The 120160-nt window shown below is 43.3% G+C and overlaps 1 protein-coding gene across 8 annotated transcripts; it reads left to right on the top strand.

Annotated features, from left to right (window-relative positions):
- The first annotated feature begins 41205 nt into the window (after positions 1–41205).
- On the top strand, positions 41206–104781 carry Tsc22d3 (TSC22 domain family member 3). 8 transcript variants are annotated; one of them, XM_051142364.1, is made up of 4 exons: positions 41206–41354; positions 42975–43406; positions 102722–102773; positions 103840–104781. In XM_051142364.1, the coding sequence occupies exons 2-4, from the start codon at positions 43090–43092 to the stop codon at positions 104077–104079; spliced, it is 609 nt and encodes a 202-aa protein (XP_050998321.1). In that variant the 5' UTR covers positions 41206–41354; positions 42975–43089; the 3' UTR covers positions 104080–104781. The 8 variants fall into 8 exon arrangements, with proteins under 8 accessions (XP_050998321.1, XP_050998318.1, XP_050998320.1 ...); XM_051142361.1 differs by having other exon boundaries at positions 41218–41358; XM_051142363.1 differs by lacking the exon at positions 41206–41354 and adding an exon at positions 42099–42113.
- The last annotated feature ends 15379 nt before the right edge of the window (positions 104782–120160 follow it).

Below are 120160 nucleotides of genomic sequence, written 5' to 3'. Positions count from 1 at the left end.
GAAAGGGGATTTAAATGGGGAGGTGGGAAGGATAGCAATACAGAAGGAGCCGGGTGGTGGTGGCGCATGCCTTTAATCCCAGCACTCAGGAAGCAGAGGCAGGTGGATCACTGTGAGTTCGAGGCCAGCCTGGTCTACAGAACGAGTCCAGGACAGCCAAGGCTACACAGAGAAACCCTGTCTTGAAAACAAACAAACAAACAAACAAACAAAAACAAAAACAAACAACAACAACAAAAACAAGCCAGTCATGGTGGCGCATGCCTTTAATCCCAGCACTCGGAGAGACAGAGATAGGTGGATCACTGTGAGTTTGAGGCCAGATGGGTCTACAAAGCAAGTTCAGGACAGCCAGGGTTACACAGAGAAACCCTGCCTCAGAAAAAAGAAAGAAAGAAAGAAAGAAAGAAAGAAAGAAAGAAAGAAAGAGTTTTTAAAGAGACTATTACCAGGATAAGGGAGTGATGGGAAAATGGGGAGGCTCTAGTAAGGGAGGGGGTAGTGGAGTAAGCACAGAATAAGTAGGGATGGTGGTAAAATAGCAGGAAGAATGTCCAAAAACACCATAAGGAACCATACTATTAACTACCTACCAGCCCAAAATAAATAAATAAATAAATAAATAAATAAATAAACAGCCGTCATAGTGTAACTGTATAAATATGCATACAGAGTTTAAATAAATTTTTCTTATCTGAAAAAAAAGTAAGAAAGAAAGAAAGAAAGAAAGAAAGAAAGAAAGAAAGAAAGAAAAAGAAAGAAAGGACATTCTTCAACTTGTTGAGCTACCTGCCCGCTGTGCAGTGTGCTCCAAGTCCTCAGCTTTGGTGAGCTGTCACCTGTGCTGGTATGGCCTTTGGTGGTGCAGTTGTCTTTGAGTCCTTTCTGCCCCTGTAAGTAACCCCTCACCCATTCCTGTAAGAAACCCCAAGAAAACTCATTGGTTCAAGTTGAACTTTGGTGATATCTGTCCTTTGATCTGCCACGGACCCTCTGAGTAGACATATGTGTGACATCTCCCCAGGAAAATTCTTGTTTCATAACTGCACCCCACCTAGGTAGGACTGTTAAGTTGCTTTCTTCTTTTTAGCAGCTTCCATATCACCTTCTGGTACCAGGAATCTAGTACTCAGGGAGAGGGTTCTTTTTTGTTTCTTGTTTTTCTTTGTTTTTGTTGTTGTTGTTTATCAAACCCCCGAAGTTCTATGTCCAAAGTGTATAGTGTCTTCAGCAATAGAGACTTACCTTCTCAGAGATAACCAAAGGCAATAGCAATAGTTTGCACTTGGGAGCCTTCTGGTCTTTGAGTGACAACACATAAAGATGTTTCTCATGCCTGGCACTGGGGTTTTGGTTACATAGTTTATGGCTCCTATGGAAATATATATTACCCCAAGTGATATAACTTCATTCATGTGTGTGTGTGTGTGTGTGAGTGTGTGTGTCTGTGTGTGAGTGTGTGTATGTGTGAGAGAGAGTGTGTGTGTGTAATATATACCTAAATACTTAAATGCAATTTTAGGTAAATATAAAATAATGATTCCCTATGTCTTTTTCAGGTATCATTTGTGTTATTTATCTTATTCCTTTTCCTCTCCTGTGTTTTTTTAAAAAAATATATTTTATTAATTTATTCATATTACATCTCAGTTGTTATCCCATCCCTTGTGATCTCCCATTCCTCCCTCCCTCCTATTTTCCCCTTACTCCCCACCCCTATGACTGTGACTGAAGGGGACCTTTTCCCCTGTATATGCTCATACGGTATCAAGTCTCTTCTTGGTAGCTGTATTGGGTTTTTTATTTATTTATTTATTTATTTTGGTTAGTTGGTTTTGTTTTTTTGAGATAGGGTTTCTCTATGTTATCTTGGCCGTCCTGGACTCGCTTTGTAGACCAGGCTAGCCTCAAACTCACAGCGATCCACCTGCCTCTGCCTCCCAAGTGTTGGGATTAAAGGCCTGTGCCACCACCGCCCAGCACATTCAATTTTTTTTTAAAGAAAGCAACTCTGTTCACAATAGCATCATGGTTAGCCAAAACCAAATCATTACCTTAAAAAACGTTTACATGCAAGCTGCATTGCACACACTCATAAGGCTGTATTTAGATGTTTATTCCTTTTTTATTATTATTAATTTATTCTTGTTACATCTCGGTAGTTATCCCATCCCTTGTATCCTCCAATTCTTCCCTCCCTCCCATTTTTCCCCTTATTCCCCTCCCCTATGACTGTTCCTGAGGGGGATTACCTCCCCCTGTATATGCTCATAGGGTATCAAATGTCTTCTTGGTAACCTGCTGTCCTTCCTCTCAGTGCCTTCAGGTCTCCCCCTCCAGGGGACATGGTCAAATGTGAGGCACCAGAGTACGTAAGAAAGTCATATCCCACTCTCCACTCAAGTGTAGAGAATGTTCTGACCATTGGCTAGATCTGGGTAGGGGTTTAAAGTTTACCGCCTGTATTGTCCTTGGCTGGTGCCTTAGTTTGAGCAGGACCCCTGGGCCCAAATCTGCCTATCATAATGTTCTACTTGTAGGTTTCTAGGACCCTCTGGATCCTTCTACTTTGCTATTCTCCCATGCTTCTCTCATCTAGAGTCCCAATAGGATGTCCTCCCCTCTGTCCCAGTTTCCTGGTAAGTGAAGGCTTTCGTGGGACACGCCCCTTGGGCTAATATGCAGATATAAGTGAGTATATACCATTTGAGTCTTTCTGCTTCTGGGTTAACTCACTCATTATGATCATTTCTAATTCAATCTATTTATCCACAAATTTCGGAAATTCCTTGTTTTTAATAGCTGAATAGTATTCCATAGTGTGTATGTGCCACAGTTTCTTTATCCATTCTGTGGGAAGCTGAAGCTCCTGGCAACCTGCCAGGCAAGATGACTTGCAATTCTGCTCCTGGCTGGTAAACAAGTCCTTATTTGGGTTGTGGGCCATGCTTTGCTCTGATGTATGCACCCCGCCTTGTTGGGAACCAATTGGAGCTACCGACGTAAGCGTTGCTGATTGGGTGAGGCAGAGGATATAAGAGGGGCGCTGGGGTGCAAGAAGAAGAAGCTTGCTAAAAAGGTTCCTGAATAAACTGCCTGGAGAAGAACGTTCGGGTCGTGTCCTTATTTTCCGCTGGTCGGAAGGGTTGCGACACATTCTTCTACTGAGGGACACTTAGGCTGTTTCCATGTTCTGGCTATTATGAATAAGGCTGCTATGAACATGGTTGAGCAAATTTTCTTGTTGTGTGCTGAAGCATCTTCTGGGTATATTCCAAGGAGTGGAATAGCTGGGTCTTGAGGAAGCCCTATTCCCATTTTTCTGAGATAGCACCAGATAGATTTCCAAAGTGGCTGTACTAGTTTGCATTCCCACCAGCAATGAAGGAGTGTTCCTCTCTCCCCACATCCTCACCAGCATGTGGTGTCGCTTGAATTTTTTATCCTAGCCATTCTGATGGGTGTAAGATGGAACCTCTGAGTTGTTTTGATTTGCATTTCCCTGATGACTAAGGAGGTTGAGCATTTCTTTAAGTGTTTCTCAGCCATTTGATATTCCTCTGTTGAGAATTCTCTGTTTAGTTCCAAGCCCGATTTCTCAATTGGGTTATTTGGTTTGGTGGTGTTTAATTTCTTGAGTTCTTTATATATTTTGGATATTAGACCTTTGTCAGATGTAGGGTTGGTGAAGATCTTTTCCCAGTCTGTAGGCTGTCACTTTGTTCTCTTGACAGTGTCTCCTGCCTTACAGAAGCTTCTCAGCCTCATGAGGTCCCATTTACTAATTGTTGACATTAAGGCCTAGGCCGTTGGTGTTCTGTTCAGGAAGTTGTCTCCTGTGCCAATATGTTCCAGGCTCTTTCCCACTTTTTCCTCTAAGTGGCTTAGTGTCTCTGGTTTTATGTTGAGGTCTTTAATCCACTTGGATTTGAGTTTTGTGCAAGGTGACAAATATGGGTCCAGTTGCATTTTTTTACACATAGATCTGCAGTTAGACCAGCACCATTTGTTGAAGATGCTATCCTTTTTTCCATTGAATGGATTTGGCTTCTTTGTCAAAAATCAAGTGACCATATGTGTGTGGATTCATATCTGGTGTATTCTTTCTTGTTTGGGTGAAAGGTTCTATAGATATCTGTTAGATCCATTTGACCGATGGCATTGGTTAATGATGTTATTTCTCGGCTTAGTTTCTGTTTCAATGACTTATCCTTCAGTAAGAGTGGGGTGTTGAAGTCTCCCACTATTATTGTGTGGGGATCGATGTGTGGTTTAAGCCTTTTTAGCAGATCTTTTACAAATGTGGGTGCCCTTGTATTGGGAGCATAGATGTTCAGAATTGTGATGTCATCTTGGTTGACTTTACCTTTGATGAGTATGAAGTGTCCTTCCTCATCCCTTTTGATTAATTTTGGTTGAAAGTCTGTTTTGTTCGATATTAAAATGGCTATGCCTGCTTGCTTCTTGTGACCATTTGCTTGGAATATTTTTTCCAACCTTTTACCCTGAGGTAATGCCTATCGTTATGGGTGAGATGTGTTTCTTGAATGCAGAAGAATGTTGGATCTTGTTTATGCACTCATTCAGTTAGTCTGTGTCTTTTTATTGGAGAATTGAGACCATTGATGTTGAGCGATATTAATGACCAGTGACTGTTCAGAGTCTTAATTTTGATGTTGGTTCCAGTCGAGCGTTTGTGTAGTTATGTTTTTGCCATGGGATAGTTATCTATTTCCTGAGTAGTGTTGGTTGTAGCTTGAGCCTTTGGGATGGAGTTTTCTTTCTAGAACCTTCTGTAAAACTGGATTTGTGGATAGGTACTGTTTGAATTTGTTTTTGTCATGGAATATTTTGCTTTCTCCATCAATGGTTATTGATAATTTTGCTGGGTAAAGTAGTCTGGCTTGGCATCTGTGGTCTCTTAGGGTTTGCAGGATCTCTGTCCAGGCCCTTCTGGCTTTTATGGTCTCTACTGAGAAGTCGGGTGTAATTCTGATAGGTTTACCATTAAATGTTATTTGGCCCTTTTCCCTTGCAGATTTTAATATTTTTTCTTTGTTCTGCATGTTTTGTGTTTTGATTATTATGTGGCGGGCAGTTTTTCTTTTCTGGTCAATTCTATTTGGTGTTCTGTAGGCCTCTTGTATGTTTATAGGCATCTCTTTCTTTAGATTGGGGAAATTTTCTTCTATGATTTTGTTGAGAATAGTTTCTGGGCCCTGGAGTCTGATGTCTTCTCTTTCTTCAATGCCTATTATCCGCAGATTTCTTCTTTTCATGGTGTCCTTAATTTCTTGGATGTTTTGTGTCAGGATTTTTCCAGATTTGGCATTTTCTTTAATGGTTGCTTCAAGATCTGTGATTGTATCTTCTAAACCTGAGATTCATTCTTCCATCTCTTGGATTCTGTTAGAAAAGCTCACCTCTGTGTTGCTCGCCTTCTTCTCTGAGATCTCACGTTCTCGTTTTTCTTCTGTCTGTGTGTTTATCATTGAATCCATTTTCATCTTCAGATCTTGAACTGATTTTTTGATTTCTTTCATCTGATATTTTGTATATTCCTGAGTTTCTTCCATTGCCACTTTATAGGTCTTCAGAGCTTGAACCGTTTTATTTATTTCTTTCATCTGGTTGTTTGCATTTTCCTGAAAATTTTCCAGTTCCACTCTATGTGCTTCTTTTATGTCTCTCACCTGTTTGGCTGCATCTTCCTGCATTTGATTACGAATTTTATTTGTTTCCTCCATTATCATCCTCATTACCAAGGATTTGAGGTCATTTTCTTGTGTTTCTGCTGTATTTGAGTTCTCTGGGTTGTTTTCTTTGGGATAGCTGGAAACTGGAGACGCCATGTTATTTTGGTTTTTTTTTTTTTTTTTTTTTTTTTTTTTTTTTTTTTTTTTGCGTATGCTTTTTCCCTCTCCTTTAGACATCTTGCCATCTCTGTTTTTGTTGGGTAGCTTCCAGATTTGGGTGGAGGGTGTCTGATGATAGATTCACTTGTTTTCTCACGATTTCCATAGGCTGGAAGCTCTGATGCTTCACTGGTGTGGATGGCAGGAGGTTAGCCCTGTCGTTTTGGGCTCTCACAGCCAGTGATCCTCAGCTCCCCTGTGCTGTGCTGTGGGTCTTGCAATCGTTCTGGGTCTCTGAATGAGCGCTAGGTCAGGCCAAGGTATCCATAGCCTCCTGTGTCCCCTTCCAAGTCCAGCCAGGGATACTGGGCCTGAACCACACGTCGAGCTCAGCTAGATTTTGAACTGGGACTGTGAACCAAGCTCAGCTAGGGGCTTTTGGCACCAAGTGCATGTTGTGGTCAGTTATTGACTCAGGACCCAAACCGTCCACCAAGCTCAGCCAGGAATTCTGGATTCAAACTGCACACTGTTTCCAACTAGAGTCTTAGAGCCGGGACTGTGCCAAAAGCTCATCTAGAGTCTCTGGGCCCAATCTGTCTGCCAAACACAGTTAGGGACTCTGGCCCCAAACTGCACGCCGAGCTCCACCCGAGTCTCTGGGGAGGATTTGTGCACCAAGCTCAGCCAGGGACTCTGGACTCACACTGCGCGCTGAGATCAGCCCGGGACTCCAGGCCTAAACTGCGTGGATAGTCCAGCCAGCGTCTTAGGGCTGCCGAGCCTGTGCGCACAGCTCAGCTAGAGTCTCTGGGCCCATCTGTCCGGCAAGTCCAGCTAGGGCCTCTGGGTTGAATCTGCATGCTGACCTCAGCCTGCATCAGCACCCCAGAACTGCCCGCTGAGCTGAGCTTGTGTCTAGGGCAGAACTGCTCGCTGAGCTGAACTAGTGCCTCCGGTGGAACTGACTGCGCCACCCCGCCTGTGTCACAGCAGGGGAGCTGTGGCTGCGCTGAGCTAGTGCCTCAGGCAGAATTGCTTGCTGAGCTGAGCCAGCGTCTCCACAGCACTGCACACTGAGCTGAACCCAGGACTCTGGGGCCGAACTGTCCACCGAGTCCAATCTGGGTCCCAAGGCACTACGCGACCCAAATCCTGCCCAGAGTCCCCTCTCCTGCAGCAACTCCCATGGGCCACCACACCAATCGCCTCCACCGGAAGGCTCTGAGCTGCAAACCTCAGCCACCGCCGCTGGTGCCGTTGGTGCTGCCACTGCTGCTGCTGCTGCTCTGATCCGAGAAAATCCACGCTCCTCCCATGTGCAGGGGCACGCAGGTCCTCCGCACCCTGGTCCCTCCGAACCGTGGAACACTCCTGCTGCCGTGGTGTGGGGACCATGGTGTTCCTGTCTCAGAAATCTGTGCAATTCCCTGAATTGTTCACTGGAGCTTCCAAACACGGTCCACACTGCTCGCCGCCATCTTGGATCTTTCCCGGTTTTAGGAGTCTTAACAGAGATATCCTCTGGCTTCAGGTATCCGTTCCACAGGACGGGTCCTAGGTGTCTCTGGCCTGTGTGTTGGTCCGGCCTGTTTGCTGATCCTCTTTTTTCCAATCCATGTGTGCTCAAGCCGGGTCTGAACCTGCTGCTCCTTTCCTGTTTATTCCTATATATGTAACAATAATAGTTAAAGAAGAAGCCATAGATTTGAGAAAAAGCAGGGGTGGGGAAGCATTGAAAGGGTTAGCAGGAGAGGGGAAATGGTATATTTATACTTTAATTAAACAAAAAATTCCCACAATACTTAAAGTAATTTAAAATGTTAGGCGGACACTATCATTCACCTTAAACTGTAGATTTGAAGAAATTCCTATAAAAATTCAAGTTTGCTTTTTATAGAAGAAATTGACAAAATGATCTTAAAATTCATGCGGAAATGCAGTGGAATGGCTAAAAAAATTCTTGAAAAAAAAAGCAAAGTTGGGGGATTCACACCCCTGCTTTACAAACTTGCTATGAGATATAATTAACAATCCAGAAGTAGGTTTCACATTTGTAGACAACTGACCTTTTTATTGGTTTATAAAAAAAGTTTTTCAAGATAGGGTTTCTCTGTGTAGCCTTGGCTGTCCTGGAACTCACTCTGTAGACCAGGCTGGCCTCAAACTCAGAGATCCATCTGCTTCTACCTCCCTAGTAATGGGATTAAAGGTGTGTGCCACCACCGCCTGGCCACTGGTGTTCGGAAGCTTGTGATAGAGACTCTGAAACAACAGAAAACGAAGTGTTGTCAACTCTATTGGGAGAATGAAGAGTGCAGACGTGCAATCCAGGACATTATATAAGCAAATTCTTCCTTTATGGAGGAAAAAAATCAATAGATAATATTTCAAATTAAAATTAACAGATGTTATTTAGAGATAAGAAATATACTCCCTCTAAGTAATAACGATCTAAAGATTAAATTAATGAGGGGGGGGGAGGCATAGACTAGGAAGGAGTGCAGTGGAATGAGTTCCTCCTCCTCAAAATCTCTTCTGGCTATTTTATGGTCCAAATTAATGTTTTCATGTTCCTGAAAATGTCCATTTATTCAGCTTTGTTTTACACAAACTCTTGAAAAGGGATCATGATTTCAGGTCCCAAGAACATAGTCACAGAGTTCAAGTCATGACAGGAAGCTGTGCTTTGGAGGACACATCTTCCATGTCCAGTCCATTCCTGAAGAACACTGAACTTCTGACCACCTGCCGGTCTAACTGCTGGTGGGGCAACCAGCTTCAAAATGAAGATGACAGCAAAAGCAGTTTATGCGTGTTCATCATTTAATGGCTGTTCAGAAAGAAAAGGACACCAGAAAGATTTCTGCTCGGTAAGGAATGCAGTTTAAAGTTGTTGAAGGACAGACAGTGTGCAGACTTGGTGGTGTTCTGTGATAGAAGAGTGTGATGTGAGAAGCGTTCTCTAGTGGATTCTTTTCCACCTGTTAATCCAAACTTGACCCTAAAGTATCCCCTACCAGTGCCAAAATCTCTGAAGCTCCTTTATCTCTCCTGCAGATTGGCGCTAGACAAACTATCTTCTTTCTCTAACATTTAAATTATTTTTTTATTTAATACTTTATATATTTTTATTTTATATGCATTGGTGTTTTGCCTGCATGTATGTCTGTGGGAGTCAATCTTGTAGTTACAGACAGTTGGGAGCTGCCATGCAGGTGCCGGAAATTGAACTCAGGACCTCTGGAAGAGCAGGCCGTGCTCTTAGCCACTGAGCCATCTCTCCAGCCCCCAACATTTAAATTCTTATCTGTGCTGCAGTTGAGTGGAGAGTGAGGACTGACTTTCACATGAATTCTGGTGCCTCATATTTGGCCACATCCCCTGGATGGGGAGGCCTGGTGGCACTCAGAGGAAGGATAGCAGGCTACCAAGAAGAGACTTGATACCCTATGAGCATATACAGGGGGAGGAGGTCCCCCTCAGTCACAGTCTTAGGGGAGGGGAGTAGGGGGAAAGTGGGAGGGAGGGAGGAATGGGAGGATACAAGGGATGGGATAACAATTGAGATGTAATCTGAATATTATCAATTAAAAAAAAAGAAAAAAATTCGTGGCTGTCTAGACAGGTCTATGAGGCATTTTCAATGCTTTATGCATGGTATGCTCTGAATCAGAACAGACCTGCTGGTTTTTTTTTTTTTTTCTCATTACTATTCTCTCAATCCCATAAACAAATTTTTTTTGTTAGTATTACTATTTTATTTTTCTTCTCGAGACAGGGCCTCACTATGTAGCCCAAGTTGACTTGGGACACACTAAGTCCTCCAATTTACAGTTCTTCTGTCTCGGCTTTCTGAGTACTGGGATTGCAAACTGGGGACACGGTGGCCAGCTGCTCAGAACTACACTCATGCTATCTTCAAGTCCATCAAAGAGATCATATGTCTGTTCTGTGATCATATAAAGCGTAAGTCTGCCCACACACAGTGTAAAGATTCTTGTCAGCCTGTTTTCATGTCCAACTCTCTGAACGTGATGTGAGGTAAGTGGCCAACAGATGTCTTCTCTCAGTCTGGTTTGGAAACAGTGACATGATCACTGAAACTCTAAATTAAACTTAAAATACAAAACAGAGCTAGAAGGAAGGAGAAAGTGCCCACTTCTGTCCAGCTGCTAGGACAACCTCAGTTCTTCTAGGCAAAAAGCATGATGATAAAATCTGACTTGTAAAGTCTTTCTGGGGGGGGAAAACGCCTCACTGTTTGATTTTGGCTGACTCCAATTTTACTGTTTCACAGAGGCCATTTCTTTCCTCTGTGGTTGGGATAGAACCCAAGGCCTTGCACATGCTTGGCAACTACTTTACCACTGATCCCCAGCCCCAGCCCGAAGAACACTTTCATAACAGTGTGCTCTTGGGAACTATGTCATAAAACAATTAGATGTATCAAATGTTCTTGGATGCTGAGCTTTACCATCCCTGATCAAGAGAAGGTGTAAGGGCCTTCAGGATGGCTCAGTGGGTAAAGGTGTCTACCTTGACACCAAATGACATTATAAAGAATGGACCTAAAAGTAGTCCTGTGACTTTCACACACTCAGCTTGCTACACATGAGCCCCATACACATGTGCGTGGGCGCGCGCATGCACGCACACACACACACACAAATCAATAAAAACAAATTTAAAGAATAGGTATCAGCAAGTACAAATGCTTCCAGGGCATTTCTTTTGTTTGTTTGTTTGTTTGTTTGTTTGTTTGTTTGTTTTCCGAGACAGGAGTTCTCTATGTAGCCTTGGCTGCCCTGGACTTGGTTTGTAGACCAGGTTGGCCTCAAACTCACAGTGATCTGCCTGCCTCTGCCTTCCGAGTGCTGGGATTAAAGGCATACACCACCATGCCTGGCCCAGGACATGTCTTAAGATCAATATATTGTGTTGTTAGGTTACACCAAGAATCCCTATATATGCTATCTCTTTCCTTTTTATTATTTTGTAGTGGTTCCCAAATACTTGTATAAAAATAATGCCTGCTGAACTCCATTAAAATGCAGATTTGTGAAACCCACTCTTAAGATAGTCTCATCCAGTAGATTTACAGTGCAAAGTCTACAATGTGGGGATCAATACATTGTATTGTTAAGTCAAACAAAGGATTCCTATATACTAGCTATCAAATATTCAAGTAGCTCTAGAAAAAGGAGAACTCTCTGGTATGATAAATTTGACCTGAATAAAGATTGCATTTTATTAGCAATAATTTTACTTGTCATCTTAGACTTTAAAGACACTTTCATCTAATTACTTTAATATTCAAAGTCTATTTTAGAAAACGCCATGGATAATTTTAAATAATTCTTCTTTTCTAAATTTTCTAACAGGAGTAAGAGTCACTAAAATGATTTCATTGGAGCTGGTGGCACATGCCTGTAATCCCAGCACACAGGAAGCAGGGGCAGTAGGATTGGAAATTCAAAGTGAGCCTGAGTTACATAGTCAAACTGTATCTCAAGCAAACAAAGATTCAGTTGTTGTTAGCCACACTCGTCAGATAAAGGCATTAGCTCTATTCCCTCTCTTATATTCAGTGACTCCAATAAATGTGAAGACCTATGCCAAGGGCTAAAAAATTAAGTAAAAATTGCAATTGCAGGGCTTGGCGAGACGGCTCAGAGGTTAAGAGCACTGGCTGTTCTTCTCAAGGTCCTGAGTTCACTTCCCATCAACCACATGGTGGCTCACAACCACCTCTAATGTGATCTGACGCCCTCTTCTGGCAGGCAGGCAGAAATGCAGGCAAACATTGCGTACCTAATAAAATAAATAAATCTTTTTTTAAAAAATTGCAATTGCAGGGGATTAGCTAAGCCTTCCTAAAAATAATACCCCATGAGAGAGTCTTGGGATCCTGAGTTAATGTTACACTCAAGCTGGAGAATATACTGATAATATGGAGAGGGTTCATAATTTTCTTTTTTTTTTTTTCTTTTTTCTTTCTTTCTTTCTTTCTTTCTTTTTTTTTTTTTTATTTTTAGACAGCGAGACAGCGTTTCTCTGTGTAACAACTCTGGCTATCCTGGAACTCAATCTGTAGTCCAGGCTGGCCTCAAATTTGTGGAGATCCCCCTGCCTCTGCCTCCCAAGTGCTGGGATTAAAGGCGTGTTCTACCACTGCCCGGAATAATTTTAGTTTCTAAAAGTGGGTGTCATGGTTTTGTGTATGACATGATAATGTTTCCTTGAGTGGTCTTTAAGGGAGCTGAAGATTCATATTCTTGAGCTGTGCCTGAAGATTGGTTTGTTATGGCTTTTTTTAATATTTTGTGTAGGTTTTAATAAAATATAGGACCTTAAAGAGGGAAAGCAAATTCTACAATAAAAGAAACACAGAGAGAAGTAAATGTAAGATTGTTGCAGCACACGTTTAAGAAATTTTGACTCACTGTGCATGGTGGCACACCAGCCAGGCATGGTGCTGGAGCAACAGCTGAGAAAACAGCCATAGGCAAATGTGGGAGTTGAGGGGGGAAGATGTGTTAACTGTGAGTGATGTGGGCCTTGAACCTTCAAAGCCCACACCCTCAGTGGCACACTTCCTTCAACAAGGCCATACCTGTTAATCCCTCCCAAACAGTTCTACCAACAAGTGTGTGCATGTGCACACACATGTATATATACATATATATGTAACTAATTGTATAACAGGAGTCAAAGAAGGGAAAGAATGGTTTGGCTAGACTGGAAAGGAAGTTCAAATAGAAGATCAAAAGCCTCCTCTCTAGACATGTATTCTTTAGCTTACTGATAAATTTTTGACTCATTATAATAAGAGCCTTAAAGGTGCTTAGAGAAGTCCAAAGACGGAATAGCATTAGACACCAAGGGATTCAATCAAACCTTAGAGAGCTTATTGCTTGCCAGCCAAAGAGTAGAAAGTCTCTTTTAACTAATGTTGTATTTTGAATCAAGCATGAACTTGCAGGAAAAATAATCACGCCTCAAGGATGGACATGATGTAGCATGCCTGAAATCCTAGCCCTAAGAAGGCTGAGGAAGGAGAATTGCTAGGACTCTGAGATTGTACGGAGCTCCATCCAGTGTTGTACTGCACCATCCTAAGCTACAGAGAAAAACCCTGTCACAAACAAGCAAACAAAGGAGACCTTAATTCACATTTCAGCTTCACTACTTACTAAGAATAGGGCCATGAGCAGGGCATGTAACTAAATTAGTGTTAGTTACCTCAGCTGTAAGCAATGGATCCAACCATTTAGCCTGCAGCAAATGCTTTAACAACATATATGTAAAAATACAAAACACAGGACTTGGAACACTATTGGTATTTAGTAAACAGGACATCTTGTACCAATTATTTTTGTTCAGTGACTCGGATGACATGCAAATCCATCTCAAGTCTACCTACGGCATAAAGATGGAGGAGAGTTTGAATTGAACTGAGTAATCTTATATTACCTCTCCCCCAGTTTTAAAGGCAGATGAGATGGACCATCAGGTAAAGGTACTTAGCGCAAAATGTATTGACCTGAGTTCGAATGTCAGGCCCCAAATGGTAGAAAGAGAGAAGCCTTTCCTAAATGTTGTTTTCTGCCTCTTACATGCACACTGTGGTATTTACTGTCACTGTTCAAAATAAATAAATAACATGTATTAGATTTGTCAGGCTCAAACTGACAAAGTGATGGATAATACTTAACAAGAATAAATACAAAGTACTATTTCTATGCTCAACATATGGTTAAAGGATAGAATAGAGGTGACCTGACGTGATCACAGGCTTAGAAGCTCTGTTTTAAAAATATAACACTCAATAACATTCACCTTCACTCATTTCTTCATTCACACAATAAATATTTGTTGAGCAGACTACTGGATCCTGAGGAAGCCACAAGAAGTAATATGCTTGGGATAGAGAAATGGATGAGGAGTTAAGAGTTAACCTCCCGCTGGGCGTGGTTGCGCATGCCTTTAATCCCAGCACTTGAGAGGCAGAGGCTGGTGGGTCACTGTGAGTTCAAGGCCAGCCTGCTCTACAAATTGAGTCTAGGACAGCCAAGGCTACACAGAGAGACCCTGTCTCAAAAAAAAAAGTTAACCTCCCAAGAAGCCCTGATTTGATTCCTTGTACCCAGGTGACAGCCCACTACTTTCTCGCTAACTCTAGTCTCAGAAGATCTGATGCCCTCTTCTGGCCTCCTCTGGCACTGCATGAATGTGATGTACAGACATTCGTGCAGGCAAAACATGCATATACATAAAAACAGTTTTTTTTTTTAAAAATAAAAGCAATAATGCTTTCTCTTTCTTCAAGGAGTTAGCAGTCTGAAACAATAATGGTACCCTGTGGTTATTTTAATTACAATGTTTATGGGGGCCCAGAGAAAGTGCACCAAAGGGTATACAAAAGTACAGAGGTGGAGGTTAACGGGGGTGAAGGGATGGGGGGTGGGGGGATGGGGGGAAGATAAATTTTACAGGACATGACTCCTGAGGCTTTTAAATTCTTTTCTTTTTTCTTTATTCTTTGAGAAAATCATACAGTATGTTTCATCATATTTCTCATCCCCTGACTTCTCCCAGATTCCTACACACATCTCCATACCCACCCAACTTTGTGTTCTTTCTCTTTACATCAAATCCAGAAACACGGGGCTGGAGAGGTGGCTCAGAGGTTAAGAGCACTGGCTGCACTTTGAGAGGTCCTGAGTTCAATTCCCAGCAACTGCATGGTGGCTCACAACCATCTATAATGTGATGTGATGCCCTCTACTGGCCTGTCAGTGTATATGCAGGCAGAGCATTTTGTACATAATAATAAATAAATAAATTTTAAAAAACAAACAAACAAATCCAGAAACAGTGCAGTTTGTATTGGCTACCACCTCCTGAGCACTGGGCCTACACTAGAGTGTAGTTAATATGCATTGTCACTCCACTGGAGGAAACTTCTTTTGCCTTCTACCAGCAATTATCAATGGCAAATAGTTTCTGAATTAGGAATGGGAGTCTGTGTTTCCTTCCCCTCCTCCATGCTCAGAACTTTGTCTAGCTTGAGTTTTTGCAGGTCTCACATGTGCTGCCTTAGTCTCCGTGTGATCATATATGCATCTTCCCTGTCATGTCTGGAACCTCTGACTCTTAGACTAATCTTTCTGCTCCCTCGTCCACACAGATCCCTGAACCCTGGTGGGAGTGATGTGATCAAGACATCCCAGTCACAGCAGAGTGCTCCAAAGTCTCAGTTGTGAGTCTTTGTTGTAATTACCATTGGCAGGAAGACAAAGCTCCTCTAATGGGGGTTGACTGAGGCCCTGATCTGTAGGTATGCAGGTATAGTAACACGGAGTTAGGAGCCATTTTGTTGCAGTGTTCATTTAGCATTGGGTTTTAGTAGTAGATTTAGTGGTAGTTTCTCCCCTACTGGCAGTCAGTAGTGGCGAAGCTTCTAGCTGGGCACCAGCTCAATTGTTGTCATGTTCGATGACATAAGTAAGTGGTGTCTTCAGCGACAGAGCTTCACCATCAGGTTGTAGACGGTAACCAACAGCCTCAGCGACTGTCTGGGATGTTGGGGTGGGTCTGTGGAGACCTTTGAACGGGGTTTCAAAATGATGTAACCCCTTCACAGTTCCTGGGGCTTTATTTGGTAGAATATGGAAGTTATCTCGTTAGATTATTGTCTTTCCTATTGTAACTCCATTTAAGTTACTTCTTCATATGTGAATATTTTCAGAAGCTTCTCCAGTACTAGGTTCCCATCTGATTTCTTAAAAGGCTTTTAGTGTTTGTTAGTTGTCCCTCCCCAGATCCCCACCTCTACCGTGGCCCACCCCACACCCTCTATAATCCTCCTGCTCTAGTTTCCCCATTTTATCCCCTTATAACGCCACATTCTACATCTCATTCCTTGGAATATCTCCTGCTCCCTTGCCGGTTACCTAACCTCTGTGGATAGTCTAAACAAAACACACGTATTTGAAGCTTAAAAGCAACATCTACATAAAGGAAAAAGCATGCAATGTTTGTCTTTCTGGGACTGGCCTACCCAGGATACATGTTTCTAGCTCCAACCATTTACCTGCAAATTTCCTAATTTTCCATTTCTTTTTTTCTTATTTATTTATTTAAATATATTTTTATTAATGTATTCATATTACATCTCAATTGCTATCCCAGCCCTTGTATCCTCCCATTCCTCCCTCCCACCCATTTTCCCCTTACTCCCCTCCCCTATGACTGTGACTGAGGGAGACCTCCTCCCCCTGTATATGCTCATAGGGTATCAAGTCTCTTCTTGGTAGCCTGCTATCCTTCCTCTGAGTGCCACCAGGCCTCCCCATCCAGGGGACGTGGTCAAATATGGGACACCAGAGTTCGTGTGAAAGTCAGTCCCCAGTCTCCACTCAACTGTGGAGAATGTCCTGTCCATTGGCTAGATCTGAGTAGGGGTTTGAAGTTTACTGCATGTATTGTCCTCGGCTGGTGCCATAGTTTGAGCAGGACCCCCAGGCCCAGATCTGCCTATCATAATGTTCTTCTTGTAGGTTTCTAGGACCCTCTGGATTCTTCTACTTTGCCATTCTCCCATGCTTCTCTCATCTAGAGTCCCAATAGGATGTCCTCCCCTCTGTCCCAGTTTCCTGGTAAGAGAAGACTTTCATGGGACATGCCCCTTGGGCTAGTGTCCAGATATAAGTGAGTATATACCATTTGAGTCTTTCTGCTTCTGGGTTAACTCACTCATTATGATCATTTCTAATTCAATCCATTTGTCCACAAATTTCAGGAATTCCTTGTTTTTAATAGCTGAGTAGTATTCCATAGTGTAAATGTACCACAGTTTCTTTATTGCCATTTCTTAATAGTTGAATACATTCTATTGTGTGGACGGCTCACATTTTCATTATCTATTCATCAGTTGATGGACATGTTGGCTGTTTACAATTTCTGGCTATTATGAGTAGAGCAGCAATGAACATGGATGAGCAAGTGCTTCTGTAGTAGGGTGTAGAGTCTTCTGGTAGATTGATTTTCAGCTTTTTGAGGAACCTCCATATTGACTTAAGTGATGGCTGTATAAGTTTGCACTCTCGCCATCAGTGGAGGAGTTCACCCCTTTCCCCACAGCTTCGCCAGCTTGTTTTATTGTTCCTGACCATCCTGACTGAGATAAGCGGGAATACCAAAGTTGTTTTAATTTGCATTTCCCTGATGGATAAGGGTATTGAATATATTTCTTTAATGTTTCTCAGCCATTTGTGTTTCATCTTTTGAGAACCCTCTGTAAGTTAAGTTCTGTGCCTGGTTTAGTTGTATTCTCTCTCTCTCTCTCTCTCTCTCTCTCTCTCTCTCTCTCTCTCTCTCTCTCTCATCTCTCTCATCTCTCTCGCTCTCTCTCTCTCTCTCTCTCTCTCTCTCTCTCTCTCTCTGTCTCTCGCTCTGTCTCTCTCTCTCTCTCTCTCTCTCTCTCTGTGTGTGTGTGTGTGTGTGTGTGTGTGTGTGTGTGTGTGTGTGTGTGTGGTGTCTTAGAGTTAGAATTTTTATTGCTGTGAAGAGACACCACGACCTCAGCAACTCTTATAAAGGAAAACATTTAACTGGGGCTGCCTTACAGTTTCAGAGCTTTAGTCTATTGTCATCATGGTGGGAAGCATGGCAGCATGCAGGCAGACATGGTGCTGGAGAAGGAGCTGAGAGTGCTACATCTTGATCCACAGGCAGCGGGGAGTGAACTGACTTACTTCCTCCAACAAGACCACATCTACGCCAACAAATCCACACCTCCTAATAGTGCCACTTCCTATGGCCCTATGGGGTTCACTGTGTGTGTGTTGAAGTTCTTTGTATATTCTAGATACTGACCCTCTATCATATGTAGAATTGATAATGATTTTTTCCCATTCTCTAGGCAGGCTCTTTGCTCAAAAAAAAATGGTGTTCTTTGCTATACAGAGAATTTTGCTGTTGTTCCCACTTGTTAATTGTTGGACTTAATTGCCTGTACAGTTCAGAAAGTCCTTTCTTCTGTCAAAGAGTACAAGCATATTCCTCGCTTTCTCTTCCATTAGATTTAGTGTTTCAGTTGTTTTTGTTTGTTTTTGAGGTCCTTGATCCACTTGGAGTTGAGTTTTGTGTAGGATAATAAATATGGGTCTAGGCCAGGCGGTGGTGGCATATGCCTTTAGTCCCAGGACTTGGGAGGCAGAGGCAGGTGGATCTCTGTGAGTTCGAGACCAGCCAGGACTACAGGGGGAGTTCCAGGACAGCCAGAGCTGTTATACAGAGAAACCTTGTCTCAAAAAAACCAAAATAAATAAATATAAATAAATGAATAAATAAATATGGGTTTATTTTTACTCTTTTACATCCAGTTTGACCAGAACCATTATTTGAAGATGCTGCTTTTTCTCCAGTGTGAATTTGTGGTTTCACCAGGTGTCTATGATGTGTAGACTTATGTCTAGGTCTTCAGTTTGATTCCATTGATCAACATGTCTGCTTTTATGCCAACACCATTTTGTTTTAATTATGATAGCTCCATAATACAAATTTAATTCTAGGATCCCAAAACTTCCAGCTATTTGTTTCACAACCTTGGATTTTTTTGTTTTTATTTTTGGTTGTGTGTGTGTATGTGTGTGTGCACATGCACACATGCGTGTGCGCCCATGTGCATGTGTTTTCATATAGCATTTAAGATTGTTTTCGATTTCTGTGAAGAATTGTGTTGAAATTTTGATAGGGATTGCATTGAGTCTGTAGATTGCTTTTGGTAGGGTAGCTATTTACACACTATTAATTCTACCAAGTTTTGTACATGGGAAGTCTTGCCAACTTCTAATATCTTCTTCAATGTCTTAAAGTTTTTATTATCTAAGTCTCTCACTTAGGTGAGAGTTATTCTAGGACATTTTTGAGGCTGTTGTAGAAGGCACTAGTTACCTGATTCCCTGCTCAGTCCATCTGTCATGTGTATATAAAAAGGCTACTAATTTCTATTTGTTAATTTTATATCCTACTACTTTAATGGAAATATTAATCATCAGTAGGAGTTTCCTGATAGATTCTTTAGGGGAATACAGAGAGAGAGAGAGAGAGGGAATATATATATATATATATATATATATATATATATATATTCATATAATCCGAAATAAGGATACTTTGACTTCCTCCTTCCTATTTGTATCCCCTTGGTCTCCTTTGATTGTATTACTGCTCTTACTAAGACTTCAAGTACTATAGTGAATAAATATGGAGAAAATAGATATCCTTTTCTTGTTCCTGGTTATAGTGGAAATGCTTTGAGTTTCTCTCCATTTGTTAAGATGTTGCCCTTTGGGCTTGCTGTAAATTGCTTTATTCTGTTGATATATGCCCCTCATATCCCTACTCTCTCTAAGACTTTTATCATGAAGGAATACTGAATTCTGTCAAAGGCCTTTTCTGTACGTAATAATATGGTCACATGGCTTCTGTTCTTTAGACTGTTCATGTGATGATTTACATGTTATGCCGCTCCTAGATCTCTGAGATGAACCCAACTTGATCATGGTGGACAATCTTTTTGATGTGTTTTCGAATTTGTTTTGAAAATTGTTTCTTGAAAATGCTTATGTCTATGTTCATAAGGGATATTGATCTATAATGTTCTTTTTAAGTCTTTGTGTGCTTTTGGTTTCAGAGTAATAGTGGCTTCATAAATAGAATTTAGATTTTTTTCGGTTTCTATCTTACAGAATAATTTGAAGAGTATTGGCACTAGTTCTTTGGAGGTCTGGTAGAATTCTGCACTGAAAACACCTGCTTAGGGGCTTTTTAGTTGGGAGAGTTTTCATCACTTTTTCTATTTCACAAGTGGTTATGGGCCTGCTTAAATTTTTATCTGTTTATTTCATCTATATTTAACATTGGTAGATCATTTGTATCAGAAATGTATTCATCATTTTAGATTTTCAGTTTGATAGAATATAAATTTCTGAAGCATGTCCTTATGATTCTTTGAGTTTTCTCAATGTCTGTTTTAATGTCTCTCCTTTCATCTCTAATTGTATTTACTTAGACACTTTTTCTTCTATAATTTTGTTTAAAATATTTTCTGTGCCCTTAACCTAGGTCTATTCTCTTTTCTCTATACCTACTCGTATGTTTGGTCCTTTCATAGTGTCCAAGTTTTCCTGGGTGTTTTGTTCCTGGAAGATCTAGGTGTGCCATAGAGAGACTGAGAGGAGGGGCTGGGGTAGAGGCAGCATATATATGGGTACCATATGAAGACTAGAGTGGATTAGGGTAAAGAGGGCACAAGTGGCCTGCCTGGGTCCCCACAAAGTGTGACCTGATTCTTTTTAAAGGCCATGCTTATTTTTAAACAGTTAAGTTAAATGTCTAGTACAAAATGCACAAAAAGTGCCAGTGTGGTGGCACATACACCTGTAATCCCAGCACTCCGGAGGCAGAGGCAGAGGCAAAGGCAGGCAAATCACTGTGCATTTGAGTCCAGCCTGTTCTACAAACTGAGGCCAGGACAGCCAGGACTATCACAAAGAGTAACCCTGTCTCAAAAAACAAAAAACAAAAAAAGCACAAAAAGGACTAGGAAAGAAACTCTTCCACTCATTGCTGCCATTCAGTTCTCTGCAGATTCTTGTGACATACTCAGTATCCAATTTTGAAAGTAGAATAAGAATTTGACTGGAAGGCAAGAATGATCTTCAACAGAAAACTCTGTGCAGAGGTGACATGATGGTGTCTTCAGGGTGATATTACTTTGACAAACAAGATTTTTAAAACGGTGGTGAGAGACAAAGATTGGAAAGCAAGGACAGGATGTAGAAAATCTTTTGAGGCACGTGGATCAGCTTGGGCTCTACTGGGGGGGAGCTGTGCTAAGAGACCCCCTGTTCAGATGTAACCAATGGACAGCTGATTCTCCACATTGGGAGTGGGGAGGGGAGACGTCTGCTGAACCTCTGACATGAACTCTGGTGCCCATGATTTGGTCACTGCCCACTGCAAGACAGCCCTGGAGCACATAGAGGAAGGGGATACAGGCTATCCTGATGAGACCTAATAGGCTGTGGTCAGACAGTAGTGTACGAGAGCCCCTTGTCAGAGGTCTAGCAGAGGGCAATAGGCCAGAAGAGGGATAGAGGGTGGGAACAGGAAGATAAGATCGAGGGGATAACAATCAGAATGTAATGTGAATACGTTATAATAAATAAAATATACATAAAAAAGAAGTGGCAGGATTTCATTTACATTAGAGATGGCCCATTCATGGAACCAGTGTGGTTAAAAGACAGTAGGTGAAAAGAAAGGAAAACAGTTCTTTAAATAATTCAGAAAAAGACATGATGGGAAGCCAGGGCAGTTAGTGATATAGCACAACAAAGGAGAAGAGAATCAGATACTTAGAGGATAGACTGAATAGGTCGTGGAGACTGACTGAAGAAATTATTATGACTCTCAAGTTTTAGGATTGGACAACTGTGTAGATAGATAGCTGTGAGTCACCAAATTGGTGGCAGTGAAATGGATAAGAAGGATGAGTAGGAAAGCAGGAAGCATGGGTTCGTGTAAGGAGAACGAAGTGAAGACATACTCTTTTGTCTGTAGGTTTCTGTGGCATATACTGGGATCTACATGGTTGGTATAGTATCAATGGAGTATATATGGTTTGAAGCTCAAAGAGAGAGAGGCCTGGTAATACAAATAGAAATTTAAGACTCAGTAGAGCAAGTGGAGTAAATGGGGTGAGTGATCAAGAAGAAAGATATAGACTGAGAAAAATTCTGAGAAAGACTGGCATTTATACCCCCTATTCAGATCTATCCAATGGACAGCACATTCTCCATTGTTGTGTGGAGAGTAGGGACTGACTCTGACATGAACTCTGGTGCCCCCTATTTGACCACTTCCCATTGGTGGGGAGGCCTGGTGGCACACAGAGGAAGGATAGGCAGGCTACCAGGATGAGACCTAATAGGCTGTGACCATGTGGTGGGGGAGGAGGTCCCCTTCTGTCACAAGCCTAGGGGAGGGGAATAGGGTGAAAGAGGGAGGGAGAGGAGAATGGGAAGATACAAGTGAGGGGATAACAATTAAGATGTAATCTGAATAAATTACTTAAATAAAATAAAATAAAATGAGGAAAAAGGAAAAAGAAAGATTGACACTTATGGGATGCAGAGGATGAGTCCACAAAGCAACATGAGAGGAATGAGAAGAAACAAGAAAGGCGTGTCATCATAAAACTCAAAGAGCAGGCATGAAAACTAGAAGTAAGGCCAGACTGATCAATTACAGTCCATGCAGCAAAGACTTTAATTTGTTCATTGGATTTGCCAAGTAGTAAATAAATAATTAAATAAACAAATAAGTGCATATATGTTATAAAGATTTTCATTAGACCAGATGTGGTGGATCACAAGAAGAAGAAGAAGAAGAAAAAGAAGAAGAAGAAGAAGAAGAAGAAGAAGAAGAAGAAGAAGAAGAAGAAGAAGAAGAGAAGAAGAAGAAGAAAGAAAGAGAAGAAAGAAGAAGAAGAAGAAGAAGAAGAAGAAGAAGAAGAAGAAGAAGAAGAAAAAGAAGAAGAAGAAGAAAAAGAAGAAGAAGAAAGTTGAGCATAACTGAATGCTATTGGAAAGACTCCAGTAAAAGGAGTAGTTCAAGATACAGTTAACAAAAAGAATAGCATGGTGGTTCCTAGCTCTAACTCCAGTTCCAGGGGACCAGATGCCCTCTTTTGACCTACTTGGGTACTGCATGTCCATAGTGCACAGTCGCACAAGCAGGCAAAATACCAATGCCCACAAAACAAAAATAAATCAATCCTTTATTTAAAAAAAAAAATCCCTGGATGTATTCTTTAAAAAAAAAAAAAGAAATAAAATACTTTTTCAAGGAAGCAAGAGGCCGTAGGCTCCAAAGCATTAGGTAGGTGCATTACATTTGAACTAGAGAATTAAGATTTGTTTTCAAGATAAAAGATATTTCAAGAGAATAGGACATAAAATTGTGTGACAGTGTGAAGAGATAAGAGGAAAATCAACATTTTCATCTAATTACTTAGATGTTTATAATATAATAAGAGGTGATGTTTTCTGTTTAGAATAAAATAAATCATGAAAATGGGCTAGAGAATTGAAGTAGGGACAAATAATTGAAACAAACAAACAAATCAAAAAACGCTGAGATTTCATCTTACACCTGTCAGAATGGCTAAAATTAAAACTCAAGTGACAACACATGCTGTCAAGGATGTGGAGAAAGAGGAACACTCTTCCATTGCTGGTGGGAGTGCAAACTTGTACAACCATTTTGGAAATCAATCTGGGGCTTTCTCAGAAAACTGAGAGTAGTTCTACCTCAAGAACCAGCGATACCACTCCTAGGCATATACCCAAAAGATGCTCCACCATACTACAAGGACACTTGCTCAACTATTTTTGTAGCAGCTTTATTCATAATAGCCAGAAACTGGAAACAACCTGGATATCCCTCAACCAAAGAATGGATAAAGAAATATTTACATAGTGGAATACTACTCAGCTATTAAAAACAAAGAAATCATGAAATTTGCAAGCAAATGGATAGAATCAGAAAAGATCATCATGAGCGAAGTAACACAATCCCAGAAAAATACACAGTGCATGTATTCACTTATAAGTGGACTTTAGCCATATAATACTGGATAAGCATACTATAATGCACAGACCTAAAGAAGATAAATAACAAGGAGGATCCAAGAAGGAAGCTTAAATCTCACTTAGAAGGTGAAATAGATTAGACAGAGGTAGTGCTTGAAAAGAGGGAATAAGTTAGGAGAGGGAACACAGAGAGATATGGGTAGAGATCAGATCTTGGGAGGGGAGGCAGGAGGACAGAAGGCCTGTAGAGAAGAGAGATGCTGTTGGTGGGTGAGGGGATCTTTGTGACACGCTGGAGACCTAAGTCAGGGTAGGCTCCTGGGAGGCTATGAGCAGGACTTTAGCAGAGACTCCTACTAGAAGGGGCCATAGAGACTGAAGAGACTCGCCATGTCTAGACAAGACTCCTAGTAGAGGGAGGCAGACACCAACTCACCCACAAAAACTTTGATTCAAAGTTTGCCCTGCCCGCAAGATGTTCAGAGATAAAGATAGAACAGAGATCAGGGGAATGTCCAACCAATGTTCGACCCAACCCAAGACCCTCCCCATAGGAGGGAGCCAACCCCTGACACTATTAACCATACTGTGCTATACTTGCAGACAAGAGCCTAGCTAAGGTGTCCTCTGAGAAGCTCCACTCAGCAGCACTTTGAAAAAGATGCTGAGACTCACACTTCAAACAGCGGGGGAAGCAAAGGGAGTCTAGTGGAGAAGTGAGGGAGGATAGAAGGACCTGGAGGGGACAGGAGCTCCACAAAAAGAACAGCAGAGCCAACTAATCAGGGCCCAGAGGGGCTTGTGGAGACTGAAACACCAACCAAGGACCATGCATGGACTGCATCTAGGCTCCCTAGATAGATGTAGCAGATGGGCAGCTCCATGTAGGTCCTCTAGTAAGGGGAACAGAGCCTGTCCCTGACATGGACTCTGTTACCTGCTTTGACCACTTCCTCCTGGGGAGACTGCCTCACCAGGCCACAGGGGAAGATGGTATGCTCAGTCCTGATGCAACCTGATGAGCTGGTATAGAAAGGGAAGGGAGGCTTCCTTTTTTTTGAGGAACAGGGGAGGGGTAATGGGGAGAAGGAGGGGGTGGGGCTGGGAGGGGAGGAGGGATGGGCCTATAGCCAGGATATAAAGTGAATAAGCAAATAGAAAAGGGGAAAAAAGAAAATAATTGAAAGGATGAAGGTTAACTCTGTATAGGAACCCTAACTGGAGTATAAAGGAGAGTTGTAAAGTGAGAAGTAGAGAGTAGATAATAGTAAAAAGGGTCAGAAAATAGAGGCCATACTGTCTCCTGGCCTCGTGAGACAAGAAAAAAACCTCTGAACACTGATCATTTGGAGAGGTTGATTTCTTGATAGATGTTAGATATTTGACCAAAGTTGATGTCCAGTGAACATGAAGTGATGCACTCTTATTTAAGCATGTGTGATCATAAGCCTATGTCTAAAGAGTACAGGAAGTAACAGTTCCAATGTTTCCGGCATTGGAGGAAACACAGAGAGAGCACTTTATGCATTTCTGGAGGCATTATTCTCCAGCGGGTATTTACAGCACATGGAGTGTACAGAGAACATCCAAAGAATCCTCAAGGATGTAAGGATGTGGCTTTGTGATAAAGCACTGGCTTAGCATGTGTAAGGCTCTGGGTTTGATCAGAAGCACAGCAGAAATATAGAGATGAGGAGGGGGTGGGGGGTGGCAGGGGGAGGAAGGGGGAGTCAAGAACTGACATAGGAACTGAGTATGCCTAGTCTATGAAAAGATGGTTACAACCGGGTGTGGTGGCGCATGCCTGTAATCTCAGCACTCTGGGAAACAGAGGCAGGCGGATCTCTGTGAGTTCAAGGCCAGCCTGGTCTACAAAGCAAGTCTAGGACAGCCAAGGCTACACAGAGAAACCTTGTCTCAAAAAACAGAACAAAAAACAAAAAACAAAAAAAAAAAAGAAAGAAAAAAGGAAAGATAGTTACAAGGGGATAGGAGTGTTATTGTAAACACACTCTAAGGGCTATCCCTGCTCTGTGTGGTAGAAGTAAGATTGATACATAAAATTTAGAAGGTTGCAATTGTTTTTCTAGCAGTAACGGAATGCAAACTTGACTCATTTTAATGTTTTTTTCTTTTAGAAAACACAAACAGTTACCTTCTAAGGACCTTAGAAAGGCTACCCACCAAGACTAAGCTCCCGAAATTGTTAAAGAGAAGATAGGAAAGTTGTTAAGAACCACAGACTTTCAAGTGCATTTGTAGACACTTATGAAAGGCTCCTTCCTCCCCAATTAGCATAGCGTGACTAGAGTAGAAGGCCCTCTCCCTGACCCATGCTATTGGAGAAGAGTTAGCGGGACACTCTAAAAATAGAAGGAAGCTTGAAGAATACTTCAAAATGATCACATTTAAAATCCTGAAGAGTAGCCGGGTGTGGTGGTGCACGCCTTTAATCCCAGCACTCGGGAGTCAGAGGCAGGTAGATCACTGTGAGTTCGAGGCCAGTCTGGCCTACAAAGTGAGTCCAGGACAGTCCAAGCTACACAGAGAAACACTGCATCAAAAAACCAACCCCCCAAAAAAAATCCTAAAGGGGAAAAAAGAACCAAATAATCTTCCAGGAAACAAAATTTTACTGGGCTTCTGGAACTGCCAAGAGGGCTCTGCAAAGAATCTTTCCAGTGACTGCCTTAAACTGATGCTTGGTATTGTTTCAACAATGTGAAAAGAGTACAGATTTGGACTCTTTAAAAGGCTATACACACTGTTTCCTGACGCAGTTGAAGGCAGTGGCTCCGAGAAAGGCAATTTGAAAGAGCATTTTTTACCTTTATAAGACTGCTCAGGGGCGGGTAAAGGATGCTAGGAGCAGCTGTTGAGGCCTGAAACCTTATGGCCGGAGATCTAGTTAGTGCTAAGGAAAAAAACAAAACAAAACAATGCCCAACTGAGATAACTTGGAGCTCACAATCAGAAAATATGCTCATACATATTTAGCAGCTGTATTTAAATGAGCAGTTAAACATAAGCTGAAACAGACTGGCACATTCAAAGCAGAGACAGTGGCCTTGAGCAGCTTGCAGGAGAAAAGAGAATAAGTGACTGTAGTATAGAAGGCTATTTCAAGAAAGTTACTAGGAGCTGGGTGTGGTGGCACAGGACTTTAATCCCAGCACTTGGGAGGCAGAGGCAGATGGATCACTGGGAGTTTGAGGCCAGCCTGGTCTACAAAACAAGTTTTAGAACAGCCAAGGCTACACAGAGAAACCTTGTCTAAAAACAAAAAAGAAAAAAAAAGAAAGAAAGAAAAGAAAAGAAAAAGAAATTTACTAGGAACCAGATTAATGGGTGTTTGTCGTTTCTACTATAAGGCCTTGCTATTCAAACTGTTGTCCTTCAACTCAGAGGCACAGCATCAGCTGAAAGTTTGTTAGAAAGGCAGGATCTCAGGCTCCGTCCCAGACCTGCTGAACAGTCATCTGCCTTTTAATAAACACTGGCTGATTTGCATGCACAGTGCCACTGAAGAAGAAAAACATAGAGGAAATGGGGGGGATTATATAAACTGCCTACTATCACAATTGGCACGCAGTAGGTGCTCACTGTATGGTAATCATTATTATTTAAAAAGCACCAGTTTTGAAGCAAAATTAGAAACAGTCAAGAGCTAGGTTATGGCCTTCGTCAGCCTGTCGGACCCCTTGTCTTTCTGGAGCGCTTTGGGAACTATACCTCGACCACTAAAATATTTAAATCAAGCTAAAATATTTCTTGTTCCATTTGGTTGCCTTCTGATTCCTGTGGAATTACCAAGATTTCTTTTTTTTTCTTTTTTTTTTTAATTACAAATGGCCAATGCTTCTAGTATATTGAAGCTTTTAAAAAAATCTTCTGTGGGCTGACCTGGAAATGTAATTCCTCTTATCATAGTTTTTCTTCTATAGAAAAATTCGTGTCACCTACCAAACAATTGACTTCAAAATGAACTTGGAGAACGTAGCCAGCTTATAGGGTAGACTAGGCTGCCTGTACAAAAATGGATAAAGCAGCCACAAAGGTTTAGATAAACCAAACCTAGAATTGCAGAGATGTAAATCAGAAATAGTACAAAAAGGGCTAAAGAGACCTCTCAACTGTTAAAGGGCTTGCTAGGCAAGCATGAGCGCCTGTAGTTGATATCCAGCAGCCACCGAAATAGCCAGGTGCAGTGACGGGAGCTTGTAATCACAACACTGGGAAGACAGAGATAGCCTGACCCATGAGCCTAGGGTCCCAGTGAGTGATCACATCTCAGAAAAACAAGGTGAGTTCTTCCTGTACTCTTTCCCTTCACCCCTCCTGATCCCTCCTGTCCCCATCCTCACTCACCCCCAGTCCATCCACAAAATCAATTCTATTTCCCCTTTCTGGGGAGATCCATGCATCCCTACCTCGAGTCCTCCTTGTTACTTAGCTTATCTGGGTCTGTGGATTGTAGTATGATTATCCTTTATTTTCCAGCTGATATCTTTTTTTAAAGATTTATTTATTATTTATATAGTATTCTGCCCACAAGTGTGCCTGCCCACCACAAGAAGACACCAGATCTCATTACAGGTGGTTGTAAGCCACCATGTGGTTGCTGGGAATTGAACTCGGGACCTTCAGAAGAGCAGACGGTGCTCTTAACCTCCAGCTAATATCTACTTATAAGTGAGTACAGGCAATGGGGAAATAGAAGGATCCAGAGGGTCCTGGAAATCTACAAAAATAACATTATGATGGGCAGATCTGGGCCCAGGGGTCCTGCTCTAACTATGGCACCAGCCAAGGACAATACATGCAGTAAACTCCGAACTCCTATCCAGATCTAGCCAATGGACAGGACATTCTCCACAGTTGAGTGGAGAGTGGGGACTGACTTTCACACGAACTCTGGTGCCCCATATTTGACCACGTCCCCTGGATGGGGAGGCCTGGTGGCACTCAGAGGAAGGATAGCAGGCTACCAAGAAGAGACTTGATACCCTATGAGCATATACAGGGAGAGGAGGTCCTCCTCAGTCACAGTCATAGGAGAGGAGAGTAAGGGAAAAGTGGGAGGGAGGGAAGAATGGGAGGATACAAGGGATGGGGTAACAATTGAGATGTAATATGAATGAATTAATAAAATATATTAAAAATAAATTTTAAAAAATAAGTGAGTACAGGCATGTTTGCCTTTCTGGGTCTGGGTTACCTCACTCAGATGATCTTTTCCAGTTCCATGATTTGCCTGTTAGCATCATGATGCCGTTGTTTTTAAGAGCTGAGTTAATTGTGTAACTGTACCACATTGTCTTTATCCATTCATCAGTTGACAGGCATCTAGGTTGTCTCCAGTTTCTAACTATTATGAATAAAGCTGCTATGACCATAGTTGAGCAAGTGGCAGGATGGAACATCTTTTGGGTGTATGCCCAAGAGTGGTATATAAGGATCCTGCAGTAGATCAATTCCCAAATTTAAGTGACAACCACAGAGCCTAGATGGGTCTGCACTAGGTCCTCTGCATATATGCTATGGTTATGTAGCTTGGTGTTTTTGTGGGACTCCCAATGGTGTGTGTTGGGTGAAGGCAGGGGGAACCTCTGATTTTTTGGACCTTTTCCCTCCTACTGGCTTACCTCACCCAGCGTTGATATGAGTGTTTGTGCCTAGTTTTATTGTAACTTGTTATAGATTTTCAGTTGATATCGCTGAAAGGCCTGCTATTTTCTCAAGGGAAACAGAGGAGGTATAATCTGGGGCAGAAAGGCCTGGGAAGAGTGGATGAGGGGGAACTGTGGTCAGGATGCAGTGTATGAGAAGAATCATTTAAACAACAAAAACAAGGTTGAAGCTGGGTGCAGTGATGCACGCCTGTAATCCCAGCACTCCTGGAGGCAGAGGCAGGCAGATCTCTGGAAGTTCATGGTTAGCCTGGTCTACAAAGCAAGTCCAAAAGAGTCAAGGATACACAGAGAAACCTTGTCTCGAAGAAACCAAAAACCAAAAACAAACAAACAAACAAGCAAACAAAAAACCAACACTCGGGAGGCAGAGGCAGATGGGTTCATATGAGTTTGAGGCCAGCCTGGTATACAAAGCAAGTCCAGGACAGCCAAGGCTACACAGAGAAACCCTGTCTCGAGAAAACAAAAAACAAACAAACAAACCCAAAACCCATAGTTGGTGGCTCCTGAGGAACACCACCTGATGTTGGCGTTTGACCTCCACATGAATGCTCACACACAGATGTACCCAGACACACTCGAATAGGCACACTTGCACACACACACACATACACACACACACACATTACTATAAGAAATGGAAAATAGGGCACACAGATCAATCTGAGTTCACATTATCAAGATTCAGAGAGCTAATATGAAAGGAGCTGCATCTCAGGATGGATTTTTGTTGTTGTTTTTTTTTTTTTTTTTCTTTTCGGGATAGGGTTTCTCTGTGTAGGCTTGGCTGTCCTGGACTCGCTTCATAGACCAGGCTGGCCTCGAAGTGACAAAGATATTGCCTCCCCAGGATGGATATTTTTAAAAATAGCAACAATGACAAACAAAACACTGTCTACTGAATTGGCTAAGAGGCCCCTAATCAGTAGTTTAGGATTTATAACCAGTATCAGAGGCTTTGCAAGCTAAATCTTCAAAGTAGTCGCCCTCTTCCTACCACACAAGCAACAGCATGTGTGGGCAGCTGCCCCACACCTATTTACCCCCACACTCTGGCGTCCAGCCTTCAGGTTTATCCAACTTCCTTCTGCCTTTAGCCTGTCTCATCATGGCACCACGAAAAACCACTGTATCTTTTCCATACAAAAAAGAAGAAGACTCCTATATTGGGTAAAATAAGCTGGCCAGTTTTTTAAAAAAGTGCTCCCAGGATGAAGAGAAATTGAAAGCTAGTAATGAAAGGCCATGAAAAAGCAAAGGAGAGACGGCCGGGAGTGGTGGCGCACGCCTTTAATCCCAGCACTCGGGAGGCAGAGGCAGGTGGATCGCTGTGAGTTCGAGGCCATCCTGGTCTACAAAGTGAGTCCAGGACAGCCAAGGCTACATAGAGAAACCCTGTCTCGAAAACCAAAAAAAAAAAAAAAAAAAGAAAGAAAGAAAAAAGAAAAGAAAAAGAAAAGGAGTTAATATCTTCTTCCTGAACTTGGTAGCAGTAAAATGAATTGTATCCAGAGGAGCTCTGGGTTAATGTGGCAGCAAGCCAGCAGTGTCTGATGACCACTATTTATGAATACCCATTAAAATAGCCATGAGGTTCTAGAAAGACACTAAAATTTGTACTAGCTCAGCGAAGACGAGTAAAGTAAGCAGCAGTTGCTAGTGAACTCCAGCTGCTAGAGGAAGATGGGGTTGGATTGAGAAGCATAGTTCTGACCTATTTAAACCCCACTGTCTGATCAGAAAGACCATCAGAAGTACTTCAGGAAAAGGAAGAGTGCTTTTGATTCACTTCTCTCAATCGGCTTTTTTTCGGCTTTGCAATACAGAAATTGTGCTGATGAGAAAACAGGAGTCATGTCTTTACTATACAAAAAAAATATATATATATTGTTGAAGGCAGCCAGAGTTCTGATCCACTTCTTTAGCCATCAACCTCTCTATTCTATAGATGCACTTTTAGAAACTACTATTGGAGCATTCCATACAGCTGATGTCAGTGCTAGGGGCCTGAAGTTGTTACCAGGAAAAGCTCTAAGCACACTTGAAGGCATCATATCTGAAATGACGTAACATGACAAACTGCAGGGTCAAACAACCCAGAAGATCAGAGAGAAAATTCTATCTCAATCTGGGAGAAGCTAAAAATAACCATACTACTAACCGTCACCATTGGGTGTGTAATTGTCATACTTTAGGTACTGACTTTACACATTATACATAGTCTCATTAATTTCTCGTATCAAACAGACATCATAAAATTTGCTTTTAATGCTCAGGTAGTTAGAATGGCATCTATTGTTTATTGGACACTTACTATGCTTAGGTCACTAATTTTATAAACCTACTAGCTCATGACATGAACATTTAAAAGGAATTAGAAAATGGGCTGGAAATCCAAAATTAGTGATAAACACTTGCAATCCCAGTTATTTGTGAAGTAGGAAAAGGAGAGCCTCAAGTTCAAAGCCAGTTTGGACAACTCAGTGAGGCTCCATCTCAAAAACAGAGGGTTGTCAGTAATTAACAAACAGATCTACAAGGGATTTAAAAGTTTCCTACAGCAAAGGAAACTATATGCAGAGTAAGCAGACAGCTTACAAAAGAAGAGAAAATCTTTGTAAGTGATACCGCAGGCTAATATCTATAATATATGAAAAATGCAAAAATAATTACTCACAAAAAGCCTGCCAATGGACAATTGGGCTAATCATGTGAACAGTTTTTTTTTTCAAAAGAAGAAACACACACAAATGGGCAATAAGTATTTTTTAAAGTGTTCAATATCAGTAGACATCAGGGAAATGCAAATTAAAACTGTTTTCAAGTTCCATTCCACCCAGTCAGAATGGTTATCATCAAGAAAATAAATAAAAATGTGCGCTAGTGTGGATTGGATAAAAAGAAACCTCTATGCACAGGTTGTGGTAGGATAACCTAGTACAGCCACTATCGAAATCAGTATGGAGGTTTCCTGAAAACGTAAAACTACAGATCTATCATATGACCCAGCTATACTGCTCCTGAGCATGTACTGAAAGGACTCTACCTACCACCGAGATACTTGCACATCCATGTTGATTGCTGCATTATTTTCGATAGGAAGAGAATAGAACCAGCATGGAGATCCATCAATAGAAGAATGATGAAAATGTGATATATATATATATATATATATATAATCACATTTTTATTCTGTTGTAAAAAATGAAATTATCAAATTTTCAGGGAAATGGATGGAACTGGAAATTATTTTAAGCAGGGTGACCTAAAAACACACAGAAATCACATATTCTGTCTCATATCTGCATCCTACTTTGTGTTTATACGAATGTAAATAAGGGTGGAAATGATTGTGAGTATATACTATGGAAGTAGAAAGGAGACTAGGAGAGAGGAAAAAGAGATGTTGAAGAAGCAGGGATGGTGAGGACAATAGGATACAAGTGACTTGAAGGCACACGCGCGCGAGCACGCGTGCACACACACACACACACACACACACACACACAATATATATATTTCAGGATGCATAACAGATTATTTCTGCAAAACAATTCTATACACAGCATGATAGATATGTTAATTTGCTTCATTTAAGAGAATCATTTCACATTTTGTACATATAACAAACATTACTTTGTATCCTACACATATGTTTTTGTCAATTATACCAAAAAAAAAAACCATATGAAAATAAATAAAAAGACACACACAGGAAAAAGGTGAACTGATTCCTGTCTTCTAGATTAAGAATTATGAGCCCTGAATCCATAGGTGACATAGATGTCCTAAGTGTCCAAAGATGTAGGCTGCTTTCTTCAAGCAGCTTACTCTGATGCTCTGCACTTATATCTCTGAAGTCTTTATTGTGAAAAGGTTGTGCACACCCCCGGGTACCCATCCTGTGCTAAATAAAAGGCAAAGCCGTGGGTATTAGAGTTAAGGATCAGGGGTGACCTGAATATAATAACATACTTGTGGAGCCTCAGCAAGGGGGCTTTGTCATCAAAGGATTTGCTTCTTCACAACGTCTAGAGAAAGGAAAAGGGCTGAAAGCAGAGTCACCACCGAGATGTCAGCAGCAGCTGCCTGGGGCGGGAGTCAGTGTTCTCCTGAGCTATTAAGTTTGTGTCATGAAAATGCACCGATAGAAGGGAAAAGCTGAAAACTTGCTCTTGGATGGCAAAGTTGTGGGCGAGCTCTGAGAATCCATCATACCACCCTACACCATCAATTTTCCAAAATCGTCTTTGTATTACCTTTTCAATAAAACATTTATGTTCATATGGGCAAGCCGTGATAACTCTGGCAAACGGGAAAACTAGAAAATTCTCCGCCTTTCATTCCTTTCCCCTGACACCCAATTTCCCCTCTAGAGGTAAGTGCTGTCAACGTTTTAGTTGGAAGCCTTCCACAGATGAGCTGTGTCAACTTAAGCAACAGAAAAAAAAACAAAAAAACAAAAAAACGTGTGAATTCTGTGGGGAGTAAACCTTACTTGTGATAGAAGGCTGAAAAAACACCAACGTTAGAGTAAAATAAAGGGGTATTTAAGGAAGCTCCAACTTGTTGACTATAGGAGGGGGCTGATTTCTCTGTTATCTGCTGTCCTGAGAAGAGAAAAAGGAGGGGGAGGCATGAAAAAGTACATATTCTTTTTTTCCTTTTTCTTTTCTTTTCTTTCTTTCTTTCTTTCTTTCTTTCTTTCTTTCTTTCTTTCTTTCTTTTTTCGTGAGACAGAGTTTCTCTGTGTAGCCCTGACTGTCCTGGACTCACTTTGTAGACCAGGCTGGCCTCGAACTCACAGAGATCTGCCTGCCGAGTGCTGGGATTAAAGGCGCGCGCCACCACCGCCCAGCAAAAGTAGAAATTCTGACTCCTATTACTACTACTCCTTTTCTGATTCTTCTTTCTGAGACAGGGTTTCCTGTCTGGCCGTCCTACAACTCTCTGTGTAGACCAGACTTACCTTGAACTCATACAAAGATCCTCCTGCCTCTGCCTCCTGAGTGCTGGAATTAAAAGATAATGGCGACTATTTGCTCCACTCAATGAGGAGGGAAAGTAGTCCTCAACAGAAAGCAAGAAATCTGATGCATATGCACATTTATACACTTTTTTGTTTGTTTTTCGAGACAGAGTTTCTCTGTGTAGCCTTGGCTGTCCTGGACTCAATTTATAGACCAAGCTGGCCTTGAACTCACAGGGACCCACCTGCCTCTGTCTCCCAGAGGACTGAGGTTACAGACATGCGCCACCATGCCCAGCTCATTTATATACTTTTTTAAATACAGTGCCCTCTCACTTATACACACACAATATCAACAAATGCATATCAAAAACAGGTGACACATTTCCCAGAAATATATCCACAGTCACAAGGAGGCAAATACTCTGTATATATTTAATTTTACTACTCTTATGCATTTTAAAAAATATTTTATTTATTATTTATACATATTATGTCTGCATGTACACCTTCCGGCCAGAAGAGGGCACTAGATCTCATTGTAGATGGTTGTGAGCCACCCTGTATTTGCTGGGAATTGAACTCAGGACCTTTGGAAGAACAGACAGTACTTTTAACCTCTGAGCTATCTCTCCCAGCCCCTCTTATGCACTTTTTTTAAAGTTTGTTGTGTGTTTTGCTACGAGAGAGGGAGAGATATGTGAGAGTCACAACATTGTTGTGTGTAGGGCAACTTCAAGTATCACTCGTCAGACCCACATTGTGTGAGGCAGGGCCTTGTGGTTCAGCACTGCATGTGCCAGGCTAGCTGGCCTGTGAGGTCCTGAGGCTTCTCTGGTACCTAGCTGTCTTAGTTAGGTTCCTTGATGATGTAATTGGTTTGTTATTTTTTAAATCAACTTGAGGAGGAAAGGGTTCATTTTACCTAACTCTTCCAGGTAACACTCCATCATAAAGGGAAGTCAGGGCAGGGACTCTGTGCAAGAACCTAGAGTCACGAACCAAAGCAGAAGCCATGAAAGAGTGCTGCTTACTGACTTGTTCCCTCTCTTTTTCATGCACCTGTGATGGTTTGAATGCATATGGCCTCCACAGGCCCCTTTATTTGAATGCTTGATCCCCAGATGGTGAAACTATTTGGGAAGGATGAGGAGGTGTGGCCTCATTGGAGGAGGTGTGTCACTGGGCATGGGCTTCAAGGTTTCCAAAGTCCACACCACGCCTTTCCTAGTTGGCTCTCCCTCAGCTTCATGCTTGTGGATCAGATGTAAGCTTTCGGCTTTTTTTTTTTTTTGGTTTTTCGAGACAGAGTTTCTCTGTGTAGCCTTAGCTGTCCTGGACTCGCTTTGTAGACCAGGCTAGCCTCGAACTCACAGAGATCTGCCTGCCTCTGCCTCCCGAGTGCTGGGATTAATTAGGCATGTGCCACCACGCCCGACTCGGCTACTCTTTCCAGTGCCATGCCTACCTGCCTGATGCCACACTCCCTGCGATGACGATCATGGATCCTAACCCTCTGAACCTGACAGCAAGCTTCAAGTTAAAATCTTTCATGAGTTGTCTTGGTCATAGTCTCTTCACAGTAATAGAAAAGTAGCTAAGACAATATCCTAGGGGCACCTACTCAGGCATGGCACCATCTACACTGAACTGCTTCCCCCACACCAATCATTAATCAACAAATGCCCCCATAAGCTTGCCTTACAGAGGCATTTTATCAATTGAATTCCCTCATGTCAGGTGACTCTAGCTTGTGTGTCAACTGAAAAAGAAAAGCACGGACTCCCATCTTCCTGTAGGGGACAGGAATGGCGGAGGCATGCCAGTACTGTGTTAGGCTTTATGTGGGTTCTGGGGATCTGAACTTTTGTAGTCAGGCTTGTGTGAGCAGCGTTTCCCCAACTCCCCAACCCCTCTATCCCTTTAAAAACAGCTCCTTATGTTCACTCTTTTTTTTTTAATCTTGGCAATTTCATACATGTATGCAATGTATTGTTTTGCCTGCATTTACGTCTGTGGCCCACATGTGTGCACGTGTGTCCTCGAAGGCTAAAAAAGGCCATAGGATCCCGTAGGACTGGAATTACAAATGTTTGTTCACAGCCTTGTGAGTGTTGGGAAGCAAAGCCCTCCTGGAAGTACATCCAATGCTATTAACCACTGCGCTATCTCTCTAGCACCCTCTTACTTTCGGTGCAGGTCCTTTCCTTCTAACACATGCATGTATGTTGTAGCTTTTAAATTCTTTGCATAGAAAAAGTAAAATTCTGAGAGTAAGAATGGATGGACACTAAGATCATCTGGCTTAGCCTTCTATCTGCAAACAGATACACATCGTGTTTGAGATCTTTGTCTATTTGATGGTCCTTAAGCGACAACCTTAAAACTTTGCCCAGTTCCCATCGCCATGTTTCCTTTCTTGTCAGTCCATCAATCAACAAATTTCTCCCTGAGCATTTCCCAGGCCAAAGCACCGTGCTAAAAATACTTGTGGAACCAAAGTAAACGTCCAATAACCGATGAATGGATAACAGAACTGTGGGACTAGAGCTATAGCTCAGTTGGTACAGTGCTTGTCTAGCATGCATTAAACTCCAGGTTTTAACTCAACATCCCATAAAACAGATATGGTGGCATGTTCTTGTCATACCAGGAGTCAAGAGGTGGAGGCAAGAGGATCACAAATTCCAGAGGCAGCTTCACAGTGAGTTCAAAGAGTTCCAGTCTCAAACACTAAAGTCTCTGTCCCAAAAAAAAGTGTGTGTGTGTGTGTGTGTGTGTGTGTGTGTGTGTGCATCCATGTACGTGTAGTGTATATGTATATGATTATCCATGTGTGTGTATGTGTAGAGGCCACATGTTGTTTAGATTACTTACTACCCTATCTCTGGAAACAGAGTTCCTTCCCTGAACCCTTGGCTAGAATGGCTGACCAGAAAGCTCTGGGGATCTACCCTTGGTGCTCCCCTCCACTTGGCTGCTTGTCTCCAGACTCCACCCACCTTCTGCCTGGGATTACAGTCTTGTGCCAGCATGCCAGGTTGTTTGGTTTAAGTGGGTGCTGCCATGCTTGTCTTTTTATGGGAGTGTTGGAGATTGGAACAAGGTCATCATAGAACAGGCACATTGCCGACTGCCTGCATCTGCCCGGCTCCAGAAATAATTAACGGTTTTATGCCACATTACGCTTATTTTGAGTATCTTTCAATAAACTCACATCCATTATTCTGAAGTTATCACAGTTATCAAAACTGCATCTAGAATCTTGTTTTTACTATATTACCAGGCAGGCATACACTTTTCTATTTTGTATATTTTAAAATCTGCACTTCTGTATGATTGATTTCCTTTGTAATCCTATGTGTTCATAAGCTTCCCTATACTGTCATAATGATGTGTGGCACAAAATAGAAAAGAGAGGTTATGACCACCCCGGTCTAGATTTTGTACCATTACCAGCTTTACAAGTCTGTCATACAAAGGTGTGGGAGTTTTAATGAATCTGATTCCCTCTGTGAGGAGAAGCTAACAAAATTGAGTATTGATGATATGAAATGAACTTGTCTACAACTCCCTCGGGTATATTGATTTGAACCTAACTACAGTATATGTGCTTAAAGGGCAGCTACTTATAATCCAGATATGCTGTATCTTCTTTTTGCAGCTCAGTGTCCTGATCTAGTAAATGAGAATGACGGTAGCATCTAATGCCGAGGGTTATTGGGATAATTAATTTGTATGACGCCTAACATAATGCCTGGCTCATGATGGCCCTTCAAAAATGCACTTTTCTGCTTGCTGCCCTATCGTATAAATAAAAGTCTTTTGATATATTACTCAGTAAAGTGTTTGATGCATATTTGCCTCTGTGAATGTTCAATCTTCTTAAAACAGATGTTTCACTTTGTAAATATTTGATGAGCCTTCATTTTAAAAGTCACCTAATGGATAAGAACACAAGCTCTGGGGTTGGGGAAAATGTACGTTCAAATCCTGACTCCAACATGTATTCCTTGTAGAACCTGAGAGCATCTGTAAAATCTGCAAGGACTTGTCACCACTGAAATCACACCTACATCATAGTATTTTTATGAGAAGTAAATAAGGATATACACACACATACATATATATAATATGTGCATCTGTGGCACATAGTTAGGACCCAATAAATGGTATTTGTCCCTTCTCTTTCTTTTTTATTTCTTTTCTTTTTTTGTTTTTGTTTGTTTGTTTTTGTTTTTCAAGACAGAGTTTCTCTGTGTGTAGCCTTGGCTGTCTTGTACTCACCTTGTAGACCAGGTTGACCTCGAACTCACAGCAATTCGCCTGCCTCTGCCTCCCAAGTGCTGGCATTAAAAGTGTGCACCACCATGCCCAGCTCTATCTCTTTTCTTAATAAATATCTAAAGCAAGTCAAATTTATGGTCTTTTATGTAGCCAAAAAGTCAGTTTGAATGTTGGGATTACAGGTGTAAGCCACCACACTAGGCTCAGGACAAATTTTTTCCTTAATACTTTATATTGTGTCCCCCAAGATGTGGGCTCTGAATCCCTTGCCAGCTCTCAAAGTCCATCCCTCCCATTTTATTCTGTAGTAACAAAAACCTCTTTTGGAATTCACAAAGGATCCTAACATCCCCACTATTCTCACCCACAGACCTCACTCCACTAGTGCTTGATTTTCAAGAATTCTACTTACAAATTGTGTGTTTTACGATGGTGCAAAAGCCAATATGTATTCAAATTTAGGATTTGGATGATAGGAAGCTCCCAGTAAACGGGAAGACTAGGAGGGTCATATGGGCTCCAGTGTTGCTAAGCTACAGTGCTCAGTGAACTAAGTGTAGCCATTCCATTTTTAAATTTTATAATATTTGCATTTATAATTTTATTTTATAATATGTTCAGTTCATGGTGAATTTGTTATAATGAATCCTTACTGTAATTCAACCACGGAACGTGTATAGATTGCCTTTTCATCCCAAAGTCAGCGCCCCTCCACCTACTCTAGCACACACTGCTACGTGCCCACCAATCACTACGTGTCTATTGTGTGCCACTTGTAGTAGTAGGCTTGGGTTTTGTTTGTTTGCTGTTTTTTAAAGATGCTGGTGATTGGACCTATTCATGTTATACAAGTACTCCACCACTGAGCCATATCCTCAACCCTTAACACACTTGCTTGTGAGCACATATGAAAAAGAGAGCTTGATTCACTCAGTTGTTCAGGTTGGCCTCGAACCCATGACCCTCCTGCCTTAGCCTCCCCCAAAGCTGGGGTTTCAGGCCAGTACCACCAGACTTTGGAGTGTATCTTATTTACCTCTGAATTTTTATTACTGCTGTACCTGGCACACGACAGGTGCACAGTAAATGGCTGCTGAGTTACGCCAATAAGGAGATGGTTTTCTTCTACACCACTTTTGCCTCACCCCAAAAGCCACTATCTTTGTCTGATAGCACCCCAGACTCCTACTTTCTAAGTTTATACAAGAACATTTGCTTGGACTCTCTCCAGCCAATCCAGTACATGTCAGTAAAGCAAAGCTTCACAGAGGAGAGCCAAGGGGGCCTTCCCTCACAGAGGTATGCAGTCTGTCAACACAAGCTGGACTTGTGTGCACACAAATGCCAGCTCTCTGAACTCTATCTCTATACTATCTAGATTTCTCTGTATCTCAACTATATTTGCTCTTGATCAGCCTTGATATGATGTGTAAATCTGTACTGAATTATTAACAATACTGCTTTAGAGCAAGGACTACAATGGGGAAATGTCAAGGGGACCAAAATCTTAAATTTAACAGTGTGCCAAATGCCAAGAAGGAAATACTTCCACCACGGCCTCATCCCAAGGTTACAGAAAGATAAGAGGGTTCAGGCAAGCATAGAAGCAAAAGGCCTAATTGTTCCCAAAACATAAACATTTGTGGAAGTAATATATTTCATTATAACATTTAACATAAAATAATTGTAAACAAGGAGGAATAATAAACATTGTAATTAAAAAACAATTCAGTAGGCTATAAGTCCACACAATGCAGATGAAATTTTGTATTCTACTACCTCCTCTGGCTTTTATCCAAGAACATTAAAAAAAAAAAAAGAGAGAGAGAGAGAGATGAAAGAAGAAAAAAAAAATACAAGAAAGCGTCGTGATGGGCTTTTAAGAGGGGGGGGAAAAAAAAGAATTTTCATAGTCTGTGAGGGTTAATATATACCCTCAGTTATCCTGGCCTTTGGGATCGTCTCAGGAACCAGAGATACAGCAAAGTCTGGGATTTCTAGCCACTACAACACAAGAGTACTTCCCCAATTACCCGCATTTTGGGCCCCCATGTCACAGTCACAGGGACTGGGGAACAGGGGTGAGTTGGCTGGCTGCTCTTTGCTCCTAATTAATTACAGGGCCGGCTTGAAGGTTCTTTTTTTTTTTTTTTTTTTTTTTTTTTCCTATGGGGTGGGCTTTTTGAGACAACCTCATTATTTAGTTCAATCTGACCTGAAACTCACAAGCATCCTGATTATGCTTTTCGAGGAGGAGCTGGGGTCTTGGGGTGAGCTGCAGCAGGCAGGTTAGGAGATTTCAAATGGATTCACGTTAACTCTACCAGGGAACTTTATTGACATAGCGGGACTCCTGTCCAGACTTTAGTATCCCAATGGATCCTTCCACTAGAAGGCACCTGTAGTTCAGATTTTGAGCAGAAGATGGCGGTTGTATACTGCTCTATTTCAAATGCCTTGGGTTCTCAGATGAAGCGAACGAAGGGGGCGGGGCGGGGGGGGCGTTGTTAAGGAGTAGGACCGAAAAGAACTTTATCTTAGTTTAACACAAAACCTGAATATTGTGTTTGTGTTTTAATTTTTCCAAGGATCAAAAATGGCTCAATCTTCCACTTTGGACATATTCTAAGTGCCGAGACACCCTAAAAGCCGCCCTATTTGATCACCTTGCGCGTCCAGGAAGCTCAGAGAGGAGGGGTATTAACCCGCGGCACTACGCTGACCCCTATATCTGCCCTTTCGCTATACCTCCGCTTGACGTCTATGCTCCCAGATCCCTCCGCCGCCAGGAGGGACTCGTCACTCCTCTCCTGACTGGGCGTGCGGACAGTCGCGAGGCAAGTGTCTCCGAAGAGCGGAGGGCACCAGATCACCTGAAGAGGCAGGTAAGGGGTCTTTGAAACGCGGGGGAAGGAGTTTTGAGAAACAAGAAAACAGGGGAAACGAGGGAGGAGAAAGAGGTGGTGCCGACGTGATAGGGGCTAGAAATAAAACGAGGGAAATAAGCGGGGAAGGGGGTCGAGGCCGGAACAGAGAAAAGGGAGCAAGGGGCGGCCAGAGAGAAAGGGTGAGGACACGAGAAAGGGACTAGAGGAAAGTCAAGAGAAAAATCGAAGAAACGAGTTAAGAAAGTTAGAAGAGCCGCCAAAGGACCGAAATAGCGGAAAGAGCGGGAGAAGAGCGGCGGGGAGACGGGGAGTGGGGGGGGGGGCAGGCCTGAGGGACGCCCCGCAGCGGAGTCAACGGAACCTGAGGGAGATGGCGTCGAGTAGGGCGCGGGGTTCAGAGCCGGTCGCGAACCAGAGCGCGAGAGAGGGTGACAAGTGAGGAGGGAGAAGCGGGCACGGAGAGTCTGGGCGTGTTTGTGGGACATTGGAGTTGGGGCTTTTTCTGAGGTACTCTTGGCGTTTTCTAGCATTTTCTGAAGTCGCTGCCGCCGACTTCCCAAAAAGTCGGGCTGAGCGGCGCGGCGCGGCACGGCGGTTTAAAGGCCAGGGCACGTCAGGCCCAGGGCTGGCCCTTCTGTCAGAGGAAGCCTCAGCGGGCGGGCGGGCGGGCCTGGCAAGGCAAATTTTTTTGCCATTGCCCTGAGCCCGAGACCCTTGTAAAGGGGGCGTCGGTGGGGCGGCTGTGGCGCGGGGTGGGGGGGGGGGATGAGGGGTTGAAGGGAGCGGCGGGGGGGGGTGCTCCTTGGAGGGAGGGTAGGACATTTAACGCGGTGAGTGCCCGTGTAGGGCAAGGCAGGCAGTGCCAGAGGCGCGCTCAGCTAGGAAACGCTGAGGCGGGCTCCTGAGGAGCGCGGGTGATGGTGCGAGCGGCCGCGTGGGCGCTGAGAGGGGGGTGCTGGAGTCAAGCGCGCCAGGGGGCCCCCTAGCATAGTTAAGGAAGCTGCGGGCGGCAGCGGCGGCGGCGGCGGCGGCGGCGGCGGCGGCAGCAGTAGTAGTGGCGGCAGCGGCCACAGCGGCGCGTCCTCCGCCTGCCCCTCTGGGCTAATTTAAAAGCTGTCAAGGCCCTGCAGGGACTCCTTGGGCTCGCACATTCCCTCTGGGCTCCTGCCACCGCTGGGTCAGCGGAGCCCGCGGGCCACGGAAGAAGAGGCTGGGAGGGCGCGCCACAGGCGATCCCTTTCTGTCCGCCCTTCCTGCCCTTTGCAGGTCCGCCCGGGAGCCTTGGTCGCACTTGGGAAACTTAGGACTGCCCCCGGGGGTGGGTGGGGTGGGGTGGGGGGTGTTTCGTGGTGGTGCGTTCACGAGTCTAGGGGGAGCTGCAGAGGGGACGGCGTGTTGGGAGCGTAGGTGGGGGTTGTAGCGGGCGAGCGGCCCGGGCTTCCAGACCAGGGGGAGGAGAAGGAAGTGAGCCCAAAGGATCCGCTGGGAGCTGTTTGTCCAGCTGTTTCTCTTCGCACCCTGAGCGGTACAACCAGAAGGGGGCCCCGAACTGAAGGTGACCGGCATATTTTTTATTTATTTATTTACGCGCTAATTTCCAACTCTTCTCACAGCTTGACTTTTCCAGGCACCCTGGAGTCCCAAAAGGCCAGCACTAGCTCCTCGGAGGGTGCGCACCTGCCAGCCGCCCCTGACCTCCCTGAGCAGGCAGCCGCCAAGCCTGAGAAGATGGCCCAGTCCAAGCTCGACTGCCGCTCACCTGTCGGGCTTGACTGCTGCAACTGCTGCCTGGATCTGGCCAACAAAAGCGATCTCCAGAAAAGTGGCAGCGGGGAGAACAAGCCGGGCAGCCCCACCGTGAGCAACTTTCGGCAGCTGCAGGAGAAGCTGATCTATGAGAACCTCAATGCCGACAAGCTCAACAACATAATGCGGCAGGATTCGCTGGAACCCGTGCTGCGGGACCCCTGCTACCTGATCAACGAGGGCATCTGCAACCGCAACATCGACCAGACCATGCTCTCCATTCTGCTCTTCTTCCACAGGTGAGGAGCTGGCCATAGGGCCACTTGGGAACATGTCCCTGCTGGCACCAGCCTCTGCTGGATCTTCTCACCTCTGACAAGGGGGTGGGGGCAAATCAGGAAGGTCCCCCGGGATGTCGGGTGGGGCTGGGAGGTGGGGTCAGGCTCCTAGGCTGTCCTGCCTGGATCTTTTGGCTAGTTCGAGCCCCACTTCCCGCAGAGCTCAGAGAATTCTAGCAGGTGTAAGTGTATCCTGAGTGGTGCCTGGAAAGGCACACTAGGGCCCAACCGTGGGGTGGCTCCATATGAGTTGGAAGTAATTGTGAGTGCACGGTGTTGAAATGTCTATACAGCTTAGAACGTTTCTGTCCTGGGGCTCTCTTAGGAATTTGAGTTCCACCCTACTCAGTGGAACAGAAACAGTCGGGCCAGACTGTTAAACTACCGACCATCATTGACAGTAAGGACAAGTAAAATGTCATTAACAAATTGGGCTTCTGACAGGGAAAGGTCAGGGATGAGGCACAGGAAAAATCAGAAACCTGTGAGAATTTTTGAGATGGAGAGGACCCAGCCACCTCTGTAGATTATGGCCTTCCATTCTGAATACAAATGAAAAGCAACCCCGGAAGAAATTGGGGTGGTTTTTTTGTTTGTTTTTTGTTTTGGGGTTTTTTTTTGGAGGGGAGAGCTCTGTTAGAGAGTGGCAAAGGTGAGAGAGAAAGGGGAGAAACCTGGAGAGAGCACTTGCGTTTGCTTCAACTGGGAAACCAGGGGCTCTATAGGGCTTTGGTGAAGTGAGAGGGTGGGAAAAAATAGGATCATTACTTTGAGCACTTTAAGGCCTCTATAAGGCAGGAGAGTGGCTGAATCTGCCTCCTTGTGTGCATGAGATTTTCTAGAAAGTCCGAAGGCAAGAATGGGAAAAGGGAGGAGATCAACAGTGGGAGTGCTCCGGGCAGCTGCTATCCACAACAATTAGATACTCTGTTATTAATGACTTAAAACTCAGATAATTTAGAGGCAGGAACTTCAAGAAACCCTTCTGTGGTTTTGTGTTCTTAAAGGAGAGAGAGAGAGAGTGAGAGAGAGTGTATACATGCACAGGAGCATGTGCCTGCATGTGCATGTGTGCAGACTGGGGTGGATTTTATTCTTGCTTAATGACACAGGTTATGTAAGAGCGACATCTCTGCTATGGGAGATCTGGGTGGTAGTACAAGTTATGCTTCGATTTGTATGAGCCTGAGCAAGAGATCCAACCTCAGTGCTCTCTCTGCAGCACTTTCTATTTCTCAGATCCTGGGTTGTGGGCTGGTTGTGTGCCCAAAGTGATGAGAAATGCTGAGCACCCATGCATTATTTGCATGGCAGTGAAATCCAAATAGGACCTCTTAGCAGCTATGAAATGGAGGCACTCTTATTAGCCACCAAGAATGTGTTTACCTCCTTGGTCCAAAGACAAATCCACTGTCTCCTCAGCCCCAGTGATTCCTGGTGGGGACAAGCAAGGCTGCTGACTTAATGTTGTCCTACAAAGTTGCATTTCTGAGGCATTCGTAATGCCATTGAAACATTTCCTCACTTATTTCACATTAGGCTTCAAATTATTTCATAGTCTAAAATAAGCCAAACTATAGACAGAACAGGTTTCAAGAGAATCTTCATTTCTGGTAAAAAAAAAAAAAAAAAATAGTCCTAGAAACGTATTCAGCTCACAGCCTGAAATCCTGTAGAGCATGATCCTTAACTGGCTTGTAATGAGCTGCTCACCGGCATAGCTCAGATGGAGAGTGGCAAAGGTGAGAGAGAGGGAGAAACCTGGGGAGAGCACTTGCTAGCTCACTTTTGCTTCAACTGGGAAAATGGGCTCCGCTGGGGCTTTGGTGAAGTGAGAGGGTAATTTCTGTCTCTGTGCCTTAGGAGGGTCTGACCTGGGTGAGTGAAGTGGGAAGCTGAGTTTGCAAAAAGATTTCACATTGTGTCACACCCCTGGAATATTCTGGTTGTTTGAATTTCTTGAAAGACTTCCTTTGCCATCTACTTCAGTTTTTGGGCATCTGGTTTTTGGCAAAGCTTGGAAATGCTACTGAATAGGAATGTTAAAGGCACACTGTATGAGGGAAAAGAACAAACTAGGGGGATATGCACCTGGCAGTGCCTCCTGGGACCCAGGCAACTCAGTGTTCTCTACTGCTATCTCAGAACAAGCTAGAAGGCTACTAGGCTTCTTTGAAGCTCAGTAGTGATAGAATCCTTTGGTAACAACCTAATAATTTTAGTAGGATAAATCACTCTCTTTCCTTAATGACTGGTATTGGAGATCCCAAACTCAGTCTAGCCTTTGCACAGAATGACATGTTCTTTGCAAACGAGAAGACTGTTGTTGCTGGCTATGAGGTCTCTCCAGTGTCTAGGCTGGACAGCCTGCTATATGAACATTTCCTTTCTCACTTCATTTGATTCCCTGGGTTTCTACATGTATAATCCAACCATAAATTTCACTTCTGTTCCAATTCACAATAAGATGTTTCAGGTCCCTCTTTGAGTGTGTTTTCCATTATAATTTTTCAAGGCCCTATCTACCAGAGAAGCCAGTCTTCCAGCCCCTTATCTTGTAGCCCATTCTGCTATGTCAAGGCCTCCAACATTCTTGGAAGAAGACATGGCACATTCATGATTTATATCTGATTCATCTATTTTGATCTGTCCCTATCAGCCAGCTTAGGCCTTGATTTTCTTAGAACAAAGAGTGCAAGCAATCTGAGGGTAGGGCTGTGTTTTTTGTTTGTTTGGTTTTGATTTTTGCTTTTTACTTGGTTTCTTCTTGGCAGAAGAAACTTATGCAGCCAATACTCAGTAAAGGGGTTTGGTTTGGTCCTGGTGATTATGGCTAACTACTTAATTGTTGATGTACTCTGAGGTAAAGATTTCACAACTTGAACTTGTGAGGGGATTGAGACCCGGTTTCTCTGTGTAGCCTTGGCTGTCCTGGACTTTCTTTGTAGACCAGGCTGGCCTTAAACTCACAGAGATCCGCCTGCTTCTGCCTCCCTGAGTGCTGAGAATTATAGATGTGTGCTACTGAACCTGGCTCAATTTGAACATTTTTTTCCAAGACAGGGTTTCTCTGTGTAGCCTTGGTTGTCCTGGCCTCGCTTTGTAGACCTGGCTGGTCTTGAACTCACAGCGATCCACCTCCCAAGTGCTGGGATTAAAAGCGTGCGCCACTATACCCGGCTCTACATTTTTAAAAAGTTTGTTTTTAATGGTTTTGAGGGGTGTGAAAGAGCATGTGTGCACACACAGAGAAATTACATACCTGGTATGGGTGCTAGGAACCAAACACTCTTAACCACTGAACCATCTCCCCAACCCCACAACTTTAATCATGTGCTAGAAAATCCTTACTAGTGTTTTTTTTTGGGGGGGGGTTTGGTTTTTTGAGACAGGGTTTCTCTGTGTAGCCTTGGCTGTCCTGGACTCCCTTTGTAGACCAGGCTGGCCTCGAACTCATAGCGATCCGCCTGCCTCTGCCTCCCGAGTGCTGGGATTAAAGGGGTGTGCCACCACACCCAGCCTCTTACTAGTGTTTAAATGTGGATTTTTTCTCTCTTTCAGTTTTAATTACATGTGGTAAATAATAGTATGGTAGAAGTTCTGGTGGAGTGTTTGTACATATAGGAATCAATGAGAATAAGTGCAGTTTTTGATATGTAAATGGTACTATTTGGGAGAAGAAATATATTTTAAACACCATCCCTTCAATCTTGTGTGATATAACTAATAACCAGATAGGATTAATAGCTAACAATTATTGTTTATTTATAATATATACCAAGAATAGCATATGTATAATCTCATTTAATATTTATACCAACCCAATTTTTAGCACTGGTTTTCTCTACTTTTTTCTTTCTTTTTTGTTTTTGTTTTTGTTTTTGTTTGTTTTTTTTTCAAGACAGGGTTTCTCTGTATAGCCTTGGCTGTCTAGGACTCACTTTGTAGACTAGGCTGGCCTCAAACTCACAAAGATTCACTTGCCTCTGCCTCCGGAGTGCTGGGATTAAAGGTGTGCACCACCACGTCTGGCCTGATTTTTTTTTTTTTATTTATTGTTTTTTTGTTTTTTGAGACAGGGTTTCTCTGTGTAGCCTTGGCTGTCCTGAACTTACTTTGTAGACCAGGCTGGTCTCAAACTCACAGAGGTCTCTGCTTTCCCGAGTATTGGGATCACAGGCCTGTACCACTGCACCTGGCTTAAAAAAACAAAACAAAACAAAACCCAAAAAACAACAACAAAAAACCTTCTTAAATCAAAATTGTGAATGAGTTTAATTGCTTTAAACTTCTAAGGCGTAGCAAACTGACATGGTAACTAGTAATATTCTGTTTTATCATTGATGTTTTTATAACCTCAAATTTATTTATAATATATATATATTTTTTTGAGATATAGAGTCTTTCACTACAGACCAAGGTGGTTTGGAACTTAGACTGATCTTGGCAGGCCTGGAACTCAGCATGGCCTAGGTTTGTCTTGAACTCAAGACAATCCTTCTGCCTCTGCCTCTCAAATGCTGGGATTACAAGTATGAGCTACTACCTGGCTAAATCAACCATATACTACTGCCTTTGGTCCCAGAGCATACCTGCTCAGTGTCATCCCAAATACTCTGAATCTTAATTCCCTTTAGCTCCAAAATTTCTAGGATTCTACCTGTAAGCTGACCTGCCACCAATGAGCTCTCATACACAAATTTCAGAAATAATAAATATTTCTGATAACTTGATATGTGATAATTCATTTAATAGTCTTTTGAGCTGTTAAACACTAGCTGGAGAAAGAGTTAGATTTGGAGATCAAGTTTTGTTCATAAAAATTTCCGTACTATTTAAGATTCAACTCTCTGTCCTTGTACCATCAGAAACTCCTCTCCCATAGCATCAGTGGTATGTAGACCACACCGTGAGAAACCCTGAACTAGCGATTGTAACCCTTTGTCAATTAATTTACCATTTGATTTCGAGGATGGAATTCTTTGTCATAGAGAGGTTTTGAGTTTCTATGTGATTAAGCCTGTTATTCTTTGCCTTTGTGATTTTTGCTTTTGGTATCGTGCTTCGAAAGTCCTTCCTTAGCCCAAAGTAATTTAAAATAACTATTTCCTGAGTGTCTAGTAGTCTGACAAACAATAGGCACTCTTGGATTAAGGGACAGCCTCCATTAAAAATACAAATGCATTTGCAAACTTAACATTCAGGGTTTGGATGCCTCATGAGAGCCCTACCATACAAAAAATTGTCATTTTGCCAAGGCACAGATGTGAATTGCATGTGCTGGCAGTCTAGTATACAGAGTCCACTCCATATGCCTATGAGTAAGCTCAGTGCCCTACTACCACTCACTATTACATGAATATCTCTATGTTATATATACTGTGTACATACACATTATGTATTTTATGTGTATAGTGGTCCAATATTGGCAGTGTAAAATTTACCGTTTTAACCATTGCACTCACTAAGTGGCAATATCCCCATTCTCTCCTCTCCCCAGTTCCTGGTAACCTGGTACTTTCTGTCTCTGGATTTGCCTATTCTTGCTATTTTATATAAGTGGAATTGCACAATATATGATCCTTTGTGTTTGGCTTCTTTCACTCTCATGATGTTTTCAAGATTTGTCCATGTTGTAATATGAAACTGTACTTTTATGACTGAATAATATTCCATTTTATTGCTATACCAAATTTTGTTTATGCATTCATCCAGCTGCAGACACTTGGATCATTTCAAGTTTGTGTGGCCATTATGAGGAATGCTGATGTTAACACTATACAAGCATCTGCTCCAGTAGCTGTTTACATTTATTTGGGGGTCTATACCTGGGAATGTCATTTTTGACCTATTTTTCATCAAAAAAATTTGACCGCTTGTTCATTGGCCTTACTTGTCATTTACTTCCTTGTGTGGAATTGTTTCTCATCTCTGGGGACAGGGTGACAGCTCATAGGAGGTAAAATTCAATGTGAATGGGACATGAGAAAGGCAAGTTTACAGAATAGAAGTGAAGAGACAGTGCTGGATTCATGAAAGGCCAGATTGGGTGGGCTGTTACAACATGAGACACTGAGCAACAAGAGAGCATAAGAGGTGTGCCTGGAAGGCTCAGCTCTTAAAGAGGGTCAGAATGGGGCATTAATTTCATCATCTTGTCAGTTTAACCCAGAGAGGACCTACATGAGCCCATAACTTAGAAAATAACTTTTTCCAGGGTGATCTTATTTTCCCTCCCTGTCTGAAGAGGTAGTTAACACCTTTGCTTATATTTTTACTTGCAGATAAGCTGGCAAGCTCTCAATTTCAGGTAGTGTTGGCCTCTTTCCAGACTCACTCCTGAAGGCCAAGACATCTAGATAAATGGAGATGAATGTGTCTGGCCAAGGTTTCTAGGGTCTCTGGGCCCTGTGAATGATGGAAAATAACAAAATACTAGCCCCCAGCCGTGAATTGCTTGAGAAGGATGCGGTTGTCTGTGTCTGTATGTGGTGGTAGTCATTGTGCTGTGTTTGCATTATGATTCTGCTCCTACCTGAACTTTCTCCTCTTATGTAAGGCATCCCTCAAGATAACTGCAAAGCTGTAATCTGCCATGGCTGGCTGCGTTTACATAACAAATTGGTTGGTGTCATGCAATAGTCTTTTGAGCCCTTGAGAAACCAGTGTGCTGAAAGAGGCCAAAGCTTGGGCTCATTTGGAGGGGCACTTTGTGTGCTCAGTGTACTCAAGGAAGAGCATTCCATGACCACATGAGTCAGAAAGATGAAAATTCCTTTTTAGATGAAGAGAGTAATGATGACTCTGGACATACTGTACAGTCCAATGCCTGCAATAATGGGGCAAGGGTAAGGGCTTCATTTTCTGCCAGCGCTTTGGAATTCCTCTATGGAATCGGATAGGTTAGTGAGAGCTCCATGAAAGACTGAAGGCTAGATCCCAGCTTTAGCAACCAGTGAGAGGTCAGCCTGGGGAAAATGGCTTCTGCAAGTTAGTGCCTTCCCTGCTGAAATCCAGCATAATTAAGGACTTGGAATAAGGATAAACTAGGGACAGAAAGCAAGCTTTTCCAAATGCTGTGCTAGGAAGGAGATAATTTTATGAGCAGGCAAGGTGAGTTCACTTGTACCTTCTGCCTAGGAATCTTTCCTAGAGGAGCTCTTGAACTTTTGGAAATGTTATAAGAGGTGTAAGGTCCCAACCAATACAAGAAACTAAATGAGAAGCTTCCTAGAGTACAAACACTAGTCCAAGAGAAAACAAGGGCTGGAAGCAGGTTTAGTCAGTGGTGACCAAAGCTTGTTATTGCCTTCCTTTCCTGGGAGGAACATTTCTTAGATAGATCATGCCTGAAATCAGTCCCCTGCCTATGAAAGCATCATAGTGACCTCCCTCAAAGGAAGAATTTACACAAAATATAGCCTTGGGTATCTAATACTTTCTTTTCTCTTCCCTTCAGAGGAGATGAAGAGCAGCTGCTTACAACGTAGGGGTCTGGTGAGGATTCCCACTTTTCTGAACTGTGTAGGCCAGAAATTGGCTCCGATTATCCCTGAGGAAAAGGGAGTGAGAAGTGAGAGGAGGGAATGTAGATCCAGTGGCTGTGTTCTGGCTTAGCCCCTTAGCACCTCTCCTACACTGCTGTTTAGCCTCACTTTCCAAACTTGGCTGGGCCTATGCCAGCCTCAGGGCCCTGACTCATATCTCATGCAGTGCCTTATGTAATAGTGCCAGGTTACTGAGACATCAAGCTTCTGCTTGCTCAGTGGTGGGCTTTCCCCAGAGCCGGGCACTCAGAAGCCTGCTTCAGGTTTAAATGGAGCTCATACTTTCCAAGGAAAAGCTTGCTATTCCCTATGTGAAGCAAACATTTTGGCTCAGAGGTAAATGCCAGACTTCAAGGTGTGAGTCGCGTTATTCCCACACCTAGAAGCAAATATAAACAGACAAGCAAGTTGGAATGGATTTAGTTTGACTGAAGTCATTTTGGAGGGGTACTGCTATGTTTTCCTAATAGTGTACTACTAAAGGGATGGTGTGACGGGTGTCAGAACAGGTCTCAGAAAGATCCCCTTCCCTTTTTCTTTATCTGATTGTCAGATCAGAAACTTTTCTGGGTACCCTAGTCTGATAGACATTAGGCAGAAAGGTGTACCTGAAGCTAGAGGAACCATTTAAAGAAAAGCCCCTTACATGCCAATTCCCTGTCCATTTCTCATAAAGCCTCATAGTTCCCAGGCTTCCCTGAATTCACAATGGTTTTTAGGCTTATTGTTTTGTTTGGGGTTTTCTTTTTGCATATTCAGAAAATGACATTACCAGCTTGGCACAACTGAGCCCTTAGTAAAGTTGCGCTTGCTAGATTTTCACATTCTTCTCTACTAAACAAGTCTATATACAACACACATATCCCCATCAATGTAATATTCTGTTGGCTCAGTGTTTGTGACTAAGTCAGAGACTCCTCCCTGGTGTTTGCCCCAGCCTGCTCCACTATGTTGCCACCAGGTAAGTGGCTCCCAGTCTGAGGTTAGCTGAGGAGACTGCTCTGTAGTCCAAGAAAAAGAGAGAGAAAGAAGCAGGGAAACGAGTTTTTTTTTTTTTTTTTTTAAGTGGCTTGGAAGCTACTAGCAGGCATAGTCTATGTCCAGAGATTGTCCTTATGAGCTCTTGGACAAGCCCAAGAACATTATCTCAGGACTCCAGAGAGCTGGGCACTCCAAGTTCTGAAGAAATATCACAGCTAGAATCAAGGAAAACCGTAAACCCTTACCATGATTTTAAACTTGACTTGTCATTCCTCCCTCTACCCTCAGCCTTTTAGGTTCTTAGTCGTAGTGGGGAAAGGAAATGAATGAAAAAGAAGGGGGGAAGCATAAGAACTTCTCAGTTTTAAGACCACTTAATCTGCCTGCTCAGGTGCACAGAGAAATGAATAATGACAGCATCTCATTCAGCCTTATACTGAGCAACCACTTCAATTAATCAATCCATCATTTATTGACCAGAGGCCTGCTACTTATTGAGCATGGTAAAGGACACAGGGATGTCAGAGGTCAAGGCTAGGATCTTAGGAGTTGAAGGTATGGTCATGGGGAGTAGAGCAGCTGCCACCAAGGACTCAGGCAAGGAAGTATTGCAGGCTGCAGGCCTCTAAAAGCTGAATTGAGGCTATGCTCCTTGAGAGAAAGGTCTTAAGCTTAATAAAGCTTGGATTGTGCCAAAGCAAACTAGGAAGGGAGAGTCTCTTTATGGCGGCAGCTTCCAGCAGAGCCTTAACGAATGGGTTGGCTTTGGCAGGTGTTTAGTGGCTGGCTGACTGGCTGTAAGACATTCTGGTTGGGAGAGGAGAGGAGCCGCTTGCCAGCCCTGCAGGGATCCTGTAGGAAGGGGCTGGCCTGGGGTGGGAACACTTTTTATTCTTCCTGGGCTGGAACCCAGAGTTACTAAGCTTCAGGAGCAAGAGAGAAGGCTTATTTTGGCACTCTCCCTCACTGTCCTTTTATGACTCAGAACAAGCTAGACCCCAATACCCTCTACTCAGGAACTTGGGCTATTCCTGCATAGATGGAGGCATCTAGAGAATGGGAGCATGAAGATACCTCTGTCTTTTGATCACTGGAACCAAGAAGGTTGAGTTTAGGCATATAGTAGAGGGTAAGCCCCAGAAAGAGAGCTGGGGTGTGGCTTCATACCTGCATCTCAGCTTCCATCTCAACAAGGACCCTTTGGAAGTAAATAATAGAAGCAGAAGCAGAGGAGTATCAGGGTGCTACTGTGTTTGCGTGTGCATGTGTGAGTGCGTGCATGTCTAAAATTGGCCCAAGTATTTCTGGGAAAAAGAGGTTGGTGGCTCTTTAGAGTGTTATTTTGGGCTTGTTTACACCTCAGCAAACTTTTTCAGATGGTCTCTAAATGAAGGCATTTGGATAGGGTTAAGGAAGGTGGCATGAAGGGACAGGGAGCTAGAGTAGCAACAGAACCAGCTTCAGGTCAGCTGAGCAAGGAAGGTGTTGTTTAAGGTCAGTATTCCATCGTTAGTTTCTAGTGCTCTCTACCCCAATCAGTGTCCTGCACACCTGTGCCCACAAACCTTTCTTACAAGTGTTCTGAAGAATCCACATTTAAGTTCATGAAATGATTCTGTCAACAAGAAATAAATGCTCATTGTACATCTTTCATGTTCTAGGTTCAGTGTTAGACACTGAGGATACAATGGGAAACACACAAAAGGTATACATGAGCTTATCTGAGAAAGTTAGGCAGAAACCAGACGGCGATGGTTGTTGTTGTTGCTTTGTTTGTTTGTTTGTTTTGTTTTTTCAAGACAGGGTTTCTCTGCGTAGCCTTGGCTGTCCTGGACTCGCTTTGTAGACCAGGCTGGCCTTGAACTCACAGGGGCCCACCTGCATCTGCCTTCTGAGTGCTGGAATTAAAGGCCTGCCCCACCACCGCTCGGTCCAGATGGTGATGGTAATGAATATATAAATTTCAAAATACCAAGAGGGAAGAGTATAACAGAGACTCCCTAAGGAAATGGTAACTGTGCAAAAGAAAGGAATATCTAATATTGAAGTTCTAATTATCAGACACAGGCCAAAGGAAGACACATGCAGACAAAAGGCTTTGTAGGAACCCTTCAAGTCATACCATGCAGATAGTCTTCACACCCCTAGAAATATGTCTAGGCTGTGAGTGGCCAGCAGGTCCAAAGCAGGAGGAATAACAGCAGTCTGAACAAGTAGAAGAGATAAGTTTGAAGCCCATGAGGCAACTAGCATTTCATGCCATCCTTTGCTAAAAATAGGCCATGACAATTTGGAAGTGTGTAAAAGCTAGCCCTGGGGACCAGTGATAAAGTGGGTATAGCCTGTGGGGAGGAAAATTAGCTTTTGTAAATTATTTACTGAACAGTAACAACAACAAACAACTGAGGGATTTTCTCTTGTTTTTTCCTCCTTTGAAAGCCTTCTTCTAAACTATGAATAATTCTAATTGTGCAGAGGCAACTGGGTACAGCACTTCAGATTTCACTCCTTTCTAGGGCCCAAGGTAATGTGAGATATTTGCATAGGCTGAAACAACCTGGAAGTAGAAGAGAAGGGGGACTACAGTACTGAGGAGAGCACAGAAATTGATCAAAGGACCCCAAGTACTTTTCTTTCCTTTTTTGGGGGGGGGGCGTTATTTTGGTTTTTGTTGTTGTTGTTGTTTGGTTTTTGGTTTTTGTTATTTTTTTTTTTTTTTTTTTTGAGACAGAGTTCATCTGTGTAGCCATGGCTGTCCTGGACTCACTTTGTAGACCAGGCTGGCCTCAAACTCACAGTGATCCATCTGCCTCCGCCTCCTGAGTGCTGGGATTAAAGGCATGCGCCCTCACACCCGGCCCCCAAGTAGCTTTTTTTGGAGAGAAGTGACCTAATCAAAATGGAAAGGCAGGTGACAGCAAAAGGTAAACGTGATCCAAGAGAAATCTGATTGTGAAGGGTCAGGATTGGGATATAGGATTTGTACAGCCAGCAAGAGGTAAACCTGGAACTGGAGATACCTGTTTGGCAAAGCTAAGAAACTAAGATCATTGATATAAGAGGAGCTTAAATACAGAAAAGTGAATGGTAACTAAGATAGAAACTGGTATTCAAATATAAGAAAAGACACAGCTCAGATATGTTGACTAGCTGTTTCCCAGCCACACTAGGGACAGAATAAGAGGAGATTAGATAGAAGAGAGAACTTCCTGACTATAAGCACCCAGAGAAGCTAGGAAAATGACCAAAGAGTATCTATCATGTATGATTTTAAAGTATGGACAGATGTAATTAGATCCGTGGATAGTTGGATAAAAGAGTGAGAGGGCTGCTTTAATAAAGGCCTTGGCATAAGGGGACAGAAAGTTGGGGAAAGCAGAGATGTTAAGAACAAGAGCTTAAACCAGGCATGGTAGCACCCGCCTTTAATCCCAGCACTCAGGAGGCAGAGGCAGGTGGATTGCTGTGAGTTCGAGGCCAGCCTGGTCTACAAAGTGACTCCAGGACAGCCAAGGCTACGTAGAGAGACCCTGTCTCAACCCCCCTCCCAAAAGAACAAGAGCTTATACAGAAAAGGAAAGCACATGATACAAAATGAAAATGTATGGCAGTTTTATCATAAAAAAAGACAATGTACAGCTGGAGTGATGATTTGGCCATTAAAAACTTTTACTGCTCTTGCAGAGGACCCAATTCTGTTCTCAGCACCCATATTGGGCAGCTTACAGTAGCCTGTATCTACAGTTTCAGGGGGATCTGACACTTCTGGGGTTCACAGGCCCCTGTACTCACACATACGTACATAATTAAAAATAGTACAAATAAATCTTTGAAAAATTTATCAATTATATTTCCACTAGAGGCAAGTCATTACAGCTAGCATATATTGTGTGTGACGGAGTAGTGTATGAGAAAGAACTAAGGAACTCTTGGGACCTCTTTGAGCATCCTCCAGCCTTCTTGTTTCCTAGCTAAATTGGTATCAGTGGGGCACTCCCATCCCCTACACTTAACAGTTTGGGAGTTTGTTTTATTCTGGAGAAAGTGGAATGAGATTGCTATCCTGGGTGCTTGTGGGAAGGACTTCTTCCTCATGCACATGACAAAGATTAGATGCAGGAGATGGAACAAACTATGCCAGATTTCCTGCCACAGGAAACTTAAAATTTAGTAGTATAGACAGGTATCAAATATTAATTACACAATGAAAATATTGTGCTTGATCACTGAAAAAAGGCAGGAAGCTGAGAAACAGCATACAATGTCTTCACCTGGGACTAGAAAATAGGCAAAAAGATTTTTCTTTTTTTCTTTTTTTCTTTTTTGGTTTTTCTGTGTAACAGCCCTGGCTGTCCTGGACTCGCTTTGTAGACCAGGCTGGCCTCGAACTCATAGCGATCTGCCTGCCTCTGCCTCCCGAGTGCTGGGATTACAGGCGTGTGCCACTACTACCTGATTAAGATAATCCCTTCTTAAGGCCTTAGCCATTGCCAGTGATGTGAGTGTGTCTTACCCAAAAATCAGTGTATCAAGAAAAAAAATAAGCCTAGTTGCCTTTAATGCTTTCAGAAGTAGATTTTGAATCTCCTCCAGTTCACTGAAGCCTTGTGAAATAAGAGCAACCCACCCCAAGGAAATTTTCTCACTGCTGAGATCACATAGCCTTGATTTAGACAGTGATTCTCCATGTGTCACAATGGGCTATCAACTGAAAATCTGTGCCTTGAAGCATTCATTACCTGCCAGGTAAACAGGATGAAGGTCAATGAAATGAATAAAGATGAAAGTTCTACTTAAAGACTGGCCATGGTGGCACATGTACTTGAGAGGTAGAGGCCTGAAGATCAGGAGTTCAAGGTCATGCCCATTTATTTATGTAGTGTATCCAAGAATAGCTTGGATTACATGAGACACTGTCTCAAATAAGAAAGAGAACGAGAGAATGAAAAAAAGAAATTGCACTTGAAACTGCCCCTCCCCCAGAAATAGCCATGTCTCCATAAAATGCTATGTCCTCATTTTACTTTTTAAATGCTAAGATTACCTTGTTTCGGCTGCAGGGTAGATCCAGTGCTGAAGAGCAAGTAGCTTGGTCCTAGGAATCTAAGGTCTTAGAGAGGTAGTGCCCCATTTTGCTGTTCTTTTATCTTTCTCTGGAAATGAATTGGTTCTGGCCTGTCTGAGAAACTAATGGACTGCTTGCTATTCAGCCTTCAAAAGTGGACTACCAAGTGCTCAGAGGTCATCAGGCATTGTGTGTTTATGAGACGTGGGGTCTTCCCATACTATGGATAACCAGTTAACATACTTGAGCTTGCCAGTTTTTAAAAATATTTTATTTATTCATATTACATCTCAGTTGTTAGCCCATCCCTGTATCCACCCACTCCTCCCTCCCTCCCACTTACCCCCTACTTCCCTCCCCTATGACTGTGACTAAGGGGGACCTCCTCCCTCTGTATATGCTCATAGGGTATCAAGTCTCTTCTTGGTAGCCCGCTATCCTTCCCCTGAGTGCCACCAGGCCTCCCCCTCCAGGGGACATGGTCAAATATGGGGCACCAGAGTTCGTGTGAAAATCAGTCCCTACTCTCCACTCAACTGTGGAGAATGCCCTGTCCATTGGGTAGATCTGGGTAGGGGTTCGAAGTTTACTGCCCGTATTGTCCTTTTGCCAGTTTTTCTAAAACACCTTGTTGTCATTGTATAGAAATTGGTGGCAATATGATTAGGAAAATTATGGGAGAGCACACTCCCAATAGCCTTTCATTATCTTTAGTGACATTGTATGTGATACAAGTACAGAACATTATCTTGCTCTCCTTGCCTCCCTTTCTCCCTAACTCCTCTCCCTGGGTCATCCCTATCTGCTGTCACCCACAAACTCTTTCCTGCCCAGAACTACAACTGAAGTCCAATATGGCAAGCTTTCTCTCCAGCAAGGCTTATACTCTGCCTTCATTCACTCACCTTCAGGTATAAAGGACTAAGACTACTTCTGGTTTCCCTCCTTATGGTAGTGGTGCGGGGTTGGGGGTGAGTGAGCCATGGCTTTGACATTTTTATCAGAAATCAAGACATACATAAGCACAGAGGTGCCTTCCTGCATTACTAGCCAATTTGTGAAGTTCAGAGCACTGTGCGGCTGGGTATAGCATCTTTGAGAGCTGAAGGAGGATTCCTCCCCAAGATGGGCTGATACTATCTTCTGTACCTTGGACAGAATATAGAGGCTGAGAACTGTAGAGATTCTCTCGATCATCTGGTCTGACCCCTCCCACTACAAAGGAAAAAAATGAGGCCCCAAGTGGCGTGGGTACCCACCTCAAACTGAACAGCCAGTTAGTGAGCAGCTGGATAAAGAAATCATGTCTCCTGATTCTCTGACCCAATGGTCTTCCAACTTTTAATCTCTAGATGGCTGTGTGCATACCATCCCAGTAGGTACACAACATCTCCATGCCAGGAGACCAGCTTCAGGCCCACCGAGTGCCAAAAACGTGTTTTTTAAATTTGATTTTATTTAATGGAGTTGACCAGTGGTTTGGGTGTTAGGGAGTCCCAGCCCTAGAATCCTACTTCTGTTCAGGCTGGGGCTGCATGCCACAGCCACAGTCATGCAAAGGGGACAGAAAAGCTTGCTGTTCGGCTTGGAAAAGAAATCAGTTGCTGAAACATTGGTCTTTTTGAAAGTTCCAACCACAGGGCCTGGCTGGCAGAGCCTCTGTCTGGGTTCTCCAGGAGGATCCGGCCCTCCCCTTTAGTCTGGGAGTTAGTTTAGGAAGCTGGCCCAACCTCTGCAGAAGATCCTGAGGGCAGCACTTGCCTCAGGAGCTCCAGTCTTCCCTCAGAGCCCAAGAGCTCCTAAAGCCACACAGGACTCTGGGCAGGGAGCATCTTCCTGTCGCCCCAGCAGAGCCAGCCTAGGCTGGCCTTGAGGCTCCTTGAACACTTTTTCTTTGGAGGCTGTTAAAGGGTTTCCATTTGCTCCTGCCCTAGCTAGAAAGCTACAGGGAAGAGAGTGAGAGGAAAGAGAACAAGAGGAGGGAGGGAGAAAGGGAGGGAGAGAGGGAGGGAGGGGAAAGACAGACAGACAGAGACAGAGACAGAGAGACTGAGACTCTAGCCAGGCAACCAAAGTTTCTCTGTACAACTGGGAAATGAAGGTGGAAAGGCTGGAGGAATCCCAGCTCATGGAAGACCCACAGCTTGGGGAGGAGGCACAGTTCCTGGAAGAGTTACAGCTCGAGGTGGTAGAAAGTGGGTCAGATTTGGATCCAGAAGATCTGGGTTCGAGTCCAGACTTTGCCACCAATCTGATGCTTGAGCTTGAGTAAGTAACTCCCTGCCCTTTTACAGGCTTCTTACCCTCATTGTACAATGTGGGAGGGAAAGATAAGATGGTCTCTAGGGTCTCTTCCAATTTAGATACTTGGGAAGAATATGCTTGTAAATTTTCTATGTGCAGGGTTGGGTTGCAGAAAACATTGAACATCTTAATGTCAGAATAATGTTTAAAGGGCACAAGGGATTCACATGAGTAAGACAAAGAAAACAGGTGATGAATGTGGGAGTTATGACCCACAAAATACAGGCTTAGGAGAATATTAGTTTTAATTTTTTCTTAACTTAGAGATTAGCCCTGGAGCATTTAAGTAGTGGGAAATGGGGTGTTTGGGGTCTCATTGATGTATAGTAGCTAATAAAATCCCTCAACCAAATGTCTCCCAGTGGCACCATCCATCCTAAAATGCAGATAACAAGCCCAGATTGTGTTTCTTGTGTTTTTCATATGTAGCTTTGGAGGAATTCTCAATTGAATAAGAGGGAGGTAATATCAGATACTTGTTCTCACAACTCCCACCAGACTCACTGCTGCATGACTAAAAGCCAGACCCTTTAGAGAATCTGAAGATTCCCTCTATATAGGGCTCTCCCTTCCCTCCATGATGTGTAGATAAGCTAAAAAAACTTTATCTGCTTTATGTATGCTAGTATTTGGGGCATGGCACTGTGTTCAGATTCCTTAAATACTGGTCATCTTTCCCTGGGATATGTGTCAAGTGTGTTTAGGCCATAGGAGGAGACATTTCACTAGGGACCAAAGAGTTCATCATCATGACAGGCATGCTAATCTGAAGTTTCTAATATAGCAAGTCATTTACATCATCTTCTTTTGCTTTTATGTCCACCAACGTCTCCACTGCTGGGGAAACTGCAGTGGAGACAAGTGAGTAGTAGAACGGGAGTGATTGCCCAGATACTTGCCCACATCCCTACAATCATTAATCACACATTTATTTTCTTCACCCTCACCTTTACACTTGCCCATAATTCTGCCTGAATTCGCTGTTCAATACTTTCTTGGCTGATTTCTGGCCACTAAATTAATCTTAATAGATTTCTAAGATTGGAAAGGATCTTCTTATTTCCATAGAACAACTTAAAAAATAGCTACAGGATGTAAAATCATTCTAGCTACTTAGGGACCGTAAGAAGAAGAAGAAGGAAAAGAAAAGGACATGATTTTTACTAAGGGTAAGAGAATGAATTTGAGGGAGAGAAGGGGAGAAGGAAATTGAGAACAAAGAAAAAACAGGTAAATTGTGCTACCACTTTCCCTAAGTGGAAATTATTATGTCTAAATAAAGTCACAAATAAGAATTTACACATGTCTTTAATGCTTGCAGGGCTTTGATCCTCAACTGAACTGGTTTTCTTTGCCTGAGGAATTTCACACTCCCTACACAGTGGAGGTACTACATGGGTGGTACATTTAGGGAGCTCTAGGAAGCAAGGGAACCAAGTGGTCAGAGTTCCCAACCACCCATAGAATAGGTCTTCTCCCTAAGGATCTCACATCCAGAGACCTTGGAAGTTTTTAGATTAGATTAAGGGGTAGGGGAGGAACGGATGGTAATTATTGTTTAGCAACCACAAAGAGGCTTATAAACCACCAAAGGACCTTAACTTTCCAACCAAAAAAAAAAAAAAAAAACCTTTTACAAATAAATCATCTATACGCAGTGGAGACACTGCTTTGACTTAGGCAACTAGCACTAGCACAAGTAGATTGTCTTATTGATCAGATCTGCTTGTTAGACAGCCTGTTTCACCCAAATCAAATCAGCATACATCCTTCTTGCAAGCAGAACAGTTTGGTCTTCCAGTAGTGTTCCTGCTGCGGGTCTCCTTTGTTTCTTTACCACCCAGGTAGCAGGCTACCAGCCAGAGGTGTTGCCAGCTACAGCCCAACTAGGAGCATCTTGTGCTTCATGGGGCCTCGGTAAGCACTACATATGGCACATGGGTGGGCAGATTAGCCACTGATGTGGGCTTGAGGCACTCCAGCCCATTCAACCCCTGGGGCCAAGGTGGAGGAAGTCCACTCCACAGAGTATACTGATTGAGTTAAGTGAAGTCTAGTGTGGCATTCTGGGCAGGGGAAATAGCTCGAGGGAAGGAACACTTGACCAGGAATAAGGGCCCTGTGTTCTGTTGCAAACTCCAGCTTTGGCTGGGGCTGTCACCTGAAAAGAGAAAAATAATAACTAGCTCTGAGAGGAAGGAAGGAGGGAGCCAGGCTCATGATGGTATCCTGGCCATTTGAGGCAGTCTAAAGCCCCACCAGCTTTACATTTGGAGAAAGAAATAAAGCAGTGTTTGTTGGCTATGGGAACCATCTGTGTGTATGATACAGAAAGCACTCTTTCTCCAAGTGTGGTAAACAAATGCTGGTGGTGTGTAAGATTATTTTAGGTGGTATTAGGACTAACTTTTTCTATTTTTATAGCTATTTATTGATCTAACATGTATTATGGGTAAATGTGCCTAGCACACACACTCTAATTTCAGAAATAGTATTTCTAAGAATGAGGCAATTTTAAAAGGTTAATGTGCTTAAAGTTAATTTTGAGAAACTTGTGAAACCCTGTCTAGAAAATAAAATTTTTAAAAAGTGTTTTGGTTTGTTTGTTTGTTTGTTTGTTTTGAGAAAATTTCTTAACTACACTGTCTTTAACAGACATGTGGCAAGAAAACCCAGGGGAAAACAGGAGCCATACAGTAAGGCCTGAGGTCTTCTTTTTCATGTGCACCTGGCTCAAAGTCACCCTCTGACAACCTTATTCCAAGCATAAGATCAACCTGCTATTTTTATATCTTTGGTGTCCTGCTCTGCCCCATGACACTCAGCACTCCAGATTAGCAGTAGCCCTTTCACTCATGGTGAGCACTGTCTTGACTACACTTTAGTAAACATCAGCTAACAAGTATTGGAGAGCTGGCGGGACTGTCCCCGCCTGCCTCCATTGATTTCCTTTCAGCATTTTTCACTGGCTCATTCAACTCTAAGGTACAGATCTCCAGGAAGCAAAATGAGAGATTAGTCTTTCTTTGAATGCAAAACTCCAGGAGGACAGAATCAGTCACTGAGGCAATTTTGCGTGGATTTGCACTGATTTTTGGACAGATTAGAACAAGATTTTGTGGGAAATGTGTATAAAGTCAGACTGAATAAGAGACTTCTCACTTCTGCTGGGATTCCGTAATGGGCTCTGTGTACATAAGTTTAGTTCACTTCCTCTTTCTCTTGACCTCAGACAGAGAACATGATGGTTACAGAACCTGGTGTTTAATCCTGCTTTCTCCTAGAGAAATCATAATCTCCTGGCAGATTATAAGGGGTATCCCTGAGCAAAAGCAGTGAAGGTCATTCCCCCCATATTTGGTATATATTTCCTTATGGCTAGGTTGTAAGTTGTATTCAGGAGAACTGTGTGTCTTTTTTGTATGTCTGGTCTCCTGAACTAGCTCAAGTAGAGTTGACTGATCTTCACATACCTCCAGGCAAGAAAATGCTACCATTTTCTTTGGTCATACATTCTAGTTGTTAGCTACCCCTGCTCTGAGATAATTACTCTTAGTTTTACAGTTTTTCAGTTATCTTGTATACCACTTGGTGTTTAAATCATACTTACGTTCTTTGTTAGCTTTATTTCATAACTTTGTGAAATATATTTCTATATTTTAAATTAATTCTTTGATAATTCCATGTAATGTATTTTGATCACATTCACCCCAACTTCTCCCCTTAACTCATCCCAGACCCACCTCACCTTCTTACCCTCCCCCATATTTGTGTCCTTTAGAAAAGGAGAAAATAAAAGGACCCTATCCTCTCCAATTTGTGCTTCTACCCATATACTTCTGGGATAGGCCCATCTACTGGAGTGTAGTCAACCTATCAGGAGCCACAAATGTAATGAAGACTAACACTCTTAGTCCCAGAAGACAACTGTTGATAGCTACTCAATTAGAGGTGGAAAGACAGAACCATCCCCTGCTACCACTCTATGCTAGAATGTTGACCGGCTTAGTCTGTACCAGTCATGTGCAGGTGACCATGGCCGCTATGAGTTCATGAGTGCAGTGGTCCTGTCATGTTCAAATGATAGTGTTACAGTCTAGTCATCCCTGACCTCTGATCTTGCAGCCTTTCTGCCCTGTCTTCCACAGTGTTCTCTAAGCCTGAGTATTCCACTGAATCTTATTTTCTCCATTTTGAGAAGTTACAACTTACTGTATTTGCCACCATCCATTACACAAAGAAACACTGTTGAAATCTGAGAGCCGCACTAATATATAGGTAGAGAAAGATGAATTTGATATATCCACTTAGCCAAATAATAGTAATGGGGTTTACCCCTGAAGCTCATGAGCTCCCAAGTATTGGTTCTTGGTTAGATTTATAACATGAAATCTTTTTTGGTTTTTTTGAGACAAGGGTTCTCTGTGTAGCCTTGGCTGGCCTGGAATCACTTCATAGTCCAGGCTGGCCTTGAACTCACAAGAGATCCATCTGCCTCTGATTCCCAGAATGCTGGGATTACAGGCATGCACCACCATGCCTGGCTGAAATCTATTTTTTAATAAGAACATTAACCAGCTTGTATTTCTCCACCCTTTATATAGTTTCCAAATTCTCCAGTAAAGATTTTATTTTATTTTATTTTGGTTTTTGGAGACAGGGTTTCTCTGTGTAATAGCCCTGGCTGTCCTGGAACGCTCTTTGTAGACCAGGCTGGCCTCAAATTCACAGAGATCCACCTGCCTCTGCCTCCCTAGTTCTGGGATTAAAGGCGTGCACCACCACGCCTGGCTTTTTTCTATCTTTTTTAAAGGCTTGATAAATAGCATGAACACATTTGATTTTAGTTAGTCACCTTAATACCACTTTTGATCACTTATAGAATGCCAAGCTTGGAAAGGACCAAAAGTAACTGGACTGTGGCTCATACACCTGCCCTAAGCCCTTCAGCTAGCTGTCCTTCTGGAAACTGGAGCTGTGGAATTTTATTAGTAGCTTAATGACCATGGAATAGAGAAAGAAAAATGACCTTGAAGATTCTACATACTTTCATATCTAGATCATCCAGGATCATGCCCTTTCCTGTAATAACACTAAATCATGTAGTAGCATTTTATTGTACTTCTGCCTTTAGCTACCCATCCATGTGTCCAACTTTGTATACGGGAAAAGCCCCATCTATACTATCCGTTTTTATTCATTTTGTGAATTATCCATAGCAATCCCAAAATCTCAGGTTGCCCACTCCCATACTGTCAAGGTAGTTTCTGGGAACCTAGGTGTGCTTTGACACCCCAAGTAGAGTATAAATTAAGGATTTTGAAAGAAAAAAATACACACTTGAATTTCATAACTGAAGCATGGTTGAATTTCCCATGGTAGGATCACTAAAGTAAGATATATGACAAAAGATTAATATGGAAGAAAAGCAACTTTTTTTGAGACAGGGTTTCTCTGTGTAGCTTTGGCTGTTCTGGACTCACTTTGTAGACCAGGCTGGCCCCAAACTCAGAGATCTGCCTGCCTCTGCCTCCCAAGTGCTGGGATTAAAGGTGTGTACCACTACATCCGGCTATGTATAGCAAACTTTAAAGTTACAGTATAGGTCACATACATTTTAGTAGCTGTGCCTTTCTACTTATTTTAGCTTATAGGAAACTGAGTTTGCATCCTTGGAGTGCATAAAAACTAGGAGAAGAGACTGGATGTAAGGAGAAACATAGCTGAGACGAAGCATTTTCCACAAAGTAGACAGGCCACCAAGAAACACTTGAGAGTTCATTTTCTAGAACATGGAAATAATTTGTCTGTCTTTGGAATGTGTTATGTTGCTGTTTACACCATAGATTTGTTCAGAAAGATCTAAGGGACTTATCTACTGGGACTTAGTTTGCTTTGGGGAGATAGAACCAAGCAATACGCAGGAAATCAGTAGCTCCCTTAACCATCCTCATTATAGCCGTGTAGCTGTATCCCTATGTCTGGCCTGATCATTTGACCTGCATGAGTCTGCAGAAGGTGGTGTAATCCATCTGAGGAAAATCACGTCGGAGACAGGAAGGGGCACGGCAGTCTCTTTGGCCAAGAATTTATGTATCTGTCATGGGAGGGAAGTGTGAGCTGAGAAATGACTCCCAAAAGTGCAAGAATTGGCAGGGGCAGCACTGCTACCTTTAGCAGTCAGTGGTTCATTCATTGGGAATCAGTGGTACTTTAGAAGGCCAGCATACTGAACCTTTTCTCCCTTCCTTCCTTGAGTCCATTCTTCCTGCTCTCTTCTTTAACCCCTGCTCTCTTCCCTCTGGCTCTGCACATACTGAAGAAAGCAACTGAACTAGCTAAGTGTACCCTGCCACTGGCCAAGCAGTGGGTGAAGAAAGGATAGCAAGGCCTTGGACTGCTTTTTGTGTGGCAATTAGAGGCTGTGGGGACAGACACAAGATGTTTGGGTCAGCCACAGCAGGCTTGCAGCTGGTGCCATGTCACTATGGCTGGCACTAATGGCAACTAATGGGGTCCTGACAGTCCCCATAGCCTACAGAAACCAGCCAGTCACAGTTGGACTCTATCTGGTCTTAATTCTTGCTGTCTTTGTGAATTGCTTTCTGCATTTTCACTAGCCATGCATATCATTGCTTTGGGCTCTCTGCTGAGCCTGGGACTAAGTCTTTGCTTTACATACTTTCCCCTGCTGTGAGCCTGCCAGACTGGCTCCCTTGGCAACCTCATTAGGCAATAGTGGTGTCCATGGGAATCCAAGCTGGGCAGCAGGACTCATCTTTAGGGCCCTTATCCCCCCTGATGGCTTGTAACATCTCCAATGCAAAGGGGTCCCAGCTGAAAAGTTCTATCCAGCTGTCTGGGAAACATCTACCATGCTCAAAATTCAGCCCATCACTACTAAGACAGACTAAAGAAATACCAGGCCTCAAAATGCAGCTTTTTATTTAATTTTTTTTTAATGCGCGAGTGTCAGATCTTGGAGTTACAGACAGTTGTGAGCTGCCATGTGGGTGCTGGGAATTGAACCCGGGTCCTTTGGAAGAGCAGGCAGTGCTCTTAACCACTGAGCCATCTCTCCAGCCCAAGATGCAGCTTTTTGTTTATCTATTTCTTATTCCTTGTTTCCTAATGACTGTTGCCATCTCCTTCTCTCAAAAAGCATGAAGTGGGTCTTGACAGGCCTTGAATTTCTGTAGACACCTCTCAGATTCTAGACCTATCCCTTCTCTCCAGCCCATGTTCTCTGTATTACATGGGAAGAGATGAAGGAATACAATTTGAGGGGAACTTCCTCAGTGTGAAAGATTTTCCCTTTCTGATTGTTCTAAATAGAAACGATTTTCACCTGGAGTAGAAGAAGCAGACCCATCTTTCAAAAATCAGCAAATGGTGTAGGATTTGATTTTAATACTGTCCTTTCTTCCTTTTTTCTCTTCTAGCAAATGATCCTTCAAACAATCACCAGCTGTTCAAAGTTCTAAACAATAGGTTTATAGCCTATGTCATAGACCTTCTCTAATCTCCTGGCCTCTTAACCATCCGTTACTTTCTAGATTTGCTGGGTGCCATTGTTCTTGTTCATGTGATAGAGTGATGCCAGGTATTCTGTAAGCAGCAAACATGCTGTCCTACCTAGGTCACATTCTATTAAGCCTGACCTTTCAAGGGGGTAAGCCAAATAAGAGATGCAGGCTCAGCAGGGGGCAAGTATACAGCTTTTGGGGGCATTTTCCAATCTATATCCTCTCAAATCAAACTATGCAGGCAGCCACCTTCTCCATTTGTGTGTAAGGCCATCCTTGGCCATCTTTACATAGCCATAGTGGCTGGCCCTAGCAGAAGGAGCTGGAAAAATCTTGGCTAGGTAAAGTCCCCACTTGAGCCTGCAAAATTCTTCCTAGGTCTCTAGTCCTTATTCTCACCAGTCAGCCAGGCTCTTAAGAGATGCAGACAAGAAACTACAACTCTTCCCTTCCAGTGTACCTGTTTTAGATGACTTTTTAAATGTCTGAGAATGCAGAGTGAAGTAGTTACTTGCAATAGCAAACCCACCTTTGCTTAAGGGAGGACCTCTGACAACTTACAAAGTAAGTAGGGATTATAGTCCTCAGAAAGGTCTGCTACGAAGCTATTTTTGGCTCATTTGCTCTTCTTTCCTCTTTGAGTTCTGTTCCCTTTCAGGCCCCTCACCCTCAGGAGAGCCTCTCTCTGCCTCCTTTCTCAATGCCTGTGCTCACATAGCTTACGCAGGGGAAGTAACCCCTAGCCAAGTGATTCTCTCATCCAACACATTTTCCGAGATGGTCCCACTGGTCCTTCTAGAAGAGCAGGGACAAAGACTGTCTGGGTCAACATAACGACCTCTTCCCCTCCGCCCAAGCACACCGGAATTCCAAATGTTCTCGTTTCCTTCAAGCTCAAATGGTTTTTGCTGCTGATCCTTTGCTCTGGGTTACCCATTTCCTGCTCAACCCTGGCACAGCAAATGTGTCTCTGTAGCAGCTACCTCAGGGTAATTTGAGAAGCAGCTCTAGGCCACCACATGTGGAAAAGAAATTAGGGGAAGACACATGTGGAATAAGAATCTTCTAGAGAAAGATGTTGGGCCTTTGCAAACAGCTTTAATAGTGTAGAAATGTCAGCACCGGATGTTTCTACAATGCCAGCACAATTTACTTTAAGGTGATATTTAAATGATTATTATATCCTTCCATGGGTTTAGTGACTTTACCAAAATCATTGATACTCTTTCATTTGCCTTGGGAAGTGAACTGCTACCCATCTTCTAGCTGTGTGAATATCTTGGGCACACATACCCCTATACTTCTTGCAGCCTCTAACTTGTTCCTGCAATATCTGATCAGTTTCTGCCTAGTCAGTCAGATATGCCCTGTTGCTGAGCCTGTTTGGGGAGGGAGGATGGGAAAATGGAGCAAACCATCTAGGAGGAAGCTGTTCTCAGTTTCCCTATCTTCTGCTCTCCAGATCTCTAAACTTGTTCTGTGTCTCCGGTTTCTGGGCCCCCATCGTGATCAGGCCAACTCCCTTACCTATAACACTCGGCATGCATTTTTGTTCACTATACTCCCTTTGCTACTTTGGTGCTTCCGCCACTCCTTTTTTGGCTCAGTTCCTAGGGCTGGTTGCAGACATCTGCCTGCCTGGCCACTGAACCCACCTAAAGAAACCCTCTTGGTCTTTTCCTCCTCACTCTGGCAGTGTTGCTCATTTGTGGTAGGGCTACAAGTTGGAAGTTGTTTCTTCAACTGATTTATCCTAGAAGGGCAACTGATTTCTCTCCAAATCTAAACAAGAAAGCAGGTATGTAATTCATATTCACCTGGACCATGGCTTTAAAATTTTCATTTTGGGGTCTACATTGTTAGTAGACTTTGCATGGGTTTCCAAAGCTGGGTTCTCCCAGGCATCCACGGGACAGGTTGAACATTGGAAGAGTTGGAATATGGACCACCAGAAAGATGGGTAAGAGAATGCTGCAGAAAGGCAGAACTAAGTGCAACATCTTCTGCTAAGTAGGCAGCTTTTTCTAAATCTCAATCATAAATTTTCAGTTATTCTAGAATGGAATTACAACTTTGGAAACCCATGCAAAGGAATTGTATTTGTTGTTGTGGTGGTGGTGGTGGTGGTTTTCAAGACAGGGTTTCTCTGGTTGTCCTGGGCTCTCTTCGTAGACCAAGCTAAACTCATAGCGATCTGCCTGCCTCTGCCTCTCCAGTGCTGGAATTAAAGGTGTGTGCCATCACACCGCTGCCGCCGCCGGACAACACTGTCGATTGTCAGGAGTACTCCTTTAGAGCCTGAGGCCTAGGGATCTACTGGAGGGATCTTGGGGACAAATTGATGTAGACAATGAGGCCATATACATAGTCCTCTCCCTAGCCCCAACCCAAGTAGTCTTGCTTTTGCCTATTTTTATAAATAGGGCTTTGTATATGAGGCTATGTATGAAAGAAGAGATTAGTTTTTTAAAATCACTGCTCTAGGCCATTCGTTATGTCAGAGTTCACCTATGCCTTGCTTTCCTTCTGGCTCTGAACTCTGCTAGCAGACTGTAAAAGGGATGTAGTGCTAATCAAATAATAAACCCTAAGATGTGTTCAGTGTCTCTGACTTGCTAGAAATGCCAGTTCCTTCACCTAGTTAAAGTGGTGAGGTAAACAGACAGATTGACACTCTGCTTCTCATTTCATGTAACTGCCTCCCCACCCATCATTAATAATAATCTCTCACATTTGCATAGTACTTGACAATTTCCACAATACTTTCACAGACGTTGTCTTCCTGATCCTGTGGAAGGCCTATGAGTGCTGCTAGAATAGGGGCTATTATTTATATTTTACAGACTGGAAGGCTTTACTGAAGAAACTAGTCAGGGTGAGATGAAGGGATAGATAAAGGGAACAAGAGTTGGAACAAGGGTTATGAAAAGAATGGCTAAGAAGGGAAATGAGGCAAAAGTGATTTAAAAAAAGCTCAACAGTACTACATATTCACCAGCCCAATTTGGGAATCATTTCAAAAGCAATGTGGGGTTTTGGGATTGGCCTACCTAAAGGTGCAGAGCTATCCCCTTCTTCATGATGATAGCTCCCAGGGCTAGGAGCCACTGTCTCATCTTGTCTCAGTTCTACTCCAAAAAGCTGATCTTGTCAATGACTTTTCTTAAAAGTCCTAGAGCAGCAGTCAAGTCCTAGAACTGGAAAGGTCTAGCCCCTCATTTTTCGAAGAGAGGAAACAGAATCTCAGAGACAGAAAAAGGTTTACTCAAAGTCATACAATAAGGTCAAACAGAGATATATTGAAATGTGTGTGTGAGTCTGTCTTTGTCTCTGTCCCCCTCCCCACCCCCGTGTGTGTGTGTGTGCGCGCGCGCACGTAGGAGTATGAAGAATGACTGTGGACAGTATGTTGGGAATACTTGTCTGGTGAATTGCTGTAGCTGGACCTTGTACACATACGCACTAACCCGGCTTAAAGCCATTTAGAGGGCCAGGGGTATGACAGGGTGTGAGAAAGACAGGGTTCAGGATTTCTCTCCCAAGGGGATTCACTCATATAAACTGCTCCAGGTAATTAAGATCCCAGAAGAATTGGCAGCTGCTTGCTGAACAAATTAGGCTTTGCCTTTATGGGCATGTTCTGTGCTGGAGATCAGAGGGCCCTCCCTGATGTTTGGTTCATTAGTCATTGTTCCCTGTCAGAGCAAGTACTCAGAAAATTGGATGTCTGGCAACAGTCTGTATTCAGAAATTCAATAGCAGGAGCAGCAACAGCAACAGCCGAGTGTCTGGGACAGTGCTCCATGCACAGTAGGTGCTTGAAAAATGCTTGTTAGCTAACTAATGAACTGAGTAAAGAAAGCCTTTAGTCTTCTGTGCTATTCAGAATGAAACAGTGTCAATAACAGATCTGATTGCTTTTCAGCTGAGGCATAGTTGAACTTTTTAATAGGCAGACTGGTAGAACTTGGGGCAGGGGTTGGGGAAGCAGGCTTGCTGGAGGCTTGATTTCCTTAGATATGTTGCACTATATTGTTTGGGTTGCACAAACCCACTGATCCCTCTAAACTAGCTTGTGATTTCCTTCTATTTGAGTCCAAAAGCAATTTTCCCTAGTTCTAGGCTTCTTTGGCCTGAATAGACTATGCTCGGCAGGGAACAAAAAGGCCTGGGTGCATGTATGAGGAGAGAAAAATGAGCAGTCTCTAAGTGACATATAGGGCCAGTGAGATTTAAAATCAGTTCTTCCTCCATAGGCCAGGCCTGCCAGGTTAGTTTAGTCAGGCAGTTTGATACTGTTCTTAAATGTCAGGGAAAGATTTCTTGGTTTTGTTTTGTTTTATACTAAATGTTCCTAGTTCAAAATACCCAGGATTCCTTGCAAAGGTCATCTAGCATAACAGGACCAAGAGAATCTTAGAAGCTTTTGGCAGTCACTAAAGGTTACTGCTGGTGTCTTGTCTATAGGCCAACGGAGTGAACTCTGAGGGATTTCAAATGTCCTTGATGGACTTTTCCATCATATTCATTAACTGTCAAAAACCAAACCAAACAAAACCAAAAAACCTTCAGTTCACCTAGCTGTACAGTCACTGTTTTAAATTTTATTCATTGAAGAAGAAAACACTAAGAATTTATTTAACACAGACTCTTTTAGACTTTTGTTGGGAAGGCGGATGTGCATATGTGCATGCATGTATGTAGCTATGTTTATGTGTGTTGACTTTGTGCAAGTAGCTTTGGAAGTAATATAAATGTATATAAGGAGTCTGTTTACACTATGTAGAAAAAAGGTATAGAAAAATAGATGGTGGATATATTTATGTAGGAGAGTACCTATGTTTGATAAAGGACAGCTGGAAGGTTAACACTGGCTAGGGCTGGTGTTCCTATGTGTGTGTGACTTCTGGAACTCTATGTGAGCCTCTTGTTGAATATGGACTCAAGAGTCAGGGTGATAAGAGTATATATAAAGAAGCTCTCTGTGTGGTGGGGTGGGGGGTGGAGGGGGTGAGATTATATATGTCTGAATACTCAAGTCTTCTGCTTTGAGAACTATCTTGGCTCCTCTTCCTTTTTCTGTTATGCTCCCCCAGTCCTCCTTAAATTCTCTGTGCTTCTTACTTCTTAGGGAGTTGTTTCCTATCATGGAGTCTCTCCCTCCCACATTTCTGTTTTTACCCTTCTCCCATGCTACCTGCAGCCTTCTAAAAAAGTGGAAGTCAGTCTACCAATGCGAAAGACGGCAATCAATGATTGAGAAACAACTTCCAAGCCAATGAAATGTCTGCCTAAAGGTTGTTCTTGGATCAATGGAGATCCTGTGGGTCACCCTTGGACTAACATTGTCAAGAAATGTAATATAGATATTCAATCCTTGATTTTGGTGAATTAATTAAAACATTGTTTTTAGTTCTATTGGGAAGGAAAATCATTTATTATCTTTAGTCTTACTCTGTGCCTTCAAGAAAACTCTCATTCCATGAAAATAAAGGCTGAGGTAGGCAATTCACACATACTTGTGAAATCTAAGCACATTATCTCACTAATGGCTATAACTTTAATAAACTAGAGTGACCTGGGTTTAAATAAACAAATGTTTGGAGCTGGAAATGTAAGTGTAAACATGACCCTAATTAATGGTTTGGTTAATAGAGATTAGTTCTGTCTTTAGAGATCGTTAAAAAAACAAAAAAAAAAAAAAAAAAAAAAAAACCTGCAGTCTTTAGTAATAACATAGGCCTTTAAACTACTTTTAGATTCTTCCTGTTAGAGACAAAAAATGTTTATCCATTTAATCTATTTTACTCTCCTGCTTCTGAAGCAGTTGAGAAGTAAAACAGCTCCTCTTTGAAGAGTGTTTTATGAAAAATATTCCTAAATACTCAGCTTTCATATCTATAAGTAGGGTCATCAAAACCTATCTCATACTTAAATTTTAAAAAGGAGTAAATTGTATTAAGAATTATTATGCCTAATTTCAAACAGTTTCCTATCTGTAACTCACTCTGCAAGCAGTGAAGTCACATGGGTAGATTCAAAGGAGCTACAGCTTCTAGAAAGCAACCTAAAACTTCATTGTCCAAGAAATAGATGCAGCAGAATAGATGTTAGGAAGTGGAATGTCCACCAGCTCCTGGGCTTAATGGCTGCTTGGTATGAGGTAGCACCCTTGTCCCAACTGCTTATTTGTTATTTCATGAAGATGAAATGGGGAGGGGCTGATTAAGTCAACTGAAATGCTGGCTTGGGGTGTCCCTCCCTTCAAGAATAGCTCTTTTTTTTTTTTTTTTTTTTTTTTTTTGTTGTTGTTGTAAGGATACATCCAGCTGCAGATTTCTGTCATCACTGGACACACTTGCCGATGAATTCAGAAATTATACTGGCTTCTCCAGTTGTTGCTGAGTTGAACAATCACTACTGAGATCATCCTTTAACCCATGCCACTGTACTGGGTGCCACAAGAGGAGGGAGAGGGGAGAAAACTACAGAAGACTTGCTCCCCATCCTTTCAGAATCTTTAGATTAGGTATTTAACATGAGATACACAGACACAAATCTCTCAGGAGTAGTAACAATTATATATTGTCCATAGATATAAGACAGAGCAAACTAAATGATGTCTCTACATCAGGTGAAATTAGGTGATAGTTACTACTATTTACAATTTTGGGGGGTTGGGTTTTTGTAGGGGGCTTTGAGACAGGGTTTCTTTGTGTAACCCTAGCTCTCCTGGGCTCACTTTGTAGACCAGGCTGGCCTCAAACTCCTAGAGATCCACCTGCCTCTGTATCCCTGAATGCTGGGATTACAAGCGTGCACCACCACACCTGACTTATTATCTATAATCTTGATGTGTGTAAGGTCAAAGAGGACTTTGTTCTATTGCATGTGTTCCACTAAAACTGCTATAGGGTATGTTCTACAGTATTTGTTAAGTGTTCAGAGTAGTGGGCACAATTATTTTTCATGCTGAATTCTTTATTTTAAGGGATCTTATAGCAGATATCCAGATTACCTTATCTCAGGACTCAATGTGTACTATTTTTCCACTGGTCACAGTGAAGGACTGGCAATTAACAAGAGTGGAAAGTTGGTCATACCACAGAGGACAGAGCAGGGATTAACCTCTGCTTCAGCCCCTGCTCATGGCTTGAGTACTGACCTATTTGATTATAATGTTGGCCTAGGCACACTAATGTCAACATTGTGGACCTTTCTATCTGCCTGTAATCTGACCCAGAACTTGCTCAACATTTAGAAAACTCTCCACAGCTCATCACCCTAAAGGTAGGAGGTACTCCCACCTAACTACTTCCTCTTCTATGCTCTACTCCAGGCTACACACACAAGTTTCGACTAAAGTGTATGTAGGGTAAGAATGCACAAATTGGGTTCTGAATCCCAAAAAAGTGATAAGGGGTACATAACTGGATTTGTTCCACATTGCCCCTACCCAACTAGTGCAAAACAACAGGTCTGGCCTTCTGCCTCCTTCCAGAAATCATAAAGAAAGAAAGAACAAAGTCTCCAATCCCATTCAGCCCATTTTATTTTGAGTCCAAATACATTTCTCATTAGGCCCAAAAGTGTTATGAAGCATGCCAATTGACCCCCCCAAAAGGTGGGGGATAGAGTGTACCAGCCCCACAATACCATTCTAGCCAGTCTCATATCACACTAAGTTGCACTGTCTACTTAGTCTGATACTTCTGGGTCCTGATATCCCTACTTGCTCTTAAGTTGATAGATTTTTTTCTAGCTTTTCTGATAACTAGCAGAAATTTCATTTCCATTATGAGCCTCAGTCTCCCCATATGGAAGATGCAAAGGTTGGACTATATTATCCCTAAGGTGGCCTTCTAGCTCTGACGTCTGTCCTGTTTGTTTAAATGCTCTCTTTGTTTTCATGAGGTAAACATTTCAGGGGTGGGCAAGGGATGTTTGAGAACTTCCAGTTTGGAAGCTGGGGCAAAGTTCTCAGGATGGGTTTGTTTTGTGTCATGTTTGTTTCTTCCCAACTGTTTCCCCACTGCTAAGGACGAAGGGCCACTTTTGCTTGGGCTGCAGGTGGGTGAGGTAGGGCAGTAGGTCCATCTGGCCAGTGGTTCAGGGTCACTCTGGGAGCATGGGCTAGCAGAAAAATACTGTGATCTCTATTGAGATCAGTTGCCAGAGCTCCTTATCTCAGAAGTTGCCACTGACCAGTGAGGTGACCTGAAATCTCTGATGGGCAGGCAGGCGACATTGTGAGGCTAGCTGCCTATGGGACCAAGAGCTGTTTTCAGGGTTCCTGAAAAATGAGTATTTCTCTAGAATATATGAAGATCCCATGCTGATCCCAAAATGGGATCAGATTCATGTCAAGAATCTGGAAAACTTGCATGGAGGCCCTGAGAAAGGCAAACTGTGAGCCTGGGGAGAAGTGTTGCCATTAGACTACAAATGAGAGTGAGCAGGAGCCATGCAACACTCTGTTTCTCCAGGGGACCTTGAAGCCAGGCCTTCTAGCCTGGATTTTCATATTTTGGGAACTGCGTAGAGGAAGGAAGAAAGGCCTCCATAAAGCCACAAGGCTGAGGGCTGAAGGGAGGGAAGATTTTTTTCTGTATGATCACTTGGTGACACTAAGACTCCCCTATTTCATAGTCCCTTTGATGAAAGCACTAGTGAATTGAAAGGAAACTAGGCAGGGAGAACAGTGATACAGTGCCACACAGAAAGCACTGTCATCAACAAATAAGCACAGCTTCCCAGACTAATACACAATCATATTTACAAACATCTTCCTACTATACACATGCGCACACTTAAATACACATGCCAACAAATATATACAGAGGCATTTATTGGAGACTCATTCCAGATCCTGAACATGGTTCCATCACACTGATTTTCTGTAAAGATGCCAGTGACCCAAGCAACATCAGCTACAGGTAGAATTTCACTTTGGACAGGTGTTAAGGAGGGGCAAGTTTTTGGGAGGGGAGTGACATTTTCTAGTATTTAAAAAAAGTAAAGAAGAAAGAAAAGAAAACAAAAGGAAGGCTGAAGTCCTCCCACAGGCAAGCTCGTGCTCTGGGTGTGCTTTTGCAGGCCAGAAAATACAGAACTGGGAGTACTGCCAAGTGCTTTATCAAAGGAAGCAGCCTGCCCAACAGCTGGAGATGGTCTCCTGCCAGCTGTGTGTGCCTCTTGGTCTCCTTTTTTCTCTTCTCCTAGCTCCATCTATCCATTCTCCTACAGCTTTGTACTTTACATCCTTGGACCAGGGAGAAATCCTCATGCTAAGTATCTATGCAGATTACAACCCCAGCTGGTCTAGAAGAGGCTATCTTGAGAGGGAATGTGTTGTCCAGAAGCTGGTCTCCAAGAATTGAGCAATGAGTATGCCACTATAGCAGCTCTTTGCTACACCTTGAGTCTTCAGGAGATACAATCCAGTAGTCTTTCCTTAGCCTCCCTGTCAACCCACAGTAGGAAGTAGGTGCCTAGCCAGACTGTGTGTGCTGGCAGTAATAGGATGTTTTTCAGCAACCTCAGGAACTTTACCATCCATATTCATGAATTAGTTAATTACTTGGATTCATTTCTCTGGGCTTTAGGCTTCCCACCAGGAGAAGAAACAACAATGTTGGACAGAGGGACAGCTCAGAAGAAAGGTGTTCTTTTTCTGGGGGTAGCAGAACTACTACCAGATACTAAGAAAAGAAGGGTAGAGGGTATTTCCTGTGACTTCGCTTCCTTTTCCCAGCCTGCATCCACTTCAGACTTTGGGTTTGGCAGCTGAAGTGGCCAGCACCAAAAGGTATAAATTGAGATACACTTGTGGATACAACCTCATGAAAATGAAATCCTCTGAGACTGCTAAATTCAGAGACAGTATTCATCTCTATGTGCTGAAGGCGACAGCCACACCCTCAGGGAGGCCTAGAGGATTTGTTCTATTCTCTGATCACACAACCTGCACCTCTTGCCTCAGTTGACCCTGCAAATGGCTGATACACACCTGGACATGCCCCAAGAACACAATCCCTGTTATGTCCATCTCTCTATCCCCACGTGGTTGCCATTCGCTAGCTGCTTAAGTAATCAATGACCTAACTACTGGAGACATTCACTTTAAAGCTTGGATCTGAATCAGTGGGAATCAATAACTTGGTCTGTGTATATTGCTCAAAGTTACTGTGTTAGACTACTTTGGTTTTTAGCCAAGTTTTGCTGCCATCTCATAGGTATTCTGCTGCCCATCATCCCTGTCTTTCACTTAACTTTGTTGTTCTTCTATCCTGAGAATCTTCTTCTCAGTCTTCACTTCCTCCTTACATGAAGTTTCTTCTACAAATGAAGGCATTCTTACGCTTAATCACAAATGGCTCTGAAACATAATGAGCATACACTTCGAGGCCAGACCTGAATCCTTAGTCACTTCTTAATCCTGATGTAAGTTTGAATTAGTTATTTGCCTCTCTGAGCCTTAGCTTTTCTCTGGGTGGACTAAAAATGATACAGATAGTAGTAACCCCATTACTTTGGGGAGGTCTAATTGTGATTACATATATATTGTATGTGAAGTGCTTTGGACATTATTTGGCACAAAGAAGACACTCAATGACCATTAGTTGCTGGTTTTTACTATTATTTCTGTGTTTGTGTAATGGTGGAGGGTGTTTGTCCCACACTGATGGGCTGCTACACCTGACTTTATGAAAAAGCGGAGACCGTTACTAGGACACTGTGAAGACTTTTCAGAAATTTCATTTGTCCAGCCCTAGCAACTACAATCTTGAATGAAGCAAGGTGCAACAAAACAAAACAAGGGCCTGCCTGATTATGTCTGTCCCAAGTAATTTCCCCTTGGGCCACATAGACTACACCAGCTTCCGAGTTAGGGGTCTCATGTCTTCTGGGAAGTTCTACCTTCCCCACAACATGTCTAATCTGGCATCCTTAATTCCTTCATTTGAGGTCTCACCTGTTTCAACTCTCCACCCTTCCCTATGTACTAATAATACACATCCCTTGCCATATATTTCCCAGTGTGTGGTCCAAGCTTAATGCATCTTAAAGTACCAAGATCAGGACTTTAAAGGACCACTACTTCCATCATTGCTGGCTTATGACTATCTCCCTGAGGGTGTGAGTGTGTGTTTACAACCTTGGAGTGCCAGTGGTAAACATTGTGACAGCAAGATTTCTTGTTCCTAGCTCAACTACAGATTGTTTAATCTGCCAGTTAGCAGTGGTCTCTGGAGTGCTGGACAGTCAGGAGGAGACTGACATGGAATTCACATGATTTGTGATCTAGGTCTTCACTAATGGAGCTTTGAGGGGCTTGACTCCTCCAACTCCCTCATAGAGTACTTCCTCAATACTTGGCACCAGCAGCATGTCAGCTGTGGGGAGCAAATGGCAAAAGGGGAGAGATTTCAGGTCTGCACTGGCTACCACTGATTCCTTATTTCCTCTCCTTTCCCAGTTTGAGAGCATTTTTTGCTGTCTGAAGGGCTGGGCAGTGCCAATACCACAATAAACAGCTTGTCCAGTACATACAAGCTCTTTGGACCCTGAAATGTCAGCTGGCCAACTGGCTCACTGCTAGACCCTGCTGCGTGCTGTTTGCATCCGGCCCCAACAATGCCACTCAGCACTTGTAGAGCCATGTGTCATAGCAACAAGGCTGGGAGTAGAGCACCCACAGGGACCTGGCCATAGCTCTGGGAAGCCAAGCTCAGGGGCCACACTTAGGGCCTCAGATAAAAATGACTTCCAGATCTGCTAGTCTTAGACAAGCAATGTGGCTCGTCCTTCTTCATCTCGTCCCAGGCTTGGCTCCATGGGTAGCAGCCAGACAGACTCACTATGCCCCATATGGCTGGACTGGTGTTGGACAGAAATATCTCACCCAGCGAAAGGGTGTGGGATATGTGCCTCCAGAGGGTGCAGACTGAGCATAAAGGGCAAGAAAGGAAAGAGAGCAGCAATGGGGTCTGGTGGCAACAGTGCTAGGCCAGGATCCAGGAAGCCTGGGCTGTGCTCCCAGCCTTTGCCACCAACTCCCTTGGTGTCCTTGAGCAAGATCACCCAGAGGGCAGGGTTGGGGTAATAGGCATAGGGCCAAAGCCTTTGCCTAGGAGAAGATGAGCTGCAAAACCTTGTTCATAGATCTGAGAGGTGGAGGTTAGGTGTTTAATCAGAAAGTTTTATCCGGCTACTTCAGTGCCTTTAAGTAACTTGGATGCATTTTTACCATTAACACAACGAAGCTCGTATGCCCAGAGGACATATCAGAAAGACAGGGTAACTTCTTTCCAAATGCTTGTCCTTTGATTTTCTTTGGAAGTCAACAGGCAGAGATCTATGCTGCCAGAACTTAGGGCAGATAGTATAGTTTCTCCTTAGCCATGCAACTCTTTGATATTATCCTAACTCCCACACTCACAACCACACAGGACAACTTCTCTGGGATAGTGAGCTTGTGCCTGGTGCTAGGGGTTTATATACGAGGAGCACCACTTCAGGTGCCTCTATCCCAAAACTCAGGGATCTACAGCATGGCACATACTTAGTCCCGGGGCCTATTTTACATCTCATCTCGAGTTTCCTCTCAAACAACTTATCTGCTATTTATCAAGTCCTGTGGGTGTTTAGTGGTGATGAACTTGGGGGGTGCGCTAGTACTCAACTGCACAAAACACATTTGATAGAGGATATCAGTGCCTGACAATTAGTAGGGGCTCAGCACATATTTTTTCAAGTGAATATAGTCTAGAATAAATATATAATACTCTCATATAGAAAGGTTGCATCTATTGGTACACATTCCAGGCAGACAGACTTCTTTCCATGGCAAGACTAGTTTGAGGGTGGGAGGTAAAGGTGGTAAGAAAAAAAAAACTGCCAGAAAATAGTATGGAGGTACCCACCCTCTATGTATATAATGGGAAAGTAAGATATAAATAACTATGATATGGTGGGAAGGATGTCTGGGCAAAGGACTCACTGCATCTTGAGAGCCTGTGACACTTCATATCAAGGAAGGCCACCATGGTGATATCTAGTTGGCTTTGGGATCTCTCAGTGAATTGAAATTCCAGTGTGACAAAGCTTTGTCAAAGCTGAGATTTTAGCATCTCTTCTAGTGCTTTGGTCAATATTATTATTTCTAACCAGATACCAGTTGCCAGGATGTACCTTGGAGTTGGGAACCACTTCCTGGGGGAATCAGAAAGGTTTAGAGTCAGGCTCTTCACCAGTTACTGATAACAAACACGTAATCCTTGTCTTTATTGCTGCAGGAACTCTGAGAGCTGTGGTTCTGGCATTTGCAGATTTCTGTGCTGTCTGTACCTTCACAAAGTGATGGGTGAGAGTGACCCAAAAAGAGGGAAACACACACACACACACACACACACACACACACACACACACACGAAAGAGCTCCAGGTCTTTTGTGCTATTGATTTTACAAGATTTTTCCATTGGGAGGACAGTAAACTGATCTCATTTTGCAGCCAGCTTGGGCCTTGACACCACTTTCTAGGCCATAACCTAAGAATCACAAGAGACTGTGACCATATTTCAACACAGTTGATATTCACCACTCTTTACAAGGCCAAGCTGCACCTCCCATGTTGGGATATATTATGTGTGTGATTCTAGACATTCCCTACTGCTTCCTGTTTCCCCAGAGATGTCATATAAACCTAGGCCCACATGCTTTCAGCTCTTATCAGTGAAAGGAGGCTTTTCAAGCGTGAAGGAATAGAAAAATGATGTTGGCACAGCAGAAGGATGTCTGAAAGAGCATAACGCTTGAATTGGTGACTTGTACCTGTGTCCCTGCTATGCCACGGAATTAACCTTCTGAATTTAGGCGGTTAGCTTCTCCTCTCTTTGTCTTTTTTTTTTTTTTAAATCTGTTAATGACTAGACAAAGAGATTTTTTCCAGCTGTAAAATCCTATAGGCTTGTGAAAAGAAAACACAACCTCAGGAAGGAAAAAAAGTATAAAGAAGAAAAAGAATCAGATTGAAAAATTTTGGGACAGTACAGAAAAGACAAAACAGGGCGAAGAAACAGAGATGTCGTGCCTTTAGTTCCTACAACTCAGACCATTTTGTTGTTAAGGGGGAAAGTGTGTGTGTGTGTGTGTGGGTGTGTGTGTGTGTGTAACATTTAAGAAATAGAATCTCCGGGTGTGGTGGCACGTGCCTTTAATCCCAGCATTTGGGAGGCAGAGGCAGGCAGATTGCTGGTCTACAAAGCCAGTCCAGAAAAGCCAAGGCTAACAGAGAGAGACCCTGTCTCAACACCCCCCCAAACAACAACAACAAGAACAAGAAATAGAATCAATGATCAGTGGTGTACATTTGAAGATGAGAGGCACTGTTTGATGGTGGATTTGAAGCTAAAATCTGACACACAGTCCTGTGTGACTTGAAACAAGTCATTTTCTCTGCCCAAATTTAAATTCCTTCATCCATAAATGGAAGAAATTAACCTAGTTGACCTTGAAGGCTCCTTTAATCTCTCTGAATATGTAAGAAACATAACGTAATAAAGAGAAGCCAGAAGATGCCAACTAAACCAAAGGCAAGCATTGTGCATTCAAGGAAGCAGTCAGCCACTGTGAATCATTTATGGCAGAAGATGTATCATGGTATTTTCAAAGCAAAAGTTGGAGGAAGGGGAAATATACAGAAAGGTAGGGTCAAAAATTGTTGGAAAAGATGTTACTGCATGTTTATCAAGAGACTTGGTTAGAAGACATGCTGGTGAGAAGCCATCAGCTGGGATAGAGATATGAAATGGGTTCCAGAATCAGATGTTGAAGAGGGTGGTGAGTGCTATAGCAGATTCACAAAAGTGAACCTCGATTGAAAAGGAGGGGATGTGGAACACTTCCAGATTGGGAGCTTTCTTCCATGGCAGGGTGAGGTAGTGCAGAACTTGGTCAAGGGTTGTTCATCAAGTATTTGACACTTTCAGATTTTATTTTCCTTGATAATTTGTTTATTATTTTGGGTTTTTTTGAGGCAGGGTCTTAATTGAACTCAGATATGTAGCTGAAGATAAGACTAAACTTCTTTCTGATCCTCCTGCTTCCACATCCCATGTGCTAGAGGTTGAAGCCAGAGCATCATGCATGGTAGGCAAGAACTCCCTATAGAGACAAAGTCTATGTGACTATGGATTCAAGCTATCATGAACCTTATAACAGTTTCATGGCAGAACCAGGAGCAAAAGTTGTTGGAGTTTCTGTGTGTTATTCCTCTTTCATCACCTCGGTGTTCTTAAACAAGCACCAAACTGAAATGTTAGCCTACTAGAGAAAAACCAGTAAATGAAAACTCAGTAATTCCATGTAACTGGTCTCCTAGTTCCTTAGGCCAATCTACAAAACTGGGGACTTGATGTTTTATTTAATTTTGTGTTTGGTTGTAAAGCCTGGCACAGGCAATAAAGGCTAGATGAGGGGGAAGAATATGAGTCTACAGTTAACTGGATCTTCAAACCTAAGCTCTAACTTTGTAATCTTAGGCTAGTTGCAACCTCTTTGGGTTTCTGCTTCCTTATCTACCATCTAAAATGTTTTTCATTCAGTTATTATAAGTAAATGAAATAATGTGTGAAAAGTATAGCAAAATGCCTGGTACATTACCAACTTTCAATAACAGTAGCTATAATCATCATCATCATCCTTTATAGATTACTTTACTACTACCACTACTGTCAGTATATGACAGTTTATTATCTACCTTGCCAACATTCCACTAACCTCATCCCTTGTTTTCTTTGGAGTACTGTCTTTGTCCAGGTCCAAAAGTCAAGCCCTGCTTTCTCAGGACCTTCTTAACTGCTTTATGACACCAGCATTCCCACTATTCCCAGGCAGCTTCCCAGGGTGTTTTGCCTCCTCCCAACCTGCCTGCCCATGTAAGCCCCCAAAAAGGGTCACAATTGGAGACAGGTGGCAGGAGACAACCAAATGAGTGCATTCATTACCATCCTGTCATCAATTTTCTGGCAAGGCCTAGTAAGGTCACCTTTTGCTTCAAATTTTCTCCTTTGGGGAGAGGAAGGTTGAAATGCAGCCCAGAGGGAGCACAGATAAAAGCAAGGCCTTTGTTCCCACAAGAGAGGAAGAGAGTAGGGTCAACTCTTTCCAGTATTTTCCAGTCTGAGAGACATTTCAGACCAAGGTGGCACTATTACCTTGCATGTCTCTCTTGTGCTGTGGTGAGACTCATTCTCCTACCTACCCCTAGTCCAGAACCCAAGAGCTCTTAATGCTTGGTGAGAGGTCCAGATTGTTTCAGATGAGAAAGTTTTGTGGGTATGATTATTCAGAGGTAGCTGATTGCTTATGCTGAGGAAACTCAAGAGTGTGTTCCATACTTCCTCAGCCTCTCGGATCCCTGGAGGAAAGGTGAAGTCACCAGAGAAAATCATTGGCACTAGACCAACAACTGAAATCACATTGTAGCATGCATGTCCTTGAAATTAAATAAACTGCCCCATTCTCTGGGTTGAGAAGTGAAGGGAAAATGAGTGGGAAAAACAGATGGGCAAGAGCGTAATTGTGAAGAATGTACTTGTCTGTGGCTGGCTAGATTTCAGGGAAACCAAAGCAGACACTGTGGAGTCCCCCAGTCCATGTAACCAGACAGAGATGTGTTTCTTTTTGTTTGGTTGGTTTTGGTTTTTGTTTTGTGTTTTTTTGTTTGTTTGTTTGTTTGTTTGTTTTTTGAGACAAGGTTTCTCTATGTAGCCTAGGCTGTCCTGGATTCTCTTTGTAGACCAGGCTGGCCTCGAACTCATAATATGCCTGCCTCTGCCTCGTGAGTGCTGGGATTAAAGGTGTGTGTCACCACGCCCAGCCAATGATGAGTTTCTTGAGCACATGATTTTACCGGTCTAGTCCATTTCTCTTTAATGATTTGTTGGGGAGCGCTTTAGGTCAGTGCTAGGAAAGCAGGGCCACATACTAAAGTGGAGAACATGGCAAGAAGCTGTCACATGGTGAAAGAAAGCCTGAAGGGACAGGATAGGTGGGAAGGGGTATGAAGGTCAGGCAGGAGAAGCTATTAAATAGGGTGGAGGTGCACAGGATATCAAGTGTGCTAAGGGCCAGGCTCTGGAGGAGAGAGAAAAGTTAGGAGAGAGGGAAGAAGACAAGCCTAGAACATGTGGGTAGTTTTTGGTGTTGGTTTGTTTGTTTAAATTACAATCATAGACCATGGGTAGGGGGGAGGCAGCATATCTGATAACTCATCCAAGTCCTTGCCCTTTAAAAAGTCTCTGGATCACTTGTTCTTTGGCTGGTGTGCCCCCCCAACCCCGAATCTTAATTTTCATTATATCCCTGCCAAAGTGGATAGGTCAGAGTTAATTATCTACATTTCACAGACAAAGAAATGAGACACCGATTAAAACAATTAACACAGGGCATTTTAATGGCAGACATGGGATCATAACTTTGGTTATAGTGAAGGTAAAAAGTGTCTAATGAGTGGCATCCTTCAGAGTATTGTTTCAAGACTCCTAGACACTCCTTCTATTTGTATTTAAACTGTAGCTCATTAGAAATGAAAGAGGCTAGTGAAGGCAAAAGTAGAGAGGGCAAGGGAAGAATGTCTCAACACCTCAGAATCTGGGAGTGTTCCTAGGAGTGGGCCTGAGCTATGGCTCTGGTGGAGTAGGGCAGGGGGTATATAGGGAGGGAAGGAGCCCAGTGGTGGCTGGTGAGCCTCCACCCATTTGCATAAGGAGTGGAGGAGTTGTGTCTGAGTAAATTCAAGCAGTACTGGGAGGGAGCAAGTCTGTCCAGAAGCAAGCCTGATCTCAGACAGCCCTAAAAGGTGATTGTACCAACCAACTAAATCCTTGGAAAGGAGTTTGGGAAAGACATTCATGTAGCCTTTGTGTGGGGAAGGGGAAGGAAAAAAAAAAACCTTGACAGTGCCTTGAGAAGGAAGCAGATTGACCTAAGAAGCTGGAATTATGGAGGGGCAGAGTCGTGGAGCTATTCAGGGAGCTGGCCTGGAGCCAGAGGCTAGTCCCAAGGGGGTGAGCAGAGGCTTGAGAGCTCCGGGACCCAGTCCAACTTCTGACCTTGAGTCACCATGCAACTCGGCACTTTTCCTACCTCAGCTCAAACCCATCAGGTCTCTGTTATCTTGCCTTCCTGTTTTACAGAAAACCATATAGAAGTTACTCCCCTGGCTTCTCCTCCTGACTGACCCTGACTTTCCTATAACCCTTATACCACCCCCTTACACCTAGTCCAGCATCCTGCAAACTTCTTGCTCTTTTGGTTCCAAGAAACCATCTCTGCACATTACAGACTACCCATGAACACAATGGTATAGACATACCTAGTTCTGCAAGCAAGAGCCTGGCCTGGTTTTGAGACTCTTGACTCAAAGGTATACCTGAAAATCACTGCATCTGAGGTCATTGCAGAAAATATTAGAGCTGGTGTCAAATATAAAAGTTGGTTTTGCTATTTATTTGATCACTGTTTGTTGAGCATATACTATGTGCCAGATGCTGCTGTAGGTACTGAGGATATTATGCCTGAGTTTACGGATCTCAGTCTACATAAGTGTGTTGTTTGTTAAAGAAGCACCCAAACTGTATAAATTTGCAGCCCTGGCCCTCTCATCTTATAGTTAAAGGGAATTTGGACCTGAAATGGTTATAGGACTTTTCAAAGTTATTTTGGTAGCCAGAGACAACCAAGCCCAACTCAGCTTTCCTCACTACTATTCCAGCACTATTTTTCTATGCTCTGGAAAGAATACAGTACAGCTATAAGAGAGTAGTCATATTTATCCCTATACATACACTCAGAATGACCTTCTGTGAGAGCATGCCATGGCCTTCTTGGAAATATTGTTTAAAAACCCGCTCATATGCAATCTCTACCATTACCTCCTTCACCTAAAATTATATCATTGACTAGCTGGGGGGTGTGGCACATGCCTTTAATCCCAGCGCTTGAGAGGTAGAGGCAGGCAGATCTCTGAGTTTGAGGCCAGCCTGATCTACAAAGCCAGTCCAGGACAGTCAAGGCTACACAGAGAAACCCTGTCTGGGAAAAAATTACACCATTGACTTAACTTCTTTGGGTTAAAGCACCTGCCATCTGACCAAGGAAAATGTAAACAAACTAATTTGTTCTTTAGGGCTAGCCTAAATGCTAGATACATTTCTTTTATGGATGATAGACCTGGAGTTTTCCTGAAAGACAGCATTGCCATGGAGAAACCAGTGCTCAACCAACCCTGAAACTCCCAGGTAGTGTGAGCACAAGGACACAGGTCACCTGAGGATAAAAGCAACAGGAAGGCACCTGAAAAGGAAGCAGGAAAGTTCTAAATACAGGCTTCTACTTGAGGTTGGGGGGGGTTGCAGCCCTGCAAAGACACTGTAATGGGTGACAGTTTGTTTCAAAGTACATATTTACCTTTGCTCTTTCCTTATACTGCATTATACTCAATCTTTTGTCCCTTCTCTATTAGGGCCCACTGGGTAGTTTACACCTGTTTCCAGTACAAAGGGGCCAGTCATGGGGCCTGGAGAGATGGCTCAGAGGTTAAGAGCACTGTCTGCTCTTCCAAAGATCCTGAGTTCAATTCCCAGCGGCCACATTGGTGGCTCACAACCATCTTTAATGTGATATGATGCCCTCTTCTGGCATGCAGGTATACATGTAAGCAGAGCACCGTATACATAATAATAAATAAGTCTTTTAAAAGGGGGGGCCAGTCAATGCATTGAAATGCAGTTATTCCATCTTAACACCCTAGAGGGCCTCACTTGTCCTGGGGGTTTGATGCTTTGGTATTCCTCCTTGGTCTTATTAAGGACTCCTTCCCAATTCCCATGCAGCTGAGATGAAAGAAATTCCCCAAGAAGTGACATCAGGTGTAAGTTACAGTCACTTTCAAGAATACAACTGTTCCTGAGCACACTAAAAAAAAAAATAAAAGATACAAGGGACTAAAAGTATATATGTTACTGATGCAGTACTTCACTTCAAACAAACCACTACCATTGGGTGTGGTGGCACACACCTTTAATAGCAGCACTCAGGAAGCAGAGGCAGGAGGATTGCTATGAGTTTAAGGCCAGCCTGGTCTGCAAAGTGAGTCCAGGACAGCCAAGGCTACACAAAGAAACCCTGTCTCTAAAAACAAAAAACAAAACAAAACAAAAAAACAAACAAGCCACCACCAAAACTCACAGTGCAGTTAGAGGCAAGCCAATGCTTTGGAATAGAAAGTTGATGATTCTTATCTGGCCTATGACACTAGCTTTGCAATTCCAGAAAAGTTATTTAATGGTTTAACATCTCTGACTCTCATCCATACAGTAGACCTAAGATCATAAGATTCAAAATGCTGAAGGGATAAAAGAAAAACAAAACCAAAAGTAGAAACTGCTTTTAACAGAGGTAATCAGGATTTGAGAGTTGTTGCTTTTATGGTTTGGCCTGGTGGGGCTTTGGGATCTCTCATTAGGTCAAGGCCTTACAGATCTTTACTCCTGCTGTTTTCTTGTATCCATTTTGCTTTAAACAAGGCCCACATCTCTTTGCTGGTGATTCAAGGATGAGAAACATTCCACTCACCTATTTTAAGCTGTTCTACATTTTCTACCCCTGAGGTAGATGTGTTTATGCAGGGGAGGACAGTCCCAGTCAAAACAAGATGAAAATACACTGCTGGCTGGAAGCCCCAGGCTAACTGGTTTCAGGTCCTCTCCCAGCTGTCAACACCTCACAACAGGGCTCTAGGGGTGGGAGAACACCCAGACTACTCCCCTTGCCACCTTTAGCAGCTCCATCTGGATCTGGTGTCTTCTGAGTTATCTCCAAGTTGGGCTCAAAGACCACAAATTTTATTGCTTTTACAGCTGCCCCTTGCATGTAGTTTGGTTTCTTGACAGCTGGTCTTGAATACTTTGGCTCACTTTGAATGTTCCTAGGCCACCAGGTAAGCAGTATTCTTTCCAATTCAGGCCAATCTAAGATTATCACCTTCCTTGATTAAAAACTAAAGGGTTTTCTCTTTGAAAGACTTTTCATTTTAATAGAATGCCTGAAGGTTTCAAAACCAAGGGTGACATTGACAGAGAATTTCCTTTATCTTAGTGGATGTTAGGATATTTTTATCTAGAAGGCTTTTGTCTCTCCCTCCCATTCCACCATTCAAGTTATACCACTGTCACTCAGGCCTGCTAGCCCTAAATCCTTCTTTGATATTGGTGCCAGTTGAGATTTGGTTGCCCTGCTCCTGGACTTTTATCCCCCTCTACTGCTCCCTGTGGGTAACCTGCTCCAAACTGACTCAGTCCCTTCAGCTAAAGATGGAAACTGACCAAAGAAACAAGACTACATACTCAGGCAAAGTGTCCCTTTTATTTAAGTGGTTGGGACTTGCTTACACGTTATCAATGGTCACTTACTCAGTTAGACTGTATCTTGGTTTGCAATGAATGTTTGATTTTTCAAAGGTCTTTCATGTATTAACTGTAGAATTACTCTCAGACATGGAGTATTCCAAAGTTAAGTGTTAGTGAAAGGCCAATACATTAATTCGCCTATAGTTCTTCCTCACTGAAGCTATTAACAAAGTTCTGCGGGGCGGTGGTGGCACACGCCTTTAGTCCCAGCACTCGGGAGGCAGAGGCAGGCGGATCGCTGTGAGTTCGAGGCCAGCCTGGTCTACAAAGTGAGTCCAGGACAGCCAAGGCTACACAGAGAAACCCTGTCTCGAAAAACCAAAAAAGAAAAAAAAAAAAAAAAAAAAAACCAAAGTTCTAACTTTGCATTTCTATGCAGTTAGAATACTCATTTGGAATTGAAGCTGTGAAACTTCATCTTTGATTTTACACTTTTAGTATTGAATATATATTATGCATTTATATACCAACAAAACCGGAAAATCCATGACACAGTTAGAACTAGGAAAACAACTAGCTTTACATCCTCTTTCATAGTTTGTGGTTTACCTGCATTCAGCCCTTTCTTATCCCCTTGTTTTTAAGCCTTTCTTGTTCTCTTCATGTTACACTTTTCCACGTGTATATTTGTTTATATATATATATATATATATATATATATATATTGCTCGCTACATTCTGCATTATAAATGAGAACATGCATGGTGGGGTTCTTCTCTGAAATTGTGTGACCTTGGTTGGTTATGCATTCTAATTTACATATTGATGCCATTTTCATATTAATTCCTCAAACCACCTCCCTCCACATAAGCAGTATAAACAACTGCTGAAACCATAAGATCAAAAATAAAAACTGGACAGAAAGTTTGAAACAGCACTGAAAGGCTTTCACAATTAGCCAGTTTTCTAGCCATGTATTTAGAATCATGGAGTATATCATATTCACCCTTTTAACTCTCCAACAAATTAAGAAATATGACCTCCCCCCCCACACAATCATCTGCAGCATCTTTGTTCTGTTAAAAGTAAAGCAAAATTATCTATTTCCAGACCTTAAGGTGTTCATAACATAGGTCTATGAGGAATGATGATTATTATGAGGTAGCCAGGTGGTGGCCACCACTTGGGAGGCAGAGGCAGGCAGATCTCTGTGAGTTCAAGGTCAGCCTGGTGTGCAGAGCAAGTTCCAGGATAGCCAGAGCTATACAGAGAAACTGTCTCGAAAAACAAACAAACAAAAAGTTGTATGAGGGGTGTTACCATTAAAAATAGAGTGAGGTGCAACAGATCTGATATGGAGAGATTTATTGTAGAAGCATAGGGAGAGAAAGAAGAGGGGAGGGATGCCACAGAGAGACAGATGGAGCACAAGAGTGAGAGAGAGGTGGCCTAGTTGGTCCTTTTATATCTGCTGCCTCTGGCACACACCTGGTGGCTGGTGGCAGGTGATGACATCAGAGGTTGCTAAGCAACCTAGAGACAAGCTACAGGGGCTTCCAGATGCTAACAAGGGGAAGGACACAGTTCCATTTTTATGGATGAGGCTCTAGCAACATACGGGGTTTAGAAGCCATCTATGCTATCTTCCAGCTAGCCAGTAGCCAATGAGAAAAAATTATTCTGGTCAACTGACAAAAATTTTTTCCTGTTTGACAAAGTTTAATTAGGGTGGATATTAGAATATCTATATCCCTCAAAAATACATTAAGGGAATACCTCTTACTCTTCTGTCATTACCATCTGTCTTAGGGCCCAGTATCTCTTAAATGTGCCAAATCTATTATTGTAACTGTCTATAGAGCAATCACTGATAACATGACAGATAACCTTCTAAGTTATCTCCTAACTCTGCTCAGGCCCTGGCTTCCCAAGAAGTTCAGGGAGTACCTTTTAAAATCTCTTCTTAGCCATAGATGTAATAGCTACCTATACTTGGATAGTCCTCAGTTTCCATATTTATTTTATTTCTCTTGCAACTCTGTCAACAAACCCCATGGTATTATTAGTTTGAACAAATAACAGGATGTCAGAATTGTTGACCAGGATTCATTAGGTTGCTGTTAGAGCTCTATCCCAGGATACAGGAGTTAGTGTTCTTATTTTCAAGGTGTATGAGCTTTGGCAAGATTTTCCTGGTCAGGCCCACCAACTGTGTTGTCTGGGTCTTAAAGGCTTCTTATGCCCACAATATCTCCACCCACAGTGACCCAGGCACATCTGTCTTTATTTATTGGCACAAAGACAGCTGTAAGTTGTTTAAAAAAAATCTATGCTGCCACTTTGAATTTTTTATTCCTGTGCTTTATCCATACACTCTTCTTCTTTTTTTGGTTTTTTAGACAAGGTTTCTCTGTGTGGCCTTGACTGTCCTGAACTCATTTTGTAGACCAAGCTGGCCTGGAACTCACAGAAATCTGCCTGCCTCTGCCTCCCAAGTGCTGGGATTAAAGGGGTACGCCACCACCACCCAGCCCCATACAGTCTTCTTGTGGCCTTTCAAATAAGTCTATACTTGATAAGGTGATTTCACTACTTCATATTCATGTCAGGAAGGCCTGAGAGCTAATAATGCTTTTTCATTATTATCTGACAAAATACCTGAGAACAACTACAGGTCCATTGTCTTTGTTTTCATTGATTCTAGACCTGTGGTTAGTCAGAACAGTATGGTGGCAGGAGCATGTGGCAGAGGCTACTCACCTAGTGGTGGACAGGAAACAGTGAAAGAAAGGCATGGGGAATGGGTATAATCTTCAGAGAGCAGGCTAACGTGGACCTACTTCTTTCCAGATAGGCCCAAACTCCTCCTAAAATAGCGTCACCAGTTGGGGACCAAACAGTCAACACATGAATCTGTTGGGGTAAATTTATAGTCAAACAAAAATAACTGGTGTTTTTGGCTGGCACAAAGATTTTCAAAGTTTTTGACACAAAGTATCTTTCTTTTAAAGCCTTATCCACAACACTGTTTCAATGAGCAACAGAAGAGAAAAGGTTAATAATAAAAGCACTCTGTTGCTGGCAGGCAACCAGGAAGTCCAGGCCTTGGGGAAAAGCATAGCCTTTGCTTATTTCTAAGCTCCAAAACATAGCAGCCAATAAAAAAAAGAAAGAAAGAAAGAAAAAGAAAAGAAATTTAAAGCCAGGCATGTTGGCGCACACCTGTCAATTCCCACACCTTTAATCCCAGCACTCACGAGGCAGAGGCAAGTGGATCTCTGTGAGTTTGAGGCCACCCTCATCTACAGCATGAGTTCCATGACAGCCAGGTCTACACAGAGAAACCTTGTCTCAAAAAGCCAAAAAAAGAAATAAAAGAAAAAAGAAACACAATGCCCAAATACAGGCCACAGATCTGATTCATATCACAGAGAGCAGTGAATTCCCCTCCTCCTACCCCTTGATACAGGGCAGGCTCATAAATCATAGCACAGGGTGATAGTGATGAGAGAGGTAAGTTTTCAGCCTTGGATCAGGGTAGGGATGGCCATATGTGTAGCAAACAAGGGGCCGGGTGGTGGTAGTGCAGGCCTTTAATCCCAGCACTTGGGAGGCAGAGGCAGGCGGGTTGCTGTGAGTTCGAGGCCAGCCTGGTCTACAAAGCGAGTCCAGGACAGTCAAGGCTACACAGAGAGACCCTGTCTCGAAAGAAAAAGGAAAAAAATGTGTAGCAAACAATCCCCAACTAGTCTTTTGTAGTCATCCTTAGCAAATTGCTTATGGGGAATGAGTCGTCATAGCCCTACAGCAAATTTTGGAAACTACCCAGCCCACATTTGACTAGGTAGATGTCAAAGAATGGACCTATATATGAAGTTAAAGCTTGTTCATTGACCAGACTGTGATGTTCCGAAAAATCATACCCTTCCTATTTCTCTGGCCTGAGTTCTCTCTTCCCTATTTCCAACCTCCTCTGCTTCACAGGCTAAGAATTCCCAAAGAGGTAAAGTTTTCCAATGTTTAGATAAAAATCAAAGTACTTCATGAAGGCTAGCCATAGTGACACACCTGTGTAATCCCAGCACTGAAGGCTGAAGCAGGATGATCTCTGCAAATTCAAGGTCAACATGGGCTACAAAGCAAATTCAAGGCCAATCAAGGCTGTATAGCAAGACCCTGTCTCAACACCTCTGGGCCCCTTAAAAATAAGACATAGAATAACAAAAAGGAGTAGGTTTGAGATTATTCCCCTAATAGTAGCTTTCTTGTGGTTTGATCAAGTTTCTAAGAATGAGAAGCATGGAAAATTAGGTAGCTGGCCATGATTTGATCACTGACTTGATTTAAAGTGTCCTGTCTTGCTATATTGCCACATGCTGTGGCCTTCTTACCTTCCTGAGAATGATAGGGAAGCTGATAACCTAGGAGAAAGGGAGATGAGGCCCCTCTTTGCCTGCCTATCTCTAGGAATCAGACTGTGTGAAAGACTGGTGGAGGTATTTGCATAACTGTATATGTGTGCTTAGTGTTTCTCTTTCTAATAAGATTTGTGAATTGTCAGCAGCGCTTAAAAACAGTTCCTTGAACTAGTGTAGAAGACTTGTATCCAAATCACCTAAAAAATAACCTTCCCCTTCTCCTGACAAAGTTAGAGCCAGAGCAGCTCACTGGAGTGGCCCATCACTTTCCCTCTATGGCCACTGTCAAGATTTACTTTCTATGAGTCTAAATTATGTTCTTAAGTAGATTGTTCACTGACTACAGAAATTACTTGGATACTGGAACACTTGAACTATTAGAGGCTGCATGTGGCACTTCTTTAGGGTTGCTTTCCATTGGTAAAGGAACTTTTCTAGTTCCCCAAAGTGTAACTCCAGAAGATACCACTGAGACCCGGAGTCATGACCATAATGATAGTCTTTATAGGCACCACAGTTGCAAGTATGGAAAACAACTAAGAAGATTTTTTTCCTCTGCCCTTCAAATCACACTCAGAGGTAGCTGGAGAGGTAGCTGGTCACAGAAGGTACTTATGCCAGGACTGGACCTAACTATCCTTAGGAAGAAGCTGTGGAGTCATTTCTTAGGCATCCTATATGATTTATATTGTGCACAGATGGCACATGTCTTTAGTTCTCATTTATTTGAAAGACTCTATTATAATGTATGACTGACAACTTTAAAAACTGTAGTCCTGGCAGTGCCAAGGATTTCCTGTTCCCAGTGTGCAATGCTTAAAGCTGGTTTCTCAGTGACCATCTGAATGCCACTCCAAGTTTCTTCTAAGATCCTGTCACCTGTGACTTCTATACAGCACATAGCTAGCTCTGAATGTCAGAATAGGGGCCATGACTTTTTAAATACTGACTTAAACTCTAGAGCTTATTTCCTCTTGTCAGATCTTATCTTCTCTCTGAGGACATAGGGAATTTGAAAATAGCAGAAGAACAGCAAAGGGAGGGAGGGAGGGAGAAAGAGACTATAGAAGGAATAGCCTTCTTTTCCTGTCTCTGGAAATAGGACTATATGAAAGGCTGAGGAAGGTATTTGCATGAGAAAGAGAATGTGAGAGTGTGTGTTTTGTTTTTCTCTTTCTTCCTGAGGTATGTGTATTTCTTATCAGAATTTCTGAAACAGTTGATAGGCCTTTCTTAACTGCTTCCATCACTCCTTGAGTGTTCTCTGGCACTGTTTCCATGGTTGGGGGGCACTGCCCAAGGAATAATTAGATCTATTTCTCTTTCTGTCTTAAGAGAAGTGTACTCCCTGCTTCCCAAGCATTCTCTGTATTCCTACCACTGCCTCCTATTCAATCTGGGCTGCCTTCTCACCATCCAGGAAGCCACAGGGTAGGATATGGACAGACCAGACCCTTTGAAATCTGCATAGCCTCTCTCCACAAGTTGAAGAGTCCCACAAAAGAGGCCCAAGGATCCACCTCCAGTGAGTGTTTGGTGATGTAAAAGAGGCTTTACTGAGCACAATGTAAAACCAGTTGTGGCTTCAAAGCCCTGAAGAGGTTGGCATTATTAACCATCCATATATTTCTTAGAGACCTTGTATCACTCCAAAAGTCACATCCTCTATTGTGGGACACACAGTGGAGCCCACTGTTCAACCTTAGAACTTCTGCCCTCTTCACAAACTCCTTACCTGCTAGCTCTGCCTCCCTAACAGCCCCTCGTCTGCTGGCTGTGCCACTCTAACAGAGTCTTCTTGGTTTTTGTCTCCTAAGCATTTTTAGTAGCCCCTTGATGTACCAATCAAAGTAACCTTGGCAACTGCTAGGGGAAAAAATGATTTGGAATTTTGGCTCTCACGGTGGCTTTAAAGAACAACAAGGGCAAAAAGAAGGCTCCGCTAGTGTCTCTTTGGCCTGAATAAGCTGAGACAGATTAACAAATATGATTATCTGCCATATTATACTCTTGTTTTCCCCAGACCTTGTAAGACAACAGTGCACCAAGATTTTTAGAGAATAATTATTTGCCTTTGTGAACATGTCTCTTGGCCTGGAAGTGGGGTGGAGGTGCAAACAACCTCATTACCTGCTTCATAAATGATATAGAATGAGTATCATTCTGGCCAAGGGAGAAAGGGAAAGCATATGGCAGGGTAAAGGGAACCAACCCCATATTGGCTTTAAATTACAAACCCTTCTTGGCACTGTCAGCCACAGTATCAGGAAAAAACACAGGGCCTACAAAATCTTCATATTTTGTGGCTGCTTTATTACCAGCTCCAGGTAACCAATGGCCAAAGAGAGGACAGGGATGGAATAAGAAAAACTCAGCCTTCATTGAGGAGTGAAGTTAGGCTCAGAAGTAGGAGTGCTATGATCCCCATAAAATCCAAGCTACAGTCCTATGCCAGACCCTAGTTCTTGTATTGTTACGTTTTGTTTAAATAAACCTTTACAAAGGTTTGACAATAGCGAAAACTTCTGAGCATGCCTCAAACAAAATATTCTAGAAGGAAGCATATTTTATGTCTTATGTTACCAGTTTTCTTTTACTTAGGTTTATTTTACAAACTTATTTTTTCAGGAAGTTTACAGATAGATATTGGTAAGGGTGAAAATGAGAAGAGGGCATGGAAAAATTGGAGGCTGATTGTACCAGCCACAAGGCATAAAGGGAAAGGACACAGGCATAAACACTGATACAAGGTTCATGAAATTTAAGGTCCACTGAGGTTAGACTGCATTCCTGAGTAAACTATTATTATTTTCAGTCTTGCTGACACTCTTAATCCAAGACCTCCCAATAGTTAGCTATCAGAGTTGGGATGAAAAAGATGGTTTGACAAGAGCAGTTTTTATGTCTGTGAATGAGGGCGAGGAGAGAACAGAATGCATCATTTAAATGGAGTTCAGTTCTGCCTGCCATCCTTAGTGTCACTTAGAGATTGTGAAGCTCACTTGGGACCCTGTCCAAGAGGGAGCTGAAAGGAACAATTCATTGCTCTTGCCATCATCCTAATATTAGGGTGTACCCCAAATAACTTGCTAGAGCTGCTTCTCCAAGAGAGTATTCATCTTTCTACCAGGATTCTCCTTGTCCCCCTCCAACAGCATTGCCTTCTGCATTTGTATCTACATCTTCCTCACTTTCCTGACCAACAAAGTTAGGGCTCTGGGCCCTGACCATGCAAGGCAATCTACATGATCTACAGAGAACAAGGCATGTTCTCTGTCATCGGTCTTTTCTTCTTGCTTCTCTCCTTTTGGACTTTGGGGATTTTCCATGAAGTCAAAATAACTGTGTAAGTGGCAGTGGCCTTCCTGTCTATAGTCTCCCACATTGGAGTGGAACCAGAGGGGAAGAGAGAAGATAAAAAAGAAATGAGGACAGATTATACCATCGCATTTCAGCCTCCTTTTTTCCCCAGCCTCTTCAGAAAAGGGGACAAGTAAGTAGTCAGAACTAGATAGAACCTCCAATAGGAGGGGGCTGTGGTGGAGGAGTAAGTGGTGAAGGATTTTTGATCCACCATGTTAACGCTGTACTAATGCCCAGGCATTCAATATCCTTTTTGTATTTCCCTTTCTAGCTCCTAACCTTACAGTGTTTGTTTTTGTGGCTGGTCCCAAACCTCTCGCATCATGTCCTTTTCCGCTTCTCCTGACATAAGACCCTGTGTTTTGCTGGCAATATTGCTGAATCCTTGGGTGGAACATTCCCTGTAGAAAATACGGAAGACTTGCCTATAAATAGTTTCCTTCTGGCTGTGTGGTACACAATGCTTCAAGTGTGACAAAAAGGGAAGTAAGATGTTCTCCCTCACTGCCTCCTCCAACCTGCCACACCCACCCGAGCCTACTCTCCACCCTTTTGCAGCATGCTGACATCCAATGTGAGGCTTCTGGCCTGTGGGAGCCCCCAAGTAGCAGGAGCCCTTGTCCTGATGACTTTGGCTTTTAAAGTAGAACAGACCAATGGGAATGTGTCACATTCTCCCATCTCAAGCAATAAACTACCTTCCAAGGCCTCCTTAAATGAAGAGAGTTGGTTCCATCCTCATTACAACATTCTCCTTTAGGAGGTCACCTCTGAGAGAGGTAGGGCAAGTTGTATCTGTTTCATTGTGCAGTACTGTGATTAGGCCTAAAAATGAAAGGCAGTGAAGGGCCTAGCTCATCAGCAAATGCTTCTGGTATGCTGGCTCTAGATCTAGGCTATGTTCATAAGTTATGGGTATTAAGAGGCTTAGAAATATTTCTGAATGTTGATTTTACCAGGATGTTGAAGCCTTAGGTTACTAGTTCCTTATGGAGTCCACTTGTGCAAGACACAGGGATAATATCAGCACTTTACTCAGTAGTATGAGACCAGATAATGGATATAATACACTGTACAATCTTCTCCTCACTTCAAAGTTTGGTGCAACTGCTTTGAGAAGAGGAATTTTCTGATGCTATGAGTGTTAACCAGAAAACTAACCATTTAGGTTCTCCTGCATCTCTAATGTCCTTTGTCCTTGTTACTAGAAAATCTTTGTATAGAGTTGTTCAGTTGTTTTCTTTCATCTGACCCTGGGATCCTGTCATTCTTTGGAAACTGAGATAAAGCCTACTTTTCACACAACAGAACTATGGGCATATACAAGAAGAGGGATTGGTCTAAGTGTGGGCTGAATCCACAGAATAGTAGCTCAGTCAGGGGGAAAAAGACTAAGTTCTTAGTATAAGCTCCTTCTTTCCTTCCTTCCATCCTTCCTTCCATCCTCCCTCCCTCTCTCCCTCCCTCCCTCCTTTCCTTCCTTCCTTCCTTTCTCTTTGACAAGAGTTTTCTGTGTAGTCCTGGCTAGCATGGTACTCACTATGTATACCAGGCTGGCCTTGAACTCACAGAAATCTTCCTGCCTCTGCCTCTGCCTCTCAGGATTAAAAGCATGTGCCACAATGCCCAGCAAAGCTTGTTTTTCTTACTGACCTCATTCTACAGTAAGAAAAAAATGGGGAATTTTTTTCCCCGAGACAGGGTTTCTCTGTGTTTCCTTGCCTGCCCCGGACTCAGTAAACCAGGCTGGCCTCAAACTCACAGAGATCTGGCTGCCTCTGCCTCCTTGAGTGCTGGGATTAAAGGCATGCACCACAAAAAATGGGGAAATTTAATTAAGGATGGTGGTAAGTTGGGGCCCAAAAACTTGAGGTTTGACTAGATTGTAATTGTTGTTCCAAGACTACACACTTTATTTGGAATAGTGTATGCTCTAGAACTATATATTCATGCCTTTCTGGAACTACCAGGTTAGATTAGTGGCTCCCATTTCTTAAACTGACATGACTTTGAGGACTTCTCAACAGTGTTTTGAACTGATCTGAATGAACATGGCCCTCTTCTAAAGTTCTTGCTTTTTTGTTTTTGTTTTGTTTTGTTTTTCGAGACAGGGTTTCTCTGTGTAGCCTTGGCTATCCTGGACTCCCTTTGTCACCCAGGCTGGCCTCGAACTCACAGCAATCCACCTGCCTCTGCCTCCCGAGTGCTGGGATTAAAGGCGTGCGCCACCACGTCCGGCTCTCTTCTAAAGTTCTTAAGGATAGTTTAAATATTTTCTCCATCTCCAAAATGTCAGAAAAGCTGGCTATGCTTAAAACTGAAAGTTGGTCTTAGAACCTCTTCAATACCACCAATGTTGCTGCCATTCTAGAGGCATTTTCCCTTCACCTTTTCCCTTCTCTGACACCTCCAATTCATTTCTCCAACTTCAGTAACATCTACTTGTTTTCAGTAAACCTACTTCTTGACCCACAATTATCAAATAGCTAGTATAGTAGGTCAGTAGATTTGGCTAGAACCCTAGCTCTGCAGTGTATTCACCATCTTGGGCAAAGTAGCCACACCCTCAGTTTCTTCACTTGTAAAGGGTAGTGCCTATATAATGCAGGGTTTGTGGTGCAGTAGCATAGTGTCACCCAATAGCTAGTGCACCGTTAATGCTAACTATTAGAGTGAATGAGTCTCAAACTCAGCTTGTTTTTTAATTAAAGTGTAATTAATGAGCAATTCAATGCAACCTTGTGAGCAACCACTATTTCCTCTTTTCTCCTCAAACTACCTGGATTTCCCTGCCACCAAAATGGTGGTTTTACTTCTGTTTGGTATCCCATTTTCTGGGTGGTATTTTGCTTCTAGCTACCTGCCTTATCCATACCTCCCACTGTCTTCTCATCATCTCCCTTGGAACTTTGGGGTGAGTAGCAGTAGTTTAGGAAAAACTAAGAAAGGAATAGAAAAAAAATCAACCCAGAGGCTCTGTCAGACCAAGAAAGCGCTAAGCAGCAGAGAGCAGATTAATAGAGTAGAGAACTCCAAGAGCAGCTAAACTGTTAATTTAAAAGGGCTTTTGGTTGGTTGGTTAGGTTGGGTTGAATTGGGTTGAGTTTTTTTGATACTGGGTTTCTCTGTGTAACCATGGCTATCCTGGGACTCAACTCTGTAGGTCAGGCTGGCCTTGAACTCAGAGATCCCCTGCTCCTTGCTTCCCGAGTGCTGGGATTAAAGGCATGTGCCACCACTTCGGGGCAAGGAATTTTTTTTCTTCTTTAGATAAAGTTCTTGATGACCTATAAATACTATCTATACTTTGTTCTGTCTGCTACACACCGCTTAGTTGCAAATGCCAGATTCAGAGAGGCTGAAGTTTAAAATGTCCTGAAGTTGGCATTATCTCTCACCTAACATGGTATGAAATGGGCTTATCAAAAGGTATGCTTGGAGAGTTCATTGGTCAGTTCTTTGCAACTGCAGGGAGCATTGATTGTGATACTATTAATGTATCCCCGTTTCAAAGCTGAAAACAGTGACCATTCAGTGGCATAAATGCACTAAAAGCCAGGAGGAAGTCAAGGCATCTGATTGCGCTTGGCTGGGGCCTTGTCCAGGATGTCTGTACCAGGTACCTGTTTAAGAGAAATATCCTGAAGCAAATAATTACCTCCTTTGCTGATAAGAGGTCCCAGTACTTTTCCAATAGCATGGTTACACTAGAATATTTCACTGGACCTTAGCTTGTGGAGCACTGGTTTATAGGTACTTACCTTAAGATCATGCAAACCATTGTATATGTTGATGGAACCTAATGTTCCTCTAGTCATGAGTTGGTGTAAACAGTATTGGTGATTGCATCACTTATTCCTTTCACTGCCCTTGTTGTTCCTTATGTTTGCAGTTCAAATTTTGTCCACGAGGTGGCATCTCTTAGAAAGAAGCAGGAGGAAAGAACCTCAAGGCTAAGGTGCCACCTTCTTTTTCATTCTTTTTCTTTCCTTCTTTCTTTTTTTTTAATGCCAAAAAGAATGAAACTATATTGTGATGCAAACATGTGTAATTTTTATCAGACAAAAATAATTTCATTCCTTATGGCATCATTAAGCACTCTTCAATGGTATCTGTATATATATTTGGACCAATTACTATTAGACAGTAAGGTCCATAAAAGTGGATTTATTCATAGTTTGGCAAAATACCCCCAGGGGTGGAGTTTCTCTTGGGATTCCCTGTATCATTCATCATTTCATATTTTATAAGAATAATGAAACAAAAGTTTTTTTTTTTTTTAACTAGGAAATATGCACATGAAGGTGGAACTGTTATGAGCAGTTTGAGATTCCTGGGAGGCATATACCCCTTGGTGTTGATGCTTCAGGGTTCTCAGCTTGGGGATACCTGGAGAAATCCTAAATCTTCTTTTCCTAAGGTTCCTGTCTATACTGTTACATCATCACAGGAAGGTATTTTTCTGAGGCAGTTTATATGTCACTTTGGTTTGTAGTTTTCTCTTCAGCTTGCAATTTTTTTGCTTTTAAAAAATAGCCAAATCATGTTGGTGTGGCCTATAATCCCAGCATTTAGTGTGATTGAGGCCAGCCTGAGCCACATAGGCAGACCCTGCCCAGGACAGAAGGAAGGGAGGAAAAAGGAAGAGTTGGAGAGGTTGCTCAGGAGAAAGAGCACTGGCTGCTCTTCCAGAGGATCAGGTCGATTGCCAGCATCCACATGGTGGCTCACAACTTTCTGTAACTCCGGTCCCAGAGGATCCATCCAGGCACTCATGTGGTACACAGTCATACATACCAGCAAAACACTCATACACATAAAATAAAAATAAATAGTGACATGTGCTCTCAGGTAATGGCATTGAGTATATTTTCTTTGCAGAGTAGCATGTAGAGACCAAAGACAAAAGGACTGGCATCTGTTGTCACTCCATTACCAACTCCAGTACCTTGTCTGCTTTCAACATCCTCTGTCGGTCACCCACCTACTGCCCTCTACTCTGTGTCTATCCCATATTACATGCAGACCACTGATTATTCCCATACCTGTACTTCTCAAGGAAGAGATGAACTGAGTGGGTTCTGGAATTTGGACCAGGCTGGGTAAGCATCTGGCTGGATGAGATGACAATTGCTTTGCTCAGTGAGTGAACATGCAGAAGGAAAGTCTGTGTCCAAGGAAAGAGATTGACTGAGGGGCCAGTCAGCTGCAGAAAGTGATACTTGTAATGATGGGGGAATAGGCATTCAGAGAGTAACAGGAGAGCATTGCAAAAGCCAGTTAGAACAAGATGACTGGCACCCGAAAAGCTTTTAAATACAGTACCACCCTCTACTGAATGTTTTCTACCTCCTATTATAGAGCATTTCTTTCTCTAGAAATCAGCTTCAGTTTGGGTTTTACCAGCCTCCAAAGTTCTCTTTGGACATGCCAATTGGCACAAGAAAGTGCTGAACTGTTTACAGTTCCTGACTAAGGTTCAGGGAGGGGATGTGGTTTAACTAGGCCACAAAGCTCAGGACAGGACTCATTTGCATGGCCCCTGACGCCATGTGACGCAGCTGGCTCCTCCTATATAAAGAAGCGGGAGCCGAAATTATCTCTGAGTCTGGGTTGGACTGGCCGCTGTGGAGTTTGTGACACACTAAGAGACACCCCTGGAGCCACTTCCCTTCAACTCCAGCTTGGACGTGCCTGCTTGGCTCAGGGTCTGCACTGCAGCCTTCTTCCCACTCCTAGCTCCAGGGCTGGATTGCGGCGCCAGAGCCAATCCCATAACTGCGCCACCCAAACGAGCCACAGCTCCCCTGCAGCCCGAATCATGAACACCGAAATGTATCAGACCCCCATGGAGGTGGCGGTCTATCAACTTCACAATTTCTCCATCTCCTTCTTCTCTTCTCTGCTTGGAGGGGATGTGGTTTCCGTTAAACTGGATAACAGGTAACCACCGGCCCTAGCTTGCGCGCTGAAGCGAGCCAGGGAGCCTGCGAGGGGGTGGCGAGGGCGCTGGGCTCCAAGTTGGATTTCAGAGCTAGCTAGCTAGCATTGCGCTGGTCCCTGTTCCCTGCGGTGTAGCATCCTGGGAAGGGGCGGGGGTAGGAGACGCTGGAAGGGAGGAAGGGGTGTCACCGCGCTAGGATCCACCGCGGGAGCGTCCTGCGGCTGCTGCGCGGTGAGAACTAGCAGCTGCAGCCGCAAAAGCGAGGGCCAGCGGGCCAGACAGGGCTGGGGCAAGCTCTCCACCGCCTGGGAGAAGTCCGGAAGCTTCTGAATCGAGAAGGGATTCCTAGCTAGGTTTGGAGTTCGGTAGGTTTGCCCAGGACCATTGGGGCCCGCAATGGGGGCTTCCCACAGGCGCGCGCTCCATTGTTTGTAAATCGCCAGAAAGCAGGCCACAGAGGCCTGGGCTCCTCAGAAACAGCGCAGGGCTCCAATCTCTTGGAACTCAATGTGGCCTCTAAGCAAAGATAAAGGGGTTAGAGAAGCTCAGCTCCCTGCAGGAGCTGGAGAGGGACCTAAATACTAAAGTGAAGTGCCTGGAACACAGGCCAGGGAGGCAGGAGAGAGGAAGACCTTAGGCAGATGGAGGACTTTGGCCACAGCTGCCTTGTACTTAGGAGTGTGTAATGGGTGGCTTTGCTTTTTGTCTTGGCAGTGCCTCCGGAGCCAGCGTGGTGGCCCTAGACAACAAGATTGAGCAGGCCATGGTGAGTGGCATCACTGCGTCATTACCTTTGACTTAGCTGCAGCTTATGTAATTCTGGACAGGTCTGAGGGATAGATGCAAAAGTGCTTAGCCAGGACCCCAAGGAAAACAGCAACCAGCTTCCCAAAGCTGAAGTACAATTAGTGGGATACCTTTTAGGGCATGCCCAGTGTGCCCTTGTTCCACTGCCTCCTATTTAATTCAACCTCCACCCCAAGGGCTTTGCAGCAGCCTCTGGCTCCTTCCTGAATGGTGCAAGGTGAGAGCTGCTACTCTTGCATTTGTCTGTCTCCTGCAGTGGCAGGAACCAGAGCTCATTGGATACAGTTGCACTGCAGTGCCTCTGCAGAGCCTGGCCTGGGGTCAGGAGTCCAGAGGAAACAGAAAGCAAAGCACCCCACCCTTTTGCTGGCCTGCTTCTTTAACTAGGTAGAGGTTATCCTTCACCAAGCAGCCAAAATGCTGCAGAAGCTTGAGACTTCTTGCAATGAGAAGCTCCTCAACTGTGCTGCGAAGCTTGATGTCACAGTTCCCTATCCCTCAGTAAAACCAAAGAGTATAGAAAGCCCTGTACCTTCCCCAGAGCAAGGTTCCTCTGTCCTATCTGAGTCTGCAAGGCAACTGTGACTCTGAGTTACATGCAGAGGAGGAAATGCCAAATAGATGGCATTTTTAGGAGAAAACAATTCCATATTCTTGGAGAATATTTGTAAAGCAGACCAACAATATGGGGTGCGCTGTAAGCATACCCTAGATTTCTGCCAGCAACAGGACAAACTAAGAGAGCTCTTACCCTAGTCAGACTTGAACATCATTAGTAATTTAGAGGGAACCTGCCTGGACCAAAGCTGGCCTCCCAATCCTGGTTTGGCCCAAATCCTGCAACTCTCCTCTGAATAAGAGTCTTAAGCGCTTCAGAAAGAGGGTGTGAAGAATTGAGCTTCAGGCACAAGAACACTGTGGAAAGGGTGCATGATGGTGCCATAAAGGCCAGTGCAGCCGATTAACAGGGTGACGGTGCTGTGGAGGAGCCAAGATGGCTAATGAATAGCTTTTTTCCATGACAGGATCTAGTGAAGAATCATCTGATGTATGCTGTGAGAGAGGAGGTAGAGGTCCTAAAGGAGCAGATTCGTGAGCTCGTAGAGAAGAACACCCAGCTGGAGCGTGAGAACACCCTCCTGAAGACCCTGGCAAGCCCGGAGCAGCTGGAAAAGTTCCAGTCCCAGCTGAGCTCTGAAGAGCCAGCACCTGAAGCCCCGGAAATCCCGGAAACCCCGGAAGCCCCCGATGGTTCTGCGGTGTAAGTGGCTCTGTCCTCAGGGTGGGCAGAGCCACAACTTGTTCTACCTAGTTCTTTCCAGTTTGTTTTTTGGCTCCCCAAGCGTCATCTCATGTGGAGAACTTTATACCTAACATAGCTGGTGCCAAGAGATGTCCCAAGGACATGGCTATCTGGGTCCACTCCAGTGACAGACCCCTGACAAAGAGCAGGAATCTGGAGACTGAGTTGCATGGGGCCTAATAACCCCAAGCCAGTGAGCCTGTCATGCCACCGGGCCCCAGGGGCTTTCAGGGCCTGGGCAACTTAGTTACAGCTGGCAAAGGAGAAAGTAGTTTTGAGATGTAATGCCAGTGTGCTCCAGAAAGTATAAGGGGTCTGTTTTCTCATTTTCATGGACATCTTCCACAGCTTCACCTGACAACGACTGTTCCTATGAAGAAGCCACTTGTGTTTTAAGCAGAGGCAACCTCTCTCTTGTCCTCTGTCTTGCCCAGGCAAGGGCAGGGATGGGAGAGATTGAGCCAAGTCAGCCTTCTGTTGGTTAATATGGTATATGCATGGCTTTGTGCACAGCCCAGTGTGGGATTACAGCTTTGGGATGACCGCTTATAAAGTTCTGTTTTGGTTAGTATTGGCATAGTTTTTCTATATAGCCATAAGTGCATATATATACCCATAGGGCTAGATCTCTATCTTAGTGTAGTGATGTATACATATACACATACACCTACATGTTGAAGGGCCTAACCAGCTTTGGGAGTACTGACTGGTCCCTTATCTCTTAAAGCTAAATTTTTGACTGTGCTAATTTACCAAATTGTCCTTTAGAGTAAACAAGACTTGAGATATAAGGGAGGAAGAGGGGGACCAGCCTCACAACATGGCCACAGATGCCTTGCTGCTTCAACCCTCCCCAATCTGTCCACTGAAGAGACATGAAGTCCTCTTTTGAATGCCAAACCCACCATTCATTGGTGCTGACTACATAGAATGGGGTTGAAAGAAGATCAGTTTGGACTTCACATTTTTCAGGGTTTTTTTTTGTTGTTGTTGTTGTTGTTGTTGGTTTTTTTTTTTTTTTTTTTTTTTTTTTTTTTGGTTTTGTTTTGTTTTGTTTAGTTCTTATGGGAAACTTTAGGGCTAATCAAAGGATGGATGGAGTCCTGTGGTGGACAAGAGAAGTAAATGGTTCTAATCCCTTGGGGGACCTGAGGAATATCCCCAGGAAGTGTGTGTAAGGAGGTTCTGTGACAGTGAACACTTTCCACTTTCTGACACCTTATCCTGTTGTATGTCTCCAGGATTTGGATTTGGATTTTTCAGATGTAGCTTGAAATTTCAATAAACTTTGCTCTTTTTTCAAAAAATAAACTTGGTGTCTGACTGTATAAATGGACTGGGTGAGCACCCAGTAGAGGCAGGGTGTTTTGCTAGTCTGTCCAATATTTTTTGAATACCTTGTAAGGGCCAGACCTATGTTGCATCCATGATGGTGTGTCATCAACATAGTCCCTACATGAAGAACATTCTTGTGCTCATATACCTCACTGTCCACATAAGGAAGGTGAGAGTTAGCAAGTAACTTGTCCAAAGTCACATAGCTCTTACGAAAATTTGGACTTAACTTGGCAGCCTTCCTACTCTGTCCTACTTTTTTACATGAAAGCTATAGAATGAATGGCTATTAACACCCAACTTTAGCTTGAGGATAGATTTGGAAAGATACCCCAAAGACTGTTCCAGAGAAACAGGCAAGATATACTTGTGAAGGAACACAGGGCAACCAAATTAACACAGATGGGCCTTTTCCCGCTTCTGGAACAGTCACCACAGACTGCATCTTAATCATCTCCTTGGAGCCCTTGAGCTTGACAAAGAAACTAAAAGTGGTTTGATGAGAAAAAGGAGACACCGTGAAGTGGCAAAGCTATATTCTTTTAGTCTGCTTTTCCAACCCCACCCAAAGATGCCTTTAATACCTCCACTAGTCCTGAGACTTCTTTCACCAGCTGTGTGGGCAAAGTCTATTCCAGCTTCCCTCTGCACCCTGTAGGGACTACTTACTACTACCTTCCCTATCCAAATTTCTCTGTGTCTCTGATGCAATTTCAACTGGACATGCATTATCCTCAATTCTGAGCCTACTGTGTTCCCAGGGATGTCACCCCATGTCAGTTATGTCATTTAATCTGGGCTTCTGGTAGAACATACAGCTATCATTTGGACACATGCAATTGAACAGAATTTTATTTTTCTTCAGCCACAAACCTCTAGGTGACCAAGATGACTTGGCCCAATTACTACCCAAGTTAAATAAAAACAATATGCTTCCTTCTTTGTCAAATTCACACATAATGGCCTATTCTTTTCCAATTCTCAAAACTTCCTAGCAATACATCCCTGTTTGCTGGCTTCCTGGGCCCCAATTTCCCTACCTATTTCAATCTTGCTACTCAGGATGTCAAATTCATTCTGTACAGCTGGTAATTTGGTTATGGTGTGCAGAATACTCAGCTGCTGGCATAGATACAAATTGAAGGCTACTGCTGCGTCAGCCGCCAAGCAGCCATCCCTCATCTGACCTGGCTTTCTCCTTGTTCTCAAGCCCTTTCCTTTAACACAAGCCAAGGGACTTTTGGACTATTCAGGACACTTATCTATAGACTTCACACCTGGTTTTTACCTGAAAAATAACAAAAGGTTTGATCCTTAGTGCCATAAAATTGGGGGGAAGGGGCACAAGTGGTCTTACTCTGGCAGTATACATCTGTTGTAATCTCAACACTTGAGAGGCTGAGGCAAGAAGATAAGTTCAAAGACATGCTGGGATACAGGAGACCTTGTCTCAAAAAAAGGGAGGGGGCATGAGGAGAGGAAGAGGTCTGAGGGTGAGGGGGGGCTGGGAGGGGAGGTGGAGAGGCAGAAAGTAGCCCATCAAAGCCTCTGATCAACAAGCACTTTATGTTCTGTACAAAAAAAGGGGGGGAAAAACTTGTCCCACAGTCCTTAGTGGTAAAGAGAACAACTATGTTCCCTAGGTAACCCCGCCTAAACAGAGACAAACACTGCAACTTCTGAGGCCATGGCGGTTACTAGACCAGATAAGAGGAACTTCAGAGGTTTGTTATTCGCACACAGGAGCAACTCTTTGTTGTTACTCCACAGAAAACCAGCTAGGATAGAAAAAGGCAGAAAAACATACTGTTGTGAACTTTTGTGGCTTTTTGCGTTCTGGGCTCAGCTGGTCCCATCAGACCCAGAACAAGGAAACAAACAAACAAACAAAACAACAACAACAAAACCAACCCCCCCCCCCCCCCCAGAGCTGCAGCAGTAATCCTCCTTTCTGTTCTGGGGATGCCACCTTGCGAGGTGACCTATGATCTACTGTCTCATCGATTCTGGCAGTCCTACTGGCACGGCCAAAAGATCACAAAGGCACTGCTCTGTAACCCTATTAAAGGCAAAACTGTGTTTCCTGCAGTTATGGTTTCGTTCCACTAACCAGAAGAAAACTGAGAGCCAGAGAGCTCTGTGCAGCTCCCAGAGTTCCTACAGGTCTCATGAGACAGTGGCTTCCTGCCACGTCCAAATGTCAAAAATACTTTCAGAACCCCTCAATTCCATGATAGTTAAAACATTGAATCTTTACTAAGAGGAAGAGAAAAAGGAAAGGACGAGCAAAAAATAACAAAATTATTGAATTCAATGTGGCTTTTAAAAGAATTGCTTGGGCTGGGCGCGGTGGCGCACGCCTTTAATCCCAGCACTTGGGAGGCAGAGGCAGGCGGATCGCTGTGAGTTCGAGGCCAGCCTGGTCTACAAAGTGAGTCCAGGATGGCCAAGGCTACACAGAGAAACCCTGTCTCGAAAAACCAAAAAAAAAAAAAAAATTGCTTGGTATTTGTCACATAAGTAAAGACATCCATTTGTTTTTTTTTTTTTTTAAGACATCCATTTGAATACCAAAAAAGTAATGCATATGCTAACTAGGTTTAGCTACACACACACACACACACACACACACACACACACACAGACAGAGAGAGTGAGAGAGACAGACAGACAGACACACAGACACACAGACAGACACACACTGGAACTCAGAGGCTACTCACTGGGAGGGAGGCCTCCTGGAGACTGAGTGGAAGGCCACTTGCACATGGGGTATAGGAAGACAGGAGAATGCTCATGGGGAAAGAAAGTGAGGGGTCCCACTAGTTCCTGTGTTTTGAACATCATCCTACTTACTCAGGAAACCCTTACTTTCAAATATTACCTCTTCTCCTAGCAGCCTAGGAAGCAATCGATGGGCCAGTTACAGCTTGAGAGACACCCAGTCCCTGGGAGCAGTGGTTTGCAGAGAAACCCACTCAGGCCCAGACACTGAAGTTTTATGCCACATACCATTATATTCATCTTATATCTATTGGCATTTTTCCTTTTTTTTTTATTCCTATTGACTTCTTAAATCTTTTCCACAAACCTATGAGGTTTGTCCTATGAAGATCCCTGTTTAGAGACAGTTTAGCTCAGTGGTAGAAAACACATCCAGTACAAATAAGGAAGGCCCCAGGTTTAATCTCCAGCTGCAAACCCATCAATAATAAACATTCTCACTTTACCAATGAGAAAATGAGCACACTAAAATAACAGAGAAATTAAGCCCCTTGGGCAAAGTCATACGGCTAGTGCAACACAAGGCTTGGATGTGGAGGTGAGATGGATACCTAAAGAAATGGGATAACCAACTTCAATAGTTTTCTTAATTTCTCATGTAGTGTAATGCTTCCCTTTCCAATGGATAATGGAAACAATGTAGAAAGGCGGAAAGGAAAGGAGGCCAGTCCAAACTAGCAGAAGCTACCATTAAAAAATAAAATAAAATAAAGACCAGTGAGTTAGGTGGTGTGGACCACATGAAGACTATTGCTGCTTGACAAAGGTGGTGGCACACGCCTTTAATCCTAGCACTCGAGAGGCAGAGGCAGGTGGATCACTGTGAGTTAGAGGCCAACTTGGTCTACAAAGCGAGTCCAGAACAACTAAGGCTACACAGAGAAACCCTGTCTCGGAGGGAAAAAAAAGTTTCAGATGTTGACATCACAGATCACACTCCCTTGTGGACTCCACACCTCTTCTTTGGGGCCTGGACTCAGGCAGCCGGGGAACGATGGGGGTGAAGAGAGAAGAAGGAAAGGGGAGGGTGGAAGCTGGCTTGGCTGGCCCCAAGCCAAACGCCTTTAGATAGCATCTAAGAGGTCTCAGGAAAGCTTCTGAGTAGGAAAGTGATGTGAGGCAAGAATTATTTATAGACATTGGGTTCTGGCAGCTAGAGAGGCTAGACCAGGGAAAGGCTAATTAGTGGACCAGCGGCTGTTATAATCCAAGTATGAGGTGATGAGGGCCAGCCCAGGGAAGGGTGAGAACAGAGGTCACAGAAAGGAAAGGACAAAGCCAATACAAGGTAGCTACTTCTCAAGTGTGGTCTGTAATCCACCCCATCCAGGTTTTGCCGGAAATTCAAAATGCAGCTTGCAGAATGCAGAGCCTGCATTTCCCACAAGAGTTCATGTTGCTGGTGATTCTACACCATGGGAAACTTTGAGGATCTTCTACCAGGTGAAAAGTTAGCATGGCGTAGTAGCAAAATGAGTCATGTAGGGAGGCAGTAACAAAGTAGTCTTAACTCAAAGATGACATAGATATTGATTTTGTGTGGTTTGCATACATAAAATAATTTGCCAGTTCAACCAGTGTTTTTACTCTATAACTCAAGATGACCAATCAATCAAGAGGTCTCTGCTTCCATTTTCTGAATGCTAAGATCACAGATCTGCAAAAGCATACCCAGTTTTAATCAATTAAAATTTTTTATTCATTTTATGCATATGGGTACTTGCCTGCATGTATACCGCATGCATGCCTTGTGCCCAAGGAGGCAAGAAGAGGGTGCTGGGTTCTGGGAAACTAGAGTTACAAACAGCTATGAACTGCAGTGTCAATGCTGGAAATTGAGCCTGGATCTGCTGGAGGAACAGCCAGTATTCTTGCGGCTGTGCCATCTCTCTGGTCCCATAAGCACCTTTCTTTTTAGATGAGGACCTTCCTAATACTCCTAGATTCAAGTCATTCTCCTGCCTCAGACTCTAAAGTGACTGAGATTACATGTCTGAGCAACCAGGCCTTACTTCATTTTAAACAATTCGGAGAGTAGCAAGCCCCGGTGTTAAGAATGTCCAGATTGCTGTGCAACGATCACTCACACATCTCCAGAATGTGGTCAATACCTTAAATTGGCACTGTGTCCCCAGGAAACATTCCCTCCACCTTACTCCCACCCCTGCCATGAAAGTGTTGTGTCTGGTAGATTGAAAGGGCTTTTCAAAGGAAATCCCAAAATTTGTGGACAAATGCATGGAACTAGAAATATGATCATACTGAGGGACTTAACCCAGAAGCAGAAAGACTCACATGGTATATACTCAATTATAATTGGGCACTAGCCCAAAGGGCATGTCCCACAAAAGTCTTCACTTACCAGGAGATTGGGATAGATGTGAGGACATCGTACTGAGACTCTAGGTAAAAGAAATACAGGAGATGGGGAAACAAAAGGACCTAGAGAGTCCTAGAAACCTACAAGAAGAACATCTTGCTGGATGGATCGGGGCCCAGGGGGCTCTGCTCAAACTATTGCACTAACCAAGGACAATACAAGTAGTAAACATCGAACCCCTATTCTGATCTACCCAATGGACAGCACATTCTCCACAGTTATGTGGAGAGCAGGGATTGATTCTGACATGAGTGCTGGTACTCCATATTTGACCACCTCCCCTTGGTGGGGAGACCTGGTGGCACTCAAGGAAAGAATAAGCAGGTTACTAAGATGAGACTTGGTAGCCTATGACCATATAGTGGGGGAGGAGGTCCCCTTCAGTCTTACACCTAGGGGAAGGGAATAGGGTGAAAGCAGGAGGGAGGGAGGAATGGGAGAATACAAGTGATGGGATAGCAATTGAGTTGTAATCTGAACAAATTAATAAAATTAAAATTAAAAAAAAGAATGTAACATTTATATAATTCCTGATTGTGTCACGGTTCTTCTTGCCATAGATAATCTATTGTATATATGTGTAATAATATAAATGTATATGTACAAAAATAAAATTAATTTTAAAAAGAGAGGGCTTTTCAGAAAGAAAGTGAATTACAATTTGTATTTCTGGCTGAGCTAAGTATATTTGCATATGGGAAGACCTTATGATCAACTGTGTGGACAGAAAATGTGAAGTCCAGGGCTGGAGCACATGAGCTGCCCATGCCTGCAAGTCTTTCAGAGCTGAAATGTTGAAGTCATGTGAATAGACAGAAGCCACCACCTCTGCGAGTAATGGCTGCAGAGGATGATGAACAGAAGACGGAAAGCCCAACAGGGAACTAGGCTGGCTGTGATGCAAGAGCTGGGGAGAACACTAATGTTCGTTGACCGCCTTTCATTTTTACCCTTTGGTGCATTCTTTCTGCTGTTTCTTCTTCAGAGGCCTTATTTTATAAGCCCTGCCATCCTATAACATTTAATGCACCCCTAAAGGTCACTTTGAGGAAGACTGAAGTGACTGAGGTATTCCAGAAGGCATCCAGGGGTTCTGAGCTGCTTCTTTCCTTGTCTTTCCTCGACTGTGGGTTTGTATTGGCATCTCCAGACCTCTGTTTCACAAGCTGAAAAAAAAAATCCGGACTTGGCCTCTAGATTCTCCCAGCATCCCTCAGTCTCAGTCTCTATCTGTTACAGAGCATGGCTGGCATACCCTATCCTCTACCCTGAACTTTCCAGCCCAGGGACTGCACTTCACTATATAATCCAGGCATTTTGGTTCCCCCCTGCGTCCACTACTCCCACCCCACTCCCTCTCTCTCTTTGCCACACACTTTCTTTCCCCTCTGCCAGCCCCCCTCCCGTTTCCTTGGGACTGGTGAACCTGCAGAGAGCTGCCCCCAATAAACCTGAATTTACCAACTTTAATCTGGCTTGAATTGGCTCATTTTATTGGTGGAAGGATGCTTATCACTTTCAAAGCCCAAAAACAGAGGAGATGCCTGGCTGTAAATTTCGCATGGATTACCTCTTTGCTCTAGGGAGCTCAGTTTCCCTTCCAGCCTCTACTTTCTATTCATCCTGTCAAGTTATAAAGTTGCTCAATGGAGATCGCTTTAGAGCTGTATGCCACCCTTCTGCTACATTATTCTTTCTTTTCGTTTGCTTGTTTTTTGTTTTTTTTTTTAACCTCAGGCTATGTAGCTGAGGACAGTCTTGAAATTCTGATTCTCCTGTCTCTGCCTCCAGACTGCTGGAATCTCAGGTGTGATTCAGCATACCTGGCTTATGTCGTGCTGGAGATCAAACCCAAGATTTCATGCACACTAGGGCTCCTCATTGTAGTTTCTTTCTTTTTTTTAATTTACATTTTATTTATTTTTTAATATTTTATTAATTTACTCATATTACATCTCAATTGTTAGCCCATCCCTTGTATCCTTCCATTCCTCCCTCCTTCCCGCTTCCCCCCTACTCCTCTCTCCTATGTCTGTGACTGAGGGGGACCTCATTCCCCTGTATATGCTCCTAGGGTATCAAGTCTCTTCTTGGTAGCCTGTTATCCTTCCTCTGAGTGTCACCAGGCCTCCCCATCAAGGGGACATGGTCAAAAGTGGGGCACCAGAGTTTGTATGAAAGTCAGACCCCACTCTCCACTCAACAGTGGAGAATGTCCTGTCCATTGGCTAGGTCTGGATAGGGGTTTGAAGTTTACTGCCTATATTGTACTTGGCTGGTGCCATAGTTTGAGCAGGACCCTCAGGACCCAGATCTGCCCATCATAATGTTCTTCTTGTAGGTTTTCAGGACCTTCTGGATCCTTCTATTTCCCCATTCTCCCATGCTTCTCTCACCTAGAGTCCCAATAGGATGTCCTCCCCTCTGACCCACTTTCCTGGTAAGTAAAGTCTTTCATGGGACATGCCCCTTGGGCTAGTGTCCCGATATAAGTGAGTATATACCATTTGTCTCTTTTTGCTTCTGGGTGAACTTACTCATTATGATAATTTCTAGTTCAATCCATTTGTCCACAAATTTCGGGAATTCCTTGTTTTTAATAGCTGAGTAGTATTCCATAGTGTAAATGTACCACAGTTTCTTTATCCATTCTTCTACTGAGGAACACTAAGGCTGTTTCCAGGTTCTGGTTATTATGAATAAGGCAGCTATGAACATGGTTGAACATATGTTCCTGTTGTGTGGTAGAGCATTTTCTGGGTATATTCCAAGGAGTGGAATAGCTGGGTCTTGAGGAAGCCCTATTCCCATTTTTCTGAAAAAGCGCCAGATAGGTTTCCAAAGTGGTTGTACTAGTTTTCATTCCCATCAGCAATGAAGGAGTGTTCCTCTCTCTCCACATCCTCGGCAGCATGTGGTGTCACTTGAGTTTTTGACCTTAGCCATTCTGATGTGTGTAAGATGGAATCTCAGTGTCATTTTGATTTGTGTTTCTCTGATGACTAACGAGACTGAGTATTTCTTTAAGTGTTTCTCAGCCATTTGATATTTTCTGATCGCAGGAACGACAGCTCTCAGAGCGATTGTTAATGCCTAGAGATAGTAGTTAGATTAACTTTGTACTTGAATCGATTGATAGACCAGGCTCTAGACTACAGGAAACAGTGAAGACTGTTTGGGGGAGAGTTCAGGATAAATATACTTTAATGACTTACACATCACACCACCAAGCAGGGTGTTGCACACCTGTCATCCTAGAACTTGCGAGGCTGAGAAGGGAGGGTCTATGCAAAGCAAGCATGGGCTACACAGTAGGCTCTAAACTAGCAGAGTTATACAACCAGACTCTGTCTCAAAACCAAACAAAACAATAACAAAAAGACTCTATTGCCGGGCGTGGTGGCACATGCCTGTAATCCCAGCACTCAGGAGGCAGAGGCAGGCGGATCACTGTAAATTCAAGGCCAGCCTGGTCTACAAAGTGAGTCTAGAACAGCCAAGGCTGCACAGAGAAACCCTGTCTTGAAAAACAAACGAACAAAAAACGACTCTATTACATGACTCAACCTCTGCCTCTTCAGTGCTAGGATTAAAGGCATGCACCACCACAACCACACCCAGCTATTCTCAGGGTCTTAAGTACCATTACTTTGTCAGTAGATCCAAAATCTCTATGTCTAGTTTTACTAAGTCCCCTAAACTTTTGGAAACAGGTTTTCAAAGCTTTCCTTCTTAATTCCTTTCAGGCGTTTCAGAAGGACAACGGTATTTATAAGACCAAATGGAAGCCTTGACTCTCAACCTTCACAGTTGTAGATCTTCAAGCACACAGTTGTTCACACAAATATATGGAGGGGGGAAGCTCTTCTCTCTAGCACCATAGCCTAAGCTACCCTCACACACTGGGGCTCCCTGCTTCCACGCTGGACTCTGTCCATGCCACAGAGCAGCTACAGCGACCTTCTTAAGGCCAAATCAGATCACGGCATTCCCTTGACTTAAGCTTATCAATGGCTTATCATCACACTTAGGCTAAAGTCCAAACTCCTTCCCAGGGCATACAAGCACTGCATGATCTAGCCTCCCTAGCCTCCGCTGACCTCTCTAGACTTTCCATGTGCTACTTTGTTGCTCTGGCCAAAGTCCAGCCCCCACTGAGCTCCCTCCTCCTCCCAGCAACTCCTCACACACTTTGGATATGTGCTTCTTTGCACAAAATTATCCATCAGCCTGGCACCCTACCTTGCTTATTCCATGGTTACTCCGTCCTGTCTCTTGATGTGCACTCTCTCAGATATTTGCTCACTACTCTCTCCAAAGAAATGTCCCCCATTGTCATTTCTTTCATGACACTTATCAGAATTGCTTGATTTATTCTTTTATTTGTGCCTCATGACTCTGGAAGCTTTCCTAGGTCAGGGTACCCCTTCTTTTTTCTTTCTTTCTTCTTCTTTTTTTTGTTTTGTTTTGTTTTGTTGTTGTTGTTTTGTTTTTTTGAGACAGGGTTTCCCTGTGTAGTCTTGGCTGTCCTGTACTCACTTTGTAGACCAGTCTGGCCTCGAACTCACACCGATGCACCGGCATCTGCCTTCCAGGTTAGGGTACCTCTTCTACAGAGCTAAACATACTATGCAACACATGCCAATGGATAAAAAAATATTCTGGGTGTTTTAGATCCTGTAGCCAGTGATGGAAGGTAGGTCCAGAGGCTTTTTAATGTAGGCAGGGTAGCAGATATGTCTCAAAGCCTTTCAAATAGCACATGTAAAGTGATCTCTTGGCCAAGTCAATTGTGAAAACAACGAACTGGTTGTTCAGTCAACAACTTTTAATTGAGCTGGTTTTCTGTGTTTCTGTCAGACAGCAAGCTCAGCACCAGGAATATGCTGTTGTCAACCTAAGAGATATGGAGGAGGTTTCTTAAGGGGTTACTGCAAAGGGAGACTGTAGATGTCCCTACTGATATCCTAAATCCTACTCTAGACGCCTGTTTCCCCCTGTCTTCATGTTTTAACCTAGACAAATGCTGCCGTCTGCAAGCGTTGGTCAAGCGACATCTCTCTCGAAGAAAGGGTTCTAGTTAATAGAATTGGCTCTGCCTGTTCTAAGAAAACCAGCAGCCACAATTGCTTTTAAATGATAGTTGACTTATTTCTCTCATACTAGAAGTCTGAAGGTAGGCAACCTACAAGGGTGGATACAGTATCTCTAAAGTCACCAGTGACTCAAAACCCTTCCAAGTTGCTACCCACCAGTTAGCTTAATTGTTTTATTGTCCAAGATGGCTGGCTGTGCACGCTCTGGCAAATCTACCCACCGCAAAGGCAGCAGAAAGAGCAAGGAAAACCGCACCTCGCTTCTGAGAACTCTCCCTAGACACGCTGCACAGCACTTCTACTTATATCTCACTGTCCAGAATGTGGTCTGCTCATCCTCCTTTATAAGAAAAGCTTGCTTTTTCACCACTGAACAAATTCACATTTGCACCAGATAATGCAGACACTGGAGAGGCAGCAAGCATTTCCGCCTTCAGATAGTTAGGTACTCCGAACATAATGAGGGAAGGGAGAAGGAAGAGGATGAGAACATAGAGAAAAGTTTCCCAGGAACCACTAAATGCCACAGTGCCTACCTTAGTGGGCCACAGTTGGCTATAAGGCTGTATGCCTGGGCAACACAGTATGCAGAATAGACTCCTGGGACAAATGCTGTCTCTCCCTTCTGCTGTGGAAATAGGTTTCCAGGAATGACTCCTGTAAGGGGACCTCAGCAGGCGATCAGAGGATCTCCAGAAACAGGGAACCCAGACTATCCTGTTCAATGTCTTTCTGCAGGCAGAAGATAGCCATCTTTAAAATAGTTCAGCTCACAGCCCAAAGCTGGGGACGCGTTGTTTCAAGCAGGAGTTCCAGCCGGGCGTGGTGGCGCATGCCTGTAACCCCAGCCCTGAGGGAGGCAGAGGCAGGCAGATCTCTGTAAGTTTGAGGCCAGCCTGGTCTACAGAACAAGTCTAGGACAGCCAAGGCTACACAGAGAAACCCTGTCTCGTAAAACCAAAAATAAATAAATGAAATGAAAAGTGGGAGCTTCAGAGGGAAAAAAAAAAGCCTCTTCATGTTAAGGCTGGAAGAAGAGGAGTGGAGAGTCATCCCACTCTATTTCTTCCCACCCCTCACACCTTTCCACTCTGCAATCTCCTGCCCCTGCCCCGAATACACGGCTTCTGTACAGATGCTCTGTTCTGAGAGTGTAGCCCATCTAAAACATTTGCGCGTTGATTTTTCAGATGAGACCTTGCTATGGAGCCCAGACTATCTTTGAACGTGGCACTCTCTTTCCTCATTTTCTCAAGTGTTGGGATGACATGCAAAGGCTACCGTACCAGGCACATGCCCCGAAGTAATGTAGCTTTTGCTCAAATCTTAAGGGTTTTCTTTGTGTGTGGATAAAATCAGTATGCAATAACACCCAGTTCTCCAAACCTAGGAGTACAGATTCATTTCAACAGTTTTCAGCCTTGATGAAGAACAGTCACTACCATACAGAAGATGGCATAGAAAACGTGGTGTTATAGAAGGCCTCATTGCTTCCTATAATTTCCTTGTGTCCTCCCTGCAGAAACCTCTGCATGATCTCAGAAGCTTCAAGCCTGCAAGCCAGGTAGAGGCATGCATTTCCTTCACCTTTAGAAAAAGGCAAGGGGCTGAAAGTGACAGTGCACGGCTGTGATCACAGGCCTTGGAAAGTGGAGGCAGGAGAATCACTATGAGTTCCAAGCCAGCCAGAACGGGGGTTGGGGGTGGGTTGCTACATGGTGAGTTTGAGGCCTGCTTGGGCTACGTAGGGAGGCCTTGTCCCCCCCCAAAAGGGGAGGAACGAGAGAAGGGAGAAGTAGGTAAAAAGGCAAGGGTCATGCAGTAATGAAAGCCTTGTAATATCAGCATTCAAGGAGGTTGGATGGTGGATTGTAGGCTAGCCTGGATTGTACAGCCTCAGAGACAGCAGGGTGTGTGTGTGTATGTGTGTGTGTATGCATGAGTGTGTGAGAGTGTGCATGCGTGTGTGAGTGAGAGTGTGCATGAGTGTGTGAGTGTACGTGTGTGTGTGTGTGTGTGTGTGTGTGTGTGTGTGTGTGTGTGTGTGTGTCTTCTGGTCAGGGCTCTTCAGCATTTGGTCTCAAGGGCTCCCAACTGACCTCTTCCACCTCCAATTTTTCCCTGCAGGGCCTAAAGCTTAGGCTTGTCTAATCTCCCCCCCCCCAATACCCCACCCCCAGCCTAGGAAATGGGATACCAGGGCAATGTTACAAAGGTCTGGGGAAACCAGGCTTTCAAGACGGCGTTTGCCTTACCTCTGGGCAGGGCCCTTTCTGGTGCCAGACCTTGCTATGGAAGTTTGTCACCTGACCCTGTCTTTCCAGTGAGCAAGAATTACTCAGGCAGAACCCAACTCCTGCCCCTCCCTTGAATGCTGAACATTCTGTTTTTTTGCCCTTAGGAAGAAACTGGTAAATAACTACATTCTCTTCTCCCAGTTGCACCCCTCCCCCGCCTTCCTTACAAAATCAAGGAACTGGGTCACATTACATAAGTCTGGTTTTGACGGGCTGAACATCAAGCTTCAGATTGTTGTCCCACACATGTTGGAGCATAGCCCCTACTCTCCCGGAGAACACGAAGGCAAGCTGCTGAGTTCCAAAGGGTGCTGGGTTGTTTTTCCACACACTTCAGTCCAGGTTCACCCATGTGACCTAGTTGTGCTCTCCTCCCCCTAGAAGGGTATTAAGCCCTTAGGAGTAGTCACAACTCGCCTGGACAGGCACCTCTTTGTGGGATGGGCAGGGAAAACTTACCAGAATCTGCCATCAAAGCATCAAGGGCGAAGCTCTCCTTCTGTAGAGTCAGCCGTTCCAGCATGCATTTGTTCAGTGAACAAATCCTTAGAGAGAACCTCTTGCATACAGACAGCTAAGATTCCTGAACTTACATGCTTGAAAGAAAGAGCGAAAAAAGGAAGGAAAGACCAGCATCAAGACTGGGAGGGAGGAAGAGTCTTGCCTTAGATTACACAGGCCAGATCGTGTGATGTTCAGTGTCTTTTTTTTTTTTTTTTTTTTTTTTTTTGGTCACTGAACATATACTATGGATTGAACATTTTACACCAGGCCCTGAAGACAGAAAGTGAGTAGGACAGTTAATGAGCCAGGTTTGGTGCTGCACAGCTGTGATTACGACACAAAAAAGGCCGAATCAGGAAGATTGGAGTTCTAGGCTACCCAAGGCTACATAGTGAGACCCTGTTTTATTTTGTTTAAAGATAAATATTTCTAAAAAAAAATAAATAAATAAATATTTCTGTTCTTGCAAAACTGTAATATAATCATGGAGGCCAATTGAATAAATACACACCAACACACTCACATACACACACTCTCACACAGGCACACATACAAACACTCACACTCACACACACACACACAGAGGGCTTCTGGTGTGGGACAGGAGGTTAGATGGCTCAGTGTGTAAGTTTGGGTCCCCAGAGCTCGTATAAAAAAAAAGCATGACATGGCCATGTGCCCTCAGGTAAGCCTAACTCTGTAGGGTGCAAAGGCAGGAAAATCATTGGTGCTTCGCCAGTCAGTTTAGTGAAAAACAAACAAACATTCAAAACAAAACAGCAAGATCCGGGTTTAGTGAGAGACCCTGTCTCCAGGTAACAAGTCGGAAGGTGAGAGAGCAAGACGGCTGAGATTCTCTTCTGGTATCTGGAGGTGCATGCGCGTGTGTGCACACCCTGTACCCAGGGTGGACACACAGCCTCCATATAGTCGTAACAAATGAAAGGCTGTAAAAAAAAAAAAAAAAGAAAGAAAGAAAGAAAGAAAAAGAAAACTTTAACAATCTCCTGCTCCTTTTTGAGGCAGGACCCCGCATAGCCCAGGGTGGACTCAAACTCTGTTTTGTACCTAAATAGAACCTTGAACTCTTGATCTTCCCTTGAGTAGTGGTATTGGCAGACATGTGTCCCTAGCCTAGTTAGTCAACCGAACTTTTAAAATCTACGGGGCAAACCACCTCCAAACGTATAAAGAATGATAACTTTTTAAAACAAAAACCCCTTTGCAGGGGCCAGTGCCTGCCCGGTCAGAAAATCCCAGACTGTAATTGGCAAATTGCTGGAGGCTGTGGACAAGCTTGAGCATTCCAAATGCTCCGTGTAACCCTCCCTGGGGTAGCAAAAGGCATTTGTTTTACCTCCAGGAGCTCCAGCAGCTCACAGCCAATATCAGAAACACTCCACCCTGGCTTCTGGAAGGGCGGGGGAGGAGCAAAGAAAACATTCTGAAATATGCCAGAGCATTCTGTTCTTCTTTTAAAGGCCCCAGGAAAAACAAATTTTACTAGAACTTAACCTGCTGACATGACAGCAGAGACTAACCAACCTTGGGGAATGACATAGTCAACTCCAGCACTCTGGAGCCTCCCATACAGATGATGATGATGATGATGATGATGGTGGTGGTGATGGTGATGATGATGGTGAT

Source organism: Acomys russatus, chromosome X, assembly GCF_903995435.1.
Source record: "Acomys russatus chromosome X, mAcoRus1.1, whole genome shotgun sequence".
Lineage (NCBI taxonomy): Eukaryota > Metazoa > Chordata > Mammalia > Rodentia > Muridae > Acomys > Acomys russatus.
This window is presented reverse-complemented; position numbering and strand designations above follow the sequence as displayed.

Coding starts and splice junctions, on each gene's coding strand:
- Tsc22d3 (XM_051142364.1), top strand. CDS start 43,090: ATGGCCCAGTCCAAGCTCGACTGCCGCTCACCTGTCGGGCTTGACTGC. Junction 43,407..102,721: donor ATTCTGCTCTTCTTCCACAG/GTGAGGAGCTGG, acceptor TTGTCTTGGCAG/TGCCTCCGGAGCCAGCGTGG. Junction 102,774..103,839: donor ACAAGATTGAGCAGGCCATG/GTGAGTGGCATC, acceptor TTTCCATGACAG/GATCTAGTGAAGAATCATCT.